The 144,179-nt window shown below is 41.3% G+C and overlaps 1 protein-coding gene across 1 annotated transcript; it reads left to right on the plus strand.

Moving 5' to 3' along the window:
- Positions 1-24,947: 24,947 nt before the first annotated feature.
- On the plus strand, positions 24,948-85,523 carry LOC122562948 (synaptonemal complex protein 1). The gene is made up of 7 exons (XM_087973812.1): positions 24,948-25,004; positions 31,330-31,392; positions 33,347-33,409; positions 50,906-51,016; positions 57,131-57,223; positions 71,516-71,590; positions 85,426-85,523. The coding sequence occupies exons 1-7, from the start codon at positions 24,984-24,986 to the stop codon at positions 85,501-85,503; spliced, it is 504 nt and encodes a 167-aa protein (XP_087829938.1). The 5' UTR covers positions 24,948-24,983; the 3' UTR covers positions 85,504-85,523.
- Positions 85,524-144,179: the final 58,656 nt, after the last annotated feature.

Here is a 144,179-nt window from a genome sequence, read left to right on the forward strand (position 1 = left end):
ATGCAGTGTTCTGTTCATATTCTGTTAACAAGCAGGTGGGAGGCAAATCTGTGGCTGTAGCTGACAATTTCTGACTAATAATGGTATATGGTAGCTGACAGTGTCCAGCATTAAATGCATGTCTCTGTATCTGGGCTTATTAATTGATTTCAAAGTAATATTTTTGTTTATACCTGTATGTTTTCTACACCTTCAAATGAAATCAGTTACAAGGAATTGCCACAATTTACATTTTGCTATTTATAGAATTAATGCTACATCATTTAGCTGTGAACTGATGTAAATCAAGAGAATTGTCAAATTTCAATCAATAATGACTAATTCTGTTATGTTATTACCAACTGAACTATGGAAAGCAGCTTTTAACATTTCTGTTTCTTTTCTCCCAGAAAAAAACATGAAAAGCTGTTTTCGGATTACAATATCCTGTTAGCAGAGAATGAAACTATTTCACATGACCTAAATAACAGAAATGCAGAAATTAAAGATCTTCAAAGAAAACTGGAAGTAGGTAACATAATTAGCAAGTGATTTGTTGCAGCTGTCGAGAGTGGGGTGCTGGAAAAGCACAGCAGGCCAGGCAGCATCTGAGGAACAGGAGAATCGACATTTCGGGCATATGCCCTACATCAGGAATTTACTGCCAATCCCAGATTTTTGTGGTGTCCAAAAATTATTTAAGACTTAATAAATAATCGGCATGTATTTTTTTTAAATCATGTGTTTTGACTATATAGGGAAGATTCCACTGGTAATTGAGCCTCAATATTCCATAAGCTGTGACAAATGCGTGCACACCCAATTAAACAACTGAGGTAGGCTCTTGTAGTGTAGTGATTGTGTCCCTCTCTCTGATGCAGGAGATATAAATTCAAGTCTTACTGCTCCAGAGATAAAAATCACACAGCACCAGGTTATAGTCCAACAGATTTAATTGAAAGCACTAGAGTTCAGAGCAGGGCTCCTTCAGGTAGCTATGGAGCAGGACCACAAGACACAGAATTTAAGGCAAAAGATTATAGTATCATGCAACTGAAGTGATATATTGAACAAGCCTAGATTGCTGTTAAGTCTTTCATCTTTTAGAATGGGTTGAGGGTTTCGGTTCATTAATATGTAAATCCCAGAACTTCTTTTAAGTCACATTCTCAAGATAACTTAAGGTTTTATTTAAAAGAAAGGTAACATCTTAGCTCAGACAATGCATTAAAGGTGTGAGGTTCGAGTCTGTCTATCTAGTCTTGAGTCAGACTGGTTCTATTTCCAAAGTGAAATTTATAAAATATTACATGGATCGACTGCCTGCAGATTGTGCACTTTTTGAGCAAAATAGAATATCTGCAAACATAATTCTGCAAATACAAATTCACTCCATAGACGTAGATGTGTCTGTGCATGCATGAAAAAGAGAGAGACTGAGTGAGCAAGTGTGAGAGAGTGTGTTGTGTGTTGGACTATAGCCTATGTTGTGTGACTTTTAACTTTGTCCACCCCAGTCCAACACCAGCTACTCCACATCATGTGCTCCAGAGAAGTGTAATAATATGTCTGAAGAGGTTGATTAGGAATATTCGAAAATATCTTCAACTCAATTTGCCTGACTAACTGTATTCAGAACAAAATCAGCGCCAAGTTCATCATTAACAGTAAAATAACTATTTATTGTGTAGACACTGATTCCCAAATACATGCCAGAGAAAAAGGATTACTTATCGACCACGCAACTCAATGGTACAATCCTAAGTACAAACTCATTCAAGAATAAGACAAACAAAAGACCTGGTGTCACAGTCTGACACAATTATGGGTGGAAAAATATACATAAGGAGAACTACTTTTGTCAATCAACTGTATGTACAAGATGTGTTGTTGCTCAATTTTTAAAAAAATTTAGCAATGATGGCAGTTTTGTCTATAGAGTGATAGTAATTCTCTGATTCGTAATTGATTGGGTAGACTTTGATATTTACTTGGATTAGAATTCTTTAATCTAAGTTTTGATCTTCTTTCACTCACCCAGAGGGAAGGGAGGGATGTTTTTGCTAGCTCTGGATGTTTCCACCTACAATGCTGTCACAAGTCTGTGACAAACTGCAGTTCCACCAATCCTAATTCTGCAATTAAGCAACCTTAGTTTAAGAGCTTATTACTGTGCTGTATGACTTTATGATTCGAACTCCTGGTGCCACTCTGTCTCATTGTAACAATATGACCTCTCCAAAAACAACATTGTCTTGTAGAGCTGAAGATATGCACCACATGATTTGTTAAGTTGCAGAGTTCTTGTGGTACTCGATCAAAATAACAGCATCTTATTTCCTATCCAGTTCTGGTTCAAAAAGGAAAAATATATGGTCCCTTACAATGCCTCCTCAACAGGGGCTGAGGCAAGCTAATGCCACTAAAGCCAGCCTTTACATGTTAAAGGATACGTACACTGAGGCTGAAGTATTTGGTAGGGATTGTTGTGAACCACATTCTATATGAAAAATAACTTATTAATAGTACAAGTTTGGGCAAAAGCAACCTCCAAGATTTTCCAGTGTAACACTGGTCTCATTGCAATATTGCCTTGGTTGAGCAAGGGACGGGTAGCCTAATGCTACTCCTAATTTGTATATGTTTGTATGACTTAGGTGCAGTACCACAAAAAGTTCAAATGACTTCATTGACTAAGAATGGTCAAAGTCAATGAACGTTAACTTGTAGTCCATAGCTGTACATGGTCAACCTCCAAGAGAATCAGCAGTCTCTTACATGGAGAGCCAGCAGCTTTCTACCAGCCACGTAACATCTATTGAAATAGCATTGCACTGTATTACCAGAACAGACAAAGTCACAAAGGTAATAGACACTGGGAGAATCTATAAAGTTGATATGTTGCATTTATATGCACTATGGTGAATTGTACATTTGGTTTAGAAAGTTTATTTTGTTAATTTTTATTATTGATTCATGTTCAGGAGAATGCTATGAGTAATAGAGGCAAGTTAAAGGTTTGAAAAGGTCAGGGTGAGGCTGCATTTTAGGCTGTGAATCCCCAACCTTCAGCCTCCCATCTCTTCAGTCTGGAAGAAGGTGCCATGCTTGAGAGCTGCCAATATTCAAATGGCTGAACAGGACGATTTCCTTCTCCCCAGTCTTAAACAATGCACCAGTGTTCATCTGGCCACCTTGCCAAATACATAAATTAGGCGTAGAAATAGGCCACTCAGCTCTTCGAGTCTGCTCTGCCACTCAGTAAGATCATGTCTAATTTAATTGCTCCACTGTCCTATCTTCTCTGAAAATATTTCAAAACCTTATCATGAAACCATCCACCTCTGCCTTAAACATATCTAAAGATCCTTCTTCCACCACATATTTATGAAGAGAATGCCATGAACCCACATACCTCTGAGAAAAAAAAATTCTCCTTATCTCTGGGCAACCCCTTAATTTTAAACAATGACCCTTAGTTCAAGATTCTGTCACAATTTGAAAAAATCCTTGCTTCATCCACCCTGTGAAGACTTCTCAGGATCTTATGTTTCAATCAAGTTACATCAATTCTTCTAAACTGCAGTGGATACAAGTTTAACCTGTCCAAACCATCATTTCTGATATCAATCTTATAAACCATCTCTGAACTGCTTCCAATACTTTTACATCCTTCCTTAAATAAAGAGACCAATATTTTGAACAATAATCTGTATGTGATCTTACCAATGCCCTGTGTAATTAAAGCACAAACTCCCTACTTTTGTATTCAAAATCTATCACAATAAATGAATGAATCTATTACCTTTCCAAATTACTTGCTATATCTGAATACTAACCATTTGTAATTCATTCACAAAAATACCTAGGTCCCTCTGCAACTCAGAGCTCTGTACTTTCTCACCATTTAGATAATAACTTTTTTATTCTTCCTGCCAAAATGGCCTGTTTCACATTTCTCACATTTATACTCCATTTGCCAGATTTTTGCCCATACTTGACCTATCGATATCTCTTAGTAGCATCTTTGTGTCCTTTTAGCAACTTAGTTACCTACCTATCTTTGTATTAATCAACAAAGTTAGTTTCTGTGCTTTTGGTCCCTTTATTTAAGTAATTTATATAAATAGTAAACAGTTGAGTCCCAACACTAACCCCTGTGACACAACACCTGCTCCTAGCTGTACCTTCCGTTCTTTGGCTATTACTGTAAAACCCTAACCTACTTGACAGTGATCCATTTGCCTACATCATTTAATAGGCCAGAAGCAATAATCTTCACATAGTAATTTAATCCTGAAATATGTCAATGCTAGATGAAAATGCAGTAATCATCTTATGTATTACCTTAATGCCTGTCTTGCAGGTGTGCTTGTTTGACCTATTATTCTTACGCAATGCACTACCAGTGCCTGCAGCATGTATGGCTGAAAGCTGTTAAATTTCTCTGGTAGGGACAACAAACAGCCTTGCAGAAAGCCTTCAAGTACATCTGTGCTTTGAGGACCTAGCTTTGGACTGCACTCACCTTGATAGAGGTTGGAAAGTCTGGGCTATGAGGCATCAATAATGGCATTAATTGAGTGTTTGGAACACAAATGTTGTCATCCTAAGAGGAAACAGGGTAGCACAGCTACTGCCATATAGCAACACCTCAGAATTTTTTGTCATCTGCTGAAGCATGACTGCAAGATTACAGTGACACCCTGTGCGTCATTACATTTGAGTTCCACATCCACAATAGCATTTTTCTGCACCTGCATGCCAGCAGCCAAGAACCTCTGAGCTTTCACTGCAATTCTGACAAATAAGATGAACTCTGCCGGTGCTGCAGTGGAAGCAGAGGCAAGGACCATCAGATGCTTCAAAATGATCTACTGGTGCCATGTAAAAAAAATTGCAGATAGCACAACTGGTTGAGGAGGAATCAGAGATACTTCAGTCTGATTTGAACAAGTTGAATGAGTGGATAAATCCATGGCAGAGGTATAATTTGGATAAATGTGAGCTTAGCCACTTTGTTAGTGAGATTGGGAAGCAGATTATTATCTGAATAGATTGGGAAAAGGGGAGGTCCAATGAGACCTGGATGTCCAAGTAAACAGTTGCTGAAAACAAGCATACATATGCAGTAGGCAGTGAAGGTAAAGAATATGTTAACCTTCACAGCAAGAGGATTCGAATAAAGCAGCAGGGATATATTGCTACAATTGAATGGGGCCTTGGTGAGACCATGCCTGAAGTATTATGTGCAGTATTGATTTCCTTATCTGAGGAAGGATGTTCAGTCTGTGGAGAGAGTGCAACGAAGATTTACCAGATTTATTTCTGGAATGACAGGACTGATGTGTGCAGGGAGACTGGATTGGTAAGGTCTCTATTCACTGAAGAATGAGGGGGATCTCATAGAAACCTATAAAATTCTAACAAGACTAGACAGAGTAAATGGAGGAAGGATGTTCCTGATGACTGACTGAGTCAAACTGAAATATGGAGAAATCTCTTCTCCTGAAGAGTGGTGAGTCTGTGGATTAAATGTTTCCACAAAAGCAATAGATAGTGTTCTTAGGGCTAAAAGAATCAAATCGTATGGGGTGAAAGCATGAATAGGGTAATGGGTTGGATGATCATCTATGATCATATTGCATGGGGGAGGAAGGGCTCAAAACCCTACAGGTCTTATTTTCTATGTTTCTAAGTGCCCATTACATTTATGTGAAAAGCATGGGCTCTAAGTTGCTTATTAACATCTGGGGGCTTATGCCAAAGTTAATAGGTATGCTCACAAGCTAGTCATATTCACAAAATTGTACCATGAACATCCCTGCTTATGTCCTATCTCATCCTCAACCAGAATTGGCAGCACAGCAGTATTCTGTAGGGGAGGAGATGTCCTGGGACTCCTTAACATTTTGTCTGGACCCCATTAAAACTAAATAAAACATTTATTTATGGGAAAGGAAACCTCCTGTTGATTACCACCTGCCACATGTTCAAAATTTCCCCCACCTATCACTGCGCTCTTGACAGAGCTGGCCTTCTCCAGCTACAGCACAGGCTTGTCCTATGAATGTGGAAAATTGCACAAATGGACTCTGTCATATAAACAAGAAAACGCCAACCACCCAATCAGTGTATTCAATCAGAGAATCCCTACAGTGAGGAAACAGGCCATTTGGCCCAACAAGTCCACACCGACTCTCCGAAGAGTATCCCACCCAGACCTATTCCCCTACTGCTCTACATTTCCCCTGAGAAATTCCCTTACCTACACATCCCTGAACATTATGGGCAATTTAGTATGGCCAATTCACCTAGCCTGCACATCTTTGGATTATGGAAGGAAACCCAGACAGACTTGGGGAGAACGTGCAAACTCTATACAGACAGTTGCCCAAGACTGGAATCGAGCCCAGGTCCCTGGTGCTGTGAGGCATCAGTGCTAACCGTTGAGCCACCATGACACTCCTGTCTATTGTTGATTACAAACAAAGTGATAGTAGGAGTTGTTGACAGTGTTATCAAGTAACATTTGTTCAACAGTGACCTGCTCTCTGAAGCTCATTTGGGTTCTACCAGGGTCACTGAGCTCCTGACCTTTTTACAGACATTAGGGTCAAAGAAGCTGAACTCCTGGGGAGAGATTGGAGTGATTCAATATCTAAACAGTCCAAACAAATCTGGAGCCATCTGGAATCGGGTGGGGAAAGTCTCTCTGGTGCTTGGAATTATACCTAGCCACAATTGAAGATGGTTGCCTTTGTCAGAGGTCGATGATTTTGGTCCCATGATAACAGCACTGCAGGAGTTCTTCATTATAGTTCCCTAGGCCCAACCAGCAACTTCATCAGTGACCTTCCCTCCATCATAAGTTTGGACGTGGGGATGCTCATTGCTGATTGTGCAATGCATGACTCCTCAAATACTGAAACAGTTTTTGCCCATGTGCCGCAAGACCTAAACAATCACTCTGGCTTGGACTGAGAAGTTGCAAGTGACATTCATGTCACAAAAGGGCTCGACAATGACCATCTCAATCAAGAATCAGTCTAAACATCTTTCCATTTATTCAATGACATTACCATCACTGAATCCCTCAGTATCAACATACTACTAAAGTGGACCAGCTACATAAATACGGTGACAACAAGAGCAGGTCAGAGACTAGGAACTCCAGGGATGGTGTTTCTCCTATCATCCCAAAGCCTGTCCATCATCTATAAGCCACAAGGCAGGACTATAATGGGAAATGTTCCACATGCTTGATGGGCGCAGCTCCAAACTGCACTCAAGTAGCTTGACACCATTCAGAACAAAGCAGTGACTGGATTGCCACCCATTCATTACCATTAACATTTACTCATTTCGCCATCACTGTTCTGTGGCACCAAGGTCACCAAGCCTTCTTCAAAAGCACATTGCAAAGCTGTGGCTTCTGCCCAAGAAGGACAAGAGCAGTGGATGCATTAAAACATCACTACCTCCAAGTTCTTCTCTAAGCTAAACACTAAGGATTTGAAACTATTAGTATTTCTTCACTATCACTGGGTCAAAATCCTGAAACTGTCTTCCTGATTAGATTTTGGGTCTCCCTACACCCCAAAAAATTACAGTACTTCCAAGAACACCGCTCAATGCCACCCTCCATGAATAATGGACTAGTCAGTGCAGCCAACACATGAAGTAAAACAAAATTTCTCCAATTCATATTCACCTTCATTATCACTTGCTGTCACTCTCCTCCTTGTCATGTGATCTTTCTGGTCTCTTGCCTCATAGTTCCAACGTAAGTACCATTTCCTGTTTTTTTTAATCCATACACAAATTTTTTCTATTTGAAAATCTCATTGGGTTATATTTATTATAAATTCATAGTGTCTATTTTATGTTTTATGTGCTTTGTCGCTGAAAATCTTGTGACGCGTTATTTGTATTTTTAACATTAGATCATTGAACAGAAAGAAGAATCAGCACAGGAAGAGATAGAAAAACTTAAAAAACAAAATAATCAGCAGAAGTAAGATCCTATTAGAATAATTAATGGGTTAATACTTTCAAAAAAATCAACAATGTTCAGTAGTATAATTATTTGTATTATTGTTACAAAGTCCATACCCTCAAAATCTGATGGCACTGCATTTTTTTTTTAAAAGTGCGGGTGGTTATGCTTTTATTTACTCCAGATTCTGGATCAGTAAATATATATTTGTGTTTTGATTATTTATGTAGAGAAGAGCTTAAAGCTCTGGAGAAGACATTAAAGCAACAAGATCAAATAGCAGACACTAAACTTGAAGAAAAAGAAGAAAATGTAAGCTTATATTTTACCTTTTCAACTCATTGCTCATTGGTACCTTCCAACAGCTTTTCAAGACTCATGCACAGTCATTTTTGTGATGTCTGTAGAGTTAGCAGAAGCTTTCAGTTAATCAGGAAAAATTGTCTTGGTGTATGATTCATTCAGTGATTTACTTCCTGAAATTGACATTCTCCTTCAACTATATTTTCTGAAAGTCTTCATGCTTGATTGTACAGGTAAATTGTTGATGCCTTCTGTGTCTTGTGTGGAGTAAAAGTACAAACATGCCTATGATGAGTTTAGGAAGGTGGATAAGCAAACAAGAAAAAAAAAAGAACAAAAGATTCTATCAATATGCATTCAATAAAGCGATAGGAGGAGACCTGGATGGAGCTGTAGAAATACTGTTTGCTGTAGATGTCAAGGACATTCACAATGAAATTCAAATGGCAGCTAAGAAAGCATAATGGGAGCACCAAGTATTCTACTTGATCTGATTTTGAGGCCAGGTTTAACTCTAATTGCTTCATATTGAGCAAGGTGAATGAAGTTAAAATTCAGTCTGGACAATTACTTATGTGTTTTTGATCAAAAAAGATCTAGATGATGTGTATTAGCTACAGCCCCATCAACTACCATTATTTCCAGCAGCTTCACCGCTCAAAACCAAGCAGGCGATGAAGGATGATGGAGTGGGGTGGTAGAGCAACATTTAGTCATTCACATACTGAACAAGAGAAAGTGAATACCTATCAACAAAATTCAAGAAGAGAAAAAGATTGTTTCCCATCGATGATTATCAATTTGTGACGGAGTGATATTTTGAGGGTCTTTGCAATGTTCTCAGGAAGCCTCAACAATACTATTCAATACTACATCATCCATTCACTATTTGACACCTTGCAGAATCTTACAGAGTAGCCTCAGTGGGATATGAGATACTCCCGTAGCTTAGGTTAGTAGAACACCTGCACATTTCCACCATGCCCCAGGAGAACATATAGTTAGGCAGATTGTGAAGAAGTGTCTAAAGGTTGGACCAGAAAATGTCCATGTAAGTGTCAACATAATAGTGGCAACAGGGACAACCAGCAATAAGAACTGAATATCAAGGGCGTGAGGGAACAAAATGGGAAATGCTAAGCTAGGTAGGTAGAAATAGAACTACAGAGAGGAACAAGATTGAAATTAGAAGATCATCTACAGTAATGGTGGTGAAGTATACTCTGAGAGATGGGGTGTGCAGCAGGGGAGATAATTGGTGAAGGAAATTCAAATCCAAAATTAATCATAGTTATTTTTCCAAAACTAATCAAAAATAAATATTCAGAGAATATAGTGGAAAAAAAGGAGTTGTGTGCATGTGTTGATGTACATAAATCTTACAAAGGAAGTGGAAACATGGTTTCAGTGATTTTTCATTGAGAACAATTTCGGTGCACATTAAAGGCAAATAGGATGAGAGTGGCGGGCAGCAAAATTGATGAGCAAACTGACTATAGTACTGTGGTACAGGATGCCATTTGAGGGAGTGGGAGAACAAAAAGGGAATATATTGGCAGTAGGAGACAGTATAGTTACAGGAATTGACTCTATTCTCTGCAACAAAGACAAAGAGTCCAGAAGAACTTCCTGCTCATAGGGTTCTGAATATCTGTTTTGGGCTCAAGATGAACTTTGAGTGTCTGGCGGAAGTCCAGTCGTCATGCCCAATATAGGTACCAATGTCATAGGAAGAAAGAAAGAGATTTTGAATGACAAGTATAAGAACATGGAAACAAAATCAAAAAGCAAAACCTCAAAAATAATAACCTCTAGCTTATTATTCTAAGTATGTGTAACTATGAATAGGACAAATAAAGCTGTAGAAATTTGGAAAGATGGCCCTTGATTAGGAGTCAGCATGGCATTGAGCATGGAAGATCATGCCTCACAAATGTGTTAGAGTTCTCTGAGGATGTGACGAGGGCAGGGTGGTAGGCATGGTCTATATGGCCTTTGATAAAGTTCCACATGATAGACTGTTTGGGAAAGTTAGATCGCATGGAATTGAAGGGTTGCTGCCAAATTGGATACACAACAGGTTTGCTGGTAGGAAATAGAGGATAATAATGGAAGGTAATAGTGGAAGAATGTTTGTCAGACTGGAAGCCTGTGACTAATGGAGTGCCTCAGGCGTTGTGCTAGGTCCATTGCTGCTTATTATCTATATCAGTGATTTAGATGAAAATGTACAAGGCATGATTACTAAGTTTGCAGATGGCACTAAAATAGGCAATATCGTGGACAGTGAGAAAGGTTACAAGAAATTGCAGCAGGGTCTTGATCAACTGGGGAAGTGGGCTAAGAAATGACAAATGGTGTTTAATATAAATAAGTGTGAGGTCTTGCATTTTGGAAAGTCAAATCAAGGTAGGAGTTTCATGGTGAATGGTAAAACCTTAAGGAGTGTAGTGGAACAAAGGGACCTTTGAGTTAAGGTACATGGTTCTCTGAAAGTGGAGTCACAGGTAGACAGGACAGTAAAGAAAGCTCTTGACAGACTGGCCTTCAGTCAGGATATTAAGTATAGAAGTTGGAAACTTATATTGCAGTTGTGCAGGATGTTGGTGACGCTGCATTTGGAGTATTGTGGTCAGCTCTGGTCACCTTGCTATAGGAAGGATGTTATTAAAAATTGGAAAAAGTGCAGAAGAAATTTACAAAGTGGTTGCCTGTCCTCAAGGGTCTGAGTTATAGGAAAAAAGTTGGACAAGCTAGGACTTCTTTCTTTCGAGTGTAGGAGACTGAAGGAGGAACTTAGAAGTGCATAAGATCATGAGAAGCATGGAAAGGGTGAATGCACTCAGTCTTTTCCCAGGTTTGGGGAATCGAGGACTAGAGGGCATCAATTAGAACATAGAACATAGGAAAATACATCGCAGTACAGGCCCTTTGGACCTAGATGTTGCGCCGAACCAAGCCCACCTAACCTACACTAGCCCACTATCCTCCATATGCCTATCCAATGCCCGTCTAAATCACCATAAGGAGGGAGAGTCCACCACTGCTACTGGCAGGGCATTCCATGAACTCACAACTCGCTGAGTAAAGAATCTACCCCTAACATCTGTCCTATACCTACCACCCCTTAATTTAAAGCTATGCCCCCTCGTAATAGCTGACTCCGTACGTGGAAAAAGGTTCTCATGGTCAACCCTATCTAAACCCCTAATCATCTTGTACACCTCTATCAAGGCACCCCTAAACCTTCTTTTCTCCAATGAAAACAGCTCCAAGTGCCTCAGCCTTTCCTCATACGATCTTCCTACCATACCAGGCAACATCCTGGTAAACCTCCTCTGCACCAGTTCCAGTGCCTCCACATCCTTCCTATAGTATGGCGACCAAAACTGCACACAATACTCCAGATGCGGCGGCAGCAGAGTCTTATACAACTGCAACATGACTTCAGGACTCCGATCTTATACAACTGCAACATGACCTCAGAAGGGAAAGAACAAAAGGAACCTGAGGGGCAACTTTTTTTTTAAACAGAGGGTGGTATGCACATGAAATGAGCTGCTTGCAGAAGTGGTTGAGGTGGTACCTTAACATTTAAGAGAAGTTTGGACAAATACATTGCTAGGAAAGGATTAGAAGGATATGGGCCAAATGCAGGGAGATGGGTTTAGAGTGGATGGATATTTTGGATGGCGTGGACCAGTTTGGGCCAAAGGGCCTGTCTCCATGCTGTAGGACACTAAGACTCTAAATTAATTCATGGCTCAGATTGATGTCGGAGAAGTCCAGTGTTCTAGGCAGCTGCTTAACTCCAAAAGTATGTAGAGAGACAAGACACAAGGCAAGAGATAAAAGAGAAACTCCGCATAACATTCCTGATGCCATTTCCTCCGCCCCCAGGTCTGGGAAGATCAGACTTAACCTGGTGCAGAGTCTGCTCCCTATTAGCACCTCTGCTGGAGCTATCTCCGTAGTTGGATGAGGGATGATCCAATAACTAAACAGGAACCAGGATAATTTGCTATTGGGTGAAGCTGTAGGCTCTTTCTTTAAGCCTGCCTTCAAAGTTTGGACTGCTTTTTCTGCCAGACTATTGGACAATGGATGGTATGGAGCTGTCCTTATGTGATGAATGCCATTCTACTTTAGCAAGTACTTGAATTCTCTGCTGGCACATGATGGCCCATTATCTGTGTCCAACACTTCTGGGAGTCCGTGTATGGCAGAATAGGCTCGCAGCTTTTTTATTGTTGTCCCTGTGTTTGATGAATGAATTCTGTGCATGTCCAGCCACTTTCAGTGGGTGTCCGCAATGACTAAGAATTCAAAGTTTGTGCGAAGATTTGTAGCTCGGGTGCTCGTTGTTGTGGTTCTGTTCGCCGAGCTGGAAATTTGTGTTGCAGACGTTTCGTCCCCTGTCTAGGTGACATCCTCGGTGCTTGGGAGCCTCCTGTGAAGCGCTTCTGTGATCTTTCCTCCGGCATTTGTAGTGGTTTGAATCTGCCGCTTCCGGTTGTCAGTTCCAGCTGTCCGTTGCAGTGGTCGGTATATAGGGTCCAGGTCAATGTGCTTATTGATTGAATCTGTGGATGAGTGCCAAGCCTCTAGGAATTCCCTGGCTGTTCTCTGTTTGGCTTGGCCTATAATAGTAGTGTTGTCCCAGTCAAACTCATGTTGCTTGTCCTCTGCGTGTGTGGCTACTAAGGATAGCTGGTCGTGTCGTTTCGTAGCTAGTTGGTGTTCATGGATGCGGATCGTTAGCTGTCTTCCTGTTTGTCCTTTGTAGTGTTTTGTGCAGTCCCTGCATGGGATTTTGTACACTATATTGGTTTTGCTCATGCTGGGTATCGGGTCCTTTGTCCTGGTGAGTTGTTGTCTGAGTTGGCTGTTGGTTTGTGTGCTGTTATGAGTCCTAGTGGTCGCAGTAGTCTGGCTGTCAGTTCAGAAATGCTCTTGATGTATGGTAGTGTGGCTAGTCCTTTGGGTTGTGGCATGTCCTCGTTCCATTGTCTTTCCCTTAGGCATCTGTTGATGAAATTGCGCGGGTATCCGTTTTTGGCAAATACATTGTATAGATGTTCTTCTTTCTCTTTTTGCAGTTCTGGTGTACTGCAGTGTGTTGTGGCCCTTTTGAACAGTGCCAACTTCTTTTGTGTGTGTTGGGGTGGTTGCTTTCGTAGTTCAGGACTTGGTCTGTGTGTGTGGCTTTCTGTATACCTTTGTGGTGAATTCTCCGTTAGGTGTTCTCATTACCATCACATCTAGGAATGGGAGCAAGTTCCTAGAGGCTTGGCACTCATCCACAGATTCAATCAATAAGCACATTGACCTGGACCCTATATACTGACCACTGCAACGGACAGCTGGAACTGACAACCGGAAGCGGCAGATTCAAATCACTACAAATGCCGGAGGAAAGATCACAGAAGCGCTTCACAGGAGGCTCCCAAGCACTGAGGATGTCACCTAGACAGGGGACGAAACATCTGCACCAGAAATTCCCAGCTCGGCAAACAGAACCGCAACAATGACTAAGAATGCTGAGATCATGAAAGGGCCAGCATAACCAAGTCCACAGTTTACCCAGCCATTCCTGCGTATGTGGGACAGCTGCTGGCGGTAATTTTTGTCTTTGTTGACACTCTGAGCACTACCCCACCTTCATGGCTATGTCTGATTCCAATCATGGCCACCAGACAGAACTTCCTCGCCAATTTTGGAAACCCTTGGATGACGCTGGTGATGTTTCAACATGTAATCGTATAGTTAGAATGAGAGACCATTGATGAATTCAACCTGAAGCTAATGATGGAAGGTCCTTGTCCTCTTTGAGTAGCCCTAGTATGGGTTTGTGGTCTGTCACTATTACAAATTTACATCCTTCAAGGTAATATTGGACTTTCTCACACCAAAGATGGCCACCAAACCTTCCTTCTCTATCTAGACATATTTGCACTCTGCATCCGCCAAGTCTTGGAAGCATACACTAATGGGTATAACTCTCCATTGGACCATCTGTGAGCCAAAGCTACGATTGTGGGGAGGCATCACATGTCAGCAACAGATCTCACTTGGGATCATACTGTGCCAATACCTTAGACGATGATAGCTGCTACTTCACTTACGTAAAGGCTATGAGCCCATTTCCAAGGATGACACTTTTTCAATAGCAAGTGACTAGGATGGAGGCCAGGTTACGTATGAACACTCCATAATAACCCAAGGACAGACCTAAGCTTCAGTACTGATGTGGAGCATGGGTCTTTGATTGCCCTCATTTTATCTTCCAATGTTCGTAACCTGGTCATGTCAACTCTGGTACCACAACTTGGTCACTTGCACTGCCTGGAATACACACATTTTCCCTTCTAAGGTGACTGCCGACTTGAGAAAATCTAAGGTCTATGCCCAAGTTCCCAAAGTTCTCTTATTGGTCTTCCCTGTTATTAGCACGTCATCCAGATAAACAGTGGCCATGCGCAGACCTTGTAAAAGGTTCTCCGTTATTGGCTGAAAAATGGCACAGGCTGATGATACCTCAAATGGCAATCTTGTATATTGGTAGAAACCCTTATGGATATTGTCTGCAGTACACTTCAGAAAGTCCTCCTCAAACTGCAATTGCAGGTATGCATGACTCATGTCCAGCTTTGTGAACAACAGCACCCCCGCTCCCTCAGCTAGCTTTGCATATAGGTCCTCTATGCAAGGGATTGTGCATTTATCTGGATGTGAGAACAACGAACAAACAAAACAAAATTATAGCACAGGAACAAGCCCTTTGGCCATCCAAGCCTATGCTGATCCAGATCCTCTAACTAAACATGTCACCTATTTTCCAAGGATCTGTATTCCTCGCTCCCTACCCATTCATGTATCTATCGAGATAGTGTCATTTAAGATCTATCGTTCCGTCCCTACCACCTCTGCTGGCAATGTGTTCCAGGTACCGACTACCCTCTGTGTAAAGAACCTTCCACGCATATCTCTTTTAAACTTTTCCCCTCTCACCTTGAACTCCTGACCCATAGTAATGAGTCCCCTATTCTGGGAAAAAAGCTTCTTGCTATCCACCCTGCCTATATCTCTCATGATTTTGTAGACCTTAATTAGGTCCCTGTCAACCTCTGCCTTTCTAGTGAAAATAATCCTAATCTACTCAACACATTCTCCTCGTGTCTGCATGGGTTTCCTCTGGGTGCTCCGGCTTCTTCCCACAGTCCAAAGATGTGCAGGTCAGGTGAATTGGCCAAGTTAAATTGTCCATAGTGTTAGTGCATTAATCAGAGGGAAGTGGGTTACTCTTCGGAGGGTCAGTTTGGATTGTTGGGCTGAAGGGCCTGTTTCCGCACTGTAGGGAATCTAATCTAATCACTTCATTGCTAATGCCCTCCCTACCAGGCAATATCCTGGTGAACCTCCTCTGCACCCTCTCCAAAGCAACCACATCCTTTTGGTAATGTGATGACCAGAACTGTACGCTGTATTCCAAATGTGGCCAAACCAAAGTCCTGTACAACTATAACATGACGTACCAATTCTTATACTCAGTACCCTGTCCAATGAAGGAAAGCCATGCCTTCTTGACCACTCTATCAACTTATGTTGCCACCTTCAGTGTATAATGGACCTGAACACCCAGATTTCTCTATACATCAATTTTATCCAGAGCTTTTCCATTTAACGTATAGTTCACTCTTGAATTGGATCTTCCAAAATGCATCACCTCACGTTTGTCCAGATTGAATGCCATCTGCCATTTCTCCACCCAACTCTCCAATCTCTCTATATTCTGCTGCATTCTCTCACAGTCCCTTTCTGTTTCTGCTACTCCACCAATCTTAGTGTGATCTGCAAATGTGCTAATTAGACCTCCTATACCTTCCTCCAGATCATTTGTGTATATCACAAACAGTGGTCCCAGCACAGATCCTTGTGGAACACCTCTGGTCACAGTTCTCCATTTTGAGAAACTCCCTTCCACTACAACTCTGTCTCCAGTTGCCCAACCAGTTCTCTATCCATCTAGTAAGTACAACTGGACCCCATGCGACTTCACTTTCTCCATCAGCCTACCATGGGGAACCTTATCAAACGCCATATTGAAATCCATGTATATGACATCCTTCCCTCAATTAACTTCGTCATTCCCTCAAAGAGTTCTATTAAGTTGGTAAGACATGACCTTCCCTGCACAAAACCATGCTGCCTAACCCTGATAAGCCCATTTTAGTCCAAATGTCAATAGATCCTATCCCTCAGTATCTTTCCCAGCAGCTTCCCTACCAATGACGTCAGGCTCACCGGTCTATAGTTAAATGGATTATCCTTACTACCCTTCTTAAACAAGGGGACAACATCAACAATTCTCCAGTCCTCTTGGACCTCACCTGTGTTCAAGGATGCTGCAAAGAAACCTGTTAAGGCCCAAGCTATTTTCTCTCTTGCTTCCCTCAGTAACTTGGGATAGATCCAATCCGGACCTTGGGACATATCCATTTTGACGCCTTTAGAATATCCAACACTTCCTCTGTCCTTATGCTGACTTGACCTAGAGTAATCAAACACTTATCCCTAACCTCAGCATCCGCTGTGTCCTCTCCTTGGTGAATACCAATTCAAAGTACTCATTAAAAATCTCACCCATTTTCTGACTCCACACGTAATTTTCCTCCTTTGTGCTTGAGTGTGCCAACCCTTTCTCTAGTTACCCTCTTGTTCTTTATATACAAATAAAAGGCTTTGGGATTTTCCTTAACCCTGTTTGCTAAAGATATTTCATGGCCTCTTTTAGCCCTCTTAATTCCTCCTTTACGATTGGTCCTACCTTCCCAATATTCTTCCAAAGCTTCATCTGTTTTCAGTCACCTAGACCTTACGTGTGCTTCCTTTTTCCTCTTCGCTAGTCTCACAATTTCACCTGTCATCCATGGTTCCATAATCTTGCCATTTCTGTCTCTCATTTTCAGAGGAACAGCTTTCCCAGCTTTTGCCGAATTTTGCTAGAGTTGGCCTTACCCCAATTTAGCATTCTTCCTTTAGAACCACTCTCGTCTTTGTCCATGAGTATTCTAAAACTTATGGAATTGTGATAACTATTCCCAAAGTAATCCCCTACTGAAAGTTCAACTACCTGACTGGGCCCATTCCCCAATACCAGGTATTGGCCCCTTCCCATGTTGGACTATTTACATACTGCTCTATAAATACCTTCCTGGATGCTTCTTACAAATTCTGCTCCATGTAAACCTCTAACACTAAGTGAATCCCAGTAAATGTTGGGAAAGTTAAAATCTCCCATTACCACCACCACCCTGTTAATCTTACATGTTTCCATAATCTGTCTACATATTTGTACCTCTGTCTCATGCTCACTGTTGGATCACCTGTAGTACAGCCCCAACATTGTTACTGCACCTTTCCTATTTCTGAGCTCTGCCCATATTGCCTCACCTCTTAAGTCCTCCACAGTGCCTTCCTTTAGCACAGCTATGATATTCTCTGACCAGTAATGCAACTCTTCCACCCCTTTTACCTCCCTCTATCCTGCCTGAAGCATCTGTATTATGAATATTCAGTTGCCAATCTTGCCCTTCCCTTAACCAAGTCTCAGTGATAGCAATAACATCATTCTCCCAGGTACTAATCCAAGCCCCAAGTTCATTTGCCTTACCTACTACACTTCTCGCATTAAAACAAATATGCCTCAGAAGCAGTCTATTGTTTGTTTAAAATCGACACAAAGGCAAACCAACGGGTTGGATTTTCACAATACACCCAGTGCTACCCATTCCATAACCTATACTAGTTTGTTGATTCCTTCCCTTTTGAGCCTTCTGATTTCTGTCTCTACTTTTGCCCAGAAGGCAAATGGCACTGGATGGGCTTGCAGAATCGTGGAATTGCTTCCTGGTCAACATGCAAAGTAGCCTTGATCCTTTGATAGTCCCTGGACTTTGAAAAACGTCCAAGTATTTCATTGAGAATTCATTCAGGCAGCCATTTTCTAATCAAAAATGTTGTGCCAATCAAGATGAATCTTTCTCAGCAAATTTTGTCCCATCAGGCTTAGGCCTTAAGCCTTTTACTACAATCAGTGGTAACTGAACCAGCTGCTTCTCATGAGACCAGAACCAGTACCCTTAATCTGTAAAGATTCCCCATTATGGGTTCTCAATATAGCAAATGTCATGGAGTCCAACGTGAATTTTGTTAAGGACTGGTTTCCCAATCACTGATAAAACTGTACTGGTGTCGAACTCCATTAGAACCGGGTGACATTTTAACCTGACGTTTATTTTGATTGATTATGATTTGGATGTTGCTAAGCAATTTTACTATTCCAAACAAGATGTAGGAGAGCTTTTCAGGGTGTACACTAATCTGGATACTATGAGATCTCTTGATGAATTGAGGTCTAGTAGGAGTCTTTTGCTGTCTAAAGTCTGCATTTAGGCAACAACTACAATGGCTTGCCAACCCAGATCCTGAAGGAAATGTTAACCATTTGGCCAAGGCTTGGCTTTGTTTTAGGGTTTTGCTGTGGACTGACCTGGAGTCTGTTCAGATTATGACCTAAGTGAGGCTATGCAATTGGCTTTACTCAAGTGGTGACCCCCATGTCAGCCTAGCAAGGGTGTCCAATTCCATCAGCATAATCAGTAACTGAAATGCTCCACTTGCTGCATTTTCTAAGGCCAGTTGTAGTGCCTGTTTGAAGACCACTTGGGCTTCAGCTTTTGCATGGTTATATCATTAATCCCAGATTCCAAATGATCGCTTAGAATCTCGTTAAGGGTTAAACCAAAGTTACATGCTGTTGCTAGTCATCCCAACCTTGTCAAAACTCCCGACATAAATTCCCCATGCTCTTGAACTTCTGAATAAAACCAATAGTATCTCAGAATTAGAGGAGCTTTGGGGCCGTAATATACATTAACCCTATTTATTGACTCTTGAAAGGTTTTAGTATCTGCTGCCTTAGGAAAAGCAAGCTCCTAAAAACCAAAAAAAGCTGCAGGTCCACAAGATTTTCATTTGCCCCAATACTTTTTGCCCAGAAAAAATAATGAATTTTTTCCACATACTGGACCCAATCTTCAATGGCAGAATCAAAAGAGTCAAGCTTCCCAAATAACAGCATGATGCCAGAAATGCTTATCTCAAAAGAGAACTGTTGCGAGCGAAATATTTCAGTAATGTATTTTTTCTCTCGTTGCCACTGAAATAACTCGAAAGAGGTTGGTATTCAGTTACCAAGTCACAATTTATTTACATGTGCATAGTACTTGACACTGTTCCAGCTTCCTCAGAGCCAGCTCTCACAGTGAGCAGAACCTCTGACGTTCTTGTCTATTCTTTTTGAGATTCACCAGGGTATGACCTGGGATTCAACAGTATAGCACTGAAGAGAAACCGGATTGGCCGCAGTTGTTTTCCTTAGAGCAGAGAAGGATGAATGGACCTGATATAAGTCTATGAAATTAAGAGGAGCATAGTTACAGAATATAAAAAGAAACATTTCCCCTTTGGACCTATAGGGGTCAATAACCACAGGTTATACATTCAAGGTTAGGAGCATGAGCTCGTGAGAGAGTTTAAGGGAGAATTTATTTATGTCCCAGAGGCTGGTGAGTGAAACAACTGCATTGTGTCTGGTATCCCATCACCAACTCACCCTTTATTTACATGTGGAGAGGCCTTAACACTGATCCAGTTCCCTCAGAGCCAGCTCTCAGAGTGAACAGAAATATTATTGTTTTTTTTTCTTTTTTTACACCTGAGTGGCCAGTGACAAGCAGTGCCCTTCACAAAGGGCAATGCTGTGTGATCAAACAGTGAAGGGGAGGAATCTCTATTTATTTATTTTTTTTTTTTTTCCTTTTTTTAACCCCCACACGACCGCCTAACTGCAGTAGTGCTTATTTTTTCCCCAGCACCCATGGTGTGTGTGTGCAGGTGTGAGACACAGTGAGAGACACAAAGTGCATGAATCTTTATTCAATTTCCATCACCAAGAAGATAGGAAAACATCCGGGTGGCCAGTGACAAGCACTGCCCTTCACATCAAAGGGCAATGCTGTGTGATCAAACAGTGAAGGGGAGGGCAGGAACTAAATCAAAATAGAGTTGTGGGGGAAATAATGCACTCCACTCCCTGCAGCACCCACCTCTTCCTGAACAACTCCAGGGTGTTGGTGGACACCGCATGCTCCTTCTCCAAGGACACCCGGGCTATAACGTAACTGCGGAAGAGGGGCGGGCAGTCGGCCCTAACGACCCCCTCCACGGCCCGCTGCCTGGACCCGTTTATGGCCAGTTTGGCCAGGCCCAGGAGCAGACCCACGAGGAGGTCTTCAGACCTGCCCTCTCTCCTCCGTACCGGGTGCCCGAAGATCAGGAGCGTGGGACTGAAGTGCAACTGAAAGCAGAGGAGGAGGTTTTTGAGAAAATCAAAAAGGGAGTGCAAACGCCCACACCCAATATACATGTGGTCCACGAACTCCACAGCGCCACAGAACAAGCAGTTAGGTTGGGAGTCCGTGAACCACCGCAATCTGCGGTTGCAGGGGACTGCTGCGTGCAGCACCCTCGACCCCAGATCCCCGAGAGGAAGGGGGAGGACTCACGCGTAGAGAGCCCTCCATTGGGGATCCCCACCGCCCGGTGGCAAAACGTTATCGATTATCTTTTTTTTTCTTTCCAACTCTCAAAAAGGAAAACACCCGAGTGGCCAGTGACAATCTCCTGTTTATATTTTTTTAAGGGCAATGCTGTGTGAGTCTCCTTTATTTTTAACCCCCACACTACCGCCTAACCGCGGTAGTGCTTATTTTTTTCCCCAGCACCCATGGTGTGTGTGTGCAGGTGTGAGACACAGCGAAAGACACAAAGTGCACAAATCTTTGTTCAATTTCCACCACCAGGAAGATAGGAAAACACCCGGGTGGCCAGTGACAAGCACTGCCCTTCACATCAAAGGGCAGTGCTGTGTGATCAAACAGTGAAGGGGAGGGTAGGGACTAAATCAAAATAGAGTTGCGGGGGAAATAATGCACTCCACTCCCTGCGGCACCCACCTCTCCCTGAACAACTCCAGGGGGTTGGTGGACACCGCGTGCTCCTTCTCCAAGGACACCCGGGCTCTAACGTAACCGCGGAAGAGGGGTAGGCAGTCGGCCCTAATGACCCCCTCCACGGCCCACTGCCTGGACCTGTTGATGGCCAGTTTGGCCAGGCCCAGGAGCAGACCCACGAGGAGGTCTTCAGACTTGCCCTCCCTCCTCCGTACCGGGTGCCCGAAGATCAGGAGCGTGGGACTGAAGTGCATCCAAAAGCAGAGGAGGTGGTTTTGAGAAAATCAAAAAGGGAGTGCAAACGCTTCAGAGCGTGGGACTGAAGTGCAACCGAAAGCAGAGGAGGACGTTTTTCAGAAAATCAAAAAGGGAGTGCAAACGCCCATACCCAATATATACATGGTCCACGAGCTCCACAGCGCCACAGAACAAGCGGTTGGGCTGGGAGTCCGTGAACCACCGCAATCTGCAGTTGCAGGGGACTGTTCGTGCAGCACCCTCCACCCCAGATCCCTGAGAGAAAGGAGGAGGACGCCCGCGTAGGGAGCCCTCCACTGGGGATCCCCACCACCCGGTAGTAAAATGTTATTGCTTATTTTTTCTTTTTTTTTCTTTTTTTTACATAGGCAAACACCCAAGTGGCCAGTGACAAGCACTGCCCTTCACATCAATAGAAACTCCTGTTCTTTTTTTTAACCGCCACACTACCACCTAACCGCGGTAGTGCTTATTTTTTTCCCCAGCACCCATGGTGTGTGTGTGCAGGTGTGATACACAGTGAAAGACACAAGGTGCACAAATCGTTATTCAGTTTCCACCACCAGGAAGACAGGAAAACACCCGAGTGGCCAGTGACAAGCATTGCCCTTCAAATCAAAGGGCAATGCTGTATGATCAAAACAGGGGAGGGTAGGGACTAAATGAAAATAGAGTTGGAGGGGGACGTTATTGTTTATTTTTTCCTTCACTAAAGGCAATGCTGTGTGATCAGTTTTTAGATTTTTTTTTCCCTATGTATTTTTTTTTCTTTTTTTTCCTGTTTCTCTTTTTTTAATTAAACCCCCACACTACCACCTAACTGCGGTAGTGCTTATTTTTCCCCCAGCGCCATGGTGTGATTGTGTGTGTGTACGTGTGAGACACAGTGAGAGACACGAGGTGCACGAATCTTTATTCAATTTCCTTCACCAGGAAGATAGGAAAACACCCGAGTGGCCAGTGACAAGCACTGCCCTTCACATCAAAGGGCAGTGCTGTGTGATCAAAACAGTGAAGGGGAGGGTAGGGACTAAATCAAAATAGAGTTGGAGGGGGACGTTATTGTTTATTTTTTTTACTTTTTTCTTTTTTTTAATCTCCTGGTTATATTAACCCCACACTACCGCCTAACTGCGGTAGTGCTTATTTTTCTCCAGTATCCATGGTATGTGTGTGTGTAGGTGTGAGACACAGTGAGAGACACAAAGTGCACGAATCTTTATTCAATTTCCACCACTAGGAAGATAGGAAAGCACCCGAGTGGCCAGTGACAAGCACTGCCCTTCACATCAAAGGGCAGTGCTGTGTGTTCAAAACAGTGAAGGGGAAGGTAGGGAATAAATCAAAATAGAGTTGGAGGGGGACGTTATTGTTTATTTTTTTTTCTTTTTTATTATTTAACCCCCACACTACCGCCTAACCGCGGTAGTGCTTATTTTTTCCCCAGCACCCATGGTGTGTGTGTGTGTGTGTAGGTGTGAGACACAGTGAGAGACACAAGGTGCACGAATCTTTATTCAATTTCCACCACCAGGAAGATAGGAAAGCACCCAAGTGCCCAGTGACAAGCACTGCCCTTCACATCAAAAGGCAGTGCTGTGTGATCAAAACAGTAAAGGGGAGGGTAGGGACTAAATCAAAATAGAGTTGGAGGGGGACGTTATTGTTTTTATTTTGTAACTGAAGTAATTTATTAAGCACATTCCACGTTAAAAGCTTGAACTGATAAACAATTTTCTGTACATTTATAACAGTCTTTATGAACTGTCAAGACGCACATACTTATTTCCACTGGAAAGTTTGCAGGGTTCAGGGGTTGCAAACATAATTCCATGATATAATCATCGCATCCCAGCGCTTCTAGAGCATCAGTCGTACGGTCTCATGATAGGGTCCACAGCTGTGAGCAGTAACCATACTCGCAGAGTACAGCCAATGTCAAAACAGCTCCTTAATCCTCAGATCCTCGCATTCCTGCTACATGGTTCTGCAGCTGACAACTGAAAAAAATCCTTTGTAGTGACATACTCGGCACGTTATTGTTTATTTATTTTTTCTTTATAGATTCATGTTTACCTTTAAATTCCATATTGTTATCGAATTCAACTTCCACGGTAGGATTTGAACCTGTGTATCCAGAGCATTAGCTAGGTCTCTGGATTAGCAATCCAGTGATAATACCACTAGGCCATTGCCCCCCACCCCTGTTATTGCTTATATCTGTCGGCCAGGGCTACTGATTGGACCAGGTTAACAGCCACTATCAGAGAACTCATATGCTATCAGGTCCACCTGGCTGACCTCGTTACAATCACTACAGCAAGGATATGGTGGGATTTGAAAATAAGGGTGAGAGTTTTAAGATAGAAGCATTGCTTCACTGGGTAGCCAATGTAATTCAGTGAGGACAGGGATCTTGGATGAATGGGATGGTGTAAATCAAGACACATACTGCAGAGTTTTGGTGATCTAAATTTTACAGCAACTATTATGTGTTAGGTTAATCAGGAGTAGATTGAAATAGTCATGTCAAGTGATTCCAACGATATGGATGTTGTTTTCAGCAGTAGAAGTATTGAGTCAGAATCGTCAGGCAAGATTATGCAAGCAGGAGGTCTTTGTGATCATGCAGTTATGTAGCTGAAAGTTCATCCAGGGGTCAGATATACTTCCAAGGTTGTGAGCCACCTGGTTCAAGTTTAAACAGTTGCAGGGAGAAGGATGAACTTGTTATGTAGAGAAGGGAGTTTACAGTAGGAATGAAAACAATAACTTCAGTGTTTTCAATATTTTATTGAAGACATAAACTTGTCTTGGAAGCAATTCAAGCAAGGTTCACAAAAGCTGATACCTGTAATGAAGGACTGTCTTATGTCGAAACATTTCATAGGCTAGTCTTACACTTAGAGATTAGAAGAATAACTGGTGAATGTAACGAAATGTATAAAAGTTCAAAACGGTCAATGGGGTAGATGTTAAGATCATATTTTTCCATGTGAGCCAAGCTCGAATTAAAGACATTTTAAAAATAAGGAAAGTCCTGTTTAAGATAAGACATGAAATTTCTTCTCTGAGGGTCATAGATCTTTGGACTTCTCCTTTGAAGCGCAATGGAAGTTGGATCATTGGGTCCATTCAAGGCTAAGTTGGTTATACTTTCAATCCACGAGTTATGGCTGGGGTTGAGATGGTGGTTAATCTGGGTAATTTATCTATTATTATGCTATGGAAAAAGATGTTGAAAAATTATGTTAAGTAAGCAAAAAATCTGACTTCAACAAAAAGTATAGTCCCAGTAATCAAGTCGTAAAAATTCTCTTTTGCAGTCCAAAAATTTACTAAATGAAGTTAAGAAGAAGGAAAAATTAATGAAGACAATGGAGAATAAGGTAAAAACAAAAAAAAAACCTTTGTAAAACTTAAATACACATAAACAAATCATATTAATTATATTTTCAAGCATATATCCAACAAACTGAAGTACTGACTAATGTATGGCAGCAGTACACAAAAAGAGTATGTGTGTCGCTTGGAGGCAAAGATGGATGGGAATTGCTGTTAATTAGAAGCAAGGAAAATTATTGTAGACCTTTGTGAATTTAACAGAAAAGCTTGATTCCTATTTTTTAACTGCATTCAGGCTCTAATAGTGATTTTCATTTTCTTCCATTTCTGCTTATTTTTTAATGGTCTGGACAGAGAATCTCAATCCACCACGTCTTGGAATTAGTCTGCACAATAGTTGAATTAATTTTATCCTGTGCTTAAATTTAAGATCATTGTTATTTTAAGTTCTTTCTAAGGTCTAACCCTTCTTTTTCAGGAGATAGTGATTTAATACTGTCACCTCATGTAAAAGCAATTCATTTTTCAGTTGAGCAAAGTATGAGATCCCTGATTGGGATTGTTAACCTCAGCCATTCAGGGAGCTGTGGCTGACAGATTTAAACAGGAGTCTCAGAGTCTCATCACTCTAGGGACTGACATTGAGTTAGCTGGTCAGAATCCATGTACTGTGCTCATGTAAACAAAGGGTGATTTGCTGATGGGATACTGGCTTCTGTGCAATTATTTCAGTGGTGACGAGAGAGAACAGTATGCAGCTGAGGAAAATGCAAACAAATGGGGCATGTGAGCTACAGGGCACCCCAATGGAAGTGGACGTCCTCATCTCTATGAGCTTGGAAAACACCACTTGAGTGTAGGCAATTGCAGAGCTTCACATAGGATATATTCTGAGCAGAGGGAGCTAGGTCAACCCACAGCACAATCCCTAAACAAGGCCATTTGCTCACCCAAATGGCGAAAATGTTCTTCAGGATCCGGGTCAGCAAGCCATTGTGGTTGCTGCCAGTATGTGGACTTGAAACAGCAAAGGAGTCCTATGAGGTCTGACTTGAGTAAGAGAACTCACAGGCCGGTATGCAGGAGAGTGCACAACCTGGAAAGTCCATCTGAATGGGGTTTGGAAGAGTTAAATTGCTTCACAACATCCAAATCAGAACCAATCAAAATTAACATCTGGTTAAATGGTCATCCAGTTCTCATGAAGGTCAATATTGATGCAACTGTATCAGTGTTTGCAGAACCTGTCTTTAACAAGATTCACTCTGTACTCCAACCATTAGGTGTGCGCAAGGCCTCAGCCAGTCTGACAACATGTACTAGGAAACCTTCACAGTTTAAGGGTACAATTTTTGTTTTGGTCTCCTGTGAGAAACAGTTGGTACGATTACTACTGATTGTTATAAAAGGCTTGTGCCCAAGCTTGATTGGGTGGAATTGGTTGAGAAAATTCGCCTTGACTGGCTCAACATTTTTTGATTAGAAAATGGCTGCTGAGTGAAGTCCAAAATAAGATTAGATTCCCTACAGTATGGAAGCAGGCACTTTGGCCCGACAAGTCCACACCGATCCTTCAAAGACCCATTTCCCTCTGACTAATGCACCTAACACTATGGGCAATTTAACAAGGCCAGTTCACCTGACCTGCACATCTTTGGACTGTGGGAGAAAACCCACACAGAGAGAATGTGCAAACTCCATGCAGACAGTTGCCTGAGGCTGGAATTGAACCTGGGACCCTAGAGCTGTGAGGCAGTAGTGCTAACCACTGAGCCACCATTTGATTATCCAGCTGTTTTCAGGAAGGTTTAGAGACTATCAAAGGAGGCTAGGCTACCTTGCACTTTGACAAGAAAGCAATTCCATGATTCTGCAAGGCCCCTCCAGTGCCATTTGCCTTAGCTGCTAAAGTCAAGGCAAAAATCAGGAGGCTGGAAAGCGAAGGAATCATCAAACCAGTACAGTTTGAGGAATGGGCAGCACTGATCGTGCCACTTTTGAAGTCTGACAGCTCAGTTTGCCTTTGTGCAGATTTTGAGTGAATGATAAACTGCTTCTGACAGCTGAGTAAATACTCAGGCCCTCACATAGATGACTTGTATGCGAAACTGGCCATGGAGCTGTCCTTCACAAAGCTGGACATGAGCCATGCATACCTGTAATTGTGACTAAATGACGAGTCCCAGGCATATGCTACAATTAATATCCATAAAGATGTATACCAGTATATAAGATTGTGATTTGCCTGTGCCGTTTTCCAGTGGACATTGGACATTTTCCAAGGTCTGCTCCAGATTGCCATTTATCTGCATGATATGCTAATAACTGCTAAGACCAACAAAGAGCACTTGATTCCTCAGGAACCTGTGCCCAACAACCTTAGCCACCTCCAGAATTTATGTTATATGTCCTTCAGGGCGGAAAATGGTGGGCTCTCTGCAGACTGCTGCTACACATCATCCACCTCTTTTTCTTCAGCCACTGCCCGAACATGTCCAGCATTGATTATTTGCTACTGGGTAGTGGGGTTCCCGACTGGAGAGCTCTCTATGCAGGTGTCCTTCCTCTCCCTTAACAACCTAGTGTGGAGGCTGTTGCACTCAGCAGTTCCCTTCAACCACAGATTCATGGACTCCTAGCCCAATTGCTTATTTTGCGGTGCTGTGGAGTTCGTAGGCCATGTGTTTATTGGGTATGGCCACTCCCTTTTTAGTACCTGAAAAACCTTTTGTTATGTTTTTGGTTGCACTTCAGCTTCACATTCCTGACCTTTGGCCATCTGGTACAAAGGGGTGTGGCATATTGGAGGATCTCCTCATGGGTCTACTCCTGGCACTGGCCAGGCTGACTATAAACAGGTCTAGGCAGCGGGCCTGGAGGGAGTTGTCTCTGCTGATTGCCTGCCCATGTTCCATGGTTATGTTCAAGTCTGGGTGTTATTGGAGAGGGAGCATGTTGTATCCACCAATTCTCTTAATGCCTTTAGGGAGAGATTGGGACCACGTGCTTTATTTGGTCCCTTCAATTTTTGATACAAACACTGCCCTTTTCTGGCTTTGGTTGGTAATGTTTCACTAGCAATTTGGGTGTTTTCCTGGTGGTGGAAAGTACAGAATAAATTTCTTGCGCAACGGTGTCTTTTTACTGAGTCACAGCACATTCGCGCACAGCCATGAGTAGTGTGGGAAGAATATAAGGACGATTGCTGGGGCCCCTTAGGGTGTAAAAAAGATGAAATGAAAAACAAAGAGTACTTGGAGAATTTGGACATAGCGCTTAAACATCTCAGAAGGGAAAAATGTGTTTTCCAGGTACCCCAAATGACCTACTTGGGCTATGTAGTCAACAAGACTAGGTTACAATTGTAGGAAACTAAAGTGAGGGCAGTCAAATGTGTCCTGGCTCCCATATCTGTACCGATGCTCAGGTCTTTACTTGAGTTGATGAATTATTACAGGAAATTCACACATAACATGGCCTCCATCTCAGCACCCTTACACCCACTATTGAAAAATAATCAGGCTTAGAACTGGTCATGTAGCCAAGAAGTAGCTTTTGGGGAAGTGAGAAAGCAGCTATTGTCATTTAAGGTGTTGGCCCAGTACAATCCTAAGTGAAATGTGGTGCTGACATATAATGCCTCCTCACACAATATCCGGGTAGTGTTGGCTCACCGATGGCCCAATGGATAGGGGTTTATTTGCATAAAATAGGGAGGGGGGAAGGGTAAGGAGTAAACATTGGGTGGGAATAGAACCCAAAGAGAGAGAAAAGCAGTTGGACAGACAAAGGAGTGGATAACAATCTGGTCAGGAAGTGAATAGTTATTGATGGGGACTATTAATGGCTAATAATGGGAGTTGTGATAACAATAGTTTATGGAGGGGTTGGAATAAGGACATGGGAGAGCTTAGGCCCTTACATTATTGATCTCACAAGTTTTCAGTGTGGCGCTACTCCTTCGTCAGGTGAAATTGATATGGAGACTTCACATGATGAAGGAGCAGCACTCGGAATGCTTGTGATTTCAAAAAAAATCACTACAACCCGTGACTTCTGACTTTGTCCACTCCAGTCCAACACTGGTGCCTCCACGTCATTATTGAACTCAATATTAAGTACAGGAAGCTTACAGGATCCCGAATGGAAAATGAGGTGCTGTTCTTCCTGCTTCCTGCAGCAAACTTGAGACAGAGGTGTTGGTCAGGCAAGTGTTCTGTGAAGTGTCACCTGGTCTATGCTTCATTTCCCCAATGTAGAGGAGCCCATAATGTGAGCAGTGAATGCAGTAGACTGGATTGTGTGATATGCAGGTAAAGCGCTGTTTCGTCTGGAAAGTATGTTTGGGCCCTTGGATATGGAGGAGGGAGGAAGTAAACAGACAGGTGTTACACCTTCTGCAGTTGCAGCGCAAGGTGCAGTAAGACTGTGAGGGTGTCTGAGAGGGAATGTTCCCTGCGGAAGGCTGACAAGGGAGGGGATGGCAAATGTGTCCAGTGGTGGCACCTTGCTGGATGTGGCAGAAATGGCAGCTAATGATCCCTTAGATATGATAGTTGTTGGGATCGTAGGTAAGGAGAAGGGGGACTCTATCATTGACGCAGAAGGGAAGAGAGGCGGTGAGGACTGAAGTGTGCGAGATAGGTCAAACCTAGCTGAGGACCCTGTCAACAACAGTACTGGGAAATCTGTTGAGGAAGAAGGTGGAAATTTCAGAGGCTCTCTTGTCGAAGTTGGCCTCACTGGATAGAGAGGGAGGAACTGGGAGAATGGAGTGGAGTCTTTACTGGAAACAGGGTGCAAGGATGTATAATCCAGATAGCTGTGGGAGTCGATGGTTTTATAGTGGATATTAGTGGCCAGTCTATCCCCAGAAATGACAACAGAGATGTCAAGGAACGGAAGAGAGGAATCAGAGATTGACCAGGTGAAAGTGAGAGTAGGGTGGAAATTGGAAGTGAAATCGATAAACTTTCCCAATTCCGGATGCAATAGAGAGGCAGCACCAATGATATAGTCGCTATATCGAAGAAAGAGTTGTGGGTGGGGGTCGGAATAGACTGGAACAGGAATGTTCCACATACCCCACAAAGGGGCAGGCATAACTGGAGCCCATGCACTTACACATAGCCACCACTCTGACCTGAAGAAAATGAGAGGAGTTAAAATGAGAGGGTTAGATCTGAGAGCACAGAGTGCATCAGTTCTCAGGAGGATAGGTTGGAATGGGTAGGGGTAGCAGAAAGATTGAGCTGACCAGTATCATGCCAACAGTTCTGAATGAACAGAACGAGTACAGATAAAATGCCAGAGGAAGGAGTCCTGGTGGAGGGAGAGTGTTGCAGCAGGTTGAAGGGATTTGTGAGACAGGGAGAGGACTCCTATCCAAAGAAGCAAAGGCAACGGAAGAAAAGTTCACTCATGGATGCCAGAAATTCATTAAGGTGGGTACGCAGTGAGATAAAGCTGTAACCTTTGCTGAATACAGAACGTTCAGCATCAGAGAGCAGAAGGTCAGGTGGGATTGTGAATATGCTACAGGAGGTAGGGTTGGAAGCGGGTATGGAGTCAGAAGGAAGCGATGTAGCAGGGAGGAAGATTCTGGAGCCCTATAGGTATACAGATTGTTATCCAGTCCTGTACAACTGCTCTTCTGTCTCTTTGGGATAACACTGGAGCCTGAACTGTGAAATTAGACAAATGGATCACTATGGAGATAGGCTGGAATACATGAAGGTACCTCAACATGTAGGAGTCCCTGAAAGATATAAAATAAAATCTTAGATGATAGGGCAATAGTTTCTACCGATTAGCGGAGGCTCTCCAGTGGCAGTATTGGATCTGTGGTGCAACAAAATTATCCTTGATTGGACCGTTAATTATCCAAATTGGCTGCAACATCTTTGTTTACCAGGCATCTATTCCAGACCACCTCCCCCGCCTCCAATCTGCTACGGAGAAACTTCCCCAACGCCATGACTGAGTTAGGAATCATCCTGACACAATGCCCCAGCATTTTCCAAACCATTTCCTCCAAGGCTATTATGCTGGTGCCAGTAAAATCTTGACAAGTTATTAGAAGAGGACAGGGAACAGTTAGGCAGAAAAAAGTTGAAGAAAAAGATCAATTTATAAGGAAAACACAGCTGAAACAGGTAAGGGGTACCATCTACTCTACCTTTTTCCTTTGTTGCCATGAAAAATTAATAAAAATATGAACAAATCAAACAAACATTCACCTGGCCCTTATTGTGCTTTTGCCAATGTACTTCTTAAGACCATGTCTTACGTTTTCACTGGCCACATCAAATTTGTTATTTTTCACTTGTTTCACATACAAAGGTTTAATTAATGCCATTGTAATTCTAGCTGAACTGCATGAAAAAGCAACTTGAAAATAAGAACAAATCCAATGAAGAACTAAATCAAGAGGTACAAAACATTGCTGAATTTATATTTGATAGAAATGATGAATAACAAAGTGTTAACCTTAGTACTAGAAGTGCTCTAAAAATGGAGACTGATTTTACCATTTTTTAAAATAGAAATTTAGAATGTACATGTTCATGGAGTATTTTTCAGTCCTAAATTATTATTCAAACGATTTGATTTTGTGACGATTTTCGCTCCTGAGGCAGGTTGATTCTGCAATCTGACTGAGGTGAAAGTGTACAAAGTAGTCATGTTTTCATTTCTGCTGGGTGGGATTTGGTGACCCCAAAAACAATGTGGAGGCACCGTCAGAGAATTCTAAAGACTGTCTGAAAGCCAGCCTTGGCGATCCAGGACTAGTTTTTACCTGTCACCACACCTTTCCCAAATGCTGCTCATGCCCCATACATGGACCTATTCCTGCCATGCCTCTTGACTCACCTCTGGTCCTTTATGGCCTCTGTGGCAACCTGTGTCCCTCTATCCATGATTCCAGCTCTTTATAACGCAAATTCTAAACTATGCAATGTACCCACTATTCTTTGCATTTAGGGATTGCCCCAAAAATAACCAAACAATTGTTGTCACCAATTTTGTTAGGTTAAAAGATGGACAGCATTCCGTTTACAAAGAAATCTAGATCAGTTGCCGACATAATTCGTCACATATTGATTATCCAGCAAGTGTTGTCCAATTGCAGAATCACATGATGTTGCACACTGTGTTGCAAGTGAGGGCTTATTGGGTATAAGCGGTACGTTGCTTGTTGTGAATACCCAAAAGGATGTGCTGTTGACATGATCCACCAGTCTTTGAGATATATAGCCAACAAAATAAACATCTCATTGACACTGAAATTCATATAGTATGTTACTCTTGTGTGATAGGCAACTTTTTTTTTGGCTTGAATACAGCATCCTATTACTGGTAAACATCACTTGTGTAACCACTGCATAGTAACACTGTGAGACAGCTAGCTACATTTGTTGCTCAAACTTTGAAAATACCTTGCCTTTCCAGGGTGAATCTGAGATAGTCTGGGCACTTTTCAGGTATTTGTTTATTGCGGTTAATGAGTTTGCACAAAATATGGTGAGAAATAATCTGATAATTAGCCAATATCCCGCAGGATCGATTTAAGTATCAAACTCAGCTGAAAACATGGGTTATTTGATTTAAATCATAGACATTTATTCATTTTATTAATTTTGCTCTTTTTAATAGTCTTTGAAGGTTTTAATTCTACTCTGCTGTGAACATAGAGATAAGGAGGCTGATTTTATTAGGCTACCATAGGAGTCTCAATGTATATACTGATCAGTGAAGATAGATTTGCAGTAGAAATAGCAACAAAACCCAGCTGAAATGGGCACCTGATGAAGGAGCAGTGCTCCAAAAGCTTGTACTTTCAAATAAAACTGTTGGAATATAACCTGGTGTTATGTCATTTTTAACTTTGTCCACCCCAGTCCAACACTAGTGCCCCACATCATCTCTACAATCATGAGTGACAGAGCACGTACTTTGTTGGAGATGTATGGAGTAACACCAATAAAGTGAATGTGAGGAAGGAGAAAAAAAATGATGGCTGTTACCTGGGTGGACCTGAGAAAGTCATTACTTTTCATGTATTGCTAAATGGTTTTTAGCTCATAAAGTTACATTTTTTTCTTATTCCAATAACACATACCAAACTAAATCGTACCAACTGAAATATTTTTTATTGTTGTGTATTACAAGCTTTCAGATCTAATTCCCAATTGAAATTTCCAGCATTCAATTTAATATTTGGAAATTCAGACATTTTAAATGAACATATGAAGTGTGTTTCCTGCAGCAGCTTCACCTCACTGGAATTATGAGAATCAAAGCTAAGTTTGTGTTCAAATATAAGAGATGTTGTATTATGTTCTTCAATTATAAATGTATTTTACTTTATCATTTCCCTTGATAGAATAAGAGCTTGAAAAAGAAACTTATAGAAGAAACTAAGCACTGCAATGTTTACAAAACTGAGGTATGTAAAAACAAAGTCCATGACAGATATCTGTAGCAGCTTAGTTGGCTTCATTTGCTTTAAAATACAGAATGTGAAAGGGATACAAAAATTGCCTAAATGTGTGACACAGGAGGCAATTGGATCTTGACGTTTGACTTCTTACAGGTTTGAAGTCAGCCCTGACTAATGGGACACAAGTTACCTCTTTGGCTTCTGTTTTAATTTAAACTTAGGCATACTCCAGTTGCAATGGTCGATTGTCCTTCAGGACAAGATTTCACCTAAGTTGATATGGTCACTAAAATAACTAGTATGGTAACAAATTTTTTAAAAAAGCATATTCAGTATTATGTGCACTTCTGAAGTTAGGTATATTTTAGGGGCACACCAGCAGATGATTTATTTGTTATCAAACCAGATCTGAGGGCACAAACGACAATATTTGTAATTCACTATTGCAGCTGAAACTACACTGCTTGTTGAAATAAAAAGGAGAATTTGGCTTTGTTCATGTAAAAAATAGTGGTAGATGCTCAGGTATTTGTTTATATCCTGCACAAAAATTCTATCCATTGACATTGCTTCTTTTTGTGGAATGAAAACTTAGGTGGGGTATGCTATGGACAGTCAATCCTGTAGTCCCTTTGTCAAGGATAATCAGCAGTTTTGTTAAGACAATGTCATGTATTACTAACTTAATTTAACTTTTTGAGGAAATAACAAGTAAAATTGATGGAAGTAGTGCAGTAAATGTTGTAATATATATTTTAACAAAGCATTTGACAAGGTTCCACATAGCGGACTAGACAGAAATATTAAAGGCCATGTTACAGAGGGTGTGATAAGTTGAAGTGACAGGAAATAAACATTAATGGCTGACTGATATTTTTGTGAATAGGGAGCAGTTTCCAGTGGTGTTTGACTTGTCTCATTGTTGAGTCCCCTACTGTTTGTGGTAGATGTTAATGATTTAAACTTAAACATGAATGGTGTGATTTGGAAGTTTGTAGAAGGCACAAAAATTATCCATGTAGTTGATAGTGTAGAGGATGGCTTTCATCTGCAGGATAACAGCAATTGTTTGATTAGGTGAGTGGATAAGTGACATATAGAATTCAGTTCAAAGAAGTGCAAGCTTGTGCATTTGGCTTGGGCAAACAAAATAAGAGAATACACAATAGACAAGAGCTTAATGAGAACGGTCGAGGAAGTGGCCTCCTTGGAGGGCATGTGCACGTGTTCTTGAAAGTTGCAAGACAGCTGCATTATCTAGTACAGTGGTCTTACATGAAGCTTTCCTTTATTGGGTGAAATATTGAATACAAAAGTAGAGCTGCAATGCTGGAACTATATGAAACACTGGTTAGATCACAGCTTAGGTTCTGTATGCGGTTCTGGTCACCACATTACATAACGACACAATTGCTTGTCTGTAATGATATTCAAGTCCCATCACTATCTGGGTTATCACGAAAGATAATGATTTAATCAAAGTTCCTAATTTACCTGTCTGATGTAGTCAAATTAAAAGCAATCACTGACCACATTCTGTACATAACTGTTTACTACAAATAAAAAGTTCTAACCAAAAGTTTAAAAAAAACTATAAACTTGGGGCAGCATAGTGGCTCGGTGCCTCAAATTGTCTGGGACCTAGGTTCAGTTCTACATTCTGGCAACTACTTGCGGTAAGTTTGCATATTCTCCCCGTATCCTGAGTTTCCTCCGGGTGCTTTAGTTTCCTCCCACAATCCAAAGATGTGCAGGTGAGGTGGATAGGCCATGGGTAAATTGCCCCAAAATGTCCAGGGATTAGCTATGGTAAATGCAAGGATAGGGTAAGGGGGAGTGGCCCCAGGTGGGATGCTCTTCGAGGGTTGGCATGGACACGATGGGCCGAATGGTCTGCTTTCACACTGTTCTATCAATATATAAGTCTACTAGTTGGATGCAATCGAAATCTGCATCTCCATTCTGTCAACTAGATTTGTTCAATACATTTGCATAAGTTATATGACACTTTGATCTTTTACTTATAAAATCTGTTCAATGTATTCTCTCTCACTCGCTACCTGAGAAAGGAGCAAGGCTCCGAAAGCTCGTAGCTTCAAATATACCTGTTGGACTTTACCCTGGCATCGTGTGAGTTTTGACCTGACCCCCCCCCCCCCAACCCAGTTCAACACCGACATTCTACATCACATTTTTAATGGTTCTGCTACCTCCTCGCTAAATTTCTAATTCCACTCCATGCTCCCCAACCAACCCGATACACTACAGGATATGAATGAATTAGTTTTCAGCTTCTTCCAAGATGATGTTAGTAAACTCACTCAATCTGTAGCTTATTTTTATATTAAACAGATGACTGAATCATGGTCAAGACTCCCCTGTCTTCAGATAGTTGGAGACCTGATGTAATCTAACAGATTCATGTCAGGACTTCTCAGAACCCATGATGCACTGACTATCTGGTGACTGCCTGAAAATTGATATCTCTGATAGAAATCTGGAACATCTGTAAAAGCTTCCATCTCTAAGTTAAATTTTTTACCCGAATAGTTAGCCAAGAAAAGTTATAGAAATTAAAATCTCCTCCAATTTCTGGCTTCCTATTGGATTGACTCAACACAACACAATCACTCAGTCACTCACAGAGATCCAAGCCAACTCTAGGACATCCACTCCCAAACATTGGACTGGATACCCTCTCCTCATACCCCTGATACCTGACCCATTCCACCTCTCAACCAGTTACCTGGCATCTGAAACCCCTACTCACCTGGTATCCATCTCTTTACTCACCTACCACATTACCCTTTTACCCAACTGGTATCTTACCCTTCACCAACCTACTACATTTATCCCCCACCATTTGGCTCACACCCCCTCATCCACATGGCATCTACACCTCTCCACTCACTTGTCACCTGTACCACTCCCTCACCTGACTCCTTACCCCGCTCATGGATTGATACCTTTTTTCTTCACTTGCATACTTAACTTTCATCTTAAAATAACTGTCAAAAGTGGCTTTGGGTTTTTCAACCTATTAAATGCCACAGCCAATGTTGTTTAAAAAAGGACAACAGTTTTAGCATCAATCTATCACACCACTGTCAGGTGGTTTGCTGAACTACTTCATTTATGAAGACCCTGTCTCAGGTTCAGCTGCAAAAATGCTGTAAACGTATGTGGGCAACATTTGTTTATCTGGGTGGAATTTGGGATTCCGAATCAGATTGGACTCATGTTATCTGAAGCAGATATTCACATTTTGTTACCCTAGGACAACTGGCAGGAAAGCCCCTTATTTCATTTAATTTGTAGCTTTTCCCAAATCCAGGATGTCATTTACTGCACCGATGCCACCCTGCATTCCCACCGATAAGCCTGATGCTTTAAATTCTTTGAATCACAAGGACTTCTACTCAATTAATGTATACCTGATCATCAGGATCTTATCACGCTGACCTGGATCTACTTTCTGAACAGATGTCACAATGTTATTTACATTGTGCCAGTTCTTCTGAAGATATATGGAGTTTGAAGACAGCTGCAGATAGGTTGTGTGAGTGGGCAAAAATCTGGCAAATACCATATAATGACAGAAAATGTGAAATTGTTCAACTTTGGCAGAAAAATGAAAAAGCTTAATTAAAGTTACTTAAATGAATAACTGTTGCAGCATTCCAAGGAGCCAAGCTGTCTAGGTGTTCTAATGCATGAGGCACAAAACTGTAGTATATAGATGCAGCATGTAATTGAGAAGGTTAACAGGAAACAAAATCTAGATAAGTGAATTGCATTTAGACTGGTTAAGAATAGAACCTTAGTTGTTTTTTTTTCAACACTTTTGTAAATATTGTTACAGCATCAAATTTTGGGGAAAATATAAAATGATGTACGATTAAGAAGTAAAAGTTTTTAAGAAATACTAATAAGGCAAAGACATAAGATTATCCTTTCCAAGTAAAAATAGTATTATGATTTCTTACAAAACTGAACCAAGTCCTCCGTACAGTGCTTCTTTGGCTAATTCCTTCCAAGTAGGCTCTTTGCCTCAAAGATATGTTCACCTTCTAGCCATGTCATCAAAATGGGAGCTCTTTTGCACTGGCTGCAGCAACATTTCTTTCAACTTCTCCATGAAGCAAGGATCCTGATTTTTGCTGTAATATTCTCAGAAATGTCCTCAACTATATTCGACCAATGTTCAAAACTACAGGTGCTTTATAAGCTTTTGCATGGATTGGAACACTCTTGCAACATTTACATTGCCTTTGCATATTGAGTGAGCTCTCAGCCACAATTTCTCCCAATGTTACCCCTGACCAATAACTCTTTTTGCCTCTGAAATTGCAAGAATCGTGTGATGTATTACAATGTAAAACTGTTTCAGTAATGAACGCAGAAACTGTTATTTTTGGATCCAAACACTGAAGGGTGTCTCTGGCTAGGTCAGCATTTATTGCTCATCCTGAATTGCATAAAGGACAATTAAGAGTCAACCACGTTGCTTTGGTTCTGGCTTCACATGTAAGCCAGACCAGGTAAGGATGACAGATTTCCTTCCCTAAAGGACTTAAATGAACCAGACTGGTTTTCCTGACAATCAACAATGGTTTCATGGTCAACATTGAACTCTTAATTCCAGATTCTTTATTGAATTCAAATTCTACTATCTGCCATTGCAGAATTTGAACCCAGATTCCTTGAACCTCAGCTGAGTTTCTGAGTTAATAGTCTAGTGATGATACCAATAGGCCATTGTCTCCCCTGTAACCTATTCATGGTTGAAATAATGGAATTGAAAAGGCATAAAGTTTATATCTGAATTTCAATAAGGATGACTAAGGTAATTCAAACCTCTGTCATCAATGGTGAATTAAAGGAAGGGTGATGGAGAAAAGGTCAGAGTTATTTAAGTTCTGTCCAGCTGTATGAGGCAGGTTTCAAAGATAAGATGAATAAGATTTTTCAAATGCTAGTAATTACTGGAAATAGCTTAGGTGATCGTTAAAATAATTTAATGTCAATTATTTGTATTTCTCTTCACTGCATAATATGTATAACTCTAAACAATATTTTGATAAAAATAAAAGTTAATTTATCTAACAATGCTTCTGTTCAAAAAAAAGATAGAACAATTGAATTTACAATTAACGAGTCTCAACAAGCAATCTGAAGAAACTATTCAGAGCCTTGAGAAGGCAGTTGAAAAGGAGAAGCTTGACAATGAAAAATTAAATGGAGAGGTAATTCATGTTAACATTACAAATTTTGTTGATGCACCAAAATCTAACTAAGGTAATGTTGATTTTAATAGATAGTGAATGTGACATCAAAATGTTTACTGTAAAGCTGAAAATTTTCAGTCCTTCCAATATAATTTGCCAATATGAAGCAGAGTTATCAGTGAGGCATGGGATGGCTAGTCTGAGTTCTCATCTATTTCAGAAATGAATCATTTATAGGGTCATCAGATATATTCCCGAGGTTATCTGTGTGTCATGCTAACCATGAACAGAAGTGAAGGTCAGGGTTGCGGCCTGGACTTTTGTTGGGTTTCTGGTTTGTGGTCAATAATTTGCTGATTTTTAGGTGGTTCGAATCACCTCCCGATCCCTGGTTCTGACACTGGACTTGTTTAGGAATGTGAAATGAAGAAGGCAGTAGACAGATGTTTAAGGCAAAATAATGTTTGTGTTTATTTAAAGGTAAGTATAATACAAGAAGTAAAAGGCAATTGCAATAAAATAGTGAAAATAACACAATTATACAGAGGACAGTAATTAAATACATTATCAAACAGAGGCTAAAACACTATTAGAAGCTAAACAGCAGTTTTAATCACAGGCACTTTAATCAGACTTCCTAACCTTGGGGTTCCTGCACTGTCACCACATCCCTTCACCCGCCACCAGCTACCTAGGTTGGAAAACTTTGGGGCCTTGGGAATTAAGTTTACCACTGGCAAGAATTCATGATTTTGAAGTGCAGGGGGCTGTTCCTGCTTGCCATTCCTCTTGCCTCGAAGAAGATTTTGGATGGTGTATGCCTTCGGTCTGGGTTGAGTCCATTGATGCAATAAGTTACAATTTGGATTTATCAGGTGAGGACTTGATTCTTCTTGCTTTCTTGTTTTTTGCGAGCCAGTTTTCAGCTCAGGATGTACCTGAGGCTTTGTGGTGTCGGTTGGGTTAGTAGTTTTCAGAGTTTGTCAGTTCTCAGGTGTGCTGGTCATGGTCAGTTGCCGTTGGTTCCCCTGGTAAGGAGCAGGCCTGTGACAGTAGGTCTTGGAATGACTGTCAAGATCCCTCTTCTGGATATAGCTATGCTGATAGTTCTTAGGGCGAATCACACTGGGATCCCTCTTCCAGAGATGGCTCTCGATGCAATAGCTACCTGGGATTCTTCCCCTGGCGATAGCTCTTTGGGATCCCTCTCCCAGTGGTTGCTGTGTGGAAAAGCTCTTGGGGCAGTAGACCTTTGGGATTGTCCTCCTGGTGGTAGCGGCGGAGTTAGCTCTCAGGGCGGTAGCTCTCTGGAATCCTTCTCCTGGTGGTACTTGCGGCGATAGGCCTCAGAGCGGTAGCCCTCTGGGATCCCTCTCCTGGTGGTAGCTGAGGAGATAGCTGTCTCATGTCAGATCAGAGCCTACAATTACACTAATTATGGGCTGTTATCTTCATGCCAAATCTGCGCTTGCCATTGTGTTACAGGTGTTTCCTTTTGAGGTCAGTTGGCTTCCTGGTAGTTAAGAGTAGGTGTGAATGTATTTTGATTAAGTGGAATGTCCAGAATCTCTGTGCATGAATACTGACAGAAGTTGAATGTCCTGTTTTCTATATAGGTTCCATAATGTCTGGGTTGAGGTGGCCCAAAGGTAAAAGATAAGCTCGAGTCTAGACTGTTAGGTCTGGTTAAGTGTTCTTTTAGAGTAGAGGTGTGAATTGAATTTTTGGGCTAAACAATTGTTCCTAGCAGCTATCTCTGTGTCTGTGTATTTTCCCAGAGCATGGCCCAACTGCCTTGTCTTTTTTTTTAACTTTTAAATGTTATTTGAAAAGTACAGGATTTTGATCCAGTATGGGGATTTTTGCTCAATCCTACACTTCTGAGGAATGGAGATCACTTAGGACAACTTTTTTTTTATGTCCAGGGTTGCCCTTCAAGCTTATTTAACATTGACATCTTATTGACTCCTTTCACAAAATTTGAAATGCATTATGTTAGAGTAGACTTGTTATGGCAATGGAGGAGGCCATTTGGCCAATCAAGCTAGATACTTTTACTGTGGTGAGATACAAGTGTGTCACTTATCTAAGTTTTAATACCATTTACTTTAGAGTTTGGATTCAAGCTAATGGAACGTTTGTTTCGTCTAGGTATCTAGAGAGGTTTAATGATTAACTGGAAGTATTTCTTTAGCCATGGTGGTTTCTTTAAAAAAAATCAACCTGATAAAGAGAGTTTTTGATAGACAATGGTGTTTTGTTTTCATTGGGAGGGTAAACAGTTGTGCATTAGGTTTTCTTTTGATTAAAGGAAACATCCATAACTTGAAAAACGCTTTTAGCTTCAGTTTTGTAAATTTTCAGGAACTTGAAACTTGATGTTTGACACATTTGCTCCTGAGAAAACAAGATAGTTTAGGACTGTTAAGAAATAGATTAACTCAGTGTAAAAATTTTAGTTTAAAAGTTACAGACCAGAAGTGTTTGGCTCAACACTATGTAAGGCTTATGTGAAGCTGAGAAAATCTCAGCTCAGTTAGATGAAGAATCAAGGACGAGGTTATCAGATTCTCAAACTGAGGACAGAGGCCACAGTTAAATGCAAATCCTATTTGTGATAGAAAAAAGAACTCTGTCTGATACTTGATTATAGGTTGTTCTGTTATAATATGCTGAAATGTAGTGGACGAATTGGGGATGCTGTTTCTACAGCGTAAACTTTTAAAATTTGTGTTGGTTGTAAGGCGATTACAGCCCCAACATGTTAAGCGCAATTTCTAAAGTGCAATTTTTCTATAACATGGTTTGCACAAGAACACAACCATTGAGTTGTAGAGAAACTGACTGTACTATAATGGTTTGCTGTTGTGATTAATGAGATTGTGTGTTACTGTGTGTTTTTAAAATATTTAAACACATTATAAGTAAATAGTTTGGCTTGATTTTAGTTTCTTATGTGCAATAAACTTCTGTTTTATTGTTAAAACCAAATCTGCAGCATTGCAAGCTTATTTTCAATGAATCACCTCCTCATTAAATTCAACATAAAAAATCTATCAATTCAGATTTTAATTTTTGGATCTGACTTGTGTTATGAAGTTGAAAGCGTGTACTGTACATTTAAGAGAGAGTGAAAGCTGGCAAACACTTGTCATGTCACAGTGTGCTGGAAAATTTAAAGATGTAATATTTTGGGCTGTAACCTAGATACCTGATTTGTTTTCACAGCAGTTCAAATTTAACCAATCAGTTTAAATTATGCTCCAAGATATTAAACCAATCAAATTTGAATTTTACTGTTTTGACAGCATTGAACCAATGACATAGAACATAGAACACTACAGCGCAGTACAGGCCCTTCGGCCCCCGATGTTGCGCCGACCTGTCATACAAATCTGAAGCCCATCTAACCTACACTATTCCATGTACGTTCATATGCTTGTCCAATGACAACTTAAATGTTCTTAAAGTTGGCGAATCTACTACTATTGCAGGCAAAGCATTCCATACCCTTACTACTCCCTGAGTAAAGAAACTACCTCTGACATCTGTCTTATATCTATCACCCCTCAATTTAAAGCTATGCCCCTTCGTGCCCGCCATCACCATACTTGGAAAAAGGCTCTCCCTGTCCACCCTATTTAACCCTCTGATTATCTTATATGTCTCTATTAAGTCACCTCTCAACCTTCTCTCTAATGAAAACAGCTTCAAGTCCCTCAGCCTTTCCTTGTAAGACCTTCCCTCCATACCAGGCAACATCCTAGTAATTCTCCTCTGCACCCTTTCCAAAGCTTCCACATCCTCCTCATAATGCGGTGACCAGAACTGTACACAATACTCCAAGTGCGGTGTGGTGAAACGGTTAAAAATTATGTCCCAATACATGTGTGAATCTAACCGGAATGGAGGTGTTGCTTAGTCCCGTGTGAATCTTATTACACACCTCCCCGTGTGAATCTTCTTATCTGTATGTAACCAGAATGGAATGTGTTTTTTAGCCTTGCTCTGCTGTTCACATGAATGTTTATATCTGGAAAAGAGTATATCAGCTGGAAAAGTCTCCAGTTCGGTGAGTCTGCTCCGGGGTTACGTTTAACCGCCGAGCGTGGGTTGTTGGCAACCGCTCTACGAGAACTGACGGCTCCCAGTTCCGGTAACATGTAGAGTGAGTATAAGCCAGACCCGTTGTAAGTATGAGACCTGGTTGTGGCGACGCTGCGGGGAATAAAATGCTCATATTCTAGCAGACTCGCCTCTTGGTCGTTTGTTCTGTGTCAGACTACTCTCCTACGAACCTGACCTTGAGAATTTTTTAAAACATTTGGCGCTGCGAGCAGGGTCAATCGCAATTGAGGAGAGATTTTGATACAGAACAATGTTTTGGAAAAAGACTAAGAAACCAGAAGAACAAACTGTGGAGGTCCCGACCGTCCCGGGATGGCATGGATGTGGGCATGTACGTGGCAGTTTGTTTGAGAAATGGTGGGGGGCGACCGGAGGAACCCCAGGGTCGCTGCTGTCCACCCTTGAGAGGATCCCAGTCCTGCCGAAGAACCCCTTGCCTGGGGTACAGCGGAGGATGTGGGCATGTCCAAAAAGCTGAAGCGGAGTTAACAGAATTGAATGGGATTGAACTGAACTGAACTGAGTGGAACTGAAGTGAATCAAATTGAACGGAACAAAATGGAACTGAGCTAAATTGAATTGAAATGGACGGAACTGAATTGAACACAATTGAATTGAACTGAACAGACCTGAACTGAGCTGAATTGAACTACACTGAATTGACTGAACTGAAATTAACTGAAACGAATTGAACTGAATTAAGCATAATGTAACACATGTATTGGGTCAAGCAGTGGAATGTGGTGTAAAATTATGTCCCAATACATGTGTGAATCATAATGTAACACATGTATTGGGCCAAGCAGTGGAATGTGGTGAAACGGTTAAAAATTATGTCCCAATACATGTGTGAATCTAACCGGAATGGAGGTGTTGCTTAGTCCCGTGTGAATGTTACCAGGATGTTGCCTGGTATGGAAGGAAAATCGTATGAGGAAAGACTGAGGCACTTGGGGCTGTTTTCACTAGAGAAAAGAAGGTTTAGGGGTGACTTGATTGAGGTGTACAAGATGATTAGGGGGTTAGATAGGGTCGACAGTATGAACCTTTTCCCGCGTATTGAGTCGGGTATTACAAGGGGGCATAGCTTTAAATTAAGGGGGGGTAGATATAGGACTGATGTTAGGGGTAGGTTCTTCACTCAGCGAGTCGTTAGTTCATGGAATGCCCTGCCAGTAACAGTGGTGGACTCTCTCTCTTTATGGGCATTTAAGAGGGCATTGGATAGGTATATGGAGGATAGTGGGTTAGTGTAGTTTAGGTGGGCTTGGATCGGCGCAACATCGAGGGCCCAAGGGCCTGTACTGCGCTGTATTCTTCTATGTTCTATGTTCTATGTTCTATGTTCTATGAATCTTATTACACACCTCCCCGTGTGAATCTTCTTATCTGTATGTAACCAGAATGGAATGTGTTTTTTAGCCTTGCTCTGCTGTTCACATGAATGTTTATATCTGGAAAAGAGTATATCAGCTGGAAAAGTCTCCAGTTCGGTGAGTCTGCTCCGGGGTTACGTTTAACCGCCGAGCGTGGGTTGTTGGCAACCGCTCTACGAGAACTGACGGCTCCCAGTTCCGGTAACATGTAGAGTGAGTATAAGCCAGACCCGTTGTAAGTATGAGACCTGGTTGTGGCGACGCTGCGGGGAATAAAATGCTCATATTCTAGCAGACTCGCCTCTTGGTCGTTTGTTCTGTGTCAGACTACTCTCCTACGAACCTGACCTTGAGAATTTTTTAAAACATGCGGCCACACCAGAGTTTCGTACAGGTGTAGCATAACCTCATGGTTCCGGAACTCGATCCCTCTATTAATAAAAGCTAAAACACTGTATGCCTTCTTAACAACTCTGTCAACCTGGGTGGTAACTTTCAAGGATCTGTATACCTGGAACCGAGATCTCTCTGCTCATCTACACTACCAAGAATCTTACCATTAGCCCAGTACTTTGCATTGCGGTTACTCCCACCAAAGCGAATCACCTCACACTTGTCTGCATTAAACTCCATTTGCCACCTCTCAGCCCAGCTCTGCAGCTTATCTATGTCTGTCTGTAACCTACAACATCCTTCGTCACTATCCACAACTCCACCGACCTTCGTGTCGTCTGCAAATTTACTAACCCACCCTTCTACGCTCTCATCCAGGTAGTTTACAAAAATGACGAACAACAGTGGACCCTTGCAGTGCACCACTGGTAACTGGACTCCAGGATGAACATTTCCCATCAACCACCACCCTCTGTCTTCTTTCAGCAAGCCAATTACTGATCCAAACTGCTATATCTCCCACAATCCCATTCTTCCGCATTTTGTACAATAGCCTACTGTGGGGAACCTTATTGAATGCCTTGCTGAAATCCATATACATCACATCAACCGGTTTACTCGCATCTACCTGTTTGGTCACCTTCTCAAAGAACTCAATAAGGTTTGTGAGGCACAACCTACCCTTCACAAAACCGTGCTGACTATCCCTAATCAACTTATTCTTTTCTCAATGATTATAAATCCTATCTCTTATAACCTTTTCCAATACTTTACCGACAACTGAAGTAAGGCTCACTGGTCTATAATTACCTGGGTTGTCTCTACTCCCCTTCTTGAACAGGGGAACCACATTTGCTATCCTCCAGTCTTCTGGCACTATTCCTGTAGACAATGATGATTTAAAGATCAATGCCAAAAGCTCGGCAATCTCCTCCCTGGCTTCCCAGAGGATCCTAAGATAAATCCCATCTGGCCCAGGGGACTTATCTATTTTCAAACTCTGCAGGATTTCTAATACCTCTTCCTTATGAACCTCAATCCCACCTAGTCTAGTAGCCTGTATCTCAGTATTCTCCTCAACAACATTGTCATTATCTAGAGTGAATACTGTCGAAAAATATTCATTAAGTGCTTCCCCATCTCCTCTGACTCCACACAAAACTTCCCTCTACTATCCTTGATTGGCCCTAATCTTACTCTTGTCATTCTTTTATTCCTTAAATACCTATAGAAAGCCTTAGGGTTTACCCTGATCCTATCCGCCAACAACTTCTCATGTCTCCTCCTGGCTCTTCTGAGCTCCCTCTTTTGGTCTTTCCTGGCTACCTTGTAACCCTCAAGCGCCCTAACTGAGCCTTCACATCTCATCCTAACATAAGCCTTCTTCTTCCTCTTGACCAGAGATTTCACTTTCTTTGTAAACCTCGGCGTCCTCCCTGCCTGACAGGTACATACTTATCTTGGACACAGGAGCTTTTTCTTGAATAAGCTCCACATTTCTAATGTGCCCATCCCCTGCAGTTTCCTTCCCCATCCTATGCTTCCTAAATCTTGCCTAATCGCATCGTAATTGCCTTTTCCCCAGCTGTGATTCTTGCCCAGTGGTATACACCTGTCCCTTTCTCTCACTAAAGTAAACATAACAGAACTGTGATCGCTATCACCAAAGTGCTCACCTACTTCCAAGTCTAACACCTGGCCGAGCTCATTACCTAGTACCAAATCTAATGTGGCTTCGCCCTTTGTTGGCCTCCTGGCTCTACATACTGTGTCAGCAAGCCCTCCTGCACACACTGGACAAAAATTGACCCATCCATAGTACTCGTACTATAGTGTTCCCAGTCAATATTTGGAAAGTTGAAGTTCCCCCTGACAACTGCCCTGTCTCTCTCACTCCTATCGAGAATCATCTTTGCTATCCTTTCCTCTACATCTCTGGAACTATTCGGAGGCCTATAGAAAACTCATAATCCGATGTTTTGGGGTATAAAAAGCAGGTATTTTGGACAGTTAGCAAGACAAAGAGCACCTTCTGCCATCAACATTCTGCCCGCAAAACCTTTCTCTAAAGGTACCTTTTTCATATGAAGAATCTGCAGAAGACTGAAGACGACCCAGGGAGATTTACTAACAGAGGAGGATCGACACCGCTGTCTGATTTTGAAAATTGATTTGCTGTAAATTTAATAGGAGCTATCAGTATATTGTGATAGAGTGGGAGGTATATAACAAACGTTTAAGAGAATGGAGGTTTAGAGTTGTAAATAGTTGTTTAATATTCATGGTAGATTTAAAGAATAAAATTGTTATTTTTTTTCTTTAAATAGTGGAATTTAGGTAGTTCTCTGTCATTCATACTTTAACAGATTGTGAGGCGAGGTGAGTTTCTCTGTGTTTGATTTAATTCGCAGAAGGGTTCATTGCCGTTTCAAACACTTGGCCAGTAATAACATCAGCTGAGATCATAACAGTAGACTAACTTAGATGGAATATTTCCCTTGGTCTATCCATGTCGTGCAGCAATTTTATTTCCCTCAAGTGTCCATCCAATTTCCTTTTAAAACCATTGGCATCTCTGTTTCCATCACCTTTGTAAGGAATATTTAGAGTATCTAAATATCTATTTTAAATTTGGTAAGCCAAAGAGATACATCTATACAACGTATTCAGAAACAAGGGTTACACGATAAGCACAGTCTGCTAATTTCTGCACAATGGGCCAAAATAGGAAGACACAACACACCCAGACACTCTAGTCACCCTACCATGCATCAAAAATGTTTCAGAGATGACCACCAGACTATTCCAGCCCTTAGGCATCATGGTAGCCCTCAAATCTACTTCCACTCTAAAACAACAACTGATGAGGATAAAGGACCCCATACCCACAGCCAGCAGAACAAACAATATACAAAATAACAAGCAAAGACTAGAACAAACAGCCCTACCAACCATCAAACCAAAAATCTGGGTCCGCTACGTAGATGACACATTTGTCATCACTAAAAGAAACAAGATAGAAGAGGCATTTAACATCATCAACAACACCCTCACAGGCATAAAGTTCACCAAGGAGGAAGAAAACGACAACAAACTCGCATTCTTGGACATCACGGTCAAAAGGAAGGACAATGGAGAACTACAAACCTGCATGTACAGAAAACCGACAAACACTGTCCAAATACTTAACTGCACCAGCAACCATCCCAACACACACAAATGAGGCTGTATCAGAACACTATTCCAACGAGCCACCACACACTGCAGCACAGACAAACTTCGGAAAACAGAGGAGAACGTATTAAAGAAGAACGGACACTCAAAAAATACAGTCCGCAGATTCCTCAGGAACAAACCATGACAAGCAGACCTAACACAGCCAGAAACCCTAACCACCTTACCAAACATCAAAGAAGTCTCAGAAATGACAGCCAGACTACTAAGACCCCTCGGAATCCTAGTAGCGCACAAACCCACCAACATTCTCAAACAAAAGCTAACAAAATTAAAAGACTCAGTACAACCCATGGACAAAACCAACATCATCTATAAAGTTCCATGCAAGGACTGCCACAAACACTACGTAGGACAAACAGAGGGACGTTAGCCACCAGGATACATGAACACCAGCTAGCCACAAAAAGACACGACCCTGTCTCCCTCGTAGCCCTACACACGGATGAAAAAAACTCACCATTTTGACTGGGACAACCCATCTATCCTGGGACAGGCTAAGCAAAGACATGCCAGAGAATTCCTAGAGGCCTGGCTCTCCAACCACAACGCCATAAACAAACACAAAGATCTAGATACCATCTATCAACCCCTCAGAAAACGAACAGGAAATGACATCAACACAAACCCCAGGAAACCCATCCAGGACAAACATATAAATAGAAAGGAGACAACAGCTTCACTTCACTTGGAGGTCGCCACTGATGATGTTATCTAGCCAGGTAATGAAACGTCTGGATATCAAACCTGCAGCTCAGCGAGCAAACCTATACCCTAAACAAAATAAGATGTAAGGTCTGCAACAGAAATAATATTGGGCAAACCAGCAGACAACTAGTCACCAGGATGCTTGAGCACAAACTAACCATCAAAAGACATGACCAACTATCACTAATATTCACTAATAACACACAGACGAAGAAGGACACCAATTCAACTGGGATAATGCATCCTGGAACAGGCCAAACAAAGACACACGCGGGAATTCCTAGAAGCCTGACATTCAAACACATAGATTTGGAACCCATTTACTAACCCCTCATAAACAGAACTGGAAATGATATCACCCACCAGACCAAACCAAGACACATAAATAACTAGCAGGACAGAACATCAATGCTTCACTGGAGGCTCACTAATTATGTTATCTACCATAGTGACATCTGAGAACAAACCCATCAGCTCAGTGAGCAAACTGACAGCCTATTCTACAATGTGAGCTCCAACCTTCTCCAAAATCTCAAATATGTGTGTATCTGAAGCATGAGCATAACCTTTATGTTCAATTTCCCTCGAAATAAACAATAACATTCTATTGACTTTCCTAATTACCATCTCTTGTGATCCATGCACTGGCACAGATCCCTCCACATTTCAGACTTCTGCAATCTCTCACCATGTCAAAAGCTCACTACATTTTTTTATTTTTCCTGCTAAAGTGAATTATTATCTACTCCCCTCTATCATTGCTTCACTTGAGGATTACAATTTGCTATAATTTCAATTAGAGTTGGGAAAACTGCTTCAGTCAGCTGAAAATGAAGGTGGCATACTATATATTAAAATTGCTGAATTCCATAGCTGTCATTTCGGACAATATGAGAAATATGGCTGATCGTGATCCAACTCACACTTTAAACTGACATCAGGTTTGACTTTTTGAATGCCAGCCTCAATGTCAAATTTCCCTGAACGTGATACTTTTCAGTAAGAAAAGTTCATGAAGTCTGGTAATATCATGAATGCTGGAGCTCATGCAGGAAATGCTGTGGGTTTCAATCTGCCTTCATTGCTGAAGCTAGCTGATTCAAAGGCAAACAAACCGGGAATGAACTTGCTGCACTTTGTTGTTCTGGTTTGTATTCAGGCATTACTTGTCGTGTCCGCAACAGTGATCTAGTTGGTTTGCGTGAGGTGGATGAAGAGATTCCCATTTTCCTGGGAATCCGCTCAGAACTGGGCAGCAATTTCCCATCATAAATTGTTGAAAATCTATCTCTGCAAAAGGGCCAGAGTTGAAGAATATGAGAGGCTCAATAGGCTGGGGCTGTCTTCCCTGGAGTGTCGAAGGCTGAGGGGTGACCTTATAGAGGTTTATAAAATCATGAGGGGCATGGATAGGATAAATAGACAAAGTCTTTACCCTGGTACGGGAGTCCAGAACTATGGGGCATAGGTTTAGGGTGAGAGGGGAAAGATATAAAAGAGACCTATAGGGCAACTTTTTCTTGCAGAGGGTGGTGCATGTGTGGACTGAGCTGCCAGGGGAAGTGATGAGGCTGGTACAATTACAACATTTAAAAGGCACCTGAATGGGTATATCAACAGGAAGGGTTGAGAGGGATATGGGCCAAGTGCTGGCAAATGGGACTAGATTAGTTTGGGATATCTGATTGGCATAAATGAGTTGGACTGAAGGATCTGTTTCCTTGCTGTACATCTCTATGACTCTATGTGTAAACATTTAAAATTGTCAGTTTTGGGATTGAGAATTTCTTGACGGGTAAGCTTTAAAAGATGTAATCAACTTCAAATGTCACATTTATTTGCTGCATGCTCTTAATTAAGTGATTGTTCATCAGGCTTTGTCCTTAAACAGCAAGTAATTATTCAGTTGACCGATATTTTGTAAGTGTTGGCCTGACTCATGATTTCCAAGACAACCATAAACATTCATTCTTTTATCATTTTAACTAGCATGAGATATAAACAGTGTTCTAATTCATATTCTGTACCATTTTAGCAGTGGTAGAAGTCAACAAAGCACATTTTAATCAATTATTTTGTGGAATGTAGTTAGTAATTAATGTTATAAAGGTGAATGTGACAGCCATTCTAAGCTAACAAAAACCCAGTAAAGGCAATGAAATGTTTAATAGTTTGGCCTGTTTGCATTATTTATCTTGAGGACAAAATACCAAGATACCATTGTGCTATTTTTCAAGTAGATGTCACCGTGTTTTAATGCTTCAGGAAGAATAACTTGCCTCTGATGTGTAGCATTCCCTATGCACTGCTACCATTAAATACTCAAGGTGTGCCTGAAATCTGTGACCTGACACCTGCCCCCCCCCCCCCCCCCCATAAAGTAATGCATTATAAAGAAATCTAAAAAACATTTTGGTTTTCTATTTAATTTTAAGGTAAAAACATTGAAGTTGACAGCAGAAGCAGCAGTTCTGACTCAGAAAGAAGCTGAGATGATGTGCCAGAACAAGATTGCTGAAATGGTAACATTGATGGAAAAGCACAAGGTATAATGCATTTTGAGATGTTTGTTTTTTGTTCCTAGGTCTTTATTAAACTTTTTACTGCACATTGTTTAGATTGTTCTCATTCTCATGTATAAATTTTATTTTCACATACCATTTGGAATGTGTGCAAGGTTATTTTGACTGTTATAAACTTGTTGGGAGATCAGTGGAGCTATTTGTTTGCTGTTGTTATTTAATGACTTTATTAGTGTTGTAAAATGAGAGTATCTTGATGAATCATAGAATCATTCAGTACAGAAGAGGCCTTTCAGCTTTACATCTGTACAATCCAACATATACACTAGTCCTATTTTCCCATACTAGACCCATAACCTTGAATGCTATGCACGTCAAGTGATCATCGAGGTACTTTTTAAAGGTTGTAATGTTTCTGGCCTCAACTTCATTCCCAGACAGTGCATTCCAGACCTCCGCCACCTGAGTGAAAATGTTTTTCATCAAATCCTCTCCAAACCTCCTACCTTTTGCTTTAAAATAATACCCCATGTTAATGATTCTTCAACTAAGGGTAATCATTTTTTCAATGGCTCACAAGTGTTAACTCACACAATTATATGCTTTTAACCTCATTAAGTGTGCAAGCAAGATGATGCGCAAACTTTTGGCAAATCATGTGGGCAAGTGGGAAGGAGGTTCTCGCCGAAGATTCTGGCATCACATTTAAAGGCCACCACTTTCACTTGTTGAAAGCCAAGAGCATCACTGGAATCATTCCAAATTGCCTTGAAGATTTCACAAAATGAGCAGAAGTTCGCCTTGTTGTTCAGCAAAATCTGCATTGAGGTTTTGTGGGATGCCATTTGCAAAAGAAAGGAGGTGTTGTTCCCAGCAGGTTGAACCATGAAGCCCTCTCATCAAACATGCCCATCCTGGGCCTAAATATCAACGAAGATTAGTACAAATTGACCTCATCTATGATCCGGCCACATTTGGAATATTGCATACAGTTCTGGTCACCACATTACCAACAGGATGTGGATGCTTTGGAGAGGGGTGCAGAGGAGATTCACCAGGATGTTTGCCTGATATACACGATGCTAGCTATGAAGAGACTTTGAGTAGATTAGGATCATTTTTATTAGAAAGACAGAGGTTGAGGGGGGATTGAGGCCTACAAAATCATGAGAGATATAGACAGGGTGTATAGCAAGAAGCTTTTTCCTAGAGTGGGGGACTCAATTACTAGGGGTCACAAGTTCAAGGTGAGAGGGGAAAAAATTAAGGGAAATATGCATGGAAAGCTATTTACGCAGAGGGTGGTGGGTACCTGGAATACATTGCCAGCAGAGGTGGTAGAGATGAGCACGACAAAACATCATTTAAGATGTATCTGGACGGATATATGAATGGGCATGAAGCAGAGGGATACAGATCCTTGGAAAATAGGCAACAGGTTTAGATAGAGGATCTGGATCAGTGCAGGATTGGAGGGCTGAAGGGCCTGTTCCTGGTCTGTAGTTTACTTAGTATCCCAGATACAGTACAGTACAGTGGTTAGCACTGCTGCCTCACAGCGCCAGAGACCCGGGTTCAATTCCCGCCTCAGGCGACTGACTGTGTGGAGTTTACACATTCTGCCCGTGTCTGCATGGGTTTCCTCCAGGTCCTTCGATTTCCTCCCACAGTTCAAAAAATGTGCAGGTTAGGTGAATTGGCCGTGCTAAATTGCCCGTAGTGTTAGTAGAAGGGGTAAATGTAGGGGAACGGGTCTGGGTGGGTTGTGCTTCAGCAGGTCGGTGTGGACTTGTTGGGCCGAAGGGCCTGTTTCCACACTGTAAGTAATCTAATCTAATCTAATCTAATCTAAATGATTTGCTGTGCTCTGCCACTGGGTGGCAACATCTTCTCTCTGCTAGCTCACAGTCATAGGGTTATCAGTCTTTCCCTGTATCTTATTGCAGGAAAGGTTTGCCCATAAACATTCTGAGAGGAATGCTTGGAGAGGCACTATTCACTAGAATTTAAAAGGATGAATGCAAATCTCATAGAAATCTGTTAAATTCTAACAGAACTAGACAGTATTAACACCGGAAGTATGTTTCCAATGACTAAGGAGCCCAGAACCAGGGGTCACATTCTAGGATATGGAGTCAGCCCAAAGGTGATAAATTACTTCAACCCAAAGAGTGATGAGTTTGTGCAGTGAATGTAGGAATAGGATATTGATTTGGATGACCAGCCACGATCATTATAAAATGAGTCAAAAAGTGTGGTGCTGGAAAAGCATAGCCGGTCAGGCAGCATCTGAAGAGCAGGAGGGTTGATATTTCGAGCATAAGCTCTTCATCAGAAATGTCTTCTGCTTCTTGGATGCTGCCCGACCTAGCTGTGCTTTTCCAGCACCACACTTTTTGACTCTGATCTCAAGCATTTGCAGTCCTCACTTTCTCCTCAACATTGAATGGTAGAGTAGGCTCAAATGGCCAATTGACCTACTTATGCTCCAATTTTCTGTGCTTCTACGAAGGGTCGCTAGAGCAGGCAGTTGAGAATAATTAACTACTAATGTGGTGAAAGGGAGGCAGGAACATTCCAGAAATCCAGTATGGAACTTTGCAGTCTATGCTTTTCTGATGTGCCGGAAGGAAACATGTTAGCATATATGAGACATTGGGCATTTTCACAATCCCACCTGCCTGGATCTGTGCAGCCCCAACAACGCTCAAGAAGCTTGACACCATCCAGGAGAAAGCAACCTGCTTGATTGGCACTGCGTCCACAAACATCCACTCCTTCCACCAATGACGCTCAGTAACAGCAGTGTATAATATCTACAAGATGCACTAAACAAATTCATCAAAGGTCCTCAGACAGCATCTTCCAAACCCTCGACCACTTCCATCTTCAAGGACAAGGGCAGCAGATACATGTGAGCATCATCACCTTCAAGTTCCCCTCCAAGCTACACACTACCCTAACTTGGAAATAAATCCAAGTTAATGTCACTGTGACCGAAGTTTGGTATTCTGTCCCTAACGACATTGTGGATTACCCAAAGCTGGTGGACTGCAGCGGTTCAAGAAGGTAGCTCACCACCTTCTTCTCAAGGGCAACTGGGGTCGGGCAATAAATGCTGGCCAGCCAACGACGTCCACATCCCACAGAATGAATATTTAAAAAACCAGAAGCAGAAGTCCTTATGACCATGAACTTTTGAGGTTAGATTAAAAGGAGAGATAAAACAAAACAATTTAGATAGTTTGAAGGAATTTTTAGTTTAGTCTGAATTACCAGATATGGGATACAGTTAACTTTCTCGCACAGATTTATTTGAACTAAAAGGAATTCCTTGTAGGAAGAAGTTACAAAGCTGAAGTGAGGCTAGTTGCTCAGGAGTTTGAAGAGTAACTGGATGTTACAGATGTTACAGGTGACTTGTCACAACAGAAAATACTATATTTTTGATTTAAGATCTTTTTAAGTCATTGCGACATATTCATAAGCAAGTAGATCAATCTAAATTAAAGTCAAATTTCTGCATTTCAAAGTGTTTCCTGATACCAGCAAGAATGCAAACAACGTACAGGAGGGCATTCGTTTCCAAGGATGCCTCCATTGGGTTACATTTGTGACTTAAATGATGATTAAAATATATGCTATTTCTTTTGGTAAGATCTGTTTTGTTGGAATTGTTTAATGAAAAGCAATCTATGCAGTATTTACTGCTATCAAAATGTGACAGATGTCAGGTATCTTAATGATGCTTGTTATTGATTTCTTATAGAATCATACTAGAATTTGATAACTTGTTTTCAATAAGATTAAAGACCAAATTAAGACCAGCTGTTAGCCTTCTGAGGCATTTATACATACTGCTTAAATATTAAGCAGGGAAGATCTTGAATAGTTTTGAATCAGTAATCTAATGGTACAGAAATTGCTAGAGAGAGTTTTACTTCTATATCAGTTCATCATACAGGTTGTCACAGAAAGATATATCGAAAGAAGAGACACAGCAGTTACAAAGCTTGATTGGTCAGTTTGTTTGGTTATGCACTTTGACTGAATGCTGGGTTTGATTTATAAGAATTAAGTACTATAATTGAACATCTTAAAGCCAAGGATGTTCTGGTGATAAATGAAACATTAAAACCATTGAGAAGTGTGTTTCCATCCTTGGGCGAGCCAAATATCATGACATTAATTATTTCAATGGCGCTTCATATACTAGTCTTACTGATTGATATTCAAGTAATTAGTTCCATAACATGATGTCAATGTGCTGGTGTTGGACTAGGGCAGACTAAGTTAAAAATCACAACAAACCTTAAGTTATCCGGGAATGAGACTTGAAAGAAGTTCTGGGATTTACGTATTAATAAATCGAAACCCATAACCCATTTTAATTGATTAAAGACTTAACAGCAATCTAGGTTTGTTCAATACATTGCATCGGTTGTTTGACACTTTGATCTTCTATTATAAATTCTGTGTCCTATGATCCTGCCCCACTAGCTACCTGATGAAGGAGCAGTGCTCCAAAAGCTTATACTTCCAAATAAACCTGTTAGACTATAACCTGGTGTTATGTGATTTTTAACTAGATCCATAATATCTTTAGTAGGTGAAATTGGAAAAATGTTAGTTAGGCAACTGTTTTTGGAGAAATTCTATACAGGGCTGTACTGAAGGTATTTTTCACATTAAATGTTAAGTGGGTAATCACTCCTTGTGCACTCTTCAAAACATATGGGTACATAAATATTAAAGATTAACTTTTCTATTTTGAAATAAATGTTGAAATGAAAGAAAATCTTGACAATCACATGGGTTAATTTAAGTAATCAATTACCAGATTGTTTTGCAATTAAGGTGCTAGCAATGAGAAATTGTTGGGAGTAGTACAAACTTATCATCTTATAATGTATGTGCATTGTGCAGAATGTAGAAAATATCTTTAAATGTTTATTCATATTAACTGCTGGTTTTATTAAAATGTAAAGAAAGGAATCTTTAATGTATAAAGCGAGGTTAAGTTCACACAGGTGGAGGGCAGTGATTGGCTGATTACATAAGCAGATATAAAGGTGTCCCTTTGAAGAGCTACCTATCATTAATTTAGATGATTTGTCTATTAGTTGTTTATAGATTCTAAAAAGAATGTGAAGGGACACTTACCATTACAGGGACTGGATTTAATGGTGTGGGCCTCACCTGTCAAGTGTCAGTGAGAGCCCTCTGTCACTTCTTTCAGGATACACCCAGCACAGAATCCCTCTCCTCCCTCCCCTGTCTCCCTGATGCCAGGCTCCTCATGCATACTGAGAGCTTTTAAGTTCAAATTAATTCCTTCCTTCAGGGCTTCAATTGGCAATGATGTAGGCCTGATAACAAACCTTTTCTGCCATGGACTTGAAGGTGGAGATGATAAGACTGTGGAGTTTCCAACTGCCACCCTCCCATGTAATTAAATGCATCCCACCACCACCAAACTCAGTTTCATGAGAGCATTGTTCCACTCAAGGTACATGTCAAGCTGGAAGTTATAACCCCACAATGATTCACTTTGTGAATTAATTTATATCAAGGAAAATTTTGTTTCTTCCTTAACTGACTCCCTATTGAGAATATAAAACTTCACAGGCACCCATAAATGTCCTTCGCTCTTATAAGAAAAAAGATTATTGGGGCTTAATTTCCACAGGCATTTTTTCTAGGAAAATGTCCAGTGAAATAGTTGGAAATAAACTGAATCTAAACATGTCTTAACCTGGTCTAATCTAGGATTTCTAGATAGATCAGTAATGTGGGCAGTGTGGCTTCCCACCTTGGCATGGATGCCCACTGGTCCTGTGCAAATTAGGTGTTTGTCATGAGAGTTGTGTATTTCAAAGAAGTCAGCACTGAAATCCGTCAAATGGCACAATCTCAGCACAGCTACTCAGAATCACAACTTGCGTGTTTTTGAACCCAATTTCACTGAAATAACCCTGATAATATATTTTGTGTAACCCTGCACAAGGCATCATATATTTTTACTCATGGTGAGTAACAGTGTACACTATTTTAACACTCATAATATGCATTCAGAAACCATACCCTATGAAAGAAAAGCTCATTTAAGTTATTTTGGTATTCTTACTATTTACACAGCACCAGTATGATAAAATGGTCGATGAAAAAGATGCTGAATTGAAATGCTGGAAGGAAAAAGAACTAAATGTCAACTTATGTAAAAAGCCTTTGGTAAGATGCTAAATTGTCTGACTTAATGGGTGTTAATGTCTTCTATGTAATAGAGTACAATTTTGCACTGTAAACTTCTGATCTGTGCATGCGATGTGAATGCCACTGGCTTTACCAATCTTTAGTTACTATCTTTAATTGTCCAGAGGACAATACTTGGCCAACTGAACTGCTGTGTGTCTGGAGTAACATATAGGTCAGGGAGAAATTGAGGACTGCAGATGCTGGAGATCAGAGCTGAAAATGTGTTGCTGGAAAAGCGCAGCAGGTCAGGCAGCATCCAAGGAGCAGGAGAATTGACGTTTCGGGCATGAGCCCTTCTTCAGGAATGAGGAAAGTGTGTCCAGCAGGCTAAGATAAAAGGTAGGGAGGAGGGACTTGAGGGAGGGGCGTTGGAAATGCGATAGGTGGAAGGAGGTCAAGGTGAGGGTGATAGGCCGGAGTGGGGGTGGGGGCGGAGAGGTCAGGAAGAAGATTGCAGGTTAGGAAGGCGGTGCTGAGTTCGAGGGATTTGACTGAGACAAGGTGGGGGGAGGGGAAATGAGGAAACTGGAGAAATCTGAGTTCATCCCTTGTGGTTGGAGGGTTCCTAGGCGGAAGATGAAGCGTTCTTCCTCCAACCGTCGTGTTGCTATGGTCTGACGATGGAGGAGTCCAAGGACATATAAAGATGATAGATTTCTTTCCCTAATGGGCATGAACAAAACAGATCAATTTGTTACAGCAATTGACAGTGGTTGCATGGTCCCCATTAGGCTAGCTTTTTATTCCAGATGTTTTTATTGAATTCAAATTTCACTGCCAGCAATGATGGTATTTGAACCCTTGTCTCCAGAACATTATGCTGGGGTCTTCATAAATGCATAGAACTATTCAACACAGGAACAGGCACTTCAGCCCACCATGTCTGTGCCAACCATGATGCCATTCTAAACTAATCCCAATGGCCTGCATATAGTCTGTATTCCTCTATTCTGTGTATCTGTTTAAATACGTCTTAAAATTTGCTATTGTTTCTGCTTCTACCACCTCCCCAATAGCATGTAAAAGCTTTCCTCGCACAATTCCTTTAAACATACCATCCTCACCTTAAAGCCTATGCCCCCCTAGTATTTGACAATTCAGTCCTGGGCAAGAGACTCAGTCTATCCATCCAATCCATGCCTCTCATAATTTTATATACTTCTATAAGGTCACTGCCTCAGCCTCTGACAATCTAGCAAAAACAATCCAAGCTTATCCAACCTCTCCTTACAACTAATATGTTCCAATCCAGGCCACATCCTGGTAAAACTCTTCTGCATCCTCTCTAAAACCTCCACATCCTTCCTGTTGTGTGGTAACCTGAACTGTGCACAGTCCTCCAAAGGTGGCCTGACCAAAGTTCTATACATTGCAGTATGACTTGCCGACTTTTATATTCAATTCCCCATCTGATGAAGATAAGCATGCCATATGCCTTCTTTACCACCTTATCTACTTGTGGAGGCATTTTCAGGGAATTATAGACTTGGACTCCAAGATTCCTCTATCTATCAATGGTCCTAAAGGTCTAGATATTTACAGTACACTTTCCTAATGCATTTTACCTTCCAAAATACCTCACCTCACACTTGTCCAGATTAAATTCTATGGTCAATACCAATGTAAAATACTCATTAAAGTTCTCACCCACTTCCTCTGGCTCCACACAAAATCCCCCCTTTGTACTTACATGGACATATCCTTTCCCTAGTAGCACTCTTGTTCCTAATATACATATAAAATGCATTGGGATTCTCCTTAATCCAACTTGCCAAGGACATTTTGTGACCCCTTCTAGCCCTCCTAATTTTTAAGTTCATTTCTGCTTCCTTTAAACTTCTCTTGTTTTATTTCTGTTTCCTCAACCTAACATATGCTTTCTTTTTTTTTCTTTTTAACTAAACTTAGATCATCTCTCATCATCCAAGGTTCCTAAACCTTGCCATCCTTATCTTTCATCCACACAGGAACACGCTGACTCTGCACTGTGTTATGACACGGGTTAACTCCTCTGCTTAATTTAAACCAGCAGCACAGTAAAGATTTATCCTATGCAGTAATCTGAAAATTCAAGAGGCCAAGAACTATCCCAAAACTCACTATCTAAAGTAAAACAACTGTATTTCTGAAAGTATAACAGAGAATAATTAGCTAACAACTATTTACAACTCCTTTCTCTAACCTATCTTTTACCTTCCCCTTCTGCAACCTCCTATTAAAATTTACCATAAAATTCAAATTTCAAAACCAGCCAGCTATCAAATTTTCTCTTTATCTTCCTCTGTCTTTTCTTCTTCCTCGGGATTCCTGTTTCACAGGTCACTGATCGATAAAGATGCCTTTTAAGAGAGCTATTCTCCAGGCAGTCTGCATGTGTCGGTGGCTTGGCAGTTCTCCCTCAACTGTTCAATTTTTCCCAGTCTTATACCCCCAAAGCGTCGGATTGTATCATTGGCTTTTAATATTGTCAATATACTAAATTCACACTTGATTAGAGTTTGATATTTTTTGGGGGTATAGTTTAAACTGATTGGCAGCATTCAAATTTGTTTTTGTCTCCAGGCAACCAGCTACCCGAGCTGCTGGACCAAAAGGTTACATTATGTCTTGTTCAGAACATTTGGTGCTGTCAGATAGTTCTGCAAGCTTTTAACTCTCTTAAAGGTACAGTACACCATACACCTTCATAATAACTGGCTTTTAAAAGATTCCATATGTCAGCTAAAGATTTACATTCAAACAGCTGCCCCATTCAAATTTTTCCAGATATTGCCTAACCTGTTGTAATTAGACTTTCCTCAAGCTATCATTTTCACCCAAGGACTAATCTTATCCTTTTCCATAACTATCTTAAAACTTGCAGAATTATGGCCACTGTTCCCAAAAAACTTTGATCACCTGACTAGGGTTTTTCCTCAATACAAGGTCGAAAACAATCCCTTCCCTATTTGGACTATCTGCATGTTGTTTCATGAATCCTCCTTGGGACAAATTCTTCCCCATTTGCCCCAGATTCTTAAACTTTCGATGTAAATCAAAGAAAAAAAGGGAAGAAAACCTGGAAGTAGGTCTACTTCTTTGTTTCTCTTGAGTGTTGAAAGTTATGGGGTTAAATACCTCCGCTTTAGTTTTAAAAGGATGAGTTAATGGAATCATCAAAATAAATTGTGAGTAAGTTAGGAAAAGATAGATGCTAGTTTTAGCTAAAAACAGATTGAAGAGATAACAGTGTTTTGGCACTCAGACCATAAAATGTAAACAGAAGAAGGGAATTGGAATTCCTACTAAGTGCTGGGGAAATGTGCTCTACATGTACTGTTAGCAACACAGACAATTTAAGTCCTCTGATTTCGACCCATTTTCACATATCTTCTCCAGGGATTTGGAAGTGCTGAATGTGAGGTATTTGAAAGACAATATCCACATTTCCCACCCAGCAGGAAATTTTCTAAGGCAAGAGACCCCTCCACAGCAATCGTTGTGACTGAGGCTGTGACCTCTTTATCCCTGTATATCAATCATTATTCCAGTGAGAGGGATATGGATGGTGCTCTGTTTTACCATCTCCAGGATGTTGGGGTAGCACTTCAATGCCAGTGAGGTAATATTGGCAACTAAACATGTAAGTGAAAACTTAATTAGCCTAATTGGTTGTGGCTGTTGCTGGAAGTATTGCAACTGAGTACATTTAAAGAATCAAAGAATCCCTTCAGTGGAGAAAGAAACCATCTGGCCCATTATGAATGTCCTCCCCAGCCCCCTCAACCCTATCCCCATAACCCTGAATTTACCATGACAAATCCATCTAGCTTGCACATCCCTGGACACTGTGGGGCAATTTAGCATGGCCAATTCACCTAACCTGGACATCTTTGGACTGTGGAGGGAAAGCAGAGCACCCGAAGGAAACCCACACAGACTCGGGGAGAATGTGCACCCTCCCCACAGACTGGCTCCCAAGGCTGGAATCGAACCTAGACCTCAGTGCTAACCACTGAGTCACCATTCCACCTATCACAGGAAAAAGCTCATAACAGTAGGAATGCCTCAAGTTATCTACTCAACTGCATAGCTTTCGAATTCAACTCATTGCCCAGCTCCAAAGATTTGTCCCAGGAATACAAGAATTGACCTCCTCTATCTCCAGTGCAACAACATACCAATATTGTTGTACCTGATAGTTGCTCAACTTCGAAGGAACCATTTATGACATTCAAGGAGATGTACATGGACATGACTGAAGAAAATGATGGCAATAGCATTGTGGACTTCCCTGGATCCAGTGCAGAAAACACTTTAATGACCAAAGTAAGTCAGGAAAGTTGACTAAAATTGCAAATTCACTTACATCCTGCAATGCACACTACCCATCTCACTCTTCCTTGTCAAGTATAATTGTTTACATCACTCCCATGTCTACCTAAGTTTCAAGAGCACTGCATTGTTCACTTTCTTCCTCATGTACCCATTTATCCATCCTTCAATCATGATGTAATAGGATTCATTTGCTACCCATCTTTACAAATACTCTGACGTTTAGTCAGAGTCCTGATATCATCCCATTCTCTACCAGGCTTCACCCATTCAGGATTGAAAACAAGTGAGGAAACCTCTGCTTAGCTGCTTAGTTAAAATATTTAGATGGCTCATTAGTACTGGTTTAACCCTCAGTTCAACATTTAACAGCTAGGCACCTACTCTTTGATCTTTCAACAACTCACCATGGTATCAGGTTACTGCACAACGTCTACGGATGGTAAAGTTTAAACCAACAAATTGAGAAGACTGAACAGTAGAACTGAAAAACCCCATAAACAAGAACCATAATTCAACCCATTGTGTACATATGCAATTTTTAGAACTTCCCCTCTATTCTGGATGCTTCTATTGGGGACTGCAAGATTACTTCCCTGTTGAGTAGGTTCCTTCCTTGAAGGAACTTTGATACCTATAAAGTGACACTGACAAGAAAAGCTTGTTGAATTATCTAAAAAGATCAAATTATTTTCCGTGCCATGGGAGACACTACACTACTCCCATTCCCTAAACATTCCTCAAAGCCCGGTACCACCAATCTTGCCTGGACTTTCTATTGTGTTGTTAACTCTGGGATTTACATGTACGATTTTTAACTATAATTCTGTATATTTAGAAAAAATATACAAAGAGTCCAAATAGTGAAAGGTCCATACTAGATCTGATATTGGGGAATGAGCCCAGCCAGATCATAGAGTCAAACAGCACGGAAACAGATCCTTCCTTCCATCCAACCAATCCATGCCAAACATTATCCCAAACTAAACTATTCCCACCTGCCTACTCCTGGGGAGGTTCGGGGATACATTAGATCAGGTCTGGAGATTTATCCACCTTTATATTCACTAAGAACTTTCTCTTCTGAAATGTGAACTGTTTTTAAAACTTCAAAGTTTATTTCTCTGAATTATCTGGTGATTGAACTTGCAATATGGGAGCATTCCGGGAACAGTGACCATAATTCTGTAAGTTTTAAGTTACTCATGGATAAGGACAAGAGTAGTCCTTGGGCAAAAGTATTAAACTGGGGGAAGACTAACTATGACAATATTAAGCAGGAATTGAAGAGCGTAGATTAAGGGCAGCTGTTTGAAGATAAATCCTCATCTGGCATGTGGGAATCTTTTAAAGGCTAGTTAATTATAATTCAGGATGAGCATGTTCCTTTGAAAATGAAGGATAAGGATGGCAAGATTTTGGGATCTTGGATGACCAGAGAAATTGCGAGCATAGACAAAAAGAAAAGGGAGACATCCAAAGGTTTAAGAAACTACAGAAAGACAGAGATCTTGAATAATACAAATATAGCAGGAAATAACCCAAACAAAGAATTAGGAGGGCTAAAAGCAAAATGTCTTTGGCAAGCAGGATTAAGGAAATCCCAAGGTGTTTTATACATATACAAGAAGCAAGAGGGTAGCTCGGGATAGGGAGATCCGCTCCAGGACAAAGGAGGGGATTTATGTGTTGAGCCTGAGGAAGTTGGTAAGATCTTTCACAAATACTTTGTATTAGTATTCACAAAGGAGAGGGACATTGTGGTTGGTGAGCCTTGGGAGGGCATGTTGAAATTCAAAGACATGTCAATGTAAAAAAGGAGGAAGTGTTATGTGCTTTGAAAAGTTTTTAGACACATTCCGAAGACCTGATAGGATCTGTCTCAGAATGCTGAGGGAGATAGTGAGGAAGTCCCTGGGGAATTCTACAAAATCTTTGTATTCTCTTTAGTCACAGGAGAGGTTCCAGAGGACTGGAGAATAGCCAACATTGTTCCTTTGTTTAAGAAAGCCAACAGGGACAATCCAGGAAATTACAGGCCAGTAAGCCAGTAAACCTTTACATTAGTGCTGGGAAAATTATTGGAGAAGATTTGTAGGGATAGGATTTATTTACATATGGAAAATTATGGACTTATTAGCGCTAGGTAGCATGGCTTTCTGCAGAAAAGATAGTGTCTCACAAACATGATTGAGTTTTTTTAGGAAGTGACAAAAATGATTGATGAAGCTAGGATGGTAGATGTTGCCTATATGTCTTTAACAAGGCCTTTGACAAAATCCCTCGCAGACTGATATAAAAGGTTAAGTCACATCTGCGGTGAATGGTAAAATGATACGGAACTGACTTAGTCATAGATGACAGAGTAGTGGTGGAAGGTGCTTTTCAGATTGGAGATCTGGGACCAGTCGTGTTCCGTATGAATCAGGACTGGGACCCCAGTTGTTTATATATATATATAAATAAATGATTTTGCGGAGAAAGTCATGTTGCACTATATAGAACTTCTATGGAATCTGGTGTACAGTACTGGCCACCACACTACCAGAAGGATGTGGAGGCTTTGGAGAGGGTACTACTGTATGATGAGATTAGACAAACTTGGTTTGTTTTCACTTGAATATCAAAAGATGAGGGTGACTTTAAAAAAGTTTACAAAATTACAAGAGGCATGGATAGAATGGATATACGGAGTCTTTTTCCCAGGGTATAAATGTCAATTAGTGGGGGACATAGATTTAAGACTAAAGAGGGTAAATTTAAAGGAGATATGAGAGACAATTCTTTGCACAAAAGGGTGGTAAGTACCTGGAATACTGTCATAGAAGGAGGTGGAGGCAGTCAGAATAGGTATCCATATAAATCTGTATATGCCTAGGTCTTTCTGTAGGTTAGTGCAATTGAGGGTTCTGCCATTTACTGTATATTTCTGACCTGCATGAGACCTCCCAAAACGTATCAGTATCTCTCACAATAGGTAGATGTTAGAACCACTAAATCTAAAAGGAAGAACAGGCAAAGAAAGGTCAATGAATACAATGGGACTGATGGGCTGAAGTGTATTTATTTCAATGCAAGGAGTATTATGGATAAGGCAGGTAAGCTTAAACCCTGGTTTAGTATATGGGATTATGATGTTGTGGTCATTATAGAGATTTGGTTGAGAGAGGGACAGGACTGGCTGTTCAATGTTCTAGGGTTGTTTTAGATGAGATAGAAAGGAAGGTAAAAGAGGTGGAGTAGTTGCCTTACTAATCAGGGAGAATGTCGCATCTACAATCAGAGAGGACATATTGGAGGGCTCATCCCCTGAGCAATATGTGTAGAGATTAAAAATAAGAAGGGGGCAATCACTCTGGTGGGATTGTGCTATAGGCACCCCAAAAACCACAAAGACATTGAGGAACAAATATGTAAAGATAAAATATCATCAGAGTTGTCATAGCGAGTGGCTTTAACTTCCCCAATGTTGACTGGAACTTTCTTAGAGCAAGTGGCTTAGATGGGGCAGAATTTGTTAGGTGCATCCAAGAGGGTTTCTTATGTAGATATTCCAACTAGAGGAGGAACCATACTGGACTTTGTGTTGGCTAATGAGGCTGGCCAGGTGACTGACTTTTCAGTGGGCTAGCATTTTGGATACAGCAATCACAACTCCTTAAATGTTAAGATAGTTATGAATACAGATAAGTCAGGACATTGCAGTAAGGTACTAAATTGTGACAGGGCAAATAATGCTAGTTTTAGACAGGAGCTAGGGAGAGTTAATTGGGGGTAGCTGTTATAGGACATGTGGGAGCTGTTTAAAGACTTAGTGATCGGAGTTCAGGATCGGCATGTTCCAGTAAGGAGGAAGGACAAGGATGGCAGGTTAATAGACCTTTGGATGAGGAGGGAGGTTGTGAATTTAGTCAAGAAGAAAAAAAGCCTATAGGAAGCTAAAATTGGACAGGGCTGTGAAGAATATAAAGAAAGCACTGAACAGGAAGTTAGGAGAGCAAGGAGGCACTTTGAAATGACCTTGGCAAGTAGGGTTAAAGAAAATACCAAGACATTCTATATATACATCAAAAAAAGAGGATAACTGGGGAGAGGGTAAGACCACTCAAGGATAAAGGATGGAACTTGTACTTGGAAGCAGAGGGTGTAGGTGTGATCCTAATTGAGATTTTGGAACAGTATTCACCAGAAGAAGGACATCAAGGACAGTGAGATTTGTGTGGAGCACGATAATATGCTAGGACATTTTGAGTGAAGAAAGAAGTGGTGTTGGGTCTCTTGAAGAGCTTTAAGATGGATAAGACCCTATGACCCAATGGTATTTACCCCAGGCAAGAGAGGAGATTGCTGGGGCTTTGACCAAGTCCTTTGTATTCTCACTAGCTACTGAAAAGATCCTGGAGGACTGCCAAGTCACTAATGTTGTTCTTCTGTTTAGGAAGGGAAATAAAGATAATCCAGGAATTTAGACGGGTGGGAAGCTACTAGAAAGAATTTTTAGAGATAGGATTTACACACATTTGGAAAAGCATTGCCTAATTAGGTACATTTAGCATGGGTTTGAACAGGGCAGGTCATGTCTTACTAACTTGACTGAATTTTTGGAGGAGGTGACGAGGGTGATCGATGAAGGTAGGGCAGTGGATGTTATCTACATGGTTTATAGTAAGGCTTTTGACAAGGTCAGTCATAGTAGACTCATCTAGAAAATTAAGATGCATGGGATCCACAGTGACTTAGCTGTGTGGGTTCAGAATTGGCTTGCTCATAGGAAGCAGAGTCGTGGTGGAAAGGTGATTTTCTGGCTGGAGGTCTGTGACTAGTGGTATTCCATAGGGATCCATCCTGGTACATCTACATTTATGGGCTGCACAGTGGCACAGTGGTTAGCACTGCTGCCTCACAGCGCCAGAGACCGGGTTCAATTCCCGCCTCTGGCAACTCTCTGTGTGGAGTTTGCACATTCTCCCCTTGTCTGCGTGGGTTTCCTCCCACAATCCAAAAAAAAATGTGCAGGTTAGGTGAATAGGCCATGCTAAATTGCCCGTAGTGTTAGGTGAAGAGGTAAATGTAGGGGAATGGGTCTGGGTGGGTTGCGCTTCGGCGGGTCGGTGTGGACTTGTTGGGCTGAAGGGCCTGTTTCCACACTGTAAGTAATCTAATCTAATCTAATCTAAGTAATCTAATCTGTAAGTAATCTAATCTACTGTTTGTGATTTACATAAATGACTTTGGATGAAAACGTAGATGGATGGATTAGTAGGTTTGCAGGTGACACAAAGATTGGTGGAGTTGTTGATAGTTTAGAAGGTTATCAAAAAATACAGTGTGCAGATATGGGCAGAGAAATGGCAGATAGAATAATCTGGGCAAGTGTGAGGCGCTGCACATTGGGAAATCAAATGTTAAGGAAAAGCATACAGGCAGAATCCTGAACAGAGTCGAAGATTGTGGTGCTGGAAAAGCACTGCAGGTCAGACCGCATCCGAGGAGCAGGAGAGTCGACATTTCGGGCATAAATATCCAAAATGTCGACTCTCCTACTCCTCAGTTGTTGTCTGACTGGCTGTACTTTTCAAGCACCACATTCTTCGACTCTGATCTCCAGCATCTGCAACCCTCACCTTCTCCTAGAATCCTGAACAGCACTGATAAACATGCGGTTCAAGTCCATAGCTCCCAGAAAGTGGCTACAGAATTAGATAAGGTGGTAAAGAAGATGTATGGCTTGCTTGCCTTTATTAGTCAGAGCATTGAGTACAAGAGTCAGGATATCATGTTGCAGCTTGATGTGACTTTGATTAGGCTGCATTGGTATTGCATTCAGTTCTGGTAGCCATGTTACAGGAAGGATATGGAGGCTTTGGAGAGGGTGGAGAAGAGGCTTACCAGAATGCTGCCTGGGTTGGAGGGTATGAGCTTTAAGAAGAAGCGAGAAAATCTAGAGTTTTCTCTGGAGCAGTGGAGGCTGAGGAGAGACTTGATAGAATTCTAAAGAATTATGAGATACATAGACAGGATTGACAGATCTTTTCCCAGAGTTGACATGTCTATAATTAGGGGGCATCAAGGTGAGAGAGAAGAAGTTCAAGAGAGATGTGAGGGGCAAGTTTTTTTTACAGAGAGTGGTAGATGTCTGGTGGTGGTGGAAGCAGATAGATAGAGGCATTTAAGGGGATTTCCACAAGCATATTAATATGCGAAGAATGAAGGGATATGAACCAAAGGCAGACAGAAGGGATTAGTTTAACTTGGTGTCATGTTCAGTGGGTCAAAGGGCCCTTTCCTGTGCTGTACGGTTCCTTGTTCTGTGTTCTAAAAGCAACGTTTAAGATGCATCTTGATTGATGTATGAATAGGCAGGGAGTAGAGGGATATGAACAGTGTAGAGGAAAAGGTTTTTAGTTTAGAAATGTGTGGCGGCGCAATCTTAAAAGGACAGTATGCTTTCCTTTATTGGTCAGAGTATTGAGTACAGGAATTGGGAGGTCATGTTGCGGCTGTACAGGACATTGGTTAGGCCATTGTTGGAATATTGCGTGCAATTCTGGTTTCCTTCCTATCAGAAAGATGTTGTGAAACTTGAAAGGGTTCAGAAAAGACTTACGAGGATGTTGCCAGGGTTGGAGGATTTGAGCTATAGGGAGAGGCTGAACAGGCTAGGGCTGTTTTCCCTGGAGCGTCGGAGGCTGAGGGGTGACCTAATAGAGGTTTACAAAATTATGAGGGGAATGAATAGGATAAATAGACAAAGTCTTTTCCCCAGGATCGGGGAGTCCAGAACTAGAGGGCATAGGTTTAGGGTGAAAGGGGAAAGATATAAAAGAGACCTAAGGGGCAATGTTTTCATGCAGAGGGTGGTATATGTATGGAATGAGCTGCCAGAGGATGTGGTGGAGGCTGGTACAATTGCAACATTTAAGAGGCATTTGGATGGTATATGAATAGAAGGGTTTGGTGGGATATTGGTCGGGTGTTGGCAGGTGGGACTAGATTGGGTTGGGATATCTGGTCGGCATGGACAGGTTGGACTGAAGGATCTGTTTCCATGCTGTACGTCTCTATGACTATTATAAGCTTGAATTTCTGGTGCTGAGTTATTTGTGTTTCCATGTGTCAAAAGTTAATAATTAACTTGTAAACATTTCTGTACCACAGTGATTTCTTTTAAAAACAGTTTTGAGACTTGGCCATATTGCTATTACACTTATTATTTTTAATGATATATTATAGTTCATAATGGGGCACAAGGTTTGTTAGAGAGTTCTGAAACTTGTGCGTTTTAAAGTTTAAGAGAAGTGCTCATAAGAGTGAGAGAGAAATAGATGGAATTGGGAGTTAGCTGCATGTCAGAGTGAGGTAGACTTTGCCGAAATGGGACTGAGACAGAATGAGTAACCGGGAATTTCTGTCAATGAACAGCAACTGGAATCACTGTTGTGCATCCATGACGCCAGGCCTACATAGATAGCACTTCTTGGGAGATGGTTACACTGAAGATTAGAAGAGTGAGGGCAAAGAAAGGAGGGTGACTACCAGACAACTATGAAGGAAATTGAGGTAGATTTGCACTCATACTAAGGAATAAGATCAGTACATTAGTCAGGGAGGATTTCAGATTTGAAGAACAATGTTTGGAACTCAGAAACTGATTGATTAACTGGGCATATTTAGCAAGGATTTGGGAATGGAAATAATGTTGACTAAGTTGCTGAAGTTTTTTGGAGATGTTCTTAAAAAATTGATAGAGAGCTATTGGACATACTATTCTTAGATTTTCAGAAGATGTTTGATAATGTTCCCCACAAGAGGCTGGTTAGAAAAATTAAAGTCCAGAAGATTGGAGGTAATTTATTGGAACAAACAAAAACCGAAGTTTCTGGAAAAACTCACCAGGTCTGGCAGTATCTTTGGAGAGAGAAACCGAGTTAACATTTCAAGTCCAGTGACCCTTGTTCAGAACCATTCTCGAAATGTTAACTCAGTTTTCTCTCCACGGATGCTGCCAGGCCTGCTGAGTTTCTCCAATGATTACTATTTTTGTTTCTCTGGCATTTGCAGTTCTTTGTTTTATTTTAACCAAGTTTATTGGCATGCATTAATGACTTGCTAAAAAAAAACATACTTGCATTGATATGCTGTTACTCATGGGCTATTTCAAGGATTAGTTCTTGAGCCCCAGCCATTTACTAATATATCAATGATTTAGAGTTGGAAACTAAATATAATGTTTCTAATTTTGCAGTTGATATGAAGTGGCTAAGTGTTTTATGAGGGAGATATAAAGCAGCTTCAGGATAATGTACACAGGCTTAGTGAATGGGCAAGAATATGAAAGATGGAATATAATGTTTGTAAATGTGAGGTTATTCACTTTGTTAGGGTGAAAATATATGCAATGCATTTCTTAAATGGTAAGAGTTTGGAAAGTGCAGATGTACAGCAAGTCTGAGGTGTTCTAGTCAATAATTCACTGAAGTCTAAGATGTAGATACAGCAAGCTATTAGGAAGGTTAGTGGAATATTAACCTTTATTGCAAGAGGAATTTAGTACAGGAGTAATGAGGTCTTGCTTTAAATATATAAGGGCTTGGCTAGACCACATCTGGTATATAGGCTACAATAGTTGATCAAACAGCTCATCACCACTTTCTAGAGAACATTGGGGATTAATAATACTCTCACATCCCATAATAAAGTAAACCAAAATTGACAGAACAGCTGGTAACAATAAAATAAAGAATGACTTTATGAGTATAAGTTCAAGGTAGACTATTTAAGGAGAAGGGAAGATTAAGAACTATCTTCAGGCTTGAGATGCTTTCTAAAATTGTTTATTACCTATTAGGAATTTCTACAATATATTCAGGGATCATAGAATCCCTACAGTCTGGAAACAGGCTATACTGCCCACCAAGTCCACACTGCGCCTCCTAAGAGCATCTCACTACTGTATCCCTGTAACCTTGAATTTCTCATGGCTAATCTATCGAGCCTGTACATCCCTGGACACGATGGGCAATTCAGCATGTTTCAGACTTTAATCTTACTCTTACATTATTGAGTTACTACTCCATGAACTCTACCACCAAATGCTAATCAGTTTTCCTCACATATGTCTGTATATGTTTCTGGCATTCACATGGCTAGGCATCATGAAGCTCCATAGCTTTCTGTGTGTTTCGGTCTTTCCCTTTAATTTTCTCACACTTGTACTATGTAGGCCTAGTGAAGAATCGTATCTTCATGACATCATCACAAGCATTTTGCAGGTTCCTAACGCTTTACACAAATGACAACCCAGATTGTTTGACACTTGTTACTGTCACTCCTGTTGTAGTTTAGAATAAGTATTTTTATCCTATCAGGCCCTCTGTCCTTTGTCCCAAGATTACTATTCCTCTTGTTTACCTGTTATTGCTGCATTCACAGAATCCATGTTGGAAACTTTAAATTCATGTTATGGTCATTTAAAAATAAACTCTTGCTATCAGATGTAATAATGATGAACTCACCTTTCAAGATCATGTTATTCCCTACACCAAAACCACTAGTATTAAAATCATGACTGGGTGCTTTGGAGGAAGCTTCCCATTTTTGATTTTTAAGTTGTCCACAGACCAGTAAATTGTCCATCATCACAGGTTAACAGTCCTCCATCTATCCACGAGCATATGTTTCCAGAATCAAGTTGGCAACAGGGACGTTCAATTTAGGACAGGTGCATCACTCCTGTATTACTTTGGTACATGTGTAAATTCTTGATGAAATGGGGGTTGTGGGAGATGGAGAAAAATGAGAACTAAAAAATTATGTTTAATATTTATTTTGAAATATTTTGTAGCTTTACAGCTTAGCTTTTAAAACCTAACCATTTTCTGCCTGTTTAGAATAATTGGCTTCCTGTTTTCCAAGCTAAGATTTTATATTAATGAGTTTGTCTTTTTTACCCAGGAGATTGAATTATTATCTGTCAAAGATGAGCTCTCGGGTATAAAACAGGAACTTAAAAATGTAATTGAGGAAAAGGTTTGTATTTTTATACTGTAAATTTACTAAGTGTGATCAGTCAAAATATAGCCTTTTGCTGGTTGCTTTTGTCCTTTTACATGTATCTCTTGTTCTCTTTCTCTGAGCAACAGGACTGATAATTTTCACTTATGTACTTTGCACAATGTTAAATTATTTTTTAGACTTAACTGTCTTGAATAGTATATTTTTATTTTTAAATCGAAGGTTTGCATCGTGGGCACCTGTGATGCAATTTGTCTAAAATTGACCAAACCAGTCCAAAGACTTGCAGAATTTCAAATACAAATTACACTCAGTGCAAATCAGCTTTCCACAATTGTTTGATCTGCTTTAAAGAAGATGTATCTGAAGCTAGCACTGCCCATAGAACAAGCAATGCTCCAGATCAAAGTAATCAATCTGGCACATTTCTACTAATTTATTGCAATTACAAATTTACTCCAGTCTTACAATCCATTAGCCAATTATTCCTCCAACTGAAGCATCTTCAGCATTGTTAATTTAATTGTTCCACCATTGCAGCTGTGCTTTTGATTGCGAAAGCCCTGGGGTCTGGAATTCCCTTTGTAAACCTATCCTCTTCAATAATTCCTTTCCTTCGTTAAGGCCTTTCTTGAAACCTTTCTTTTATCCATGCTTTTGGCCCATTTTCCCTAAAATTAAATAATGCAGGTGCCAAGTTTTGTCTAGTAACACTACCATGTAACAGTTTGGAAAGTTTTACTATGTTAATGTCATGACGTAATTACAAGCCTTTGCTGTTGCATGAGTCAAACTTCATCAGGTTACCACTGCCAAATAAACGTAGCAAGGAATGATTTCTAACACAAGAAAAAAATCCTGAAATGATGCAGTCCCAGAATAAGAGGGAGTTCATTTAGAACTGAGATGAGGAATTTCTTGACTCAGAGTTGTAAATCTTTATATTTCTCAACCCGAGAGATTGTGGCAGCTTATTCATTGAAACCTACTCTTACTTCTATTTCCAACTTCCATAGATTTTGAAAGGTCCCAAGGAATTGTAAAACCAAAAATGTAACACCTATTCAAGGAAGGAAGGAGACTGAAAGCAGTCAGGTGTAGACCTGTTGGCCGAACATTAGTCACTGGCACATTCCTAGAATCCATTATTAAGGAGGTAGTAGCAAAGCATTTAAAAAATCATAGTACAATCAGTTAGAGCCAAAGTGATTTTGTGAAAGAGAAATAATGTTTCCCAAATTTATTAGAATTTTTTTAAGGATTTAACAGGTATGGTGGATTAAGACTGCAGTAGATGTAACGTAGAGGTAAGCATTTTATAAAGTGCAAAAGAAAAGGTAACTGCACAAGATTATTTCTTATGGTTTTGAGGGTGCTTTATTGGCACAGAGAAAAGATTGGTTAATTAATAGGAAATAGAGAGTCAGAATAAATGGATAATTTTTGGGCTGGCAAACCATAACTACTGAAGTGCCACAACAAGTGGTGAGACCTCAATTATTTACAATCTACTTTGTTGAAGAGACTAGTTGTATTCTAGCCACATTTATTGATTATATAAGTATAGATGGATAAGCAAGTTGTTAGGCAGATACAAGGATCTTGCAAAGGCACATAAATACAGTGAGTGGGCATAAGTTTGGCTGATGAAGTATATATGAGAAATTTTAAGATTTTAGTCGTCATGTTGATTGGTCGAACCAGCTCAGTCAGGGTAGCCTTGAGGAGGAGTTTGTTGAGTGTTTCCTGGATAGGTTTCTTGCTCAATATGTATAACAGGTATACCGTTTTGGGTACTGTTGGGGAGATGGCTCACCAGGGGAGGGCAGCAGTTGCCAGGATCATGGCACTGTGGCTGGTACTGCTGTTCAGAAGGGCAGGAAAAAGACTCTTAGGGCCATAGTCATAGGGGATTCTATTGTGAGGGGAGTAGATAGGTGGTTCTGTGGCTGAAAATGGGACTCCCGGATGGTATGTTGCCTCCCAGGTGCTTGGATCAAGGATGTCACCGATCGGCTGCAGAGATTCTAAAAGGGAAGGGAAACGAGATGAGGTCCTGAAAGAAGAATTCAGAGAGCTAGGAGAGAAGTTAAAGAGAAGAACCTCAAAGGTAGTATTACTGGGATAACTACCAGTACCATGTGCTAGCCAGCATGGAAATGAAAAAATAGGCAGGATGAACACGTGGCTTGAGTGATGGTGTAGGAGGGAGGGGTTCAGATTTGTTGGACATTGGGACTGGTTCTGGGGAAGGTGGGACTATTACAAAATGGATGGTCTACATCTGACCCAGACCAGAACCAATGTCCTTGGGGGAGTTTTTTCTACTACTGTTGGGAGGTTTTAAACTAATGTGGCAGGGGGCTGGGAACCAGAAGAGAAAACAAGTAGGCAGTGAGGTGGAGGCCGGAGACTAAGAATTATGAAGATAGCATTAACAAAGGGAAGAGTAGGCAGAGAGCAGATGAGCGCAAAAGAACTGGTGGCACGAAATGCATATACTTTTATGCAAGTATAGTGTGTAAGGCAGATGAACTTAGGGCTTGTATTGGTGACTGGGAGTATGACGTTATTGCAAACACAGAGACTTGGTTGAAGGAAGGGCATTGATGGTTGGCAATTAAATGTTCCAAGATATAGACGCTTCAGACAGGACAGGGAGGGAAGTAAAAGGGGAGGTCGAGATGCATTGCTGGTCAAGGACAATATCACGGCTGTGCTAAAGGAGCACACTATAGAGGTCTTGGGTAGTGAGGCATTATGGGTGGAGCTGAGAAATAAGGGTGCAGTCACACTAATGGGGCTGTATTGCAGGCCTCCCAACAGTGAGCGTGAGGTAGAAGAACAAATAAGTAAACACATTATGGAAAGATGTCGAGGCAATAGGGTAGTGGTGATGGAAGATTTTAATTTTCCCAACATTGACTGGGGTACACTTAGCGTAGAATTTGTAAGAAGCGTCCAGGAGAGTTTTCTAGAGCAGTATGTCAATAGTCCGACGAGGGAAGGTGCCATGTTGGACCTGGTACTGGGGAACAAGCCAGGATAGGTGGTAGAAGTTGCGGTGGGGGATTTCTTTGGGAACAGTGACCACAATTCTGTAAGTTTTAAAATATTCATAGATAAAGAAGAGAGTGGTCCTAAGGGAAGAGTACTAAGCTGGGACAAGGCCAATTATATCAAAATTAGACAGGAGCTTGGAAATGTGGATTGGACGCAGCTATTTGAAGGGAAGTCCACATTTGAGATGTGGGGGAGGCTTTCAAAGATAGGTTAAAGACAGTGCAGGATAGGTATGTCCCATTGAAGGCAAAGGATAGGAAGGACAAGATTTGTGAACTGTGGATGACAGGAAAAGTTTCACGACTAGCCACGAGGAAAAGGAAAGCATACATTAGGTCTTGGCAGCTAAGAACAGAATGGGCCCTGGAAGAATATCGGAAGAATAGGACAAGTCTTAAACGAGGAATCAAGCAGACAAAAAGGTCATGAAATGGCTTTAGCAAGCAGAATTAAGGAAAATCCCAAAGCATCTTATTCTTATATAAGAAGCAAGCGGGTAACTAGAGAAAGGATTGGTCCAGTAAAGGATAACGAAGGAAGGCTGTGTGTCAAACCTGAGAGAATGGGTGAGATTCTGAATGATTACTTTGCATCAGTGTTCACTGAGGAGAGGAACATGATAAATGTTGAGATTAAAGATAGAAGATTGATTAGTCTGGATCACGTTGGCATAAGTAGGGAAGATGTATTGGGTAGGCTTGAGGTTATTAAGGTGGACAAATCCCCAGGACCTGATGGGATTTATACCAGGTTGCTGAGGGAGGCGAGAGAGGAAATAGCTGGGGCCCTGACAGATATCTTTGTGGCATCCTTATCTACAGGCGAGCTGCCCGGGGAACTGGAGGGTTGCTCATGTTGTCCCCCTGTACAAGAAGGGTAGTAGGGATATTCCGGGTAACTACCGACCAGTGAGTCCGACATCGGTGATAGGAAAGTTGCTGGAGAAGGTACTGAGGGATAGGATCTATTTATATTTAGAAAATAATGGGCTCATCAGTGATAGGCAACATGGTTTTGTGCAGGAGAGATCGTGCCTTACCAACTTAATAGAGTTCTTCGAGGAAGTAACCAAGTTGACAGATGAAGGAAGGGCTGTTGATGTCATATACATGGACTCTAGTAAGGCGTTTGATAACGTTCCCCATGGTAGACTAATGGAGATAGTAAAGTCATATGGTGTGCAGGGTGTTCTAGCTAGTTGGATAAAGAACTGGTTGAGCAACAGGAGACAGAGAGTAGTAGTTGAAGGGAGTTTCTCGAAATGGAGAAAGGTGACCACAGTGGTGTTCCGCAGGGGTCAGTATTGGGGGCCACTGTTGTTTGTAATATACATAAATGATCTGGAAGAGGGCACTCTTCCAGCAAGTTTGCAGATGACACAAAGATTGGTGGAGTAGCAGAAAGCATAAGGGACTGTCGGAGAATACAGGAGGATATAGATAGACTGGAGAGTTAGGTGGAAAAATGGCAGATGGATTTCAACCCAGACAAATGTGAGGTGATGCATTTAAGCAAGACTAATTCTGGACAGAATTATACAATGAATGGAAGAGCCTTGGGAAAAGTTGATGGGCAGAGAGATCTGAGAGTGCAGGTCCATTGTACCCTGAAGGTTGCTGCACAGGTGGATAGAGTGGTCAAGAAGGCATATAGTATGCTTGCTTTCATTGGAAGGGGTATTGAGTATAAGAGCTGGCAAGTCATGTTAACATTGTACAAGGCATTGGTTCGGCCACATTTAGAATACTGTGTATAGTTCTGGTTGCCACATTACCAAAAGGATGTGGAGAATTTGGAGAGGGTGCAGAGGTTTACGAGGATGTTGCTTGGTATGGAAGGTGCTAGCTATGAGTTGAGTAGGTTAGATTTATTTTTATTAGAAAAAACAAGATTGAGAGGGGACCTGATTGAGGTTTATAAAATCATAAAAGATATAGTCAAGGTGGATGGAGACAAGCTTTTTCCCAGAGTGAAGGATTCAATAACGAGAGGTCATGCTTTCAAGGTGAGAGGTGGAAAGTTTAAGGGGCATGCATGCAGCATGTACTTCACACAGAGGGTGGTGGGAGTTTGGAACGCGTTGCCAGCAGAGGTGGTAGAGGCGCACGGTTGATTCCTTTAAGGTGTGTCTGGATAAATGCATGAGTAGGTGGGGAGTAGAGGGGTACAGATGCTTAGGAATTGACCGACAGGTTTAGACAGTACATTTGGATCGGCTCAGGCTTGGAGGGCCGAAGAGCCTGTTGCTGGGCTGTAAATTTTCTTTGTTCTTCGTATGTAATGAAACCGACAAGGGAGGAAGCTATCCTAGATCTGGTGGTGTGTAATGAGACAGGTATAATTAATGATCTCAGTTAGGGATCCTCTTGGAAGGAGCGATCATAGTATGGTTTAATTTAGAAAACAGGTAGAGAGTGTGAAGATAAAGTCCAATGCTTAACCAAGGGAGACTACAATAGAATGAGGGAAGACTTGGCTAAAGTAGACTGGAAACAAAGATTTTATGGTGGGACAGTTGACAGGCAGTGGAGGACTTTCAAAGCAATTTTTCAAAGTGCTCCGCAAAAGTATATTCCAGTGAAAAGGAAGTACTGTTTAAAAAAAAGGCAATCTGCCACCGGTGTCTAAGAAAATAAGGGAGGCTATCAAATTGATAAAGAAGGCATACAAAATGGTCAAGATCAGCAGGAAACTAGGAGATTGGGAAAACTTCAAAGGTCAACAGAAAGCCATAAAAAGAGCTATAAAGAAAGGATAGAACATAAGAGAAAATTAGCACCAAATAGAAAGACCAATAACAAAAGTTTCTATAAATATATAATGCAAAAAAGAGTGGCTAAAGTAAATGTTGGTCCTTTAGAGGATGAGAAGGAGCATTTAGTTTTGGGGTATGATGAAATGGCTGAGGCATTGAATAGGTATTTTGTGTCGGTCTTCATAGTGGAGGCACTAATAACATGCCAGTAATTGACCAAGAGACGAAGGCAGGTGAGGACCTGGAAACAGTCATTATTGTGGAAGACTTAGTGTTGGGCAATCTAATGGAGCTAAGGATAGACAAATCTCCTGGCCCTGATGGCATGCGTCCCAGGATACCAGAAGAGATGGCGGGAGAAATAGGAAGTGCACTTGTGGTAATTTTCCAAAATTCGCTTGTCTCTGGGACAGAATGGAAAACAGCAAATATGATGCCACTGTTTAAAAAGGAAGGTAGACAAAAAAGAGGAATTATAGACCAGTTAGCTTAACCTCTGTAGTTGAGTCCATTATCAAGGAAGAAATAGCACGGCATCCGAGATAGAAATTGCCCCGTTGGGCAGATGCAGCATGAGTTCATGTAGGACTGGGCATGCTTAACTAATCTTTTGGAATTCTATGAAGACATTACGAGCAAGGTGGACAACGGGGTCCTAGTAGATGTGGTATACCGAGATTTCCAATTGGCCTTTGACAAGGTGCTGCAGAAGAGGCTGCTGCATAAGATAAAGATGTATGCCGTTACAGGTAAAGTTTAACATGGATAGAGGATTGACTAACTAACAAGAAACATGGTGGCTCAGTGGTTAGCTCTGCTGCCTTACAGCATCAGGGACCCAGGTTCGATTCCAGCCTCTGGTGACTGTGTGGAGTTTGCACATTCTCCCCATGTCTGCATGTGTTTCCTCCGGCTGCTCCAGTTTCCTCCCACAATCCAAGGATGTGCAATTTAGGTGAATTGGCTGTGCTAAATTGCCCATTGTGTTTAGGGATGTGTGGTTTAGGTGCATTAGCCAGGGGTAAATTTGGAGTAGTAGGGGAATTGGTCTGGCTGGGTTACTCTTCAGAGGGTCAGTGTGGACTTGTTGGACCAAATGGCCTGTTTCCACACTAATGGGATTGTCTGGTTCTATGAAGCAAACAGTGGGGATGATTGAGTACTATTCTGGTTGGCAATCAATAACTAGTGGTGTGCCTCAGGGATCAGTGTTGGGATCACAAATATTCAGTTTATATTGATGATTTGGAACTGGGGACCATGTGTAGTGTGTCAAACTTTGCAAATGACACTAAGATGAGTGGCAGAGCAAAATGTGCAGAGGACTGTGAAACTTTGCAGAGGAACATAGATGTTTAAGTGAGTGGGCAAAGATCTGGCAAATGGAATACAATGTTAATAAATGTGTAGTCATCCATTTTGGTAAGTGTAACAGGGAAAAGGGCTATTACTTGAATAGTTAAAAAGTTACTGCATGCTGCTATGCAGAGGGACCTGGTGTCCTTGTGAATGAATCATAGAAGGTTGATCTGCAGGTACAACAAATAATTAGGAAGGCAAATCGAATTTTGTTCTTCACTGCTAAAGGGTTTGAGTTTAAAAGCAGGGAGGTTATGTTGCAACTGTACAGGGTGCAGTAAGGCCACACCTGGAGTACTGCGTGCAATTTTTGTCTCCTTACTTGAGAAAGGATGCACTAGCACTAGATGGGGTACAGAGAAGGTTCACCAGGTTCATTCCGGAGTTGAAGGGGTTAGCTTATGAGGAGCGACTGAGTAGACTGGGATTATATTCATTGAATATGTTTAAGTGAGTGGGCAAAGATCTGGCAAATGGAATACAATGTTAATAAATGTGTAGTCATCCATTTTGGTAAGTGTAACAGGGAAAAGGGCTATTACTTGAATAGTTAAAAAGTTACTGCATGCTGCTATGCAGAGGGACCTGGTGTCCTTGTGAATGAATCATAGAAGGTTGATCTGCAGGTACAACAAATAATTAGGAAGGCAAATCGAATTTTGTTCTTCACTGCTAAAGGGTTTGAGTTTAAAAGCAGGGAGGTTATGTTGCAACTGTACAGGGTGCAGTAAGGCCACACCTGGAGTACTGCGTGCAATTTTTGTCTCCTTACTTGAGAAAGGATGCACTAGCACTAGATGGGGTACAGAGAAGGTTCACCAGGTTCATTCCGGAGTTGAAGGGGTTAGCTTATGAGGAGCGACTGAGTAGACTGGGATTATATTCATTGAAATTTAGAAGAATGAGGGGCGATTTTATAGAAACATATAAAATTATGCATGTGCTATGGACCAGGCCCGACCCCTCAAAATATTTTTTAAGCAGGTAGCCCAGACTGTAATTGTGGGAAAAGATTTGCTAACCCATGATAGGCCTACAAAAGCAAATTGGCCAAATTGTACCAGGACACTCAGAATTCCCGAGCAGCTCACGAACTGGGTCAGACGGACGCAGACAATGGAATACGCTTTAAGCTCCCATGGACATGACAGAGGTCTCAAAGCCCGAAGGGCAGTTTCACAACCCAGCAACACCAAAGCCACACAAAGAGCAGGACAGACAGACAGGCACCACAGGACAATGGAAGCGCATCACCACTTCAGAAAAGACTTTAACACCTACCTGTGAAGATGAATGGAACCATGATACTGTCAGGATGTTGCATCGTTTGAAGGAACAGGACATTCGTCCGATAAACTGTTTTCTTATTAGCATCCTTGCAACTAAATTACTCCATTTCCAGAAACATTGTAGTTTCCCATTTCTTAATCAGCATCATTTTGCAGCATTACTATAAAACTGGTCTCATTCTCAGCTCTGGGAGGAGAAATCAAATTCTCTGTGCAGACTGTCAGTTCTGTGTTAGCTGGTCTGTTTTCTCCTCCAGTGATATCGCTTGCAATAAACTGTTTTTAAATTTCACTTCGAGCTGTGTTTTGTGATCTTTAAGCAATTGGGCAAATTTCTCTGACAGTAACTTTGCTGTTTTTTCAGGTAAGTGTATCGCGGATATTCCCAGAATGAATTAGCTGGTCAGACTGCCGAGTTTTAAACAAACAGAATTTATTTAGAAAATTATGAAATGAAACACAACAAACCGAAAGTAGAATACCAGAATGACTTACCCTATCCGAACCTGACAGGCTATCTCGATACTTGCAACAGTCCCATTAAGCAAACCCCTTAGCACAAAGAGTAAAAATTACAGAAAAAGTTTACAGGTTACGTAGTCAGATGGGCAGAAGGAGGAAGAGTACCAGGCTGGACTTGCTCCAGCAGCCTTTCTTCACATACATGGATGCTGAGCTGAATCAAAAAGACTCAACTGCTTGGACTGGCCACTGCCTTTTCATTATACAAGCATGCAAGTTTTCTGCCTGAGGCAATATCTGTTAACTGTAAACAAATGGGCCCTAAAATTTATGCAAACTCTCAGACTTTTCGGAGTCTGGGCAGTTTGCAACCTCTGAAAAGAAACCAAGGACAATCTAACCTTGTCAAAGGAACAGGTTTGTCACAAAGGGAATAAAGATTGACACAGGGAGAATATTTCTACTAGCAGGTGAAACTAGGACAAGAGGGCACAGCCACAAAATTAGGGGAACAGATTTAGGACAGAACTGAGAAGGAACTTCTTCACCCAGAGAGGTGTAAATCTATGGAATTCTCTGCCCAGTGAAGTAGTTGATGCTACTTCAGTAAATGTTTTTCAAGCTCAGATAGATTTTTTTTTGAACAATAAAGGAATTAAGGGTTACAAGTGAGAGGGTGGGCAAGTGGAGCTGAGTCCACGAAAAGATCAGCCACAACCTTATTGAATGGTGGATCAGCCTCAAAGACCCAGATGGCCTAATCCTGCTCATAGTTTTTACGTTATGTTATGAACCCAACATAAGTCAGACCTGGTTGTTTATGTTTATGTATGCTGTCTATATTCTTCTGGTACCAATTCATAGGCACTCAAAATAGTCTTTTTGACTTCTGTATAATCTCTTGACTGCTCATCTGGCAGCACTGCAAATACTCCACTAGCTCTGCCTACTAGCTTAGTCTAAACTAGCACGACCCACAAGTTCTCTGACCACTCTATCTGCGTAGCCAATTTTTCAAATGAAATAAAACAGGCTTTGCCATCTTTCTCATCAAAATGTGGCAATGTTTTAACATATTTGTAGAGATACCTACTTTCTGCCTTCATCTCCATCCTGTTAATTTGACTTTCCTGACTAATTCACAACTTTTGAAGTTAAAATTCTCTCTCCCTTTCTCTTTACTCAGCCAAGAACCTTCCCTACCTCTTTTTTATCTTCTAACTCCATTTGCCTCAATTACAGTTTAAGTTTTTCTAACTCTACTGCACTTGTCTGTTTCACTGATACAGTTCAGTACCTGACCAACTCCATTACAATTTCAGCTTTTCTATTATCCCTGGTTAAACCCATTTCTAACCTATTTGCTAATTCTAAAAGTATATCCTTTCTCTGGCTTTCTAAACTTTCTTAGCAAATTTGGGAAGCATCTTCAAACCCCAGAACCTCTTTAGCAATGTTAAGAGCCATTTCCCTCACTTTTAATTTAACCAACCGTAAGTAACTGAAATTAAACTAGTTTTCTCACCTCAGTTTTATTTAAAGATCCGGAATACTAATCACCAAGTGTTTAAATCTGCTATGACCTTTCATACTCTAAATCTGTTCAAATCCCTGACTGGATTTGTCTAAACCTGTTCAAATCTATCCAAATCTCAGACGATGAGCCCCCAAACTCTTACGATGTGATGGTTAAGCCCCTCTGTTAATTAAAACCAAACACCCAGGAAAACTCACCTCACCTCATAATCTGTTAAAATGTGAGTGACGGAGAACACCTAAATTTCACTATTTCAAGAAAAATAACAATTTATTTTTTCTAACTCTAATAATGAATGTTAAACAAAAACTATTCACAAATCTAAATTCTCCTTTTCTTAATTACTTACTATCTGACCCCAACTCAATAAAATAATATGCTATTCCAATAACACACTTATTAAACATTGTATTAACTTAATCTCAACATCACACAGTCTCTAGGAGAAAGTGAGGACTGCAGATGCTGGAGATCAGAGCTTAAAAATGTGTTGCTGGAAAAGCGCAGCAGGTCAGGCAGCATCCAAGGAGAAGGAGAATCGACGTTTCGGGCATTAACCCTTCTTCACACAGTCTCTGTCTTCTTTGATGTTTTCACTCTTCCAGCTGTTGATCTCACTGGGTCGTCTTCTTTCTTTTTTACTATGAGTATGTTTCACATGAAAAGGTACCTTTGAAAGAGAGTGTTTTCTAACTTCTTCGAGAGCAAGATATTAGATGGGCAGTTAGATCTATGGCAGTTGCTCTCTGACCAACGTTCAAGATGTCTGCAATCTTATAACCCCCAACATCAGGCCATTTCATTGGTTGGATGTTGGCAAAACAATAAATTCAAACTCTATTGGGTCTTAGTTCATGGGGCATAATTTAATTGATTGGTTAAATTTGAATTATTGTCAAAACACCAACCAAAACCCGGGTATCCCTTTCACAGCCAAATGTTACATATTTTCAATTTTCCAGTACATCTGGGACTGTCATCTAGTTGTATACTTGTAATCTCTCAGTTTAGAAAAGCATTCTCTCTCTCTTAAAGGTGCAGTACACACCTTCAACTTCATAACATAGTTGATACGGGTAAGTAGGTGAAAGTGAGTGCTGCAGATGCTGGAGATCAGAGTCAAGATTAGAGTGGTGCTGGAAAAGCACAGCAGGTCAGGCAGCATCCGAGGAGCAGAAGAATCGACGTTTCGGGCATAAGCAACTTCATCAGGAATCCTGTTGAAGGGCTTATGCCCGAAATGTCGATTCTCTTGCTCCTCGAATGCTGCCTGACCTGCTGTGCTCTTCCAGCACCACACACGACTCTGATCTCTAGCATCTGCAGTTCTCACTTTCTCCTCATATCTAGTGCTTCCATCCATTTCTTGATGTTCTGCGGAATGAATCAAATTGGCTGAAGACTGGAATCTGTAATGCTGGGAACCACGGGAGGAGGCTGAGGCGAATCAACCACTCGACACTTCTGGCTGAAGATTGCTACAAAAGCGTCAGCTTTATCTTTTGCATTAATGTGTGTGCTGGATTCTTCCATCCGGAGATAGGGATATTTGTGGAACCTCCTCCTCCAGTGAGTTATTTAATCATCCACCACCACTGGATGTGGCAGGACTGCAGAATTTAGATCTAACCTGTTGCTTGTGGGATCACCTTGTTCTGTCTATCACTTGCTGCTTATGCTGTTTGGCATGCAAGTAGTTCCATTTGGTAGCTTGGCTAGGTTGACATGCCAGGTTCTAATGTTATGAAGGTGTGGGTGTGTACTGTTCCTTTAAGCGAGAGAGGAAGCCAGCAAGGATTGACTGAAATGACAGTGTCCTGAACAAGGTAAAAATGCAACATTTGGTTGACACATAGCTGGTGCTGTATTCCATAGAACAAAAAGAAATTCAAATTTGGCCAATCAGTTTAAATTATGCTCCAGATACTAAAATCCAATTGAATTTGAATTTTACTTGTTTGGGATGACATCAAACCAATGAAATGATCTGATATTTTGAATAGTTAGGGGGAGAACTGCCAAGAAAACCGACAAGTATAGACTGCTAGCCTAATAGCTGTCTGAAAGGTACCTGTTCATATGAAAAACCTGTGAAGCAGAATACTGAAGAAAGGTTGACAGAGGGAAATCTGCAGAGGAAGATACAAAGAGAAGATTCGATAGCTGGCTGGTCTTGAAATTTTAAATTTTTTTTGTAAATCTTAATCAGGGTTTTTATCAGACCAGTATTGTAGAGTAGGAGGTTTAAAAAAAGGTTTAAGAGAAAGGAGTTATAAACAGTTGTTTAATGCTCTCTTTTGGACTTAAGAATAAAATTGTTAATTTTTATTTTAAATTGTGACTTCTAGGATAGTTCTTTGCCTCTCAAAATTTAACAGATTACGGTGCAAGGTGAGCTTCTCTGTGTGTTGGGTTTAAATTAACAGAGGGGTTTACCCCGTGTAGTAACACTAGTACTTTTCCTAGTTCTCTCCTACATTAGGAAATTATAATAGTCTTAATCTTTACATTCTGTTTGTAACCTATTCATCTTTAACCATCCAGAGACTGCAAGCTTTCGATCCTCTTCAACTTGCCCTCATAAGAATGTTGTAGGAGAAAGTGAGGACTGCAGATGCTGGAGATCAGAGCTGAAAATGTGTTGCTGGAAAAGCGCAGCAGGTCAGGCAGTTGAACTCAGATTTCTCCAGTTTCCTCATTTCCCCTCCCCCCACCTTGTCTCAGTCCCGACCCTCGAACTCAGCACCACCTTCCTAACCTGCATTCTTCTTCCTGACGTCTCCGCCCCCACCCCCACTCCGGCTTATCAGCCTCACCTTGTCACCCTCACCTTTACCTCCTTCCACCTATCGCATTTCCAACGCCCCTCCCCCAAGTCCCTCCTCCCTACCTTTTATCTTATCCTGCTTGGCACACTTTCCTCATCCCTGAAGAAGAGCTCATGCCTGAAACGTCAATTCTCCTGCTCCTTGGATGCTGCCTGACCTGCTGCGCTTTTCCAGCAACACATTTTCAGCTCATAAGAATGTGCCTACTTGTATGTAGATCAACTCGAAGTTGTCCTGTTGCTCAGCTCCTCATGAATAATCTTCAGAGTTCAATGTTTAACTTGGAACTTTCCAACTAAAAAGCTTTAGATATATTGGATCAAAAACTATAGTTACCTACAATGAATTCAGTTTGATCATGAACTTTTTATGGTTCGTATTTAATATAACATTATATTTTGTTTCTGTGCTTCAATACAATCTAAACGGGTTGCTCATTGAAGCTTTTTGATTTTTTTTGCTAGAAATTATGTTTCCAGCTTAAACTGAAAACCATTTACATTTACAACAGAGTATGATGTGATTTTGTCTGATGTGTAATATTTTTCATTTTCTAGGAAACTTTGGCAAAGCAAGCTAAAGCATTGAAGGACACAGTCAAATCTTTGAATGATGAGCTAAAGAAGGTGACTTAATGAAAACCCAAGTAATGGTTTTGATAGTAGGCAGCTGTCATTTTAAAGTAGATGCAATTAGTGTTATTACAGAACACAATCATAACTTAGGGATGGTGAATTACCCGTGGAAAAAAAGCTAAAAGCTTTAGTTGTACACAGTGTTGGGCTGTGGTCTTTCTGTTTCTTTTTCCTGTCTCATGCCCTTCTACTGCTCAGAGTTTATTCTTTCTACCAGAGAGTGTTAGTGCTTATCTCCAATGAGCCCAACATTTGACATTCATGTCCCAATTGCTAGACATGGCCTTCCTTTTGGACAGATGGCCATCCAGTTCTCCTTATCAACCTTGTCCTCTGTCTTCTGATTGTAAATACCAGAGGAGCGATGACCTCGTTCAGTACCTGCATTGTTGTCGCACCTTCCCTACGCCCTGAGTAACATTGCCAGCTCCAGGAGTGCATCTCAAAATAGGAACATTGGTTGGCATCAGTATTCCAGGACTCATGACATTGCACCTCCCTCTGTCATCATCCTCAAAGGAGAACCTAAAAGTTCCAGCTTTCACTATTTACCCACAGTAATGTTCTGAAGTTTACGACCTGGTCCTGTCAGTACAATTTCCATTCACTCAATTTCTACTACTGCTCTCAACACTGGAGGAAATGTTGGAACCCAAACTGCTCAATCCCTATACTTCTCCCAAGAGCTTACTGATTCCTGATTGTTTATGAAATAATAGTCTGATAGATCTTTTTGCTGTAGTGTGGTGTGGAACCATTGAAAAGGAAATTTCAAGCATTTTAATCTGCTCATCTATGAGTAGCAGTATCTGACAGATCCATGCCCTATTCTGAGAAATTCTGATGCAGTCTGTGATGATTAACAACTGTAGTGATGCACCGCAGTCTGAGTAGGGAGTCCTGACTGACAGATATGAACACGAGTTTCAGGGGTTTTGTTCACCCTAGGAGCCGGCTTTATGCTGCGTGCATCAGTACAATTTATTATGTATGTATGAAAGACCGCAGATCGCATTATTGATTTCATAGTTTAAAAGTATGTCAGCATTAAGGCAAGGTAAATCACAGTCGGCATTCAAATCTCAAGTTCTCCAATTTTTAGACACTTCTGTCATGTTTATACTATACTTAAAATTTTAAGTATGCACTGTTCTTTTAGTGATGTTGATTTGACTCAAAAATATAAATTTTAACCAGACTACCTATCTATTCTTTAGAATGACAATTCCCACCTTGCCATCAGTTTGACTCTTGCACCAATGCAAGATAATGGTCTTCATAATTTAGACAGTTTACTTAAGTTTTATTAGCTCAGTTTTTGGTGTCGATTTTACAACCTCAATCTTTTAAGAAATTTATAAGTGAAAATCCATGGTATAAAAGAATTCCAACTTTAAACAGAAGCCCCAAGGCCATTTATGCTGTTTACTTTGTTTCCTATGGAGCAGACTATTCGGCACCTCTGTCTCAAGCTTTCTCTGTAGAAAAAAAGGACAAATACACCTTTTAGAGCAGAGTATCAACATAGTATTGGGCAGCATGGTGGCTCAGTGGTTAGCACTGCTGCCTCATAGCACCAGGGACCTGAATTTGATTCCACCTCGGACAACTGTCTGTGTGGAGTTTGTGCATTCTCCCTGAGTCTACGTGGGTTCCCTCAGGGTGCTTCGGTTTCCTCCCACAATCCAAAGATGTGCAGGTTAGGTGAAATTTTGGCCATGCTAAATTGCCCATGATCAGGGATGTGTAGGTTAGGTGCATTAGTCAGGGGTAAATGTAGAGTAATAGGGGAGGGGAATGGATCTGGGTGGTTTATTCTTCAGAGGGTCAGTGTGGATTTGTTGGGCCAAATTGCCTGTTTCCACACTGTAGGGATTCTATGAATTTTATGATGAATTATCAGATGCCACTTTTATCATTATCAGATTCTCATTTAATGTCCAGATAAAAAAATTAAGAGGCTAAATTAACAAATTTGCATATATTTTTGTGGCTTCAGCGATTTAACCATCAGTATAACAATAGAACAGACGTGTTTGCATAATGTGCCAAAGCTAATTGTTATAGTATTTTAATAAACAATGACAGTGGGTTGAGTTTTACAATTTTCTGCCAAGTGTTTATTTTCAGTGAGATTCATAGCAGCTGACTTGTCACGTCTGCTTTCTCAAACAACTTATCACTTCTTAATTTATTAACTGTCATGTGTATTTTGATACAAAATATGGTGAAAAGTGTTCTGTACCATTTGTAATAATTGGAATGATGTCAGCCAGGTGGAAATCATAGAATATGAGTTCCCTAATTGGGGCTTTTAATCTAGTCTGAGTAGGGAGTCCTGACTGACAGATATGAACACGAGTTTCAGGGGTTTTGTTCACCCTAGGAGCCGGCTTTATGCTGCGTGCATCAGTACAATTTATTATGTATGTATAAATAAAGAGTGACTTGGTGATGGAATAACGACCTTCATGGAATTATTTAAGTGGCGACGAGAGAGAAACACACCCCTGAAGAGATTCACTCACAACATTTGTCTTTGAATTGCAGTAACCATTTCTGGCATCATACCACAATTTGGGAAGCTTGATTCGTTCTAACCAGCCATCAAAGATGGGCCCAGTTTGTAGAAAGAATGCATTATTTTTTGTTGGTAAATGACATTGGAACAGGTGAAAAGCAACAAGCAATTCTCATGACAGCTTGAGGAGTTGCAGCTTTTTCAATTATGCGGAGCCTAACTTTCCCAGAAGCACCAGATACTTCAAGTGTTGACGGATTTAGCGAAGGAATATTATGACCCCAGCCTCCTCTAATCCTGAGATGTTCTCAGTTTTACTCAACAGTTTGAGAAGCGGGGAATCCATATTGGGATTTTTGACAAGGTTAAGATCACTGGCAGATATATGTGATTTTGGTTTGATGCTAAGTGAGATGCTGAGAGAATTGAATAGAAGTGAATTTATTGTAACGTGTACTGAGGCACAGTGAAAAGCTTTGTCTTACAAGCAATACAGCCAGACCACATAGTTAAATAGCATAGATAAGTAAATAATAGGTAAACAGCAGCAAAACAAACCACAGGTACAGGCGAATGCTAAGAGTTTGTGAGTCCATTCAGTATTCTAACAACAGTAGGGCAGAAACTGTTTCGAAACCGGCTGGAGCATGTGTTCAGGCTTCTGTACCTTCTCCCAGATGGGAGAGATTGTAGAAAAACATTGCCAGGGTGGGATGGATCTTTGAGAATGCTGGCGGCCTTTCCTTGACAGCGGGCCTGGTAAATGGATTTTATAGATGGAAGGTTGGCCTTCGTGATTGTCCGGGCTGAGTTCACCACTCTCTGTAACCATCTCCAATCTTAAATTGTACAGTTGCCATTACAGGCAATGATACATTCGGACAGAATGCTCTCGATGGCACACCTATAAAAGTTGGCAAGGGTATTCACCATCATGCCAAAATGTATTAGCTGCCTGAGGAAAAGGCGACGTTGTTGGGCCTTTGTAACCAGTGCATCCATACAAAGAGTGCAAGAAAGCTTGTTGTTGATGACCACTCCCAGGAGCTTGACACTCTCCACTCGTTCCACCTCTGTGCTGTTAATGTGTAGGGGGGCATGAGTAACATCCTGCCTAAAGTCAGTAATGAGTTCCTTGGTTTTGCCGGCATTGAGAGCTAGGTTGTTCTCAGTGCACCATTTTTCCAGGTCTTCCACCTCCCATCTGTAGTCCATTTCATCACTATCTGAGATTCAACTAACATGGTGGTGTCATCAGCAAACTTCTAAATGGCATTAGTCTGGTATTTGGTGACGTAGTCATGGGTATACAGTAAGTACAGTAGGGGGCTGATTACACACCCTGAGGTGCTCCAGTGTTGAGTGTTAGTGAGAATGAAATATTGTCCCCAATCCTCACTGATTGTGGCCTATGGGTAAGGAAACTGAAGATCCAGTTGTAGAAAGTGGGGCTCAGTCCAAGATCACTAAGTTTAGTAGTCAGTCTCGAGGGGATAATAGTGTTGACTACAGTTCAGCCTTCAATTAGTAGGATTCTTATGTAGCTGCTATTGGTGTCACGATATTCGAGGGCGGAGTGAAGGGCAAGTGATATGGCATCAAACAATTTACCTATTGTTGGTCCAATAGGTAAATTGGACTGGGTCATGAGTAGTGGGGAGGCTGGAGTCGATTAATGCCATGACCAGCCTTTCAAAGCATTTCGTGACCACCCAGGTTAGGGCCCCTGGGCAGTAGTCATTGAGACATGCTGCATGAGCCTTCTTAGGTACAGGGATGATGTTGGCCTTCTTGAAACAGGCCAACTGCAGAGGGAGGTTGAAGATGTTCGAGGAGACCTCTGCCAGTTGATCTGTGCATGTTCTGAGTGCACGGCCTTGTGCTCTGTCTGGTCCTATCACTTTCCTTGGATTCATACGAAGGAAAACTGATCTGGCCTCTGATGCGGTGACTGTTGGGATAGGTTCGTCAGGACTTGTCAGACTAGGTGTTACCTCTCTGCTGAAATTCTGCTCAAAGCGAGCATAGAAGGTGTTGAGACAATCTGGGAGGGGTGTGTCATCATCTGATATTTTGCACTGTCTCTTTTTAGAACTTGTGATGTCATCCAGTCCTTGTCATAATCGCAGGATGTCTGTCTGGGTCTCTAGTATGGGTCATTATTGGTCCTTGGCTGTCTTAATGGCTCTGTTAAGGTCATACATGGATTCCTTATATTTGAGTGGGTGTCCTGATCTGAAGGCCTCACACCTGGTTTTTAGCAGCTTCTGTATGTCCTGATTTATCCAGGGTTTCCTGTTGGGGAACACCTGGATTGATTTCCTCGATATGCAATCCTCTACACACTTGCTGATAAAGTCTGTGACGGTGGTGGCGTACTCGTGTAAGGTGCCTGCGGACTGTTTGAATATGGCCCAATCAGCCGATTCCAGACAGCAGTGGAGTTGATTTCTGTCTCCTCCGACCAGCACTGGACCTGTATCCGCGAGGGATCTCCTGAACTTTTGCCTGTAAGCCGGAAGAAGAAACAGGACATTATGGTCAGAGTTCCCAAAATGAGGGTGGGGGATGGAGCGATAGGCATCTTTCACAGTGGTGTAGTAGTAATCTAAAATGCTTGGGCCCCTAGTTGGGCAGGTAATGTTCTGGTGGTACTTGGGCAACCCCTTCCTTAGATTGGCTTGATTGAAGTTGCTAGTTACAATAAACAGGGCCTAGGGGTGTTCCGTCTCCAGTTAGTGGTGGAGTGCAGCACATCCTCAACCTTTGCTTGGGGCAGTATGTATACAGCAGTTAGTGTAGCAGCGGTAAATTCCTGTGGTAGATAGAAGGGGTGGCATTTGATGTTGAGGGATTCAAGGTTTGGGGAACAGTGGCTGCCCAGGGTTGCAATGTCCATCCACTACAAGTTGTTGATTAAAAAGCAAACCCCTCCACCCTTTGTCTTACTCGAGGCCGCTGTACGGTCCATATGATGGATAGAAAAACCATCAGCCTGAAGTGCGCAGTCAGGAATGGATGGGTTGAGCCAGGTTTCTGTGAAGCAGAGCGCGCAGCAGTCCCGCAGTTCTCACTGGAAGCTGAGCCGTGATCTGAGCTTGTCCCTCTTGTTCTCCAGAGATTGTACATTTGCTAGGAGTAAGCTAGGGAATTGTGTGTGGGGGGGGGGTGCTGGGGGAAATCTTAAAGCGATGTATTTTCACACACTGTTTGGTATGGGGGAATAATGATGTGACCATACAGCTGAAGCCCAACTAGACTTCACACAAGAACTACAACTGATTTTGTCATTAGAAAATGTAGCAAGTGGAGTTTATGAGCTACAAGGTATGCCGATGGAAGTGGACACCCTTGCCAGGTCGACTGAGCTTGGGAAACACCACTTGAATGAAAACGATTATCTAGCCTCACTCAAACATACCTTAAACGTCGGACCCTCGGTCGGCTCACAGCAAAGTCCCAAAATTATGTCAATCCTTGGCTAAATGGTTACAATTTTTTCAAGGATCTGGGCCGACAGGCCATTGTACTTGCTACCAGTATGCGACTCAAAACAAGAGTCCCACTAGGCCTAACATATGTAAAAAAAAACTCATAGGCCAGTATTCAGGAGAGTGCACACCCTGTAAAGTCTACCTACAGCTGATTTAGAACAGTTAAATTGCATAGTCATCCAAATCAGAGCCAAACAAAATAAGTGTTTTGGTAAATGGGCCCAAGCTTGATGGGGCTAAATTGGTTGAGAAAGATTCAGCTTGATTGGCTCAACATTTTTCAATGCAAAAATGCCTGGCTGAGTGAAGTCCTAATTAAATGCCCAGAGATTTTTCAGGCAGGTCTCAGAACTATCAAAGGGACCAGTGCCACCTTACATGTTGACTAGGAAGAAATTTCACAATTCTTCAAGGCTTGTCCACTGCCAAAAGTAAAGGCAGAAATCAGAAGAACAGAAAGCGAAGGAATCATCAAGCTAGTACAGTTTGCAAAATGGGCAGCACTGGTCGTATCATTTGTGAGGCCCATTGGGTCAGTTGGTCTTTGCAGGTATTCAAAAAAATGGTGAACCGCTTTTTGCAGTTGGATAAATATCCAATCTTGCACTGAGGATTTAAACGCAAAAATGGGGAGTCTGTCCTTCATGAAGCTGGACATGAGCCAATTGTCCCTGCAGTTGTAGTTGGATTACATTCCCAGAAATATGCTACAATTAATACCCATAAGGATTTGTACCAATGTACGAAACTGTCATTTGAAGCATTGTCAGCTATTCCAATGGACGATGGAGAATGTTTTACAAGTCTACCCTAGGTCTCCATTTGTCTGGATGATGCACTAAGAACCAGGAAGAGCATTTAGAGAACTTGGACACAGTGCTTAAATGTTTCCCCACGGCGAAGGATATTTTATAAGGGGAGAATTTGTGTGTGTTTAACACTCCAGATGATCTACCTGAGCAACAGAATTGGCAAGATCACATTACATCCCTCATACGTCATGTAGCCTCCCTCCTGATGCCCTTACACTTTCAATGGAAAAAGGGTCAGCCTTGGAAATGGTCTCGTATCCAAGAAGCAGCTATCATCGTTTAAGGTGCAATGTAGTGCTGATATGTGATGACTCCCCATACGGGACCTAATCCAAATGGGGAGACCTGGCTGACAGATATAAATAGGAATGTCACGGCTGCTCTGGGACCCGGTTCTGTAATAGCTGGGTCAGCGTCATATACAATATACGTGACGAGATAATGGCTTTTGTGGAATTATTTCAGTGTTGCCTGTCTCCAGCACCAGCTTAAAACATAGAAAAATTAACCAAAACATTGAAACAGAGGCAGAAAGATAAAAAGAAAGTGTTCAACTTTACAATCCTTCTCGTTAAGTGCTCCATCGTGGATCTGCAGGCCACACACAAGTCCCCTTCGCCATGCTGCCACCACTAGAACAAAAATCACCACTGTTCAGTGCCATCTCATCTCCACCTTGCCACTATGAGTCCTCGCTGGACCTCGTCAATGCAGTCTCCACCAATACCACCATGTACCGCATTAGCCCATACTTAACTCCACCACAACTATGAGTCTGCTTTGGGCCCATTTCAATGATGAAGCTGCTGCCGATCCCCTCCGTGTCTCACATTGGGCCCAAACCCGCCTCTGCCGCCACTTCCATGAATCTGCGCTAGATGCAGATGCAGCTGGGAACCCAGACTTACTTCCAATGCAGCATCCATGAATTGGCATTAGGATGCAGAAGCCACCAGGAACCCAAACCTGCCTTTAACACCATTGCCACAACTTTGAGCTGGGTTCGCTCTATTCGGTACTGGGCTCACTCTCCGACTGCCAACAGTCTATACTGGGCCGGTTCACCTCTGCCGATACTGTCACCTCAACAGGTGGTAAGTAAAAAGACAAGGAAAGAGAGAGAGAAAAAGAACAGTAATGAAAAGAAAAGTAGACAGAGCAGCAGAAGCCCCAGGCTCAATACCCTACCCCACTGCCATCTTGCCTGCAGACGAATAGGATGCCCAACTCATTAAACTGTGTGGCAAGAGACGTGGAAGTGATCACTGCTGATGGAACTTCATGATGTTCACACTGTTGTCACCTCTATAACATTTCAGGGGTGGCCTGGTGGCTCATTGGTTAGCACTGCTGCATCACAGTGCCAGAGACCCAGGTTTGATTCCCACATTGGGGTACTGTCTATGTGGCAATTATATGTTCTCCCCGTGTCTGTGTGGGTTTCCTCCGGGTGTAGATAAGGTGAATTAGCCATGCTATATTGCCCATAGTGTTAAGTGCATTAGTCAGGGGTAAATGTAGGGCATGGGTCTGGGTGGGTTACTCTTGGAGGGTTGGTGTGGACTTGTTAGACCAAATGACCTGTTTCCATACTGTAGGGAATCTAATCTAAAGGTGTTACAAGTCAGGAACTGCCCTTCAATTTGTGACTCTGGACCTTATTCCCAATGGAAAGAAGTTAGCCCTTTTTGCTGAAAATGACATGGAAGTACTCACAAAGTGCTTCTTCCTGTTGCCCAGCAAAGGAGGCATGCCATCAGACAGTCACCTCGATGGAGAGAGCAGCTTGGGTTGTTGCAATTTCCCAAGTAAAAAGAAATGCCTAGCAGTGGAGGAAAAGGTGAATAATCTCCTACGATCTGCAAGGGATGTGCCATCATTTTCTTTCTGCTACTTTGCATTTACAGGACCAGCATTACTCACTCTAGCTTTGCTACTATACACATTTCTCAAAGCTCATGGACTGCAGTTCTCAGTATTCCATATAGCACATCCACTCAACAGTTTTCATCCTCCCAAACTGCTAACACTTGCTTCAGTGTTACTTGCTTACTCAGTGGGGATACCTAAGCATACTTCCAGCTCTTACCTCATCGTTAATAGCTTTCCCATTGATGTCTTCATAATTAATCACTCCCTTTGTCTCATTGCAGAAAAATGTGTCATAGCTGGGTCAAGAGGGCAAAGACTGATAGTGGACCTTTAGGCATCTTGCCTCATATGAAGAAAGGATTGTTGCAGTTAGCAGGCGTAGCAGCCGACCAATTATCTGGGACACGGAGACATTCATGGGCAGACAATCAAGTGAGCTTTATTGTGCTGTCCCATTAACACAAGTTCTCCAGAATTTTATTTTGTTATTTTATGCAATTAGTTCTCTCTGTTCTCTTATACAGGCGCTCGTGGGACCCAGCAAACTACTGCAAGAAAGAGGCCACACTGGCATTTCTCAGTACACCTCTGAAGAGGAAGTCTTTCAGCCCTTCGAGGATGTAGTAGCAAGACTTTCACATGCACAGTCCTCCAGCTCAGAGACTTTCACTTTGATGGATTCTTTTTCTAGATTAGATTTAGGAGCTCAATCTGGTGAGAGTATCATTGACATGTCTTCACAGCTGACCAAGGAAGCATTGCCCCAGGTCTCTGGCACTCAGAGGACACTCTGAGACCAAGCATCAGCTCAGCCAGGCAGAAGATCATTGTTCTCAGCCATTACTGACTTCATAAAAATACATAGAGAGTCTCAGAAACATCAGGCAGATTTGTTAGAGGCTGTTGTTAAACTGAATCAAATAAAGATGGGGACCTCCAATGTTATCAGTACCATGCTGGCAGTCTTGTTCTGTCTGGCTATGACAGTTTGGCGATCCCAACAAAGACCCAGTGCCAGCATGTACTCTGTCTGTTAGCCGCCCAGACTCACACTTAATCGCTGCAGCACTGCATCACGTGCTCAGAATCACTAGCAACATGGGGGACAAAGGTTCCTTGACCTTATGTCCAAGGGCCCCTTTCTCTTAGAATGATGCCAACAAGTACCCACAGGGAGGAGGAGCCACATGCACGTTCCCCAGAAGCTTCCTATCAGGATGGTGCAGAAGGTGCCTGTTTCTTTTACCTTCCCTTTTCCTGTGATGCCGAAGCCTACAGGAGTACAATCCGAAGAATGTGTGACCGTATTTGGACAGGACACTCCCAGCAGGCCTGGATCATGTAGACCCAAATACCCCTGGAGTTGATTGCACAGGTCATCCAGGCTAGCTCCAGTACTGCTGTTTGATTAAATGGGAGGAAATGAAAGAAGAAACATTTTGATGACACATAAGTGGCATGGGGGATACTTCATATTAAATTATTTTGCATTTTAGTAAATATATATTCACTTAGTCTTTTAAGATGCCTGCTGTAGTCTCTTCTTAGCTGTTTGGCATCATTTGAGATGTGAGCAGTCTCTTCAAAGTGTAAAAGTGATTTGCTCCCAACCTGTGACACTACACTGAATAACTTTGGATATCATATTGCAGACTGAAGCCTTAAAAGCCACCTTAACTCAGCATGCAGAGTAACTGTCCTGTCTCACTGCCAACTCCTAAATTGTGAGCTAGACTTGTAAAGTGCAGCTTCAAATGGTAGGATCAGCTATTGTGCAGTCCAACATGCATTCAGTTGCTATTGATCTGCCATTTCTGATGTATCCATATTTGTTGGCTCCAGTTGTGAAGAACACAGCATGCCACAATGGTGTGGAACATACTCCCTCCATGTTTAGGCTAGAGTGATTGTGACATGTGAGATCCACGTGCCCAATTAAAAATACTGTTATTTGATTTCCCTTCCAAAATTAACAATTTCACATTTTCCCACATTGCACATCATTTGTCAACTTTTTGCCCACTTACTTATCAATATCTCTCTGTAAACTTTGTATTCTTCTCACAACCTGCTTTTCCACTTATTTTTATGTGGTCTGCAAATTTGGCTTGTGCATTCATTTCCTTCCTTCTTCCAAGTCATTAATATAAATTGTAAACAATTGCCCTCCCAGTACTAATTCCTGTGGAACCTCACTGATCGTAGGTCATCAAAAATAACCCTTATCCCCTTTTTCAGATTGGATTGTTCCAGTGGAGCTTATTGATTGAACCATTCAATGTGCAAAAGATGTGCATTATTTTTATGGCATCACTTGACATTGATATATCTCATTTGGTGGAACAAAGGTTGATATCTCCTTAGCTTTTGATATTAATAATGCTTACTGGTACCCCTTCAGTAAATCAATCTTATTAATTGGACCTCTGGTAAATATCAGTGTAATCTTCTAATTGAGGAATTGGATTTCAATGTTTTCATTTTGCATTTAATTTTCTGTAATTAATGCAAAATCTCATTGTCTTGTCCAGTTGGGAAACAAACCTACCAGTAAACGCCAAGTTCTATGGCTTTGTTCTGTCAGGTGTATTGAATCTCCTTTTCGACCTGAGCTTGTATATCCAGGTTTAATTGCTAAGCATGTTGTTTTATTGGTACTGATTCTCTTATATCCATATCAAGTCTGGCAAACATAGTGCATGCTTGTGCATGCCTATAGGGATTTCCTTCAATTCCTTCAGTTATCTTACTGGATTTTGCCATCATCATACTTACCAGTGTAAAAATTCTTCATCTAGCTATTCCAATATTTCCGTATTCCCTAGTCACATTGTAGGATGTGAATTGTCTACCTTTCCTTCTATTTTACTCTTATTACTCTTGTTGTCCTTCCCTACTCATTCCACCAGATATACTTCCTTCCTTCCTACAATGGTATTGCTTTTATATGTTAATGAAACATACCTGATTTGTTTTTTGCAATCAGGATTATCTACCAATACATTAACACCCAAATGCTTCTAATTAACCTATATCATCCCCGGAATCTTGCTTTCAGAGGTTTACTTTGTAAATGTAATAGCACTCATACTTTGTCTCCTGTTTGAAACATTCTAGTTGCAGCATGTTTGTCTACCTATTTCATCTCTGCCTGTAAAGTTTCTAAATACTCCTGTGTGACTTTACATGCTCCTTTTAGTCTCCAAATAGCCTCGCAATCCAAATTTGAAGATTGATCTGTTTGCCTAAAAAACTTTTCCTTGATCAATATTAATGAACCTCTTATCTCATGACCACAGATCAATTTGACTGGAGTAAGCCAAATGCATTCATTTGGAGAGTCTTTTGTCGTAAATAGTAAGAAATTAATCATTTCTCCCAATCCTGTGGATACTTATGACAACAGGACTTAATCATGTATTGAGAATGTGATGATATCTTTCCAAAGCTCCATATGTTTGTGGAGATAGACTATAGATTTTAACTATTTGATGCCCAGATTGCTTTATGTACTGTGAAAACTTCTAATTATAAAATTAGAACTTTCATCTGATTGTATTTCAATTGATAATCTATAAAGATTTAAATTATTGAGTTAATTTTCCCATTACCACCTTAACTGTAATTGTCCTGAACCCACTTTTCAAAAGCTATTGCTTTATCATATCTATAATTATAAGGATATACTGGTGCTGTGTTTTTGTTGAAATTATGGTCTTACGTGATCTACTAGCACTAGCTAGAATTGGTATGGTGTATTAAAGATGGCAGTTTGCTTATATATTGAAGTTCTACCATTACCTGAAACACACAGTGTGTTGGACAGAACTATACTATGTTCTTATGAAGGAGAAAGTGAGGACTGCAGATGCTGAAGATCATCTCCCCTTCCCATTTATCTCTCAGCCCATCTATCCATTCCACCCTCCTCTCTGAGCTATCACCTTCATCTACTTATTGCATAGCCAGCTACCTTCCCCCGGGCCCCATATCCCCTCCCATTTATCTTTCAGCCCTCCGGCCCACAAGCCTTATTTCTGATGAAGGATTTATGCCTGAAACGTTCATTCTTCTGCTCCTCAGATGCTATCTGACCAGCTGTACTTTTCCAGCGCCCCTCTTTCGACTATGCTCTTACAAAGTCTTGGCTAGATGAAATGCTGGTATATTGTTGCTCAAGTTTTCTGTATTACTACATGTTCTGTCATAGGAAATTTTGTGCTTCTCACAATGTATTTGAACAGTACCACTATCTTAAGAACAACTGTCCATTCTTCATCCACTAGTCTAAGGGATTGTCTCCACTTGCTTGTCAGAGCTCCTTTTTTTTTAAATAAGCTAACACTTCAAAACTCCAACCTGAGCTTTAGGATAAATTGCCTGTGTTAAACTGCTTAGCTCTGGATCTGCTGTCTGATCCTCAGTTAATGAAGTCACTTACTGTGAATTATCCTCATCCTCAAAAAAAGTTTCAAAAACTGTAATATTTTTCTGACTTATATCAAGGAATTTTTTTTTAGCTATTGCTCTGGTCACCACGGAGATTGGAGAAGTTATGTCATTTTTTAACTTGTAACTGTTTCATCTCTAAGCTTTCTAAGATTATGAGTGAAGGTATAACCTTCAGTCCAGCCAATTGATTCTCCAGAACAAAAGCAGAAATTGCTGTAAAATCTCAGCATGTCTGGCATCTTCTGTGGAGAGAAATCAGAGTTAATGTTTCAGATCCAATGACCCTTCTTCAGAACTGCAAGTTAAGAACTGCAAGAACTGCAACACCAGTTCTGAAGAAGTCACTGCATCTGAAATGTTAAATCTGATTTTACTCCACAGATGCTGTCAGACCCACAGAGCTTTTCCAGCAATTTCTGTTTTTGTTTCAGATTTCTTTTGGGTTTTTTTGTCATTCTCCAGGAGTAAGTCAATTCCTTTCCATGGATAATTTTGTAAGAGCTGCCACTACACTTTTACAACCAGTCATATTTGTACAATAAAACTGCAATATACTCTCCACTTGTCTAGTTAATAAACATTTGGATTTCATTGCACTCTATGGAGGGAAAACTATGCCCTTCTGCAGCAAAATCTTAGTGTCTTACTACATTAAATAATGAGAAACATTTTTCAGTGTAGAAGGTTCAATAGCAAAATAATGCAGATGTAAGGAATTGGCGTACGAAACAGAGGCAACATAATGATGGAAAAAGTAGGCAGCAAGCTCTAGTCTGGAATTACCTAACTAAAGTGATGGAAGTAGATTCAGTAATAAATTTCAAAATGAAATTAGATGAACATTTGAAAAGGCAATGCTGTGAGCTTATAGGAAAAGAGCAGGCCAGGTGTTTGAAGTTTCAGTGGGGGATTACTTTGGGAATAGTGATCTCAATTCCATAAGTTTTAGGATACTCATGGACAAAGATGAGAGTCATCCGAAGGGAAGAGTACTAACCTGGAAGAAGGTCAACTATACCAAAATTTGGCAGGAGCTGGGGAATATAGATTGGGAGCAGCTGTTTCAAGGGAAATCCACATTCAATATGTGGGAGGCTTTAAAGAGAGGTTCATTAGAGTTCAGGAGAGATATGTTCCTGTGAAACTGAGGGAAAGAAAGGGCGAGATTAGGGAACTGTGGATGACAGGTGAAATGGTGAGACCAGGTAAGAGGAAAAAGGATGCGTACATAAGGTCTAAGCGACTGAAGTCAGATGAAGCTTTGAAAGAATATCGGGAATGTAGGGCCAATATGAAATGAGGAATAAAGAGGGCACGAGATATCCTTAATGAGCAGGGTTAAGGAAAACCCCAAAGGCTTTTATTCACATCTAAGGAGCAAGAGGGTAATGAGGGAAAGATTTGGCTCACTCACAAGGACAAAGGAGGAAAGATATGCGTGGAATCAGAGAAAATGAGTGAGATTCTTAATGAGTATTTTGTATCGGTATTCACCGAGGAGACGGACATGGCGGTTGCTGAGGTTAGGGATAGATCTTTGATTTCTCTTGGTCAAGTTGGCATAAGGAGAGAGGAAGTGTTGTGTATTCTAAAAGGCGTTAAGGTGGAGAAGTCCCCAGGACCGGATGGGATCTATCCCAGATTACTGAGGGAAGCAAGAGCAGAAATAGCTGGGGCTTTAACAAATATATTTGCAGCATCTTTGAAAATGTGGGGATGTCCCAGAGGACTTGCTAATGTTGTCTCCTTGTTTAAGAAGGGTAGCAAGGATAATCCAGGTAATTACAGACCGGTGAGCCTGATGTCAGTGGTAGGGAAGCTACTGGCGAAGATACTAAGGGATAGGATATATACCCATGTGGAAGAAAAAAGGCTTATCAGTTATAGGCAGGTCATGTCTTACAAACCTAATAGAATTCTTTGAAGAGGTGACAAAGTTGATTAATGAGGGAAAGGATGTAGATGTCATATAAATGGATTTAAGTAAGGCGTTTGATAAGGTTCCCCATGGTAGGCTGATGAGGAAGGTGAAGTTGCATGGATCGGCGCAGGCTTGAAGGGCTGAAGAGCCTGTACCTGCTCTGTAATGTTCTTTGTTCTCTTTGTTTGTTCTGTGGAAACAAAAGTAGTAAATGCTAGAGACAATCAGCAGGTTGGGTAGCATCTGTGAAGAGAAAGACTGAAGGCTGATCTTGCTCAAATCAAGTCTCACTGCCTAGGCTAAGAGCAGGAGCTGAACAATTGCCAGATCTGGTGTAGCATTTTATTTGTAGCAGCAACCCGAGAAATATGCTAGGTGCCTCCCAGAGCTGTCAGCCTAATTGGAAAGCCATCATCTTACCAGCTTATAAGTGCCTCTGCTAGTCCCAATGCCAAGGCCTTCTCAAAGAGGGCAAAGATTGTTACAGTTGGTCACTCCAAGGGTTAAAGAAAGACAATTAAGTTGTGGCACTTCTTTCCCTGCCTGGACCTACAAATCCTATCAGGATTTGTGGAAGGAGCCATAGTTGATCTATTGCCTTCTTGTGGCTGGCCTCCAAACAGAAAGAATGTCAGGAGAGTGGAAAATGGGGTTATATGTCACTCAATGACTACCCTATGCATAGCTAAAGAGTTGAGATTCCTGCTGATGATATACCATGGGAAACTATTTCCCTACAACATTACCAGCCCTCCTGGCTCCCACCCAATTGCTATAAAGCCAGGAAAATTGAGTTATTTTAATTCTTTTTCTGTCTCCATAAATTGTACCAGACCTGCTGAATTTTTGCAGAACCTTCCATTTATTTCAGATTTCCAGCATCTGCAGTATTTTGCTTTTGTTATGGACACAAGACCAACTAGGTCATTCTTTCAAATTGCTAAAAATGTGTTGCTGGAAAAGCGCAGCAGGTCAGGCAGCATCCAGGGAACAGGAGAATCGACATTTCGGGCATAAGCCCTTCTTCAGGAATGAGGAAAGTTTGTCCAGCAGGCTGCTGGACAAACTTTCCTCATTCCTGAAGAAGGGCTTATGCCCAAAACGTCGATTCTCCTGTTCCCTGGATGCTGCCTGACCTGCTGCGCTTTTCCAGCAACACATTTTCAGCTCTGATCTCCAGCATCTGCAGTCCTCACTTTCTCCTCCATTCTTTCAAATTGCCAACAGAGGCACAATAAGTTAGATTTTCATGCTGCATAATTTTATAATTGTTAAATCAATCCATATTCTTTATATAAAAATAATTGTGGACCAAATAGTAGTAACAATTTTTTGTATATGCTCCATTTTAGAAAGTAGAATCAAATTCCACATTGAAGATGTTCAACAATACTGCATCAAATTGTGAAGTACCCTCAACTCCTGTTAAAAGGAACAATTTATCCACCGCCTCCAAATCAGCAGAATTATCAAAGCAGTCGGGTTCTATTATTCAACGTACTCATACATGGGCCTCTGCAGAAAAATCTAGAATTGTCCCAAATCATCAGGTTTGCCTGTTTATAAGTATATAATCTGATGTTTATAATTTCACTTAGATAATTACTTTAGATGTTCATAAGTCTTTGTTACTGTGTTCCTGGAAGCATCTTGAAATATTTAAATTAGTCACAACTTTAAAAGCCATTTTAATGTTCAAGTCTTACTCAGCTTTAACAAGTACTTTATTAGAATCAAACACTGATTATGTCATTGAAATTTATACTGACTGTTATTAGGTTAGTTTGTTTAGATAAACACAAGATAAGGCAGAAGAATTTCGAAAGGGATGGTGATGCCTCGTGGTATTATTGTTGAATTAACAGTTTAGAGACCCAGGAAATATTCTGGGGTCCTGGATTCAATTTTCACCACAGAACAAGGTAAATTTTGAATTCAATATAATATCAGGAGTGTGGTCACAGAAGTGTGCTGGCAGACCGCAAGCTGGTTTGAAGTGTGTCTACTTCAACACCAGGAGTATCCAGAATAAGGTAGGTAAGCTTGCAGCATGGATAGGTACCTGGAACTTCAATGTTGTGGCCATTTTGGAGACATGGATAGAGCAGGTTCAGGAGTGGATGATACAGGTTCCAGGGTTTAGATCTTTCATTAAGATCAGGGAAGGTGGTAAAAGAGGGGGAGGTATGGCTTTGTTAGTCAAGGACAGTACAACGGCGGCTGAAATAACTTTTGACAAGGACTTGTCTACTGAGGTGGTATGGGGTGAGGTTAGAAACAGGAGAGGAGATGTCACACTGCTGGGAGTTTTATAGGCCTCCATGAAGTTCCAGGGATATGGAGGAGAGGATTGGCAAAATGATTCTGGGTAGGAGTGAAAGGAGCAGGGTAGTCATTATGGGGGACTTTAACTTTCCCAACATTGACTGGAAATGCTATAATTCTAGTGAGTCAGATGGGTCAGTTTTTGTCCAATGTGTGCAGGATGGTTTACTGACACAGTATGTCGAAGGGCCGACAAGACAGGAGGCCACACTGGATCTGGCACTTGGTAATGAATCAGGCCAGATGTTTGATTTAGTGGTAGGTGAGCACTTTGGAGAGAGTGACCATAATTTGTTTACGTTTAGTTTAGCGATGGAAAGGGATAGGTACGAAACACAGGGAGCTAATTTAAGGAACAGATGTTGTGTTTCCTTAATAGGTATGCCCCTATCAGGAAGGAAGGAACTGATCAGGTAAGGGAACTGTGGTTTACTAAAGAAATTGTATCTCTTGTTAAGCGAAAGAGGGAGGTTAATGTTACATTGAGACGAGATGGTTCAGATGTGGCGATGGAGAGTTACAGATGAGCTAGAAAGGATTTAAAGAGAGCGTTAAGAAGAGCAAGGAGGGGACATGAGCAGTCTTTATCAGCTAGAATAAAGGGTGAGTCTCAAGCTAGGTATGTGAAGAATAAAAGGATGATTAGGATAAGAATAAGGCCAGTCAAAGACAGAATAATCAGGAAGTTGTGTGTGGATCATGTGGAGATTGGAGAGATGCTAAACGAATATTTCTCATCTGCTTTCACTCAGAAAAAGGAGAATATTGTAGAGAAGAAGACTGAGGTACGGGCTATTAGACTAGAAAGGATTGAGGTTAGTAAGGAGGAGGTGTTTTCAATTCTAGAAAGTGTGATTTATCCAAGGATTCTCTGGGAAGCTAGAGAGGAGATGGCGGAGCTTTTGGCCTTGATCTTTGAGTCATCAGGTTGTCTACAGGTTTAGTACCAGAGGGCTGGTGGATTGCAAATGTTGTGGCCTTGAACAAGAAGGGAGTAGAGATGATCTAGGTAATTATAGACCAGTGAGCCTTACATCTGTTGTGGGAAAAGTTTTGGAATGGATTACAAGAGATAGGATTGATAATCATTTAGCAAAGAATAATTTGATTGGAGATAGTCAACATGGTTTTTCTCAAGGGCAGGTCGTGTCTCACAAACCTCATTGAGTTTTTTGAGAAGGTGACCAAGCATGTGGATGAGGGTAGGGCAGTTGATGTGGTGTACATGGACTTCAGTAAGACTTTTGATAAGGTTCCACATGGTAGGCTTTTGGAGAAAATGCGGAGACATGGGATTGGGGTTGATTTAGCAGTTGGGTTTAGAAACTGGCTTTCTGTAAGAAGGCAGCGATTGGTGGTTGATGGAAAATATTCAGCCTGGAGTCTGGTTATTAGTGGCGTGCCACAAGGATGTTTTGGGACTACTGCTGTTTGTCATTTTTATAAATGACTTGGACACAGGTATAGGTGGATGGGTTAGTAAGTTTGCAGTTGACACTAAAGTCAGTGGAATGGTGGACAGTGCGGAAGAATGTTGCGGGGGGGCTTGGATAAACTGCAGAATTGGGCTGAAAGGTGGCAATTGGAGTTCAATGCAGATAAATGTGAGGCGATTCACTTTGGGAAAAATAACATGAAGATAGAATACTGGATCAATGGAAAGATTCTTGGTAGTGTGGATATACAGAGGGATCTTGTTGTCCATGTACATAGATCCCTGAAAGTTGCCACCCAGGTTGATAGTAGTGTTAAGAAGGCATACAGTGTGTTAGGTTTTATTGGTAGAGGGATTGAGTTCTGGAGCCATGATATCATGCTGCAACTGTACCAAACACTAGTGCGGCCTCAATTGGAATATTGTGTACAGTTCTGGTCGTCCTATTACACGAAGGATGTGGAAGCATCGGAAAAGGTGCAGAGGAGATTTACCAGGATGTTGCCTGGTCTGGAGGGAAGGTCTTATGAGGGAAGGCTAAGAGGGGATTTAATAGAGACATACAAGATGATCAGAGGTTTAGATAGGGTGGACAGTGAGACTTTTTTCCGAGGATGATGACGTCAACGTGCATGAGGGGGCATAGCTGCAAATTGAGGGGTGATAGATTTAAAACAGATGTCAGAGGTAGGTTCTTTACTCAGAGGGTGGTACGGGAACGGAATTCCCTGCCTGCCAATGTAGTTAACTCAGCCACATTAGGGGCACTTAAACAGTCCTTGGATAAGCATTTGGATGATGATGGGATAATGTAGGGGGGGTGGGCTTAGATTAGTTCATAGGTCGGCGCAACATCGAGGGCCGAGGGGCCTGTTCTGCGCCATACTGTTCTATGTTCTATCTGTATTTAAAGGAAATTTAATGATGCCTGTAAAACCATTGGCAATTGTTTAAAAGATCTCTGGTTTACTAATGCCCTTGGAAAAGGAAAGCTATGGGCCTTAATTTGACTCCAGAACCACAGCAATGTGGTAACTTTTAAATCTGCCCTCTGAAGTGGCCTAGCAATTATATCAAAATCTGCTAAATAATCTTAAAAAGGAATGAAACTGGGCTGACCATGTGGCATCAACATGGCCACTGGAAACAACAACAACAATCTCAACTCTGCAAATATATCTCTACTGACATCTGGGAGCTAGTACCAAAATTGAAAGGCCTGTCTCATAGTTAATGTTAAATTTCATTGGAAACTCGATGTGTAAAGCAGAACAAATTCTCAGTATCTTCAACTCACTGCTTGCTCTAGGAGATCCAGGATGGCCATGAACAAACTGGAGAGCAGTGCACAGCACTCCAGCATCAACTGCACATACCCTTATACCACGGACTTTGTAATTCCACTTTTAGTGGCACTGGCACCATGCCCTACAGAAGAAGACTCGTCTCGGGGGTACACTGGCAACCAGCAATGTGTAGCTGCATTGAGTACAGATACCACACAGAAGAAACTCATGGCAGAGGCTACCTACCAGTGGTGCTCCCTTGGTCTTCCAGCGTACATTCACCTGGTGCCTACTGGCATGCCCTAGCATATATGTCTTTTCCTGTCCTGCATGATTTGCCTTGCATTGGCAATTGGCATTGTCAAGACAAGACATGTGGCCATGCAGTGCTGCAATCTCTAGTCAAAGGCGTGTACATCTTGTACATCGGTATGCCTCGTCACTTTAGCACCTGCAGTATGTGGCTTCTGTTCACACCAAAACACACAGCACCTGTAGCTAGCAATGCAACATATAAAATAGAAAATTCTGGAGTACCCAGGAGCAATGTTTCCTTTAAGCTGCCAGCATGCACAGCCCCTCTGATGTTCCACGCATGGCATTTAACATGCCAATGCAAATCATAACATTGACTTCTATTCTGGAGGTTGCTGCTATGCATGGACCTCAGAGGTCCACACAGTAAAAAAGTTTGGAGAGGACACTGCTCGGCAGATTTGGCAACATCTGTAAAAAGCAGAGCAGAATTAGTATTTGCAGTCAAAATAATGATCCTGAAGAACTGGTTGGGGTTGGAAAAATATGTTTCTCATTCTGCAGTCAGACTGGGTGGAGGAACAAATAGAACAGATGGGCTTTGAGCACTTATCACTTTCACTCTGCACTTACAGTAAATGAGTGTTGGAATGATTGCACCTTAAATGTAGCTGGGGTTTGCAACTGAATTGAATTGAACCACATTGAATTTCACTATCAATTATCCTCCCTGTCCCTTGAACTTCGACATTACACCTCAGTGATTCCCATTGTGCTCTTCTGTGTTCCCCTTGTAGAGGTCATGCTGTTGCTCACTGTCACTAACAATCCCTCCCATAACCTACCATTCCCACCTTGTTGTTATGCATACCTCCATACTCTTAGAGCTCCTCCCTATCACCATTCTTGGCCCCACATCTGCGGATGCCTCTGCTGTCTTAATGAACTATACACTGAGATGTCCTGCCCCTCCCCTAGGATAGATCCCTACTGGCAAGCATGGAAAGCAGAGACTGTGTGTGTAGTGTTTGGAATGAGGGCCAGGTGAATCTCGCTGAGTATGAGATACCTGATTGGAACTGGTAACCTGGGGCATCGGGCTGACACATAAAAAGGAGTGTCAGAGAGTCTTCTCACTCTAGGGACTGGCTCTGAGCTGGTTGGTCAGAGTCCATCTACTGAATACATGAAAATAAAGGATGACTTGGTGACGGGATACCGGCTTTTGTATAGTTATTTCAGTGGTGACTAGAGAAAACAGAACGCTCCTGAAGAAAATTCTCCTGCAGCAGTTGTTTTTTAGTCTGGGGTATGCATTCTGGCACCATGCCTTTATTTGGAAAGCTGGATCCTTCTGTCGAAGACTGGGCCCAATATGCAGAAAGGATGTGTTTTTGTTTCAGGTAAATGAGATTGAGGCAGATGAAAAGCAACAAGTCATCTTTCTGACAGCTTGCAGACCCGCAGCATTTTCAGTTCTTAGAAACCTAATTTTCCTGAGGTACCAGATACTAAAACTGTTCAAGAATTGACAGATTTAGTTAAGGAATATTACGAAACAAGCCTCCTCTAATTCTGAGATGCTATCCCTTTCAGATGCAGAAGAATTCGTATCAGGATTTTTGACGGGGTTAAAAAGACTGGCAGAGGATTGTGATTTTGATTTAATCCTGAATGAGATGCTGAGAGACCGTTTGGTATATGGAATTAATGATATAACCATGCAAAAGCACCCACTAGCTGAAACCCAACTGAACTTCAAACAGGCAGTACAACTAGCTTTGTCATTAGAAAATGCGGCAAGTAGAGCATGTGAGCTACAGGGTATCCCAATGGAAGTAGACATCCTCACTTGCCAGACTGAACTTGGGAAACAACACTTGAATGTAGGCAATTACAGAGTCTCATGCAGAACATTTCCTGAGCAGAGGGACCCTGGGTCAGTCTACAGCAAAACCCCAAAACAAAACTGAGTTTCAGCCAAATGGCTAAAATGTTCTTCAGGATCCAAGCCGAAAAGTCAATATAGTTGTATGCAGACTGGAAACAGCAAATGAGTCCTACAAGGCCTCACATGCCAGTATCTAGGAGAGTGTACACCCTGGAAAGTCCTCTACATGTGATTTGGAACAGTTCTATTGCTTGACAACATCCAAATCAGATTAGAGTGGTGCTGGAAAAGCACAGCAGGCCAGGCAGCATCCGAAGAGCAGGAAAATCGATGTTTCGGGCAGGAGCCCTTTATCATTCCTGACTTTCGCCTAACATCCAAATCAAAGCCAATCAAAATTAATGATCACCCAGTTCTCATGGTAGTCGATAATGGCACAGCTGTATCAGTTGTTGCAGAATCAGTTTTTAACAAGTTTGCACTTGACTCCAACCCTTAAAATTATGCAAGATATCTGCCACATTGAGAACATTTACCAGGAACCGTTACAAAGTAAGGGTACGACTTTGGTTCTAGTCTCCTATGAGAAGCAGTTGGTGCAGTTACCACAGATTGTAGTAAAAGGCTCAGGCCCAAGCCTGATGGAACAAAATTGATTGAGAAAGAATCACCTTGATTGCCTTAACATTTATCCATTAGAAAATATCTGCCTGAGTGAAATCCTAATTAAATTCCCAGACATTTTTTCAGGAAGGTCTAGGGAGTATCAAACAAGCCAAGGTCACCTTCCACGTTGACCAGGAATCAATTTTGCAAGACCCGCCCAGCGCCATTTGCCTTATGGGCAAAAGTAGAGACAGAAGTCAGGAAACTTCAAAGCAAAGAAATCATCATACCAGTACAGTTTGCGGAATAGGCAGCATGGTCATTCCAATTGTGAAACCTGACGGCTTGATTTGCTTTTGTCAGGATTTTAAGCAATTAGTAAACTACTTTTTGCAGCTGGATAAATACCCAAACCCTTGCATAGAGCACTTTTAGGCAAAATTGGAGAGGAAGGCTGTCCTACACTAAGCTGGACATGAGCCATAGATATCTGCAGTTGTAACTAGGTGAAGATTTCCAGGAGTATACTGCAATTAATATCAATAAGGAGTTTTACCAATATACATGATTGTCATTTAGGGTATCATCAGCCTGCACCCTTTTAAAGCGGATGATGGAGAACATTTTACAAGGTCTATCTCAGATTGCCATTTGTCTGGATGAAATGCGAGTAAGTGGGAAGACCAATGAAGAGCATTTAGAGAACTTGGACATAGTGCTTATACATTTCTCCCAGGAGCGCATGTGCCTTAGAAGGGAACAATGTGTGTTCCAGGTGCCCCAAGTGACCTACTTGACTACAGAGTCGATAAGACTGGGTTACAACTATTGGGAGATAAAGTGAAGGCAATCAAAGTTGCCTCGACTCTCAAGTCGGCTCCGGAGCTTAGGTGTTTCCTTGGCTTTGTGAATTATTAAGGGAAATTCATAAATAATCGGGCCTCCCCTCTTACACCTGCTATTGAAAAAGGGTCAGCTTTGGAAATGGTCATGTAGCCAAGAAGTAGCCTTTAGAGAAATGAAAAAGCAGCTATCGTCATCTCAGGTTTTGGCCCACTACGACCCCAAGCAAAAGATAGTGCCGGCATTGTGATGCCTCCCCATACAGTATCATGTGAGGGTGTCCACTTCCATTGGGATACTCTGTAGCTCATATGCTCTACTTGCCGCATTTTCAAATGACAAAGCTAGTTCCTAATTGATTATAGGACTATACCTGACACAACTATAGGAATAGCTCCACCAGAGTTGCTGATGGGAAGAAGACTCCATACCAGGTCAAACCTGATTTTCTGGGACCTGAGGGGGTAGGGCAAAATGACAGCAAGAACGCCAATGCCGACCTCATGCCTCCTTGAAGCGAGAGAGACAGTTTACTTCAGACACGAAGTTTAGTGTTGAAAGCACAGAAATGGCCCTTCATTGGTACGAGGTGGGTCAACATGACATACCAAATTTGGGTAGATGAGGAGACCTGAACATATAGATTACATGAAACTGCTACCTCACAAATGGAGCATGAGCAAAACATACCTGGCCCCTCAGAACAGTTAGAAAGGCTGTCCGAAACCATGGGTTCTCTCCCTTTGTCTGGCGTTGAAAAAGCCTCAGAATCCAAGATGAATGCAGCCTCTATACCATTGCCACCTGAAGAAGAGGAGGAATCTGTCCCAGGACACTGCAGACACAAGAGATAGGCTATGGTATGGTACACGTTACCGGTATCCGAATCAGAGTTGGTGGAACTGGACCTGGAGCAAAGATATCCCAGATAAAACTACGAAAAAAGAAAAAAAACACTGCACTCTCGCACCTAGGTAGAGAGAGATGTAGTAATTGGAATGAGGGCTAGGTGGACCTTGTTGAGTATGAGATTCCTGACTAGGGTTGTTAACCTGGTCCAGTCAGGGAGTCATATAGATGTACAGCATAGAAACAGAACCTTCGGTCCAACTCATCCGTGCTGACCAGATATCCCAACTCTAGTCCCACCTGCTAGCACCCAGCCCATATCCCTCCAAACCCTTCCTATTCATATACCCATCCAGATGCCTTTAAATGTTGCAATTGTACTAGCCTCCAGCACTTCCTCTGACAGCTCCTTCCATACATGTACCAACCTCTGTGTGAAAAAGTTGCCCCTTAGGTATCTTATATTTTTTCACTCTCACCCTAAATCTATGCCGTCTAGTTCTGGACTCCCCCACCCCAGGGAAAAGACTTTATCTATTTATCCTACCCCTGCCCCTCATGATTTTATAAATCTCGAGAAGGTTACCTCTCAGCCTCCAACTCTCAAAGGAAAGCAGCCCCAGCCTATTCAATCTCTCCCTATAGCTCAAATCCTCCAACATCCTTGTAATTCTTTGCTGAACCCTTTCAGGTTTCACAACATTTTTCTGATAGGGAGGAGACCAGAATTGCCTGCAATATTCCAAAAGTGGCCTAACCAATGTCTGTGCAGCTGCAACATGACCTCCCAACTCCTGTACTCAATACTCTGACCAATAAAGGAAAGCATACCAAGTGCCTTCTTCACTAACCTATCTACCTGCAACTCCACTTTCAAGGGGCTATGAACCTGCACTCCAAGGTCTCTTTGTTCAGCAGCACTCCCGAGGACCTTACAATTAAGTGTATAAGTCCTGCTAAGATTTGCTTTCCCAAAATGCAGCACCTCACATTTATCTGAATTAAACTCCATCTGCCCATTGGCCCATCTGATCAAGATTCTGTTGTAATGTGAGATAACCTTCTTCGCTGACCACTACACCTCTAATTTTGGTGTCATCTGCAAACTTACTAACTATACCTTTTTCTGCTCACATCCAAATCATTTGTATAAATGATGAAAAGTAGTGGACCCAGCAACAATCCTTGTGGCACTCCACTGGTCATAGGCCTCCAGTCTGAAAAATAACCCCTCTACCATCACCCTCTTTCTTCTACCTTTGAGCCAGCTCTGTATCCAAATTGCTAGTTCTCCCAGTATTCCATGAGATCTAACCTTGCTAACCAGTCTCCCATTGGGAACCTTGTCAAATGCCTTACTGAAGTCCATATAGATCACATCCACCACTCTGCCCTTATCAATCCTCTTTGTTACTTCTTCAAAAAACACTATCAAGTTGGTGAGACATGATTTCCCACATTCAAAGCCATGTTGACTATCCCTACTCAGCCCTTTCCTTTCCAAATACATATACATCCTGTCCCTCAGAATTCCCTCCAACAACTTGCAAACCACCGACGTCAGGCTCACTGGTCTATAGTTCCCTGGCTTGTCCTTTTCAGCTTTCTTAAATAGTGGCACCACATTAGCCAACCTCCAGTTCTTCCAGCACCTCACCTGTGACTATCAGTGATACAATTATCTCAGCAAGGGACCCAGCAATCACTTCACTAGCTTCCCACAGAGTTCGGGGGTACACCTGATCAGGTCCTGGGTAGTTTTATGCGTTTCAAGACATCCAGCACTTCCTCTTGTGTTATATGGACACTTTTCAAGATGTCACCATCTATTTCCCACATTCTATATCTTCCATATCCTTTTCCATAGTAAACACTGATGCAAAATATTTGTTTAGTATCTCCCCCAACTCCTGCGGCTCCACACAAAAGCCATCTTGCTGATCCTTGAGGGCCCTATTCTCTCCCTGGTTATCCTTTTGTCCTTAATGTATTTGTAAAAAGCCTTTGGATTCTCCTTAACTCTATTTGCCAAAGTTATTTCATGTCCTCTTTTTGTCCCCCTGATTTCCCTCTTAAATGTACTCCCACTGCCTTTATACTCTTCTAAGGATTCACTCGATCTATTCCATCTATACCTGACATATGCTTCCTTCTTTTTCTTAACCAAACCCTAAACTTCTTTAGTCATTCGGTATTCCCTACACCTACCAGCCTTTCCTTTCACCCTAACAGGGAAAAAACTGTCGCTGGATTCTTGTTATCTCATTTCTGAAGGCTTCCCATTTTCCAGCTGTTTCTCTGCCCCCAGTCAGCTTTTGTAAATTCTTGCCTAATACCATCATAATTGGCCTTTCTCCAATTTAGAACTTCAACTTTTAGATCTAGTCTATCCTTTTCCATCACTATTTTGAAACTAATAGAATTATGGTCGTTGGCCCCAAAGTGTTCCCCCACTGACACCTCAGTCACCTGCCCTGCCTTATTTCCCAAGAATAGGTCAAGTTTTGCACCTCTAGTCGGTACACCCACATACTGAATCAGAAAGTTTTCTTGTGCACACTTAACAAGTTCCTCTCCATCTAAACCCTTAACACTGTGGCAGTCCCAATTTATGTTTAGAAAGTTAAAATCCCCGACCATAACCACCCTATTATTCTTACAGATAACTGAGATCTCCTTACAAATTTGTTTCTCAATTTCCCGCTGAGTATTGGGGGCCCAAATCCCAGTAAGGTGATCATCCCTTTTGTATTTCTCAGTTCAACCCAAACAACTTCCCTGGGTGTATTTCTGGGAATATCCTCCCTCAGTACAGCTGTAATGCTGTCCCCAATGAAAAACACCACTCCCCCTCCTATCTTGCATCCCTTTCTGTCCTTCCTGTAGCATTTGAATCCTGGAACATTAAGTTGCCAATTCTGTCCATTCCCAAGCCACATTTCTGTAATTGCTATGATATCCCAGTCCCATGTTCCTAACCATGTCCTAAATTCATCTGCCTTCCCTGTTAGGCTTCTTGCATTGAAATAAATGTGGTTGAATTTATCAGTCCTACCTTGTTCTTTGTTTTGTTCCTGTGTGCCCTGACTGTTTGACTCACTTCTTTTCTCAAATGCACCAGTCTCAATTGATCTCTTTCCTCACTATCCCTGGGTCGCACCCCTCCACCTTACTAGTTTAAATCTTCCGGAGCAGCTCTAGCAAACCGCCCTGCCAGTATATTAGTCCCCTTCCAATTAGGTGCAATTCGACCTTCTTGTATGGGTCACTTCTACCCTAGAAGAGAGTCCAATGATTGAAAAATGTGAATCCTTCTCCAATACACCAGCTCCTCAGCCATGCATTCATCTGCTCTGTCCTCCTATTCCTACCCTCACTAGCTCGCAGTACCAGGAGTAATCTAGGTGTTACTACTCTTGAGGATCTCCTTTTTAAATTCCTGCCTAACTCTCTATATTCTCCCTTCAGAATCTCATCCTTTTCCCTTCCTATGTTGTTGGTTCCAATGGGTATAATGACCTCCTGTTGGGCCCTCTTCCCCTTGAGAACATTCTGCACTCTCTCTGAGACATCCTTGATCCTGAGTTTTTGGTCTGAGTTTTTGGTCTGTGCCTCGGACTAGAGAGTCCCCTAACACGATCGATCTCTTGAAAGCCGACGTTTCCCTCGTTGCATTAGAGCCAATCTCGATATCAGAAACTTAGCTGTTCGTGCTACATTCCCCTGAGAGTCCATCACCCCCTTCATTTTCCCAAGCAGCATACTTGTTTTAAATGGGGATAGCCACAGAAGATACCTGCCTACCTCTCTTACCTTGCCTGGAGTTTACCCATCTATGTGATTCTGCAACTCTTCTCCCTATAACTGCCATTCATCACATCCCCTTGTTAATTCCTCATTTCCTCTAACTGTCTCTCCATTAATCCATTTGATCTGATAGGATTCAAAACCAACAGCATTTATTGTAGATATAATCCTCAGTAACGTGTAAACTCTCTGTAAGCTCCCACATCCAACAAGAAGAGCATATCACTTTACTAAAGGCCATTTTTGCTTCTTTCAATCTACAGACCCAGAAAACAGCACTGTCTTATTTCTCTCCAAAACACTGCTCCAGGCCAACTTAAATCTTGTGGCTTATATTTGTAAGTTTAATCAAGAGGCATGTCTCAATAAAACATATAATCAAGAAAGAACCCACTCTACTCACTAATGCAGGCTTACAGCAAGGCCCCAAGGCCACTCTTAAAACTATTTACTTATCTGTTTCTGTGCTGTGACCTCTCCCAAACAGGTTCCTCCAAGATCAGTTGTGAATTTCACTGTTTGTTAGTTTTCCCAGACGCACTCTGATGTCCAGGGATACATGAATTCAAACAGCAAAGGCAGTAACTGCACAGATTCGCTGCTGCGTCAGTTAGCAGTGTGGGTTTTTCTCTCTCTCCCTCTCCTGTACTGACTGACCATGTGCTGCCTTTGTCTGTTCCTCTCCCTTTTAAAAGTGTTGTTGTTTTGCCTTTTTTTCTCCATAGTTCCAAAACAATGCAACAGCATATAAAACAGTATTTGCTGCTCCTGGAATTAGAGGAAATGACCCCCAACACCTGAAATACCTCAGAAAAGACGCAGACTGTTATAGCCAGAAGTTTTTCCTGTCCTCCATCTTGGATTACCTAGAATCCGACTCCTGACTGATCGACATAAACAGGAGTATCAGGGGTTCTGCTCACCCTCGGGCTAGTTGGGTCAGTGTCATGTGCTATATATGTGTAAATAAAGGATGCCTTGGTAACAAGGTAACGGCCTTTATGCAATTATTTCAATAATGCCGCTCTCCAGTGCCTTCTTCAGGCACAGAAAATAAACCAAAACATAAAATATAGAAGCAGAAAAAGAAAAAGTGTTCAACTTTATAGACCTTCTTGTTAAGTGCTCCACCATGGGCCTGCTGGCCATGGACAAGTCCCCTTTGCCGTGCTGCCGCTGCTGGCGATGAAAGTCGCCATTGTTCAGCGCCATCTAACTTCCACCAACATCCTCACCACTGAGTCTTGGCTGGATCTTGGCAATGCAGATGCACCAACACCACCATGTACCACACTGGCCCAAACTGGACTCCACCCTCTCCATGAGGCTGCTTTTGGTCCACCTCACCAATGCAGCTGCTATCGATGCCGCCAGGTCTTGCACTGGGCCCAAAGTTGCCTCCGCCACTGCCTCCTTCAATCTGTGCTAGACAGGAACCCAAACGCACCTGCAATGTCATTGCCACATGTCTACACTGGGCCCATTCGAGTTGACATTAGGCTCACTCTCCAACCACCACAAGTCCATGCTGAGCCTACTCGCCATCACCAATGCCTTCGCCGCGACCAAGCTTTTCACCAAAAGATAAGTAAAATAACAGATGTCCTGGCTGACAGATATAAACAGGAGATTCAGAAGTCCTCCTTAATCTATGGACTGGCTGGTTAGAGTCCATGGACTTTGCATATGTAAATAAAAGGTGACTTGGTGGTGGGATATCGGCCTCTGTGCAGTTATTTCAGAGTGCCTGTGCAAAACAGAATGTTAGAACTGAGAGCCTTTAACTCTGGCTGAAGCACTAACATGTTAATAGGTATGGCACAACATGGCAAGACAAAGAGTGGATACTGTAAGTATGCGGTTTGTCCAAACTGAGCAAGTTAGCAGTCTAGAGATGCAGCCTACTTCATTTTGTGAACTGGGTCCCTATCCATACATGCAAAGGGTCTTTGCTGCAGCCTTTCAGTGCAAGTCTGCACTTCATGAGCAGCCTACAAGTATGTAAGAGAGAGATGCCATGATCATTGCAGAGGCTTACTGCCAATGTCCATGGACAAATAGTGCATGCAGCCAATGCATCATGCCCTGAAATGTTTCGATGTAAGCAAAATGGAAAGAGCAAGTGGTAAGCTGAAGTTGTCAAGTACTTACTCTGATTTTCATGTCAGGTTTTCTCAACATCTAGGTTGTTTGGTAATGTAGGAAACTGGATATTAATGCGCAGGTTGGGCTCTTAACAAGGCATTTAGCAAGCAGAAAACTAACCTTAATTGACAATTTGCCGTTGTCAAGTGAGAAACATGCTCCTCTGCTTGTCAAAAGCATAAAAGATAGAGCAAAATGCTCCCATTGTTGAAACAAACCTCACTGGACATCTTTTTTTGATTTTGCCACAAATCTAACCATAGCCTATGTTGCTGAGACTCCTATAAGATTCCACCCGTAGTTTTGATATGATGGATGTTCCACCAATCGATTTGACAACTGTTCAGAAATTCATGTCCCTTTTTTTGACAAGGCCCAATGCTTTTTCAGTGTTTTCAGGCACTTAACTGGATATGTTTTGGCTTATCATTGAATTAAAATCTTACTTTGGCAGATATCCTGCCCCCAGAGCTGCTGATCATTCAGGGCATGACAGCTCTCTATGACAAGCAGCATCACCAGGAATAGTTGCTATTATGTATATCATGCTTTTATGATTGTTTATATTTAAAGATTAGTTGTGCTATATGTACTTAATGTGGTGATTCTGCCTGCCAGTTAATCTGCTGTGATTTGTAAGCTATACTTGCAGAAATAACTTGGTTTGCTGTTAAATTATTTCACAATTTAGAATACAATTAATCAGTCCCTGATGAGAAATTGATTATTAGGCAGTTTTTAACACAACAGTGCCCATTTCCAGTTTTACACTGAAACCTTCACCAGAGAGCACTAGAGCTTGTTAAGTGGAACAGCAAGGGGCTCTTCAGCAAACAGGAAAGGAAGGGAAATTTGATGCAAGGAAAGAAATCTTTCAGCAGCCTCTAGCCCCTCTTTTCTGATTCTGGGTTCCGCAGTCAGATACTGGGAGTCTGTGATTGAGAAAACCACGCTTCCCAATGCAGGCCATTGTCTAATTTAATAGACTTTACTGGTTTCTATTCAGATAAAACAGAAGACCCCTGTGAATCCAAGTGTATCTCTGAAACACAACTAAATTACATGGTTTCAAGTGACATGTTTAGGAGCCCAGTTGCCATCATGTCACCATTAAGATGATTATCTGCATTAGGGCGTTCTCACATCACATTAAACACTAGACACATTTCCTGCCTTTGAAAACTTTGGCATGTTGTCTCCCCAGTAATTCACCCTGCCTGTTTGCACATCATCTACTACATTCTACAATGCAGATACCCTTGAGGTTGCATATTGAAGTACTTAGGTGAAAGTGAGGACTGCAGATGCTGGAGGTCAGAGTCAAGATTAGAGTGGTGCTGGAAAAGGCAGCATCCGAGGAGCAGGAAAATCGACATTTCGGGCAAAAGCCTTTCATCAGGAATTGAAGTACTTACCCCAGCCCAAATCTCTTGAGTCATCTAAAACTCATCTTTAAAAGTCCATTGCCTTTCGTAAGGCTAAATGAATATAAATATTGTGTTTCATTGCTTGTGTATCACATACCTTGTGATGAAATGCAACTTTGAAATGCATCTTTTAGAAGGGTGGAGTTATGTAAAGACCGTATTGTTTTACTTTATTTTTGGTTGTGGAATGAAATGGGAGCAGAACTGTTTTAAAACCAAAAATAGTTGAAAGAATTACCTCAATTCTAAAAATATGTAACTGGAACTCATTGTAAGTTGTGTTACACTGCTGTTTTCTTCAAACAGTAGAGGAGGAGGAGACCTCATGGCACCAGGGATGCATGTGCAGAGTTAGAGTTTTCCAACAATGGATTGATGATTGGTTTGTACAATCATGGCCAGTTGTACATGCTGGAAATCATCAGCCTAATGACAACTCTAATTGGCTTTTGGATAAGTGAAAAGCTGGAATATCTACAATAGAGGGAGAGAAGTCTCAGGAATGCTCAAGGAACAGGGCTGTATCTCTATTGCTCTGAAGTAAAAGTAATTGAAACCTGAAGAAAGCTAGTTATTTTCTCCCACCAGTTACTTTAAGCTGTTGCCTCTAACTAGCCACTAAGAAACTTCATAATTAGCATATCAATCATCTCTTCCAAAGAAGTGCAAAAATCAGGAGAAAGTGATTGGAGAACAGAGGCCATGGGATGCAAAAGGTACATCTCATCATTCCTGTGGACTGATGCTATTGATTTGTCACTTTTTTTCTGCACCCACAACACCATTTCTCGTTTGGTTGTTTGTATCTGCCTAGGTAAAAACAATGACTGCAGATACTGGAAACCAGAGTCTAGATTAGAGAAGTGCTGGAAAAGCACAGCAGTTCAGGCAGCATCCAAGGAGCAGTAAAATCGACGTTTCGGGCAAAAGCCCTTCATCAGGAATACAGCTATCTGCCTGTTTGTTTGTGTAGGGATTTTAAAAAGGGGGTTAGAGACTTAACTAGCAGAGTTATATGTTTATAGTTAATAATTTTGTTTACCTTTGGTTAATTGTAATAAGAAATCAATTGATTAATTGTAACAAACGCTAGTTCTTATTCAGTTCAGGAACTTGGTCAGTGTTTTCTGTTAACCTGATTCCATCAGACAAATAAATTCGGGACTTTGTGTACTGTAAGTATCAATTTTGTGGCAACCCTGGGAGTAGTCCAGCTCAAGAATCAGCCTACTTTCCCAGTCAGTCTCTTGAGGTAACCCTGGACAAAAAAGTCGAATTCTAATATCACTGAAATCTACAGGTATAGTGTGTCAACCTTTTCTCACTGGCATCAATTCCTGCAGCATACCACACAACTCTGCTACCATTCTTGAGAGACACAGACTTCGTAGACATTGGTATTTAGATGTCACAATGAAAATTAGCCTCTGGCAGTACATACTTTGAGCTAAGTAGCATTTCTAAGACAATGAGGCTTTCTTCTTGCCCGCACATACCCTTTTTTGTCCACATCAAGCCTATGAGCAGCCACTCCATTTAACTCAATCTTGATGACATCTCACTGGGTGAATTGACTTATGTGGAAACTGCAGATGTCTTGGACAAGTTAGGAAAGAAGTAGCAGACGGAATATAATGTGAGAAAGTATCAAGTTATGTACTTTAATAGGAAGAATAGAATTTTAGACTATTTTCTAAAGGGGAAAGGTTTCAGAAATATGAAGCACAAATGAATTTAGGAGTCCTAATTCAAAATTCTTTTAAGGTTCACATGCAGATTCAGTTGACAAGGACTGGAATACAAGAGCAGGAATATACTGCTGAGGTTATATAAGGCTCTTCTGAGACAGCATTTGGAATATTGTGAGTAGCTTTGGGCCTCATATCTAAGGAATAATGTGTTAGCTTTGGAGAGATTCCTGAAGAGGTTCACAAGAAGGATTGTGGGAATGAAGGGCTTGGCAAATGAGGAGTGTTTGAGGACCCTAGAATCTCATTGATACTTACAAAATACAGAGAAGGCTGGATAGAATGGACATGGAAAAGGTGTTTCCATTCGTAAGAGAGACTAGGACCCACAGGCACAGCCTTAGAGTGAAGGCACCAACTCTTTAGAACTGAGATGAGGAGGAATTTCTTCAGCACACAGTGATGAATCTGTGGAAATAATTGCAGCAGAATGCTGTGGAGGCCAAGTCATTGAGTGTGTTTGAGACAGAGGTAGATAGGTTATTGATTAGTAAAGGGATCAAAGGTTACAGGGAGAAGGTAGGAGAATGGGTTTGAGATGCATATCAGCCATGATCGAATGACAGAGCAGACTTGATGGCCTGAATGGCCAAATCTTCTCCTATGTCTTATGTTTCAGTGACTTGTGACATGGAAGACACATTTTCACAACAGCATTTAACCTTTGTCCCACTATCTGCACTGTCTCCAAATTTGATAGCATTGTCTTTTGAAAACACAATCCACAATCAGTTTGAAAGTATAGCTGCCCTTTCATCCAACTTACATTGAAATCTCACCTTGTTTGAGTTGATAAGACTCTGAGTCTCTGTGCATCTTGTACACCCACTATTGGGATAAGAATAAGCATCAAAAGGGACATTGTGATCCATCATGACTTCACCAGCTCTCAAAATGAGCAATGCACCTAGTGCCATTTCTCTGCCTTCTCCGGAAAACTTTGCACATTCATCCTTTCCAGATAATCATCCAGTTTCCCCTTGAATCCTCTTGATAAAACGTGTTTCCTCCGTGATCTCAGGCAGAGATCTTAGCATTCCAGATCTTAACCATGTTCTCCATGAAAACATTTCTCTGTTTCTAGAATCCCTGCAGTGCAGAAACAGGCCACTCGGCCCAACAAGTCCACACCAACCCTCCAAAGAGTATCCCACCCAGACCCACTCCCCTACCCTACTACTGTAAATTTTCCCTGACTAATACACCTAACCTACACATCCCTGAACACTATGGGCAATTTAGCATGGCCAATTCACCTAACCTGCATATCTTTGGATTATGGGAGAAAACCAGAGCACCCAGAAGAAATTCACACAGACACAGGGAGAATGTGCAAACCCCACACAGGCAGTTGCCCAAGGCTGGAATCAAACCCCGGTCCCTTGTGCTGCGAGGCAGCAGTGCTAACCACTGAGCCCACCATGCAGCCCTCTGCATTCTTGGTCACACCTAACTGAATTCTGGAAATAAGGCAGTCATCAATAGTTTATCACCTTTCACTTTATAGTAGTTGAATGGTCTCCTTCTGCACTGTAGCAGTTCTGTGATTTTGTGGGAATTCCGTACAAGTTCTAGTAAGCAAACAGCCATTCATTAATACATAGCTAGCTTTATAAAAGCAGTTTTCTTTAATATGTGGTAAAGCTCAGTGGTCAGCACTGCTGCCTTACAGCATTAGGAACCCAGGTTCAATCCTAGCCTTGGGCGACTGTGTGGAGTTTGCACATTCTCCCTGTGTATGTGTGGGGTTCCTGTGGGTGCTCCAGTTTCCTCCCACAGTCCAAAAATATGCAGGTTAGGTGAGTTGGCCACCTAAATTACCCATAGTGTTCAACTATATGTAGATCAGGTGCACTAGTCAGGGGAAATGTAGATTATTAGGGGAATGGGTCTGAGTGTGATACTTTTCGGAGGGTTGGCGTGACTTGTTTGACCAAATGGCCTGTTTCCACACTGTAGTGATTCTATGATAATTGTTTTTGAAGCCTTCACTGCAATAAAAATTGGGAGTTAATTTATGGAAAAGGACGGTACCAGCTTTAATAAATAAAGGTTGTACAGTATATTTTTGATTAGATTAAAATAATTATGGCAATGTATGTGTAGCCTGAGTTCTGTGCATCTTTTCAGACATATACAATAAGAACACCACCAGTCATTCAAAATAAACTTCTGATCGGCACAATGAAGCCACCTTGTGGTGAAGTTTTGCAGAAAAAGAGAAAAGTGGCTTTAGACCTGGATACACATTCAGATAGCTCTGAGCACAGTGATCTTCTGGTAAAGATTTTTGTTATGCAAATAAATGTTTTTATTAGTTCATATACAGAAAATATATATTTTAACTGAGAAATGTGTATGAAATACAGTGCTATTCTTTGCTCAAGGTAGAAAGTATATAATTGCAAGTAACCTATCAATGAAATAAGTGACATTTAATAGTTAATGAAGTATGGAGGATGAATACTAAAAAACTACAAATGTATAGCCTCTATCACTCATAATAGTGCCATTTTAGTTAAGATGATTTGATCAGTTAAAAAAATGTGGATAGTAAATGTGAGACATCATAAGCTTTGGAATCTATGTTATAGCAGTTTGAGCTAATCAATTCAAAAATCAAAGCTGAATAACATTGTTAAAATGAATATCATTATCCATGAAGTTTATTACAATTCAATGCAACTGTAGTGCAATGTACAGGTTTCTGAAATATACTGGAAAAGTTAAATTGTTAACAGCATCATCTTCTTGTTAATGACAACCTGTAAACATAAATGTGTGAAGGCTTCCACCTCCTGCATTTTTTAGGACTATATTCCAATATAACAGTGATAAATCACCATTAAACCCATCTGTCAGACATAGCAGGCATTTCCAGTTGGAAATAACTTCAGAGGCAATGGCAACTGGTTAGAACCACATATCTCTGAATATCTATCTATGATACAGGTGGTGTATTCACACCTACCGAACTGTATTGACACCAACCAGGTATACTGAGCAAGTTGTGTTCAGTTCTAACAGCTCAAATTTATATTAAAATGACAGTTTCAAATATAAAAATATGGGACACTGTCATCAATGCCCACTCTAAATTATTTTCTTGATGTGCAGCCTGTTTATTTCAATACACAATGCTTTTAAATGTTTTTCATGGCATCTTGATGCCATATGGGTTGCATAATTATATACGCAACTAACATGAATTATTACCTGCTATGCTTCAGGATGTTAGGAATACTGATATAGATTTGCACAAGGTCACAAGGGTTTATGTGGGAAGAAATCACGTACAGAGAAATTCCTATGGCTAGATAGTCATAAGAATGGGGTACGATGCTCAACTCATCAATCGCCAGTTCCGACATCCCACAGTGAAAAACCGCAACAACCTCCTCAGAAGACAGACACAGGATACAATACAAATAAAATACCCTTCGTTATCCAGTACTTCCCTGGAGCGGAGAGACTACGCTGTTCTTCACAGCCTTCAACATGTCATCGATGATAATGAGGATCTCACCAACATCATTGCTACACCTCCACTTCTCGCCTTCAAAAAACCGCCAAACCTTTGACAGACCATTGTTCGCAGCAAACTACCCAGTCTACAGGACTATATCGACCACAACACACACAACCCTGCCATGGCAACCTGTGCAAGACATGTCAGATTATCAACATAAATATTATCATCACCACGCACATGGCAAATACTCATGTTGACCCAGCCGATGTTGTCTACCTCATACACTTCAGGCAAGGATGCCCAGAAGAATGATGTATTGGCGAGACTATGCAGACATAATGACAATAGTTGAATGGATACCTTGCAACAATCGCCAGACAGGAATGTTCTCTCCCAATCAAGGAACACTTCAGCGATCAAGGACATTCAGCCTCTGATCTTTGGGTAAACATCCTCAAGGATCCTTCGAAATACACAACAACGCAGATTTGCCCAGCAGAAACTGAAAGCTAATTTCAGTACCCAAGAAGACGGCCACAACCATGGTCTTGGTTTCATGTTGCACTACATGTGACCCGACAATACTGTTCTGTTTCGGTAAGATCTACCTTACTGTCCTGTCTTGACACTATCACCTTGTTAAATTGTTAGGATTACTCTACCTTCATTAGTTTGTACAGTTTTGGATTACTTATTACTTTGGTTAGCCACTAGGCATGCAACTCTTATACCCAGCATATTATTAGTCATTGTTTTGTCTCCAGAACCACCTTATTTTTAATTTCTTGTAATTATCTCTCCGCCTCATTTAATCAGATCATAGGTTATCCGTTCGCTTGCTGACACTTTACTTGCACTGTACGACACTCTACTCGAACCACATTTATGATTTTTTTATCTCTCTGCCGATAAATTCTGTATCTGTGTGCTCTCTCACTGACAAAGGGGATACCCTCTGAACACTTGTGATTTCAAATAAACTATTGGGTTAGCTGGCATTTCCACATCATAGGTGTTAATTGTAGCAAGCTTTGTGAAGGACATCCCCCTACCAGCCTTGGGTATAAATCCCATATGCAAGGGATTGGATATTTATCCAGCTGCAAAAAACAATTTAACATTTGTTTAAAATCGCCTCAAAGGCGAACCATTGCACCGGGCTTCACAACCAGTATGATTGGTGCTGTCCATTCCACAAACTGGACTAGTGTGGTGATCCCTTTGCTTTGCAGCCTTCTGATTTTTAACTCTACTTTTACCTGTAAGGCAAATAGCTCAGGCGGGCCATGCAGAATCATGGAATTGCTTCTTGGTAAACATGTAAGGTAGCCTTGGCTTCTTTGGTGGTCATAGAGTCATAGAGGTGTACAGCATGGAAACAGACCCTTCGGTTCAACCCGTCCATGCCAATCTAGTTCCACCTGCCAGCACCCGGCCCATATCCCTCCAAACCCTTCCTATTCATATACCCATCAGGTGCCTTTTAAATGTTGCAATTGTACTAGCCTCCACCACTTCCTCTGGCAGCTCGTTCCATACATGTACCATCCTCTGAGTGAAAATGTTGCCCCTTCGGTCTCTTTTATATCTTTCCCCTCTCATCCTAAACCTGTGCCTTCCAGTTCTGGACTCCCCCACCCCAGGGAAAAGACTTGTCTATTTATCCTATTCATGTCTTTCATGATTTTATAAACCTTTATAAGGTCACCCCTCAGCCTCCGATGCTCCAGGGAAAACAGCCCTAGCCTATTCAACCTTTCCCTATAGCTCAAATCCTCCAACCCTGGCAACACCCTTGTAAATCTTTTATGAACCCTTTCAAGTTTCACAACGTCTTTCCGATAGGAAGGAGACCAGAATTGCACGCAATATTCCAACAGGGGCCTAACCAATGTCCTGCACAGTTGCAACATGACCTCCCAACTCCTGTACTCACTACTCTGACCAATAAAAGAAAGCATACCAAATGCCTTCTTCACTATCCTATCTACCTGCGACTCCACTTTCAAGGAGCTATGAACCTGCACTCCCAGGTCCCTTTGTTCAGCAACACTCCCTAGGACCTTACCATTAAGTGTATAAGTCCTGCTAAGATTTGCTTTCCCTAAATGCAACACCTCACATTTATCTAAATTAAGCTCCAACTGCCACTTCTCAGTCCATTGGCCCATCTGATCAAAATCCCGTTGTAATGTGAGGTAACCTTCTTCGCTGTCCACTTCACCTCCAATTTTGATGTCATCAGCAAACTTACTAACTATGTGCTCACATCCAAATGATTTATATAAATCATGAAAAGTATTGGACCCAGCACCGATCCTTGTGGCACTCCATTGGTCACAGGCCTCCAACCCTCCAACACCACCCTTTCTCTTCTACCTTTGAGCCAGCTCTGTACCCAAATGGCAAGTTCTCACTGTATTCCATGAGATCTAACCTTGCTGACCAGTCTCCCATGGGGAACCTTGTCGAACATCTTACTGAAGTCCATATAGATCACATCTAACGCTCTGCCCTCATCAATCCTCTTTGTTAGATTAGATTAGATTAGAGGAGAAAGTGAGATCTGCAGATGCTGGAGATCAGAGCTGAAAATGTGTTGCTGGAAAAGCGCAGCAGGTAAGGCAGCATCCAGGGAACAGGAGAATCGACGTTTCGGGCATAAGCCCTTCTTCAGGACTGTGATCTATATGGACTTCAGTAAGATGTTCGACAAGGTTCCCCATGGGAGACTGGTCAGCAAGGTTAGATCTCATGGAATACAGTGAGAACTCGCCATTTGGGTACAGAGCTGGCTCAAAGGTAGATTAGATTAGATTATATTATAGTGTGAAAACAGGCCCTTCGGCCCAACAAGTCCACAACAAGTCCGAACCCACCCATACCCCTACATTTACCCCTTACCTAACACTACGGGCAATTTAGCATGGCCAATTCACATCTTTGGACTGTGGGAGGAAACCGGAGCACCGGAGGAAACTCACGCAGACACGGGGAGAATGTGCAAACTCCACACAGTCAGTCGCCTGAGGCGGGAATTGAACCTGGGTCTCTGGTGCTGTGAGGCAGCAGTGCTAACCACTGTGCCACCGTGCCGCCCATAACCGTGTCCCACCGTTACTTCTTCAAAAAAACTCAAACATGATTTCCCACGCACAAAGCCATGTTGACTATTCCTAATCAGTCCTTGCCTTTCCAAATACATGTACATCCTGTCCCTTAGGATTCCCTCCAACAATTTGCCCACCACCAACATCAGGCTCACTGGTCTATAGTTCCCTGGCTAGTCCTTACCACCTTTATTAAATAGTGGCACCACATAGCCAACTTACAGTCATCCGGCACCTCACCTGTGACTATCGATGATACAAATATCTCAGTAAGAGGCCCAGCAATCACTTCCCTACCTTCCCACAGTTTTAGGGTACACCTGATCAGGTGTTGGGGATTTATCCACTTTTATGCGTTTCAAGGCATCCCGCACTTCCTCCTCTGTAATAAAGGCATTTTTCAAGATGTCACCATCTATTTCCCTACATTCTATATCTTCCATGCCCTTTTCTATCGTAAATACTGATGCAAAATACTCGTTTATTATCTGCCTCATCTCCTGTGGCTCCACACAAAAGCCGCCTTGCTGCTCTTTGAGGGCCCTATTCTCTCCTTAGTTACCATTTTGTCCTTAATTTTTAGATTAGATTAGATTACAGTGTAGAAACAGGCCCTTCGGCCCAACAAGTCCACACCGACCCGCCGAAGCGAAACCCACCCATACCCCTACATTTACCCTTTACCTAACACTACGGGCAATTTAGTATGGCCAATTCACCTGACCCTGCACATCTTTGTGATGTGGGAGGAAACCGGAGCACCCGGAGGAAACCCACGCAGACACGGGGAGAACGTGCAAACTCCACACAGTCAGTCGCCTGAGGCGGGAAATGAACCCGGGTCTCTGGCGCTGTGAGGCAGCAGTGCTAACCACTGTGCCACCGTGCCGCCCACAATGTATTTGTAAAAATTCTTTGGACCTTAGACCTTCCTGAAAAAGTTTTGGGTATTTAATTAGGACTTCACTCAAGCATCCATTTTCTATTCGAAAAATGTTGAACCAATCTAGCTGAATCTTTCTGAACCAATTTTGCCCCATCAAGTTTCGGCCCAAGCCTTTTATTACAATCAGTGGTAACTGCACCAGCTGCTTCACATAAGGGAGCAGAACTGAAGTTGTGCCCTTAATCTGTAAATATTCCCTGTTATAAGTTCTCAGTCTAGTCGAGGTCTTGCGCAAACTTAAGGAGTGGAGTCCAGTGCAAATTTTGTTAAAGACTGGTTCTGCAACAACTGATACAGCTGCAACATTATCGACCTCCATGAGAACCGGGTGACCATTTACCCAGACATCTATTTTGATTGGTTCTGATTTGCATGCTGCTAAGCAATTTAATTTTTCCAAATCACATATAGGTGGATTTTCCACAGTGTTCACAGTCCTGGATAAAGGCCTATAAGTTTTCTTACTCAATTTAGGTCGAGTGGAACTCTTTCGCTGTCTTGAGTCTGCAAGCAACAACTACAATGACTTGCCAGCTCAGATCCTGAAGAAAGCTTTAACCATCTGGCTGAGGCTTGGCCTTGTTTTGTGGTTTTGCTTTGCTGTCCCTCTGTTCAGGATATGTCCTGAATGAGGTTATGCAATTGGCTTCACTCGAGCAATTGGTGTACCTCAAGCTCAGCCAGGCTGACGAAGGTGTCCACTTCCATTGGAATACACTGTAACTCATAAACTCCACTTGCTGCATTTTCCAATGCTAGTTGTAATGTCTGTTTGAAGTCCAGGTGGCTTCAGCTAGTAGGCACTTTTGCATGGTTACATCACTTTTCCCACACATCAAACAGTCTCTCAGCAACTCATTAAGGGTTAGACCAATGTCAATGCCTCTGCCAGTCTTCTTAACCTCATCAAAAATCCTGACATGGACTCCCCGGTTCTCGAATTGCCGAGTAAAACTGATAGCGTCTCAGAGTTAGAGGAGGCTTGGTGTTCTATTATTCCTTAACCCAAATCTGTCAACTCTTGAAAGGTTTTCATATTTGGTGCCTCAGGGAAAATTAGTATCATAATAACTCATAAAGCTGAGGGTTCACAAGCTGTGAGAATTACTCATTGCTTTTCATCAGCCCGATATCACTTGCCCAGATAAAAAAATACCTTCTGTTCACAAACTGGGTCCAAGTCTTTGACGTCAAGATCAAACACGTCAAGCTTCCCAAATAACAGCACAATGCCATAAATGCTTATCCAACTCGTGATGGTAACATCCATGTCGATAATCTGACATGTCTTGCAGAGGTTCCCATGTCAGGGTTGTGTGGTGTTGTGGTCAATGTTGTCCTAAAGGCTGAGTAGTTTGTTGTGAACAATGGTCTGCTTAAAGTTTGGCAGTTTTTTTTGAAGGCGAGAAAGTGGAGGCATAGCAATTATCAGAAACTAAATGTCAATACATTACCAGTGCTGAGCTTTTCAATAGTTAGACTTATTGCATACCTACTTTCAACAGGCTACCAATACAAACGAAAAAGCATTCAAGTTACTGGACCAGCTTTCCAGTCTTATAGAAAATGAACAATTGTCAAGAATGAACCAACTGCCACTGAAACCTATTTTTAAAACTAACTGATGATTACAAACCAGCTTTTTAGACTACATATTCTGTTGCTTGAATTTTGATAATGAGCAATTCATCAAATAGAAACAAGTTTTAGGATTTTGCGATTCTTATTTTTGTTTTTCAAATGGGTAAACAGTGATGTGCACACATATTGAAGAATCAGTAAAAGCAACATATTTTCATGCAGCACATGATGTGTACTAACATATTCAGTACATATAAAGCACATGGTCCACCACCATCTTGGTTCAGAAATGTCGACTAGGAGAAAGTGAGGACTGCAGATGCTGGAGATCAGAGCTGAAAATGTGTTGCTGGAAAAGCGCAGCAGGTCAGGCAGCATCCAAGGAGCAGGAGAATCGATGTTTCGGGCATGAGCCCTTCTTCAGGAATGAGGAGAGTATGCCAATCAGGCTAAGATAAAAGGTAGGGAGGAGAGACTTGGGGGAGGGGCATTGGAAGTGCAAAAGGTGGAAGGAGGTTAAGGTGAGGGTGATAGGCCGGAGTCGGGGTGGGGGCGGAGAGGTCAGGAAGAAGATTGCAGGTTAGGAAGTTGGTGCTGAGTTCGAGGGTTGGGACTGAGACAAGGTGGGGGGAGGGGAAATGAGGAAACTGGAGAAATCTGAGTTCATCCCTTGTGGTTGGAGGGTTTCTAGGCGGAAGATGAGGCGCTCTACTTCCAGCCGTGGTGTTGCTATGGTCTGGCGATGGAGGAGTCCAAGGACCTGCATGTCCTTGGTGGAGAGGGAGGGGGAGTTGAAGTGGTGAGCCACGGGGTGGTTGGGTTGGTTGGTCCGGATGTCCCAGTGGTGTTCTCTGAAACGTTCCAGTGTCCTGGAAGTTGAGAGTAGTGAGGTCAGAAATATGGTTTCAAAGTCGCAAGAGTGCACTGGCAAGCAGGAAGGTGGTTTGAAGTGTGTCTACTTCAATGCCAGGAGCATCCAGAATAAGATGGGTGAATTTGCATGGGTTGGTACCTGGGGCTTTGACATTGTGGCCATTCTGGAGACATGAATAGAGCAGGGACAAGAATGGTTGTTGCAGGTTTGGGATTTAGATGTTTCAGTAAGGACAAAGAAGATGGTAAAGAGGGGAAAGTGTGGCATTGTTAATCAAGGATAGTATTACAGTGGCAAAAAGGACATTTGAAGACTCATCCAATGAGGTAGTATGGGCTGAGTTTAGAAACAGGAAAGGACAGGTCACCCTGTTTTCCTGTTTTCTATAGGCCTCCAAATAGTTCCAGAGGTGTAGAGGAAAGGATAACAAAGATGATTCTGGATAGGAGGGAGAGTAACAGGGTAGTTGTTATGAGGGCTTTAACTTTCCAAATATTGACTGGAAATACTATAGTTCGAGTATTTTAGATGGGTCAGTTTTTGTCCAATGTGTGCAGGAGGGTTTCCTAACATAATATCTAGAGAAGCCAAGGGGTGAGGATTTGGTACTGGGTAATGAACCCAACCAAGTGTTAGATTTGGAGGTAGGTGAGCACTTTGGTGATTGTGTGGTGTTGGAAAAACACAGCAGGTCAGGCAGCATCCAAGGAACAGGAGAATCAATGTTTCGGACATAAGCCCTTCATCAAGAAGGGCTTATGCCCGAAATGTCAATTCTCCTTCTCCTCAGATGCTTCCTGACCTGTTGGATTTTTCCAGCACCACACTCTCAACTTTGATACTCCCACATCTGCAGTCTTCACTTTCTCCACTTTGGTGATCGTGACCACAATTCAGTTGTGTTTACTTTATGATTGAAAGAGATAGGTATATTCCGCAGGGCAAAAGTTATAGCTGAGGGAAAGGGAATTATGATGTGCTTAGGCAATATTTAGGATGCATAGGATGGGGAACGAAACTGCAGGGGATGGGCATAATTGAAATGTGGAGCTTATTCAAGGAACAGCTACTGTGTGTCCTTGATAAGTATGTACCTGTCAGGCAGGGAGGAAGTGGTCGAGCAAGGAAGCCGTGGTTTAATAAAGAAGTTGAATCTCTTGTCAAAAGGAAGAAGAAGGCTTTATGTTAGGATGAGACGTGAAGGCTCAGTTAGGGCGCTTGAGAGTTACAAGTTAGCCAGTAAAGACCTAAACAGAGTGCTAAGAAGAGCCAGGAGGGGACATAAGAAGTCATTAGTGGATAGGATCAAGGAAAACCCTAAGGTTTTCTCTAGGTATCAGGAATAAAAGAATGACTAGAGTAAGATTAGGGCCAATCAAGGACAGTAATGGGAGACAGTGCATGGAGTCCAAGGAGATAGGGAAAGCACTAAATGAACATTTTTCATCAGTATTCACACTGGAAAAAGACAATGTTGTCAAGGAGAATACAGAGACAAGATGAGATTGAGGTTCACAAGGAGGAGGTTTTAGCAATTCTGGAAACTGTGAAAATAGATTAATCCCCTGGGCCGGATGGGATTTATCCTAGGATTCTCTGGGAAGCCATGGAGGAGATTGCAGAGCCTTTGGCTTTGATCTTTACATTGTCATTGTCTCCAGGAATAATGCCACAAGACTCGAGGACAACAAATGTCTTTTTGTTCAAGAAGAGGATTCGAGACAACCCTGGTAATTATATACCAGTGAGCCTTACTTTGCTTGTGGGGAAAGGGTTATAAGAAATAGGATTTATAATCTTCTCGAAAGGAATAAGTTGATTAGGGATAGTCAACACAGTTTTGTGAAGGGTAGGTTGTGCCTCACAAACCTTATTGAGTTCTTTGAGAAGGTGACCATGCAGGTGGATGGGGGTTAAGCGGCTGATGCATTGTAGATGGATTTAAGTTCAGCATTCGATAAGGTTCCTCACGGCAGGTTATTGCACAAAATACGGAGGCATGGGATTGAGGGTGATTTAGTGGATTGGATCAGAAAATGGCTAGCTGAAAGAAGACAGAGGGTGGTGGTTGATGGGAAATGTTCATCCTGAGGTTCAGTTACTAGTGGTGTACTGCAAGGATCTGTTTTGGGGCCACTGCTGCTTGTCATTTTTATAAATGACCTGGATGTGGACATAGGATGGGTTAGTAAATTTGCGGATGACACTAAGGTCAGTGGAGTTATGGATAGTGCTGAAGGATGTTGCAGGTTACAGAGGGACATAGATAAGCTGCAGGAATTTAATGTGGAAAAGTGTGAGGTGATTCACTTTGGAAGGAGCAACAGGAATAAAGACTACTCGGCTAATGATAAGGTTCTTGGTAGTGTAGATGAGCAGAGAGATTTTGGTGTCCATGTGCATAGATCTCTGAAAGTCGCCACACAGTTGATATGTTTGTTAAGAAGGCATATGTGTGTTAGCTTTTATTGGTAGAGGGCTTAAGTTTCAGAGCCACGAGGTCATGCTGCAGCTGTACAAAACTCTGATGTGGCTGCATCTGGAGTATTGCGTACAGTTCTGGTCACTGCATTATAGGAAGGATGTGGAAGCGTTGGGAAAAGTTCAGAGGGCATTTACTAGGATGTTGCCTGGTATGGAGGAAAGGTCTTATGAGGAAGGGCTGAGGGACTTGAGGCTGTTTTTATTAGAAGAAGATTGAGAGGTGACTTAATTGAGACATATAAGATAATCAGAGGATTAGATAAGGTGGACAGCAAGAGCCTTTTTCCTTGGATGGTGATGTCGAGCATGAGGGGACTTTAAATTGAGAGGGATAGATATAGGACAGATGTCAGAGATAGTTTCTTTACTCTGAGAGTAGTAGGGTCGTGGAACACCCTGCCTGCAACAGTAGTAGACTCGCCAACTTTAAGGGCATTTAAGTAGTCATTGGATAAACATATGGATGAAAATGGAATAGTGTAGGTTACATGGACTTCGGATTGGGTTCACAGGTCGGCGCAACATCAAGGGCCAATGGGCCTGCACTGTGCTCTAATGTTCTATGTAACCAAAATAAATGCACTTTAAGCATAATCAGTATTGCAATGTAGGAAATGTGGCTGCTGATTTGTTGACCAGATAATCTATTTACAACAAATACAAGGAACTGTGGATGCTGGAGAAATCAGCAGATCTGACAACATCTGTGGAGAGAAAAACTGCATGTTTCAAGGCCAGTGACCTTTCATAAGAACTGAAAACTACAATTTAGTTCTAGTGTTTGTTGAGAGCAAAATATTAACCAGGACATAAGAAAGAGCTCCCTTGGTTTTCTTTAAAATAATATCTGAGGATCCAAAGGATGGCTTCTCCAGTGGTGCATCACTCTCTCAGTACTCAAACAGATAATGGAACTCTCAGTCTTCTGATCCAGGGGCTAGAGTACTACTAGCTGAACCAGTGACATTTCTGGTTGGCTTCCCACATTCCATGTTTCAAAAACCTGTGGCAGTGCCTAGGTCCTAATTCACACTAAGTTCCTTTGACGCATCATCCTTGTGCTTGCCAACTTATGATGGTTCCCAGTCCAACACCGCCTCAATTTTAAAGTACTTATCCTTGTCTTCAAATAACTTCATCCTTTCGTATTTCCATACCTTCTCACAGCCTCACAATTCTCTAAGCTCTTGGCATGACTCCAATTTTGCTTGATATTCATACCCAAGTTAAATACTTAAAACCCCCCACCAACCTGGCCAACTCTGGAATTGCCTCCTAATCCTTGCTAACTCTTATGTCTTCTTCAAGACTACTTAAAACAATATTCTAATTCAATATCACTCAGAGGTTTGGTGTTCAGTTTTTTTTCAGTGAGATGTTATTAAAGTGCTTTCCAATGTTTTACAATGTTAAGAAGACTATAAGGAATTGTTTTTCTTGTGGTATAACTTACATTGTCAACCCTCACATTCTCTTTTTAAACATCATTTAAAATAGAGCATGATTCCAGAATCCGAAATGTTCAGAGAGTTGTATAAAGGAAACTCAGATGCTGCTTGTTTCTTTGAAAAGCCACAACAACAGGTATGTCATACTTAAATGTTGAAATACAACTTTATGAAAAGTAGTATTCATGAGAAGTGCTATATCATACAAACTATTTTTTGGAGTCAGCCTCTGACAATCTGGAGGGGAAAAGCTTGTTTAGGTGGAAGAAGAGAGATCATGATGCAAATGGGAAGTGGAGAAAGATAAAATACAATTGCAGCATAGAAAAGGCACTGTTTCATAGTTTAAAGGAAAGTTTGTAATTATGACAGGGAAAATAAAGGTCATGATCAGCAAAAGGAGGAGCTGTCTTGCTGGCCTAGCCCAGAAGAGCTGTAAAAAGCACTTAGATTCTTGAATCAAAATATCCTGCCTCACTTTTACTGCCAGGCTATCCATGTTCCTCGTAATTTTATAAACCTCTATAAGGTCACCCTTCAGTCTCCAGTGCTACAAGGAAAAAAGCCCCAGCCTATTCAATCTGTCCCTATTGCTCAAACTCTCCAGTCCCAGCAACATCCTTGTAACTGTTTTCTGCACCAGCTCAAATTCAACAACATTCTTGCTACAGCAAGGAGACCAGAATTATAAGCAATATTCCAAAAATGTCCTCACCAATGTCCTATATAGCTGCAACATGACATCCCAATTCCTGTACTCAATGTTCTGACCAATGAAGTCCTGTGACTAAGGGCAGCACGGTAGCTTAGTGGTTAGCACTGCTGTCCCACAGTGCTAGAGACCTGGGTTCAATTCCTGCCTCAGGTGACTGTGTGCAATTTGCACATTCTCCCCAAGTCTGTGTGGGTTTCCTCCAGGTGCTCCGGTTTCCTTCCACAATCCAAAGATGTGTAGGCCAGGTGAATTGGTCATGCTGAATTGCCCATTGGTGTTTGGGGAATGGGTCTGAGTGGGTTACTCTTCGGAGGGTTGGTGTGGACTTGTTGGGCCAAATGGCATGTTTCCTTACTACAGGTAATCTAAATAAGGATTCCATTTTCAAGGAACTATGCAGCTGTACCTCTAGGTCTCTTCGTTCAGCAACACTCCCAGACCCCACCATTAACTGTGTAATCTTCTTCACTACACCACCTATTTTGGTATATCCGCAAACTTACTAACCATATCTCCTATATTTACATCCAAATTATAAATGATATATAAATGATGAAAAACAGTAGACCCAGCACTTATCCTTGTGGCACACTGCTGATCACAGGCCTCTAGTCCAGAAAACACCCCTCCAGTACCACCCTCTATCTTCTACCTTCAAGTCAATTTTGTATCTAATTGGCTAACTCCTCTGGATCCCATGTGATCTAACCTTACTAACCAGTTTATCATGCAGAAGCCCATATAGGCAAAGTCTACTGCTGTGCCTCATCAGTCGTCTTTGTCGCCTGTTCAAAAACCTCAACCAACTTGGAAAGGCATGATTGCCCATGCAGAAAGCCATGCTGATTATCCTTAATCAGTCCTTGCCTTTCCAAATGCACGTAAATCCTATCTTCTTGTGTTGTTAGCAAGTCTGTACAAAAGAACACATCTAGCCTGTTGGCTTCTTAGACTCACATTTTGCCATTTTGATATTTTCTCAGCAACTGGCTGCTAGCGTTGTTGCTGGTTCCTCAGCTGTGGCTTTTATTTTTGAAAGTGACTTGTGCACTCACTGAACAGCAATGACATGGTCTTAATATTTGATAGAAGGTTTAAAAAATTCACATTTGTCGTTCCTGAATCTTAAACAATATTGTTCAAGTCTCTGCAGAATTGCATCTAAATTGTGGAGGTGTTTTGTCTCATTTCTGCCTATGACTAAAGTATCGTTGAAGCAACGCTGGAAAACTTCCAAACGCTTAAAACCTGATCCATGGCACATTGGGATAATGTAGGTGCAGATGTGATTCCAAATGGAAGTATCTTGCATTTGAACATTGAACAGTCCTTCGTTGTTACAGTATTCAAGTATTTATGTGATTCAGACCATAAGAAACAGGAACAGGAGCAGGCTGTTCAACTCCTCCAGCCTGCTCCGTCATTCAATAGAATCATGCCTGATCTGGCATTCCTTACATCCAATGTCCTGCCTTTTCCCTGTAACCATTGATTTCTCCAACTGATCAACGATCTCTCTGTGTCAGCCTTAAATATACACAAAGACTCTGTCCCCATGGTTCTCTGTGGCACGAGTTCCAAAGGCTCTCAAACACCTGAGGGAATAGATTCATCCTCATTTAATTCTTAAATTGACACTGTTTACTCTTTTTGGTCTTAGACACTCCCATCAGAGAAAGCGTTCTCTCAGCATTTAGCCTGTCACGCCCCTTAAGAATCCAATATATTTCAATGAGTTTGCACCCCATTCTTTTGAACTCAGAATCTACATTCATCTGGAGATAGGTTTTGCCAAGTTGAATTTTACTGAAAAGCTGACCTCCAGACAATTCTGCAAATAGGTTATTGATTAAAAGCAAAGAAACCTGCTCAGCACACAGTAGAGATGAATTTGACCCAGCCATCTTTTTTCATTGCTGGTGCATTAAGGCATGGCTTAAACATTCACATTTGCAGGTTCAAGAACACCCATCTTGACCAGTCTCTCTAATTCTATCTGCTCTTCTATTGCTCACAGTCTACAGGGCGGTCTATAATACAGTCCCAGCAGTGTGACTGACCCTTTTAATTCCTAAGCTTTACTCTCAAAGCCTTCCAAGATGTGGCCCTCCTTGCTGCAGGATCTGTCTCCTTAATTAATAATGCAGTATACCTCTTTTATGCCATCCCCTGCCTGAAGATTCTATACCCTGAAATGTTGAATCGCCAGTCCTGTCCCTCCCTCAATCATACTTCTGTGATGACAGTAGCATTGTAATTCCACGTTTCAATTCACGCACTTAATTTATCTGTCTTAATTATAATCCTTCTGGTATTAAAGTCTGAGCCATCCATCATTGCTTTAATTTTTTTGAAACTCAGTATGGCTGAATTCTTCTGCCTTGGTTCCTTTACTAAAATATGCTATGTCGCTGTTGTACTAGCAGAATGTGTCCTCTCTGTGCTGCCAAACTAGTTTAAATTCCTCCTAACAGCACTTGCAAATCCACTGGCAAGGATGTTGGTCACATTCTGGTGCAGATGCAGACTACCCTGCTTGTACAGGTCCCACCTTCCCCAGAAACAGTTCCAGGGATCCAAAAATCTAAAACCATCCGTCCTGCACCAATTCTTGAACCACACTAATTCAGAGATTACAACCTTTGAGGTTCTGTTTATGAATCTACTGCCTAGTTCCCTAAGTTCTTGATGCAAGACCTTATCTCTTAATCTTATATCATTAGTACCAATATGTACCATGACTTCTGTGTTGTCACCCTCCCCTTCATTTGTTTGTTTGTGGAATATGGGTGACACTAATTGCATTTATTGTCTATCTTACTTAATCTTCATGGCAAAGATCGGGCTAAAAGATTAATTTATAGATAGGGTTTTCTGGGTATAGACTGATATAGTACTTTAGTTTTCATTGAGATGATTGAAAGGCCAACGTTGCCTCATGAATTAGAGAATAGGTCCAAGCCACATTTCATGTCGTCAACCATCAGAAGATCTTAAAATATGTCCTTGGAGATTTTAGTCTTTGCCTTAGTTCAGTGTTGTCTCAGATTGAGCAGCCTCTCATCTATCTGATTTCTCTACCGGCGTTACCATCTCAGAAGGCTTCAGAGACCATTGCAGAGGAAATCTTGCTGAAGGACATTGGCACTAACATAAAACTCATATGCAACTGAGTGACTGTGAATAGACCAAAAGACTCCCCACATCCATGACATACTTGGTCATTTTGTCACAAAGGAACTATCAAACCATTTTGATGAATTCCTCCATTAGCTTCCAAAAACACTCACAGCTGACAAAAGCCTTTATTAGTTCAACAAAAGTGGAGCAGAAACCAAAGTTTAGTTCTTGAAATTTCCCCTGGGGCTATCTGACTGCAAATGATCTATCACTGGCTCCTCAATGTTTTCGGAAACCACACTGACTTTCTGACAGCAGATTTGTTGGAGAAATTGTATTAAATTGATCAGGAGGAATCCAGCATAGAATTTGCCACTGACAGAAAAGAGCAAAATTATTTTATGATTGCCGCAAGGTTGGCAAGTTTTTTTTTACTCCTTTTTATTCATTTATTCATTCATTATGGTTAGGCCAGCACTTATTTCCCTTCCCTAATGACCCTCAAGAAGGTAGTGCTGAGCTGCTTTCTTGAACCATTGCAGTCAATGTAGCATAAATACACCCACTGTGCTAAGTACAGGTAGACAGTGGAGGTAGCTTTGTATTCTTCCAAAATGTTACCGTGCCTACAATTAGGTTAAAAATATTCAGTGAGCTTTTTGTCCAGATATTGACCACCAGCTTTGGAGGCCGTCAGCTCATAGAACTTTGCCAAAGGACAGCAGGAATTTGATTTCATTTGATGTTTCTAACAGCATGAGAGCAATTGAAGTAACCTGTTGATTGTTTTCTCATTGGTGGATGGAGTTGAGTATGTGATTAAAGTTCTATGCTCATCTTTTTACAAATTTAGAATTTTTCTCTGGGTGCTGTTGACCTGCTGGCCCTGATGATTGGTGTGAACCAGTAGATCTATGGCTAGGAACTGATCTCAGAGCATCTGAAATCTATTCTCTTTGCAATCTGCATTTGATTGAAATTTGCTTGCTTCCTGATTCAGCCAGTTGTTTTCTACCTCTCTGACCTTGTTTCTGACCTACAGCTGTTTCATTAGCCATTCTTTAAATAGTAAAGACCTGTCCCTAAGGTAAGCCCCATGGAGACAAAGTTTCTCTTCCAGTTATTTCTGGATTACTAAATTGTTTCAGTTGAAACAATCTTGATGCATACCCTAGGTAGGACCAAGGATTTCTCAAGCTGTACTGTATTCCTTAAAATCACCCCATCCTCCCTTATACAATGATTATCCATCTTTGTCGAACACAACCAATTCTCAAATTTCTTTGAGAAAGATTCCTTCTTTACTGCCTGTTTGAACTATTGAGACCTCTGGACCATCATAACCTGGTGCCATGTGGAGAGAAAGATTTTGACATTTGGTAAAATGGTGATCAAAACAGCAGTCAGTGCTGCACATGGCTTTCACTATACACACATCCTGCCTGTCCATTTGCCTGACGTTAACATATTGTTTAGGTGCCAAAGCATAAAACAGAGTTGCATCCAAGACTCCTTGTTGCCATTAAGGAGGTGGAAAAATTGTGTCAGTGGACAGGAGGATATATTCAGCACATCTTCAGCAAGGGGAGATCATTGTTCCTAAAAATCTCTGATTTGTCTGTTTTGGAAATGAAAGGGTAAAGATAAACTTTCTTGATTTACAACAGCCTTTCTGGCAATATTTCACCTTGTTTTCCAAAAGCTGTCACAACTAACTGTCAAAGACCTTGATTAGTTCAATCAATGTGGAGTAGAAGCCAGTGTTGTGTTCTTGCCATTTCTCCTGGAGGCATAAAACTGCAAACATTATATCACTGGCTCCTCAACTTTTTCTGAAACATATTGACTCCCTGACATCAGATTTTGTCAAGAAGTTCAGTGGTTCAAGAGGATTCTTGTCAAAACTTTTCCAGCAACAGAGAGGAGAATTTTGATGCACCAGTATTAAGGAAACAATTGTATATGATCGAATCAGCATGCAATCTTCAAGATACCTGAGAAATCAGATATGATGTAATGTGTTGTCAAAGATTGGCTTCTCTGGCAGTGCAGCACAGAAGTATTATGTATTCAAATTTCTGGAGTGAGACAATTTGCTTCAGAGCCTTTTATCTCAAAGGCAAGTGTGCAAACACTAAACCAAAGACTCACCCTTGACTCAGTGGTAACACTCTCATACCTAAGTCAACATGAAGGTAATTCATCCCATATCTCTAAACTTTCCACACATCTCTGCATGATGAGGACTGTCCCCTGTCTGCAAGTACGACTGATAAACTTTATTTCCAACAATGATGGATCCATTGTTTAATCTTAAATTAATCACTTATTCGAATGACAATTGATCAACACTCAGAAACCCAAGTGTCAGAATGGTGGCATTCCTGTTGTCCTTCACTTCAGTTTAAAGTAATTTTTTTTAGTTTATCTAGTGCTAGAAGTCATTTCTTAACATTAACTGGAATAACTGGAAGACAATGGCATAGTGACAATGTCACTGGACTGGTAATTCAGAATCCAAGATAAATATTTAAGGATATGGATTTGAATCAAACCATGGCAAGTGGTGAAGTTTGAATTCACCAACAATCCAGAATAATGATTTGAAGGCTTTAAACCAAGTTATCTCACTCCAGAAATTTGATTACACAATACTTCTGTTGGACTGGGTGGACAAATTTAAAAATCACACAACACCAGCTTATACTCCAACAAGTTTGTTTGGAAGCACTAGTCTTCCAGCTGCTGCCACAATCTCCTGATGAAGAGGCAGTGCCTCGAAAGCTAGTGCTTCCAAATAAACCTGTTGGACTATAATTTGGTGTTGTGTGATTTTTAACTTAAACCAGCGTAAAACGTAACTGGCCTAATGACAAACGTAATCATTATTGATTATTCTAAAAACCCATCATGTTTATTAATGCACTCCAGGGAATAATGTTTGCAATCTTACTTGATCTAGCCTGTATGTGATTCCAGACCCGCTGCCATATGGTTGACTCTTAACAGCTTTCCTAGCAAGTAGGATTGAAGAATAAATACTAGTCTAGCTAGCGATGCCCACATCACTTAAAATCTATTTTTTGAGCTTCTGCACAGATAAGACGGTACAGTACACTATCCTATCGACTTAGAAAAGTAAACATGCAAGTCTGACATTAAGACCTAAGCATTTTTAGGCATTGTTTTTGTATTCATTCAGTGAGAGAAGAGAAACAACTTTTCTCCCAGGCAGCCTCACGCTGTATTTGCTAATTCCATAATTTTCAGGAAAGAATCTTTTTAAGAGTTTCTACATGATCTGCAATATGTTGATTCTCAATAGTAAAATATTGTAATTAGAAATCTTATTTTCTTTCAATAATTTGCTGTTTTCAATCTACATTTTTAAAACTAAATTGATACAACTAACTTTAAAATTGCAAATTGTGATGAAGGTAAAAGAATTTATAAGGTGATCGTCTGCAAGTTCAAACAGTGATTTTGGTAAATGGCAGCAAAGTTTATTTGTATCTATTGTTGATCTTCAATAAGCTTTGCACTAAAATTATTGATATTTTTTCAGTATCTCTCTCATCACATTTTGTGTTTTTTTCAGTTGACCAGCCCAGCAAAGCCCAAAATATATGGCAATGCTCTCAAACTGGCTACTGTTAAAAAGATGCGAGCAGCTGGTTGGGAAGCTGTAGCAAAGGAAAGCAGAAAGAAGAGAATGAAAATTGCTGAGAAAATATTCTGAATTTATTTAGATTTTGTTTATTTAATTTCTATTACTTTTCAAAGTAGTACTTATTCTGAAAACTTAAATATTTTGCCTTTAATGGTAAGCAATTTCATATTTTTGTTATACATTTAAAGCAGAGGATTCTTGAGGAATATGCTGACAGAATATGATCATCAAAGAAACCAACACAAGCAAAACAGAATCTTTAATATTACACGTAAATCTTCAAATTTGAATAAGCATGATCTTCAGTCTGTTGCATGCTAATACGAAGGAATCTAATGTGTAATATTGAACTTCTTTACAGCAAAACATGATTCAAAGCATTTGACTAAACTGTTTAGCTTCATTGTTTTTTAAAAAAGTTAATTTTTCAACATGTTTAGAAATCAATATTACAATTTTTATGTACCCAGTTTTTTTGCTCATGGGAGAACAATAACCTTCCAGCAATGTCTGAGTCAAACTGACAAAACCGATGATTGATAATTTGACAGAAATATTGTTTCCCATGTCCTAGTCACGTTTTGGTCATTGAATTTCCTATATACTTCTATCATAATATTTTAGCAGTGTTTTGTTTGGTGTGAGTGGTGCAAGGGTGATTCACTATACATGAAAGCTATCACTAAGTGATCAATTGCATACAAAATCCCTATTTTTAAGGATTTTCAAAATTGTAGGAGCAAGGCAGAGCTACCCTCAGTGTTATCCTCTGGCAGGCCTATAGGGTGCCGATTGAAATATTCTTAATACTATTACAACAGCAGATGAGGTCCCTGTCATAATTACACAAATAATCTCAAGGTTCAGACATGTAATTAAGCTAAGTGAGATACTTATTTGATGGGCAGAAGTGCTATCTGCCAAAAAGTGCTCCATGTCAGCAAAATTGGAAAATCCAGGCCTTAAGTATAATTGAGTTTATTGATTTAATTGTTACAGTTTGCAATTGGGCATGTTAGCTTCATCTTTCACTCTTTGTTAACAGATGAGTTTCTCTTTTTGTGTGTGGTTCAATTAAATTCCAATTCAAAATTAGTTCAAATATTAGTTGTTACTGTCTGAGATGATACTACACCTGTAAACGGTTGGTGACCTATACTATGATGACGATAATATGAAATGGTGTTAAGCCATCAAAGATAATCATATGTACTTAAAGCTTTTAGATTGTTGGTAGTTACAATCATAGATGTTAATAAATGGAAAAGATACTTATAAGTTTTTCTATTATTTAAGCAGAAAAAAATGCAGGTCTTGCATATGACACTGTCAAAAATAATCTTTTCAAACAAGTGGCTGTGGTGCATATACCAGCATTCTCTACAGCATTCCTTTTCATATTCACTCATGTTAAAAGTATTCTTAGATGAGCTAAGATGACCAATGATGATAGTATGATATATGTTTATATAAACATTCAGAAGACCATTGGTAAAGTACCATATAACCAATTTACTTGAAAAATAGAGTGCATCGTATTAAAGGGACAGTGAAAACTTACATTTGTAATTGGCTTAAGATAGGGAGACAAATGTGGCGAATGGATGTTGTTTTATGACTAAAGGGAAGTATACTGTTGAATCTCCTGTTGCTTGGTATTGGGATCATGCTTTTCTTGTTATTTTATTTGAATATCCTGAGCTTTGTACATATGCATTACAATTTTGAAGTTTGCAAATAATAAAAATCTTGGCAAAGTAATTAGGGAATAGGATATCAGCAGACACAATAAAATCATAAAGACTGACATGTATAGGTTCAGTCAAATGCAGGTAATTGCAAAATAATGCATCTTTGATGGAATATATGGAGGGGCAGCATAATCTCAATGAGTTGCTTTTGATATAAGTATAAGAACAGACTATTGGGTATGTATATTCAGGGCAAACTGAGAAGTGAATTAAGAAAGTGTAAAATATGAGTAAATATAAAATGTAAGAGAGAAAGAGTTACACAAAACGTTCATAAGTCACAGGTTAGACTTCAATTAGAATTCTGTGGATAGCCTGAGCACTACACTTGAGGATGGATGTCAAGGCTCTGGATAGGAGACAGAGGAAATGACAAGGATGATACAAGGGATAAAGGATTTCAGTTATATGGAGAGATTGGAGGTTCAGTGGTGAGAGGAACAGACAGGAGATTCTGTGGTTGTGAACAAAACTCCTGGATGGTATGTTGCCTCCCGGGTGCCAGGGTCAGGGTTGTCTCGGATCAAGTCTACAGGATTCTTAAGGGGGAGGGAGAGCAGCCAGAGGTCGTGGTACAAATCAGTACCAATGACATACCTAGGAAAATGGGTGAGAACCTGAAAAGAGAATATAGGAAATTAGGTTGGAAGGTAAAATACAGGATAAACAGAGTAGTAATCTCAGGATTGCTACCTGTGCCACAGGTTAGTGAGGCTAGGAACAGAGAGCGAGTGCAGATGAACACGTCGCTGCAGGGCTAGTGCATTCAAAATTATGAGTGATATTGATAATGAAAGAAGTTTTGAGTGAGTCATTGTCAAAAGGTCACAAGTATACAAGAATTGCAAAAGAACAAGAGGCAAAAGGCAAAACGTTATATAGTGCAGAATTACAGGGGAAGCTCGACTATCCGAAGGACACAGGCGAGAAGTATTTCGTTCGGTTAATTGAATGCCAGATAACATAGTTAGCCACGTATCGGGGCCTTGCGATTTTATTCGGATAATCAGAAATTTGGTAAATTGAATGCCCGATGATCGAGCATTATCCTCTGCATATGATTTGGAACGCACAACAGAACAGATTCTATAGCATTCTGAAGTAATTGAATAAATATCTAAGGGCAATGTGTTTGCAGGATTTTGTGGAGAAGGGTAGGTTATGGACCAAATTGAAATCTTCCACAGAGTCAACACAGGCAATACAGGCCAAAATGTTCTTTTCAGTGGCTGGGATTTTCCAATTTGAAGTTAGAATGTTGATGGGCAAGTTTCATGGTTTCATTTCCACTATAGTTCAATGTGAGGTATCTCACATGATCTTGCACTCCACATCTTATTATTTATGCAGATAAGACTTCAGGTGTGTCACTTAGCAAATCATGTGGTGCACAAGACAGCACTTCTTGCCACTGCCAGGTTCTTCTATTTTCCAAGTGGCTCCATGTTTAAAGCCCAGCTAGATTCCACGTCAAACCTGTAAGCCAGTCCTTGTTCCTCAACTCTTAACACATGGCACAGGAGAAAACTAAGCCACCTTGCCACTTCATAAAGGAGGTTCTGGAGAGGAGATCAGTCAAGTTCATTACTGCCTGCAATAAGAAGCCAATCTACCAAACCCAGCCAGCATAAGCAGAGAAAGCAGTCTGCATCAGTGCTGGCTCCACTGTGAAAAGAGATACCCTGCAATGTCCCAAGAAGGTCAGTGTGCTCTGCAAGCCAAGTGGTGGCATCTTTTCTGCTACCTCTTATCAGCTTCTATCATATTTGTCTCAGAATCACAGAATGTTAAAGCACTGTGCCTACACGGTTCTATG

This window comes from Chiloscyllium plagiosum, unplaced genomic scaffold (genome assembly GCF_037043375.1).
Source record: "Chiloscyllium plagiosum isolate Xiang-an unplaced genomic scaffold, Cpla_swu_hap1 HiC_scaffold_26, whole genome shotgun sequence".
Taxonomy (NCBI): Eukaryota; Metazoa; Chordata; class Chondrichthyes; order Orectolobiformes; family Hemiscylliidae; genus Chiloscyllium; species Chiloscyllium plagiosum.

Bases quoted from the DNA above. Each gene is read 5' to 3' on its own strand.
- LOC122562948 (XM_087973812.1), top strand. From the start codon at position 24,984: ATGAAGACAATGGAGAATAAG. The intron at 51,017-57,130 runs GTATAATGCATT...CTATTTACACAG, and splicing joins CATTGATGGAAAAGCACAAG to CACCAGTATGATAAAATGGT. The intron at 57,224-71,515 runs GTAAGATGCTAA...TTTTTTACCCAG, and splicing joins ACTTATGTAAAAAGCCTTTG to GAGATTGAATTATTATCTGT.